A 140,805-nucleotide genomic window follows, 5' to 3' on the forward strand; every position below is an offset into this window, starting at 1 on the left:
TGCAGAGTGCACTTCAACATGTAAGAACTTACGTACGGATATTGTAGTTAAAAGTCGCTGACTGCAAATTTTTCTCTAGAGATCAAATGCACAAAGGTTTCGGTAGATGAAGACATCCTTGAACTCACCTGGTTTTTGTCCGATGTGGAGACAGATGATGGGGGTCAAAAGGGTTTAAAAGGTGAGATAAAATAAAAGTAAAGAAAGACAAACCAACCTTCTCCAGGCTGGACAGCGTAGCGCCTGGACCCAACTACTACCACCCCTCTGCTGGCTAGTTAATGATCAACTCGGTGCCTGCTGCCGCCACGCAATGTAAAAAACATCCTACAGTCTGACAGACAAGCTGCTTTTCAAACTGTAGGATGTTTCTCTGCACAAGCTGCCAGACTGAAAACACTGCTGGGAAGTTATTTAGCTTCAATGAACAGGAAGTAATACTACGATGCTGTACTTTCTCTTAATGTTAACTTTATAGTCCAAAATACTTTCTGCATGAAGTGAGTCCCCTTCACCAACACAGGTTTTACTTTAGTCACAGCTCACACAGAACAACAGTTATGGTAAAAAGCATGATATCATTTAACACTGACAGCGTACACATGGTGTAAATAAGTCATGAAGCCTCTGGGTAAATGTTTACTTTATTATTACATTTGTTTTTTTTACTTTACAAGGAGAGACTTTTTTTTAGCAACAGTGCAAGAAGCTTTGTTAAATATTCTAAAATGACAAATAAAGTAACTCTGAATCTACAGAGCACATTACAAATAATAAAACTTTCTTTCAATAACAGGTTAAACCTTCAAACTCCACCAATCATTTGGCCCCTGGAAGCATCTTCTGGAAAATTAAACAATCACGCCGTCTGGCACAAAAACACCAAAGAGCTGGGAAAACGCGTCATAAAGAGCTGGAACAGCAGCTTACTGCCGTTTGATTTCGGAGCCAAAAAATCGAGTATAACTTGTAGGTGCAGGCTGGTATTTTATAATCATTAAGTGCAGTTTGAAAATGATTGTGTGCTGAGAAAATGTGTAGAACCATAAACAAAGAAGCCTCTTTCTGCACAAGTCAGCACAGGTTAGGTTACTAAAACAGCTAAGCTCAAATAAGTGTAACGAAGCTGTGCCCAGTTAGACTTCAAGGGAAAATGATAAAAGCTTAATTAATTTAATACCAACGTTGGGCTGCAGTGAACAAAGCAAATAAACATCAATTAAACTTCACAATGAAAGCTAAGTTAAACATAGCTGCACAGCTGGTAATCAAAGCTGGAGCCACCACGTTTCCCTGGACTGAAACACAGTTTCTTGTGCAATGATCCTCCACGTTGGAGCCTTCGTGTTGCGTGCACATACGTTCAGCAGAGAGTGGGCGAGTGTTTGTCTTGTTCTGACCGCCGGGTTCCAGCCTGACGCCCCCACAGAGCAGCTCAGAAACAAACACCGTCCTCCCTCCGCCTACAACCACTTTCACCCTCGAGTTTCAGCACAGCTTCCATTATAAGTAAATGCACAGCCTAATTCAAGAGTCGCTCCTGTTACTGTTCAAATGATGACAGCAACATTTGAGATTTTAGCAGTTTAGCGCACGTTTAGCTGCGTGGCTTTCCTTTTTGGTTTTGCTGACTGTGCACGTGCCCTCTAGACCCTGTCTGTTGGTGTAGATAGAGCAGTTCACCGAGGCTACGATCAAACATACAGGCGTGTGTTTAAATGAAGGTTTCAGCTTTAGTTTGGGGAATTATCTCCACATGACGATGCAAAAGCCAAACCCAAGTGCTGTGAAGAGAATGTCGGTGCAACGGGTGGAGATGTGACCCTAACCACACAGACGAAGGACTCACCTTCAAGATTCAAAGTGTTTATTGTCATGCAGAAGAAATTTTCTCTGTGCAATGAAATTCCTCCATTTGCTGTCCAAACACAAATGTCAAATTAGGTAAAGTTTTAAAAGAATGCGATAAATAAGATAAAAATAAGGATAGAAAAATAATGGAGATAAATAAATAAGTACAAAATATAAGTAAGTGAAGACGTGTGTATGCAGATGTCAATGTAGATGGATGTACAAAGGAGCTTAATGTGCAAAAAAACATGTGCAAAGTGTCCTGATGTGCAAAATTGCATTTGAGGTAGTTTCGCTGTTCAAGAGTCTGATGGCAGTGAGGAAGAAGGAGTTGTTGAGTCGAGATGTTCTAGATTTCACACTTCATCACTTTCACCTTCGCCCCGAGGACAGAAGAACAGTCCGTGTTGGGGGTGTGTGGGGTCTGCGATGATAGATGCTCTGCAGAGAGGGCAGCAGAGTCCTGGTGATCTTCTCTGCAGTTGTTATCACTCTCTGCTGGCGTTTGCGGTCCGTAGCAGTAGTGCTGCTCTGCTAGACGCTGCTGAGGATCTTGGCAGACAAACCAAATTTCCTCGGCCTCCTCAGGAAATAAAGCCGCTCCTGGGCCTTCTTGACCAGCTGTGTGGTGTTCGGTGTCCACGTGAGGTCCTCTGAGATGAGCTGCTCACTCTTTCCACTTCACGCTCCCGGATAAACAGCGGCTGGTGAGGCCTCCTCTTCTTCCTCATGTCCACTTTCATCTCCTTTGTCTTATCAGTGTTGAGGGTGAGGTTGTTGTCCTCACACCATGACACCAGACCGGCCGCCTCTCTCCTATAAGCCGCCTCGTATGATGTTCTCTTTGTTGGAGGCGACACAGTCGTGGGTGTACAGGGTGTAGAGGGTGGGACTGAGGACGCAACCCTGTGGAACGCCAGTGTTTGTAATAATGCTGGCTGAAGTCCTGTTGCCGATCCTGATGGACGGTGGCCTGCCAGTCAAAGAGTCCTGTAGCCGGTCACATAGGGTGGGGTGCAGGCCGAGTTTTGCCAGCTTGTGGATGAGTTTGTGTGGGATGAGAGTATTGAAGGCGGAGCTGTAATCAACCAATAGTACCCTGATGTAGGAGTCATTGTTTCTAGGTTGGAGAGTGAGCAGTAAAGGGCAGCAGCGATGGCGTCTGACGTGGACCTGTTGGGCCGTAGGCATGCTGCAGGGGATCCAGAGTGTCTGGGATGTTGCTCTGGATGTAGGCCAGCGCCATTCTCTCAAAACACTTTGCAATAATTGGAGTGAGTGCAACTGGTCTGTAGTCGTTTAGGCAGGTAGCTGGGCTTTTCTTGGGGTGAGGGATCATAGTTGTGGTTTTGAAGCATGTGGGAACGATGCTCTGGCTGCAGGAAAGGTTGAAGATGGAGGTGAGAACATCAGCCAGCTCGTTGCACATGCTTTAAGGGCCTGTCCAGGGATGTTGTCTGGTCTGCCTTGCGGGGGGTGATCTTCCTCAGGATTTTGTGTACTTGGTCTATTGAGACCGCTGGCCGGGGAGAGGGTTGGGTGATCTGCATTCTCCTTCTGCATCTAAAAAGTTTCACCTCTTTGGCCAAAACACTGAGAAAAAGCAGCATTTTACAAAATGCCCACATATGTGTGGACAAGACCTGGGAATTATTATATTATTGGTTTAAAGTGATTCAGTAATATTTAAGGCTTATTACTGACTCATTCACGGGGGTGGGCGTGGAAAGGATTTTGGCCCGAGTCGCCATTTTCGGGGGTCTAAACAAAGCGCAAGCGAAAAAGGAGCGAAGGCACACACAACAGCCATGGTTCGTTCTTGCTGTGTGGTCGGCTGCAATGTTTGATCGCACGACCGGCAAGAGAATAAGCTTGAAAAGGGTTTGTCTTTTCATTCTTTCCTCACCTGGAAGCGACATGAGCAGCTCGTGTATCGATGTTACCAAACGAAGGCGTCCAGCCTGGATAGCAGCTGTGAGGCGAGCTCCAGTTCTCTTCCATCTCCAAATATCTGTTGGTGCTCCAGACATTTTCATTCTGGTAAGTTCTAAATATGTTCATATCACTCTTTATAGCCTATTAGTTTTATTTTTGATGCGCTCTGAGCAAATTAGAACAAACATCCTACTGAATGATTTTGCAGAACTACCTTCTATTTATAGAGTTGCTAATTATTTGCCATTATTGCAGCAAACCAGCCGATGAAATGGATGAAACATCGTGACTGGGTTCCAGCGCTACACAAGGGACCTGCTTCAAACAGACCACCATGCCAATCAGATTACTTCTTCCATGTGAGGGTGAAGAGGTGACCCTCCTGGATAAGATGGTGAAGGTTTGCTGCGTTTGGCGAACAGTGTGATAATAAAACCAGGGAAAATGAAACCTGCTCCTGTTAAATATTCTTTAGTCTTTTGCTGTATAAATTGCTGTATTTTTTCAAAAGACACAGTAAATAAAGTAATGTTAGTAGTGGGTGATGTCATGTAAACACTGTCGTGATTTTGTGTGAACATTTTGTCATTTGTAAACTATAAATGACATCATCATTGTAACTGATGTGATGTTCTATAAAGTGGTTTTAATTTTAAAAAAAGAGGCAAAAATTAGTTTGTTTCTTTATTCAACTTTTGAACAGTGGTACTCAGTCCGTACATATTCAGTAAATGCAAATTATTTACACGGCAGTGCACTACAGGCATAAATCTAGACCCCTAGATAAAACATGATGGCATTATAGCAGTGACGACTCCTCCACAGTAGCAGGTGGGAGGTTTCTGTTTTGAGGACGGCTCCTTTTACCTGTCACTACAGATGGTCTGTGAATGTTTTGAATAAGAGCCTTTTTTGGGCAGCTGAAGAGGAGAAGTCTATCTTATGGCCAACCTCTGGCTGTATCTTGGTCATATTACCCAGAAAAACCCAGTATGCAGGTTCATCTGTAACAGTCCTTGTGCCACGGATCAACACTGTTGCTTCTACATTAAACAGAAGAGCAGTGACGTGGGTCCAGGTCTCCGCGACTCCGGCCATACAGCTGCAGCGGGCGGCTTCAACCTTCCCTGTGATGCTCACAGTGACCCATGGCTGCAATGCTGGTTCATTCAGTCTTTGAGAGTGCAGCACCTGAAACACACTCAGACAAAGTTCATTTAAAGACAAGAACTATGAGCCAAGGCCGACGTAAATGTGTTTTATCTACTTTATCATAAATGTAACAAAGTGTTTAGAAAGTTAGCACATACATGTCATTTTTCATTTCTTTATGTGTCCATCTATAGAACGCTGCAGGTTATAGTGTAAACCTGCCTGTTCTCTGTCAAAAACCTGCCTGCAGAAAATGAATCTAAAGGATGTAATGCAAGGATGTCATCACTGTAGAGATGGAGAAAGCATAAAGTGACAATTATGAATCACTTAATATGATAAGGAGATTCTGCAGGTCATTGATCAATATATAAAATTAAAATAAAATGTATTTTTAGTGACACAGAATACAAACATGGAAGCAAGATATATAATTAGGATTATTTATAATAAACATGAATAAATGATTGCAATTTCTTTAACCGTAGAGAATAACTAAATCCTTCAGGACACTGAACTCACTGTGTTATACACCTAACAGCCTCCACATGTTCTCACTGTAATTTCCCCTCATGAATGAATTTATGCTGCAGTAATCTGAATGTTTGCAGGGAAATCAAACGCATTTCACACGCAGTACTCGAGCTGACTTACCTTTGTTTGAATGACGACTTGTACGCGCTGACAAGGTACGAGAATATGTCAGGCTACGGTCTTCAGGGTTTCTACTCCACGGCCGTGTTTCATACGGGTCCACATTTCCAATGCACGCTATTTTCTGCAAGTACCGCCGCGTCGCCTCTGAATGAAATCGGTCTCTATACAGTTCATTCTCTTTTGAGCTGCTTTTAAGCATCTTGTAGTCGTCGTTCCAACACAGTGTGTTTGTTTTGATTCGTAGACCCCGAAAATGGCGCCGCACTCCCACAATGCATTGCGGCGTGATGTCAACTCCAAAGCCTTATAGTGTCACATCTGTCAAGTCCCCCTCGCCCTTTGTGTGTTTTGGTGATGTCTTTGTCTCCCATCATCTCCTTAACTATCCCACTTACGTTTGTGTCTCTGCTTCCTGTTTTATTTTGACAGCCTCGTGTTCCGTGGTCATTGTGTTTAGTTTTGCTTCCCATGAGGCGTCATGTTCATGTGTGTCAACGGTGTACCCCGTGTGCGTCCACTTCCCTTTGTGTTCTGCTGTCATTCATTCTCGGTCAGGTCGTTTGTTATGTTCCTGCCATGTTTCCAGGATTTCACACTTTCAGATATTCAGATATTTTTTGTCAGGTTTCCATGTTTAGGGTTTTTTCATGTTTCTAATTTCCCAGTTTAGGTTTTGTCCACTTTTGTTTTGACTTGGCCTTTTTCTTTTTGTACTGCTTAATCAGCCATAATAAACGGCTCGTTAGAAGTTTCATTTTCACGTGTCTGTGTTTGGGTCCTGCTTCCGTTGATTGTGACAACCAGATGAAATTCAGGGAACTACTGTCTTTCACATTCCATCACTAACCACGGTCACACGTCCAGAATCCTTTTAAAACTAACTGTGATTGGTTCTCGGTCTACCCATCTATTGCAGTACTCTTTCTGGCATCGTTGTATTGTACTCATATTGTATAAAGCATTTCGTTTTATTCTATTCTATTGTGTACAATATCTTATGGATATATTATTCCAGTGTTTTTTTTCTTCTTCTAATTTTTCTGTGCAACTTTGCACTGTCCACTGCTGTAACAAACCAAATTTCCCACGCGTGGGACTAATAAAGGTTATCTTATCTTATCACACTGAATCTTCATCATCTTCATTGGAAAATAATGAACAATGTTTTGAATATAGAACCAATAAAATGACTGATCTTCATAGAGTTAAACCCAGATCCCCCCTCCCTACCCCCACATCCTCTAAACCACTTCACTGAGATCTCAGTGGAAACACTAAAACACAGTCTAACAGTCTAATCTCTGTTAAAGAAGCCCTCTCTGGAGGGTTCATTTCCACGCAGCCATTTTTATTCCAAATGTTAGAGAAGACTGGGGTCAGCGGTCATAATTCCTACTATGAATACTCTCCTTCTTTTCTTGCGTAACACTTGCAGCGGTTTTCTGTCCAGTCATCGGGGCATATGAAACTTTCTCTTTCACTCTCAGCCACAGTAACAGCACATGGGTTTGGCTTGGGTCTCCCCCACAGTTCCCAAACTCACGGTCACACCACCACATCATGTTAGGACCATTGCCACAAACGATTTTTTTACTTTATGAGTATATGAGCGTAGATTATGACGTGTTAAATGCAACCATTAGTGTTGTGGATGTAAACAAGGTCCACAGAGACCTACAGAGGAAAATTGCAATGAATTTTCAGCTCAATCAGCTGTTGTAATCAAACGTTGTATTTGATGTCATTCATTGTTCAAGTTGTTCTTTTCTTATAGCTGCATCATGGTAACATTTGTAACCTGGGTTACCCATTTTTCCTCATCTCTTCTATCTGTGAGCGCGTATAACGATGTCACATGTTTGAGGGCAGGACTAGAAGCAGACTCTCATACTGAGACACTATAAACAGAAAGCAGTCAGACATGCAACACAATTACAAACAAGCCGCTTACAGAGGGACAAACATGGACAGCACATATGCTCTGCTAGGTAAGTACATGGAAACTAATAGAGCTCACTACACGTCTGTTTTTAGGACTTATGTTCTCTTCTCTATTTCTTTGGTTGTTTTGTTTTTGTTGTTTTTATGTTTTTATTATTATTTGTAGAGTCTGATCTAACATATTCAGTCAGTAATTGTTTTGGGGGTTTTTTTTATGGTTTTTTTTTTAAATAGAGATTGAAAATATGACGTCATTCAGGGGTAAAACCGCAAAGGATTCTGGGAACTCGTGGCGAGAGGTACTAGCGCACGCAGGCTTTCAATTGAAATCAGTCACACAGCGATAAAAAGAAACACAAAATGGCAAGAAGCTGTTGTATTATTAACTGCAATAGCCGGTCACATGACAGCCACAGGAAGACATACTTTTCTTTCTTATTCTCATTTAAAATGTCGAGCTTTTAATAAATAATTATCCGAATCTGACACCCAAAGTTTTAATTTGATGTAAAATGAATAGAAGTCAATTACTGTATATAGTGACTATTAAGTCTAATATATATACCCTAGTAAGCTATAGTACTTTTTCCTTTGGGAAGGTACCATCTGTGCAGTCTGCAATTTTGTTGAAGAAAGATGTTGAATCTATTTAATATTTCTTGAAAAATAATTGATTTCTGTGCATTTTTTTTCACACTGCATCAAATTAAGGTTGATTACGGCGATTAAGCATCATGAGGTGGAGGGTGAGGGGTGGTTCCCTATTTTTTATTTATTTATTTTTGTTGCTGCTGGGAGTTGGAACCCTATTAGTTAGGTTGCTTAATATTTACGCTAAGTACTCTTTAAAATACCAGAATAGGGAGGATGGTGCAGGTTTAAGTTTATTAGATTGATCAGTGTTGCTGAACTATGAAATATTTTTTTTTGCATACAGGTATAACAGAATAGTTTTAGTGTAGTTGTTGTTTTAAACTTGAGTATGAACTTATACAAAATGCAAAATGCAATGCGCGAAAGTCACGTGGTCTGTCAATCTCTATTAGTGTGTGCTGAAATATGGGATTGCTGAATCTTTTCATATTGTAAATATCCAGTTATTAAACATTTTAACACGATAATGTTAATGTTGTAAAAACAGGTTGATTTTAGATGGATTGGTCCACACGTAAAACAGACCCTCTGCTTCCTGTAAATTCTATGTAACTTCTGTTTTAAAAGTTCGTATTAATATAACGTTCTTGCAGTTCTTTCTTGCAAAATTCATCACAATTGCAAGGTTTTGCTTCTCCTTCATCCATCTCAGCAGCCTGGTACTGTCTGTTACTACTGTTTAGGCTCCAGATAACTAAAGCATACTTTTTAGAGCTGATGTTTTTAAAAAAAAAAAACATTTCCTTCCAAAGGAAAATGGAACGAAAATGTCAGATGTACACATCTGATCAACATTAACATCAGCGTCATGTTTTTAACATTGTTTGGCAGATGATGAAGAAGAGGAAGAACCCAAGTTCCGGATAGTCCTCGTTGGGAAAACTGGAGTTGGGAAGAGCGCAACAGGAAACACCATCTTAGGAACAAGAACTTTTATATCCACAACATCTCCTTCCACAGTAACGTTAGAGTGCCGAAAGGAAACGGGAGAATTTGGTGGTCACGCGCTGGCTGTCATTGATACTCCGGGTCTGTTCGACACCAGCAAAACTGAAAAGGAGGTGAAAAGAGAGATCGCTAGATCAATCTCATTTGTTGCTCCTGGTCCTCATGTGTTCCTGGTTGTGCTACAGGCTGGCAGATTCACAAAAGAAGAACAAGAAACAGTGAAAATCCTTCAGAAGGTGTTTGGAGAAACAGCAGCACAGTACACTATGGCCTTGTTCACACATGGAGACAACCTGGAGGCCGACGACATGAACATAGAAACATTTATCCATAAAAGTAAAGCTCTCAATGACTTCCTCGATCAGTGTCAGAGAAGATATCATGTTTTTAACAACAGAAAGAAAGATCCCACTCAGGTCAGAGAGCTGTTGGAGAAGATCAACACAATGGTTCAGAGAAACGGAGGAAGCTGCTACACCAATGAAAAATTCCTGGAGGCAGAGAAAGCCATAAAAGAGGAGATGGGCCGACTTCTGAGGGAAAATCCAGGCATGACATCCCAGGAAGCACGGAGACTGGCAGAGAAAGACAACTGGTTCATCCAGGCCGTTGTGGCTGCTGCTGGAGCAATTCCTGGTATTGGTCTGGGAGCTGGTGTTGGACTTGCTGTTGAAGTTGCTATTGGAGCAGGTGTTGGAGCTGTAGGAGGCCCAATTGGAGCTGCAGTGGGAGCTGTAGCTGGAGCTACAGTTGTGGCCGTGAAAAGCGGTGCATGTCCTATACAGTGAAATTCATTTAGCTGTGACTCATTAAAGTCAGCTTAGCATGAAGATCAACAGTGAGGTTATTATCATATCGTGTGTTTTTACTGAATCACGTTTACTCAGATGTTTGTTTATCATGAATGTTGATGAAGTGATTATTGAGATGTTCCTGAACTCTTCAATCGAAAATAATCAGAAGGTCAGATTATTGCTGTATATGCATGAATCAAACACATTAATAATGAAAGCTGAGGAGTGGTATCCCTATTCAAATAATAACGCTACGGGTAAACGTTTAAGCTTTCAGATTATTAAAAACTCTGTTTTAGGTCAGTTTTCAATCAGAAGTAGGAGCACCGAATTATTCTTTTCATATAAAATAAAAACTGTGCCTCCACAAAATGTTTCAAAAGACTAAAGAAAAAATTGGTTTAACTGTTGTTTTGTTGGTAATTTTCGCTTTGTGTTGCTGTTGTATCCTTTTATTTTTTTTCACTTATTAGAAAATGTACTGTATTTATTCATGAGTCAACACTGTGTGCATGATAATAATTGTAATCACATTTTCCCATGTACAACTTGTACAACTTTAAATGTAAAATCAAAGGAAACTGATCAAATGTAGGAAATTGGATTCAAATACATTGCATCGTACTTTGCTTCATGGTTTCCTCTGATTTTTTCCATTTTCTTTCATGTTACAGTTTAATATAGTATATATGTATATCATCCAGAGTTTGTTATATCATATTCTACCCATTAATCTTCTCCTGATTATCAGGGGCTGAGCAGCATCTTAGGTGAATAAACTCACATCTTCCTCTCCTCAGTCACCTCCTTCAGCCCATGTGGGGAGGCACCTAGGTGTTCCCATGCCAGTCGAGACATATAATCTCCCCAGCATGTCCTTGGTCTGCCCCGGGACTTCCTGTTGGTAGAACATTCACAGAATGCCTCATCCAGCCACCATCTGAGTAAGAGGCCTGAACCACCTCACCCGGCTCCTTTCGATATGGAGTTGCACTTCCACTCTGAGTTTCTCCTAAATGATTACACTCTTTGCCATATTTCTAAGTGTCAGCAACTCCCATGCACCCTTTGGAGGAAGTGTGCAGTCTCTCTCTTAACCACAGACCAATCCATCGGTTAATCTTCCACTCCCCCATGAACAGACTTGGAGGTGCTGATTCCCATTCCTGGTGGTTTAGACTCACCTGTGAACCAGTCCATTGTATGCTGAAGGCCACTACCTGATGAAGCCAACAGAACCACAACAGCAAAACACAATTCAATTATAGCGCCAAATCACAACATCAGTCACCTCAAGCTTCTTTATATTACACGGTATACCCCTACAACAATAGAGAGAAAACCCTGTGTGAGCTAGCACCCGGCAACAGTGGGAAGGAAAAACCTTTTAACAGGAAGAAACCTCCAGCAGAACCAGGCTCAGGGATGGCCAGCAATCTCCACGATCAGTCTGTGGTGAGGGGAGGAAGACGGGACAAAAGACACTGAGAGCCAGAGATGAAAAATAAGTAATGATTAAATGCAGAGTGATGGAGCAATGAAAGTGTATGCTATGGCTTCTGATGATGCTGCCTAAGGGAAGCATGTACACTGAACAAAAATATAAACGCAACACTTTTGTTTTTGCTCCCATTCCCCATGGGATGGACGTAGAGACCTAAAATTCATTCCAGATACACAATATAACCATCCCTCCCAAACAGTGGTCACAAATCAGTCCAAATGTGTGGTAGTGGGCACATCTGCTATATTGAGATAATCCATCCCACCTCACAGGTGTGCCACATCAGGATGCTGATCTGACATCATGAGTAGTGCACAGGTGTACCTCAGACTGCCCACAACAAAAGGCCACCCTGGAATGTGCAGTTTTGTCTCACAGCAAAATGCCACAGATGCCACAAGCAATGAGGGAGCGTGCAATTGGCATGCTGACAGCAGGAATGTCAACCAGATCTGTCGCCCGTGCATTGAATGTTCTGAAACGCCGTCTCCACAGGCGTTTCAGAGAATATGGCAGCACATCCAACCGGCCTCACAACCGCAGACCTTGTGTAACCACACCAGCCCAGGACCTCCACATCCAGCAGGTTCACCTCCAAGATCGTCTGAGACCAGCCACCCAGACAGCTGCTGGAACAATTGGTTTGCACAACCAAACAATTTCTGCACAAACTGTCAGAAACCGTCTCAGGGACGCTCAACTGCATGCCCGTCGTCCTCATCGGGGTCTTGACCTGACTCCAGCTCGTCGCCGTAACAGACTTGTGTGGGCAAATGCTCACATTCGATGGCGTCTGGCACGTTGGAGAGGTGTGCGCTTCACGGATGAATCGTGGTTCACATTGTTCAGGGCAGATGGCAGCTGAGAATGTCCCAGTTCTTGCATGGCCAGCATACTCACCGGACATGTCACCCATTGAGCATGTTCGGGATGTGCTTGACCGGCGTATACGACAGCGTGTACCAGTTCCCACGAATATCCAACAACCTCGCACAGCCATTGAAGTGGAGTGGACCAACATTCCACAGGCCACAATTGACAGACTCCATGCGACGATGTGTTGCACTGCATGAGGCAAATGGTGGTCACACCAGATACTGACCGGTTCTGGGTCCCCAGACCCCCAATAGCGCAAAAAACTGCACATTCCAGGGTGGCCTTTTGCTGTGGGCAGTCTGAGGTACACCTGTGCACTACTCATGATGTCAGATCAGCATCCTGATGTGGCACACCTGTGAGGTGGGATGGATTATCTCAATATAGCAGATGTGCCCACTACCACACATTTGGACTGATTTGTGACCACTGTTTGGGAGGGATGGTTATATTGTGTATCTGGAATGAATTTTAGGTCTCTACGTCCATCCCATGGGGAATGGGAGCAGTAACAAAGGTGTTGCGTTTATATTTTTGTTGAGTGTATAATGTACACAGAATTGGTCCTAGCACTGAACCCTGTGGAACTCCAGAACCTTAGTGTTTAAAGAGGACTCTCCATTTATGTGAACAAAGTCTATTAGATTGATATGATACAAACCACTGCAGTGCTGCACTGAGGTCTAGCAGAACAAGCACGGACATGAGTCCGCTGTCAGAGGCCATAAGAAGATCTCAACATACCCTTCGTAAATACTAATATATAGAGACCCCTACCAGCAATCATTCATTTATTTATTTCTGTGGCTTTTTGTTGTTGACATGCTGTGTAGGTGTGCACTTGACCAGCTGATATCAACATAACGGGGAACCTTTGACTATTGTTCACCTGTAGTTTGAATCATAAGAAGTGTCCCCGTACAGAGATGTGCTTCTGATTTTGTAATGCAGCTCTGCTTGTGTTGAGTGATGTAAACAACCAATCGATCTGCACTCTTCAAACGTCAAAATTGTTTTTATGACACAGCAGTGGTGGGTGTTCCCACCTCCTGCTCTTTGTCACTTAATGCAATCTTTCCGTTTTTGTGTTTTTTGGGTCCATCTTCGCAGTAGCGATTGACCGTAAAATTAAGCTACCGGAAACGTCCAACTCTACATCAGGTCTTAATACAGGAGGTCAGCATTTTCTCGTGCACAGGGTCTATAGCTTCTGTGATGACAAGTAGAAGCTGGTGTAGACGTTGGTGAACCCCAGGAAATAATCCACAACAAGTCGAATCATTTATGTGAAAACACTTATCATGTCCCTTTTTATTTTTTGGTTTCTTATGTTGCTCAAAACTGGAAATTTTTCAGAATGATGCAACACCACATGAATGTCACTCTTCATCACACTTTTCAGGTCAGCCTTCAGCTGCTATCATGACCCCTGGGTGCGAAGCACTAAATGATGCAAGACCTGTATTTCCCCAGGAAAGACAAACACGAGGGCTGGTTTCTGTGTGCAACTCTAAGGAAGCGATCCTTCCTCTGTCATTTCCTATATCTGTGTGCAGAGCAGCTACCTAAATCCTGCTCTCACAGAAGTCGATCATGTTGTTAATCTTATTACATCCTCAGTGCGTGTGACGTAGGGTGCTGTGGCTTCTCTGAAAAAGAAAGCAATCAGTCAGCGAGGTTAGACTCTTTCCTATAAAGTATCTAAATGTGAATCTAAGTATGACATTTTATCACCTTCTTTTCATCATTTTTGGCATTAATTTGACAAAATGTTCAGTTCAGCAGGCTTCAGTTTACAGTAGGTGCCCCACACCATGTGAGTCAAACACACTAAAACACACGTGGTGTTAGTATTGTAGTTAATATTCAGTATTTTCACTAGACATACCCGTGCTCACCTCAACGCCCAGCTCTGGGGTTGGACTCTGTTCTAGTCTGGAGTTGGTGAAAGGCAGTGAGCAGGGTATGCTGCAGGTTTCACTGAGGGATGAGAAGGTTGCTTACAGTTTGGTCAGTGAGTGGGGCAGTGGAGCTGCTTCATCTGGTGACTGTGTTGTTCTTCTGGGAGATTTCTACGCTCACATTGGCAAAGAGACCTGGAGGGGTGTGTTTGGGAGGAGGTTTTCTGTAAAAGCGCGCCACTTTGGGTGTGTATACGTTCCAAGACAAGTTAACTTCTGAAAAAATTTATAATTTCGTGTTGTTTTTTCACAGTATTCACAGCGTGTGAAGGCTATGAGGCTGATAAAGTGTGGATGCACTGTGTCACTCCTAATCAGCACACTCCTCAGGGACAGCAACACTTATAGGGCTTTGGAGCGTGATGTCACAGGGGTGGGCGTGGAAAGGATTTTGGCCTGATGCGCCATTTCCGGGTCCAAACAAAGCGCAAGCGACAAAGGAGCGAAAGCACACACAACAGCCGTGGTTCGTACTTGCTGTGTGGTCGGCTGCAATGTTCGATCGCACAACTGGCACAGGAATACGCTTAAAAAGGGTTTGTGTTTTTATTCTTTGCCAATCTGGAAGCACCATGAGGCAGCTCATATGGCGGCGTTACAAAAAGAAGGCGTCCAGCCTGGATAGCAGCCGTGAGACGAGCTGATATCCAGTTCACTTAACTTACCGGACATTTTCATTCCAGTAAGTTCTACATACTGTATGTGTTCATATCACTCTTTATAGCTTAATAATATTATCGTTGGTGGTTTCGGAGGTCATAGAAATTGCGAACCAACATCGAATGGAGTGACTTTGCAGACATGCGTGTTATGTAACGATTCGCTAATTCTTTCGCACAACTGTAGGGAAGCCTGCCTATGAAATGGATGTAATATGTTGCCCGATTATCAATGTGGGAGTTTGCATCAACTTTACAATTATGGACACATAATATGACAACGAGATTTTAGCAGTTCATTGATTAATGTATAACATCAACTGTGGTGGGGGGTGAACCATAGCTATTACACTCGATGCGCTCCAGCTGACTTACCCTGGTTTGAATGATGACGTACTCACAGTTTGGCGGCTTGAAAATAGCCAAATCTGCACCCAGCCGTTAGTAAATTGGATGTGAGCCTCCAGCGACTTGTAATTACGAAACTGGTTCGCAGTGTAAGCGCGTACTCCACAAACAAGATATGTGAAGGTAGGACAGTGGCGGTAAGTGGTCGGGGTCTTTACTCCACGGCCGTATTTCATACGGGTCCACATTTGCGATGCACTCTATTTTTTTCAAGTAGGGGAGACCGGGGATAGTTGTAACATTTTTGACATTTCTGTCTGTAAATTGGAGCTCTTTTAAGGTAGTGGATTCAAAATGTAATGCAAAGTATTTACATGTCTCGGCTATTAAATAGTGCAGCTATTTTCTCTGCAGCACAATTACCCATTGCATGGTATGGCCTCAAACACAAAGAGTAACACAAATGTAACACAATGAAATAAGGGTACTAACAAAACATTAACATGTAATCTTTGTTTATTCAACACATGAATGCACTTAGAGCCATTTATGTAGCTCTGTGTGTGTGTGTGTGTGTGTGTGTGTGTGTGTGTGTGTGTGTGTGTGTGTGTGTGTGTGTGTGTGTGTGTGTGTGTGTGTGTGTGTGTGTGACAGAATACAGAAATCTAACTTTTGAACATATTCCAACCCCCCAAAAAAGACAAATTATGGAATTTTCTGCAACTGAATATTTCCTTAATTTTGGTTGGTCTTCCTTGAGTTTGGCCTCATTGGCTCAGTGGGCATTATAACCTACAACTCTTGCACCAATTTTGAACATAACAATGAAGCTGAAAAAATTTAGTTGTTCACCAGCATCGCAATTCCATTACTTTTTATCATGGCTTACCTTGGTGTGGTTTGCAAAGTGCTTCAGAAAGATGAGGAAATCTGTTTCTTGCACCCATCCTGATTTATTTCCACTACCAGTACTTCCTACTGGTCCATCTCTGACACAGTGGTCTGCATAATGTATGTGTGGGAACACAAACAGTGGAGGAATTGTGTTGCCAATGGCATTAACCACATATACAAAGGTGACCAGTGAACCTCTCTCTGCTGATGTCGTTGCCCCAACTTGTTTAATATAAGTTAAAGTAATAGTGTGGTAAGTTGCAACATCTGCATTATTGTTACCAGACTGTTGCTGTTACAACTGACCCAGACTCCTATAGCCATGAACTAGCTAACATTACAGCCAACGGCTAAAACATTAGCACTAAAGACCTACACAGAATATATCCCCATAGACATACAAATAACATAATTTAAGTTTGATGAGTTTAACTGCAAAGCAGATAATGCTATTACAAATTGAAATAAAGTAGAAAAACTTACTTTTTTTCGTGTTAAATTGTCTGTGTTTGACAAAATGTGCTGATTTTTCACATGTGATAGCAGAACTGAGTTGGGCATGCACAGGATGAGTCACATAATTTGAAACTTAGCTCTGATTGGAGAAATTGGAAGTGTTACAACTGACCCACGTTACAACTATCCCCGGTCTCCCCTACCGCCGCTTCGCCTCTGGACGCAGTCGGTCTCTATATCATCTGTTTTCTTTTGAGCTGCTTTTAACCGTGTTTCTTGTCGTCGTCGTTCCAACACAGTGTGTTTGTTTTGATTTGTGGCGCCGCGCTCCCACTATACATTGCGGCGTGACGTCAACTCCAAAGCCCTATAAGGTGTTGAGACCCCACAAGCAGCTGCTAGAACAAAGTCACTTCCCAAACAGAAGCAGAAAAAGCCATCATCCACCCTACACACCACCCATATCCTGGGGACACGACACCTGCGTGTATGGACCTCTGAAGAGTCGCAGCGTGATCTCAACTACCTACAACACTCACTGCCATCACACAAACACTGTGAAGCACAGCAGACCGTGACTAAGTGTGACACCAATGAATAACAATAAATAATATTATTAGCTTCAAAGGTTTTATCTGCTGAATATGATACGACAAAATTACATTCACACTCAATCAAGAAATACTACAGATGAGTTGGCAGTGAACAGTTTTAATTCAGTGTTTTAGTTGGAATAAAGGCGAGAAAAAATGAATGCAACAAACTTAAAATGAACCAGTGTGAACTCACATCAGTTTGGCACAACAATCCACATTTACTATGAAACATAAACTGAGTAAAATTTAATGTCTCAAAATATAAAGTTTTCTTTTTTTCTAATTAAATTCCAAAGCAGTCATCAAAGCCTCATACTGCATATTTTATGTGGGTCCATATGTAAAGGTCCACTTTCATGATTGTTCTGAGTTACAGCAGTTTTTCACATACTGCAGTTCGGTACATGAACACTGAATTTCATGTTCAGGAACATGAACCAGTGGATGAAATTCATTTCATGCTGCTATGAGTCTGTGTTGCTATTTAATATCTCAAACTATAAACCAGCACACTCGTCAAACAGACTCTCCAGATTAAAATAAATGATCAGAGCTGTGGACAGACGATCTCAGGCTTATGTTGTTCGCCAGCCGGCACTGGTTTACTTTTTTAAACTCTTTCTTTGGACAGGTGATTTTGGCCTTCAAGAGTTTGCCAAGTGAGACACCAGATATCTGCTCTGTGACTTTAATAACTGAAAACAGATAAATGTTGAAAAGCTGAAGGAGGCTTGGTGCAGTTCAACCTGTGTCCACTGAGCGGCAGCAGAGGACCAACTGCAGACCGTAAAAGCGACAGAAGCCAAACATTTTATCCAGCTGTCATTTTTCCAAACACACTACGAACTGATTTGAATCGACGTGCATCTGTAACATGCCTGTGACCTTTCTCTCCAAATAAACTAAAACTTGTATTTCTCAATTTAATTCTGGCAAAAAGAGTAAAGTCTAAAAAAAAGGATAAAATAACATTAAAAGGTGATGGAATATTATTAAAACATTTAGTTAACGACAGTAGCAAAACAGTGCAGGTGTGCAGCACAGCACACAGATTGTCTGAACATATGCACTATATACGTGCATGTTGCACTGTGGTGTTGGAGCTGCTCTATGCTACAGTTAGTTTAGCTTTAGATTCTAGCTGTTAATGAAATGGGACCAAACGGAGCAGCAAACTGAGATGAAACATTTATCTCCATAAAACAAACAGTCCAAAGACCACTGGATGACATCACTGTGGTTTCATCCTGTCACGGTTCTGGGTCGGTTCGACCCGGCATTTTGAGTTTATTATGTTTTCGTTTATCTCTTGAATGATCGTCGTGTTACCTTTGTGATTTGTTGGTTACTATTTAAGTTCCATGTTTCTGTTCACTCGTGGTTAAGGATTTGTGTCATGTTTTGTGTGAGTTTAGTTCTGCGTCCTCGTGTAGTGATCGCTTGTTTCCTGTTTTATTGTGAAGGTCTGTCTCATGTGAGTGTTCAGTTTTACCTCTCGTCTCGTTGATTATTCCCAGCTGTGTTATTCCCCTGTGTTTCTCTGCGTGTATTTTAGTCGTGTCCTCTGTCATTGTAGTTGCTGGTCTGTCTGTGTATCTGCCATGTTTCATCCGTGTGGTCCCTGCCGGCATCATCATGTACCATTGTCTTCCTTCCTTTATGTTCAGGTTCAGGTTCGTGCTCAGTAGTTTAGTTCTCCGTTTGTCTCTCTTTATTTTCGTGTTCAATAAATCACCTTCACGGCTGCCTGCGTTTGGATCCTCCTTTTCCTTTTCCACACGGCTCTTCTCAATCGCCGTGACACATCCATCTTTTACATACTAAACAAATGAATGTGTGCTGGATTTAAAGTAAGAAATGCACAGAATGAGAAAACCCAAGCAAAGCATACAGAGCCTGTATCTACTGACCCTGCGGCGTTTAACCCCCTTGCGGTCACAAGTGTTGTTCGTCTTTTATAGTTTAGTTCAACCCTTTTATCAGTAACAGATTGGGGTTTTTTATTCAGCTGACTTCATTATGTTGGTACCAGTGTCTTGTATTTTAATCCACGTATGTGCCAGAACCCGATTTTTCTACTTGTGACTAACTTGTTTATCCAGACTGTTTAAAAGGTGTTTCCATGTCTACTGACATGGCCTTAACTGCTGATTATTAGGTCAGGGTTAGAGAATATTTATTTGTGTAATGCAGCGTTGCCCCAATTACAAAGACAGATGGCCTTTGTCTGACTCAGCTGGTCTCACTGAGTCTAAAACACAGCAGGAGGACGACAGAACAAATAATCAGAGTTGGAGAGAGGGGAGCAAAAGCTGGAGTGAAGAGGAAGAACAAGGAAGGTAATTTTAGGGCAGGAATTACAAAAGAAGAAGAAATGTTTGAGAGAAAAACTCAGTTGTACATAATGATGTTAATTTTTAGTTTCACTCATTTGTACTGCAAATATTTTAATAACCAAAAGGCCTCTGTTGGCCAAGAACAAAAAAGTTCTGGTTGATTGAAAATGTGAGAGAAAATGACTCTTTGTAAACACTTTGTCTGCACTTTTGGTCTCAGTCACTAGTTTAAAGTCTTATTGAGTACAGCAATGATCACTTTGTAAGTTATGGTCTGATTGGAGTCAAAAAGGCTGCCAACTGTCCAATGACCATGCAGCGTCCTTCAGTTTCATCTGTGCTTGTGGCGTCTGATTTCAAGCATGGTGACAGGAATAAAGGGGGGGTCATGATTTTAGAAACACTGTTTAATTGGAGCATAATATCAAGCTGGGATATTGATCTGGTCAATGTGTGTGTGTGTGTGTGTGGGGGGGGGGGGGGGGGGGGCTAGTTTCAATTCTCCAGGATGGCACATGAATACGTGCCATTGCCTGAAGGTTTGCTGTGTCTCCCAACAGTCTGAGGAGCATGGAGGAGATTCCAGCTGGCAGGCGGTTACCCTACGAGAGCTGGACAGAGCCATAGAAGGCCTTAACCCATCAGTGGGTCTGGTATATACTCTGTACAGGATGAGCATGCCCAGAGCTATAAAAGGAGCTCCAGCAGGCTGCTGGTGTGAATGTCTCTGACCAAACAGATAACTTCATGAGGGTGGCCTGAGGGTCCAATGTGCTCTTATGGCCCCTGTGCTCCTTTTTTGGCACTGTGGAGTCCGAATGGCATTTTGCCATAGAATACCAGAATTGGTGCCCTGTTCTTTTCATAGTGACAGCAGGTTCACCCTGAGCACATTCAGAGAAGCCACGCCTGTAACATCCTTCAGTGTGATCAGCTTGGTGCTGGTCAGTGATGGTCTGGGGAGGCATATCCATGTTGGGAGACACAGACATCCTCAGGCAACAACATCCTGAATGGCATTAGGTATCAGGGATGAAATCCTTGGACTCACTGTAAGACCCTGCGCTGATGGTTCCTGGTTTCCTCCTGGTGCATGAGAACGTCCGGCCTCATGTGACGAGAGTATGCAGGCAGTTCCTGGAGGATGAAGGAATTAATACCACTGACTTTCCCCTGCACTCGCCAGACCTTAATCCAGTCGAACACCTCTGGGACTTTTTAGTTCATCTGTCCAGGAGGTCAACGATGAGCTCTCCCTAAACATCCCTTGTCTCATTAGAAGCATGCCCCAACATTGTCAGGCATGCAAACAAACTGGTACTTTTTGGAGTTGCTTCAATGAAATTTCAGCAAAACGAACTAACCTGCCGTTGATTTTTCGGGTGTCTTTGAATTCAGCCCTCTTGATCATTTTATTTTCCATCAAACGATGTGACGCCCTTTAGTGCCGAACACGTTGCCCAGTCCATTTCAGTAGAGAGATCCTGCCTGATTTTTCTCCCATTGAGATTTTTTGAGCAGTGTATATTTGCTTGGACTACACCCTACTGTCTATTGGGGGCTCAGTGCCATTTCTCTCAATGCCATTGGATGGGAGCATCAATAGGGCCGGAGTTTGACTGTAAGTACAATTTTAATGTCCTTGTGACATAATCAACAGTCAACGGGACAGAAAGCGTACACTACAGACAGGCAGAGCTAAACATAAAAAGCAACATCCAATGGTGGTTAGAAAGTAGTCCAAAGTCCAACAAGCAGATGTAAGAACATCAAGTCTGGGACAAAGGCTATGTAAGCACACAGGATGTCTGTAGTTTCTCACTCCTCCAGGTCATGGTAGTCTCAAGAGCTTGAACAAAGAAAGCAGACGGACGTCTTTAAGTTTGTGGAGATGTTTCATCTTTAGCCTAAGATGCTTCTTTGGTTCTAAAAAAAGAAAAGGTGGAGAGTCAACTTCTTTGTTTGTGTGTCTCTTGTCTTTGGATCTAGACATTTAAGGGTTCTTTCGTGGTTTGTCTGTGTTTATGTCTCAGTCTGATGTCTTTCCCCCTTAAATCTAATCCTTTTTTCTCATTTAAATCGAATTGGTTATGAAACATTAATGGATTAAAAAAAATTGATCCTGGACAGTAGGCTACTTTACTTTAACTATATTTTTATTCTTCAACATGTCCTTTGTTTCATTTAAACATTTTAAAAATGTTGAACTTTTATCCAGCTCCGCTTTTCATGTGATCCATCCGAGTGCTGGCACAGTGAGGATGAAGAAGTGCTCGGATGTGTTGACCCCGAGCAGCAAGATAACAGGTGAGACTGACGCAAACGGATCTGATTTCCACTTCAGTGTTTGTTCTGCTGAGAGTTTAGATAAAGTGTGTGTGTGTGTGTGTGTGTGTGTGTGTGTGTGTGTGTGTGTGTGTGTGTGTGTGTGTGTGTGTGTGTGTGTGTGTGTGTGTGCTGTAACACACATAAAGTTAATATTTAGTGTTGTGAAATGCATCACAAATGTGCCGGAGACAGAGTGAGAGAGAAACCCGGGAGCAGCCTGCGAGCAGGACGCAGCTGCGAGGCACCGATTCAGCTTCATTCAGCACTGACTTTTTGTTTTCATCTTCATCTTCATCACCACCATCAGCCATGTCAGTTCTTCCTCTGCGGGTGAAAATGCTGCGACAGGTCTGGAGGCTGAAGGGCGTCGTGATTCTCGTCTGCAGCCCGTTCCTCCTGCTGCCGCTCGCCGTCAGCACCACGGTGAGACGCTTCACTGACCAGTTTAACCCACCAGTTTACTGAGAGGTGACCAGTTCACTGAGCACTTTAACTAGTTTTCATGAACAATGACTGGTTAAAGTTACCAGTGAACCAATGTACAGGACAAACTCATTTTAACCTGTTAACTGACAAGTAACCAGTTATACTTCCAACTTTACTGAGTACTAGCTGTCCTGAATAACCATCTCACAGAGAAGTGCTCGGGTTAGTACTAACTGGTGTAAATAACCAGTTTATGGCACAACAAAGAGTCAGTTTGGCAATGCAGCCTAAAAGTCCCAAACAGATCACCTCCAACCTACCAGTGTAACATAAGTGATCTAAATATCAAATTTGAAGAACGATGATTAAAATAATTTAATTACAAAATTATTATTTTCTGTTTTTTTATTAAACTGAACACTAACCAGCTCTCCTCCATTCTTGCTACTGCTGTAGCTTCTGCCGACTTTGCTATTTGTGAACTAGTGCAGCATAGTTACAGGTTTAATGAGCACTTATTGGTCTAAATATTACCAAGAACAAACTTTCAACCAATCAGCACTCATCTAAGTAATCTGTTTAAATAATCAGTTTTCTGAAACAGTGACCAGTTCAAGTTATTGATTTACACTCCAGAGAACAAACCTGTTTAATGAAGCTGTTAATGAGAACCTGCCAGTTTAAACTGAGCAGCAACCAGTTTAAATAGCCAGTTTTCTGAGAAATTACCAACTCCAGTTAAGAGTTTACTGAGCAGTTTATTAACTAGTACATCCTAAAAGTTTCAGAGCGTGTTTGAGCAACCAGTTTAGTCTAAAGAGATCAAGTTTCCCGAACAATGACCAGTGAAAGTCACCAGTTTATCAGGACAGAGACGAAACTGGTTACATTCACCTGGTTTTGATCACTAACACATCAATAAGTGCTGTTTACAAGCGTTTGAGCACTAACCAGTATGAATGGCCAGTTTACTGAGACTGTAATGCAGCAGTGAACCAGCCTAACTGATGTCATACCCGTGTGTGTTTAAAATGACCAGTTTTCTGTATGATTAGTTAAAGTTAGCAGTTTAGTGAACACGTGAATAAATACCAACATAAACTCAGAGTGTGAAAGAACCTCTACGATCGGACAATCAGCCTTGTGTCGCTGTTTCATCATCGTTTTCTACTTTATTTTGATCTCAGTTTTACACAAGCATAGGTGTCAAACTCTGGCCCGCGGGCCAAATGTGGCCCGCAGCCTAATTACATTTGGCCCTCGAAGCCACACCAAATTACTATCAGAGCTGGCCTACTGCTATACAGCTAATATATATATTGTTTAGTATTAAGCTTTGCTTGTTCCATATTCAGTTTTCCAGCAAAACGTGTCCATAAGAAAAGATTCATTCTTATATCAGGAGGAAGATTTTGTTTTTCAGTAAATATTAGCGTTAGCCCGCGACTTTGTTCCAGTTGTGAATTTTGGCCCACTGTGTATTTGAGTTTGACAGCCCTGCACTAAAGAGTTTTTTACTCTTTACTGGGTTTGATTTAGAAACCAAGGTCAAAATGAAGACACGGGAGGTAGCTAATATTTTGCTCTCCTCAGGTGTATTAGTTAACCTTAGTTAGTTAACCTTTGAACCTTTGTTCTGATTTGCGCTCAGCGTGAGCTGAAAAACAACAAACAGCAGATTTTCTGGAAACGCTGAAGTTTTGTAAAAGTGTTCACAGCAGAGGCGTTCCTAATAATCTGCTCTCAGATAAGAGATCATGAAAGTTTGGAATAACTGCAGCTGTGTGTGTAATAGAAACAGTGTCTTTGTTTTCCTGTCACTGGCCGTTGTGAGCTCGATGCTTCGGTGATGAATAACCTGAGCGCTGCGCTGATGTGCAGCCGCTGCGTGTTTGCACAGCAGCTTCTTTCACAGTTTCTTGTCACTGATTGACAAACAGACTGCAGACGGTCTGAAAGGTCACGGAGACGCTCTCTGAAAACACAGAGTGCATTTCTACAAACCTGAGAAGACTTTGGGGGGTTTATTTAAACTCATTTGAAAATGATTTCACACTGTCGTGTATTTCACACTCCAAACATCTCGTCCACTTTGCAGTTTTTAGGCGTTTTCGTGGATTCCTGGTAGTTTTTCGCAGCAGCTCTTCGTCACTCACACAGCAGTCAGTCCGGCCTTTGCACAGGGCAGCTGGACTGTTGGCAGGTCGAAGGCTGCTTGGTGCCCGATGTGATCAGGACTGATGCAATCAGATTATTAGAGATTAGGCCAACCAACAGCAGGGGAGCTGAGGGAGGTGAGAATAGAGCCGACGAGTTGAATCTGTTTTTCAATAGATTCGACACCACAGTGTCTGCTCCCACCCCCACAACCTCACCTGCAGTCAGCCTGGAATCCAGAGCCACACCACTGTGCCAGCCTCTCTCTTCACATGTTGCCTCCTGTGAGATTCCTGACACCCCTCCCCCACCCATCACCTTCACTCAATACCAGGTTGAGATGCAAATGAGGAGACTTCACTCAGGCAAGTCTGCTGGACCAGACGGAGTGAGTCCCCTTGTCCTCAAGACCTGTGCCCCCCAGCTGTGTGGAGTCTTTCATAAACTGTTTATGCTGAGTCTGAGTCTGCAGAGGGTCCCGGTGATGTGGAAGACATCATGCCTCGTCCCTGTACCAAAGACGCCACGTCCCAGTGGCCCCCAGGATTACAGGCCCGTGGCACTGACCTCCCACATCATGAAGACCCTGGAAAGGCTCATCCTGGACCAGCTGCGACCCATAGTAAGACCACATCTGGATCCCCTTCAGTTCGCTTATCAGCCTCGTCTCGGAACAGAGGACGCCATCATCTACCTGCTCAATCGGGTCTACACCCATCTGGACCAGCCAGCGAGCACTGTGAGGGTCATGTTTTTTGACTTTTCCAGTGCTTTCAACACCATCAGGCCGACCCTCCTGGGTGATAAGTTAGCAGCGATGCAGGTGGATGCTTCTCTGGTGTCCTGGATTGTTGATTACCTGACAGGAAGACCACAATATGTACGTCTCCCACAGTGTGTGTCTGACAAGGTGATTAGCAACACAGGGGCACCACAGGGGACTGTCCTCTCCCCCTTCCTCTTCACCCTCTACACCACAGACTTCAGCCACTGCACAGAGACCTCCATCTTCAGAAGTTTTCTGATGACTCTGCGGTGGTTGGATGCATCAGCAGGGATGATGAGACAGAGTACCGGGCTGTGGTCGACTCCTTTGTCACGTGGTGTGAGCAGAATCATCTGCAGCTCAACGTGGCAAAGACCAAGGAACTGATCGTGGACTTCAGGAAGACCAGGAAACACTTGACCCCTGTTTCAATCCAGGGGGTCAGTGTGGACATTGTGGAGGACTATAAATACCTTGGAGTACACATTGACAATAAACTGGACTGGGCTAAAAACACCACAGCACTTTACAGGAAGGGCCAGAGTCGTCTCTATTTTTTGAGGCGACTGAGGTCCTTCAACATCTGCCAGAAAATGCTGAGGATTTTCTATGAGTCTGTGGTGGCCAGTGCGATCCTCTATGCTGTTGCATGCTGGGGGAGCAGGCTGAGGGTCGCAGATGCCAACAGACTTAATAAACTGATCCGTAAGGCCAGCAATGTTGTGGGGATGGAGCTGGACTCCCTCAAGGTGGTGTCGGAGAGGCGGATGCTGTCCAAGATAAAGACAATGTTGGATAACACCTCCCACCCACTCCATGACACGCTGGTCAGTCACAGGAGCACGTTCAGTGAGAGACTGAGATTACCCATGATGCACCACTGAACAACACAGGAAATCTTTCCTGCCTGTGCAACTCATCCACTTAACACACTGTATACTGCAACAGCTACACGTTTCTTTTCCAGCTATTTATTTATGAGTGACTTATGTATGTATGTGTATATATATGTATATATTGTACTATTCTTAGTTAGCGTATTGTCTGTCTTGTCTTAATGTTGGTTTAAAATGGAGCACTGTAACAAAAAATAATTTCCCCCAGGGATCAATAAAGTATTCTGATTCTGATGATTCTGATTATAAAATCCCTCTAAAGATTGAATTAAATTGTATTTATATACTGCTAATGTACAACAATGATGTCACCAAACATGATATTATCAGATAAAGAAATATAAAGAAATTACAATATCTGAGAGACATCCTCTATCAGCAGTACGTGGCAAAGGTGAGGAAGAAGAATCCAGTTTTGACAGGAAGAGACGTCCAGCAGAGCCAAGGGGCAGGAGGGGCGGCCGTCTGCAGCTGGAAAGGAGAGAAAAGAGGAGAAAGGCTCAATGCATCATGGGAAGTTCCCAAACAGCTAATAACTGCCAGAGGTTTCTTCCTGTTAAAAGGGAGTTTTTCCTTCCCACTGTTGCCAAAGTGCTTGCTCACAGGGGGTCATATGATTGTTGGGCTGCACCTCCTCAGCACGCCAAAGATCCGGGTCACACGGCACCAAGTTGTTAAAATCTCCCAATTCTTTTAATCTTTGGACTGAAGGAAGGACAATACTCGGTGTATAAATGCTCAATCAACAATTCTTTATTTCCATACAATTCAACAATCAGAGCATTACAGCGTCCGGATGGGAGAGATGCCTGCAGAGGGTCAACAGCATGTCTCAAAATGGTAGCAACTTTCACAGACTTTTATAGCTAGTCACAGCCCCCCTCTTTGTCATAAAAGCTGCATCTTCACATGTTTTTCTAATTCTTAGCGAGCCTGGCTCCTGACCTTGCCTCCCTGTCTTTCTGTGTGAAGTAGGAAGGGGGGTAAAGAATGTGGTTTTATCTCTTCTCCCCAGACACCAAGTCCCCTGCTTACAACCTTCTTCATATGATTCAGCAGTAAAACATTTAAAGAAAACAGTGTAAGACATTCACAGCCGATCAAGGATACAGAGTAATGCACACTTTATCTAATGAACTACAAAATGATTATGTTTCTTTTATTCAAGAGTATAATAAAGACTAAACTACATACATAGCACACCATCAGAACTAAAGGATAATATATGGCCTACAGCTGTTAACCTAATTTACTACATTGACTACTGGTCATAAAATGGCATATGTTTAACTACTAGTCTCAACACTCTGTATCTATGAAGCGCCTTGAGGCGACTTATGTTGTGATTTGGCGCTATATAAATAAAATTGAATTGAATTGAACAGAATAAATAACGAAGTCACCTGATCATAGGACTAAAACCTTTATGAAAGTTTGGAGGGTGAATGAATGAATCAGTCCTCTGAAATACAACATCTGGATGTAAAGAAATAACATCTGGTGTGGGATGTAAAGCTGCTATTGGGGAAACAAACACAACGAGTTAATGAAAACACAACGAAGGAAATCCTTAACCAGTGACAGCAGGGTCCACGTCTGAGACTTTAGTCACGTTTCCCAGACTTGCTCACAGTGTTATTGCAGGTTTCATTGTCTTTCACTTTGTTTGGACTCAGTGGGTCCTGTCAGCAGACTCCCAGCAGCCTCTGGGGCTCTGCTCATAGAAAGAAATACAATCTTTCCCCTCATCGTCATGCACTCTTCCCCCGTCTCCTCAGAATTACAAGTTTCCACCAGCTCGATGTATGGAGGTGGGTACAGTACTAGTAAATCCTGACACGTGTTGGGTTCAGCACCTTAAGCCCTCTGAGTCCTGATCAACACATCTCCTCTTCTACAACAACAACTTCAACGTGTTTTTACAGTTTTGGGTATCGACAGGCTGGAAAGTGAAAAGAGCGTCACGGTTTAAACCTGACAGCTTAGAGGTGTGTGATCCTGCTCCAAGCCTCAGTTAGACAGAGTTTGGTTAGATTAATAGACTCGAATAGAATAGAATAGAATAGAATAGAATAGAATAGAATAGAATAGCCCTTTATTGTCATTGCCCATGTAACACAGTTGTGGGTGCTCCACACCAACTGTGCCAGATTAAACAATAAATAGTAAAACAGCAAGAATAAATAAAAAAACTGAGAAATACATACAAATATATTTAATATTTAAATGTCATTCAGACACAAAAGCAAGAAGAGAGCCGAAACATTTCTATTTGATAATTAAGCCTTTGATTCATCTGCTGACTCTGTGCAGCAGTGTCAGAAACGACTACAGCAAAACCATAGATACTAATTTCCTGTGCGTTTGTTCCAAAAACAAGCAGAGGCTAGAAGTGAGGTCATGTCACAGCACACACTCTATTTTCCAAAATATTTCAGTGTAAAAAAAATAAAAAATTACTGTATTACAAACCATTCCTACCATTTTGTGGCTAAATGGACCTCAGTAAAGAATAGTAAGGTGCTCTGAGAGGTCCCGTGGGGTAGAAGAGCACGTTTACCTTTTAAGTCTGTGTGTTGGAGAGCCAGCCATCCACCCAGACCTCCTCCCTTGGGGGAGGGGGGTGTAAAGTAAGCTTACATAAATATCATCCTTGCTGAGCTCAACATGTGCAGTGAAACTGGACTGGATGTTTTCTGTTGGCAGCAAAGTGCTGGATGAATTTTCTTTTGTCACAACGAAAGACTCAAAAAATGCGAGTAACATTTTACTAATACACAGAGAAGAAAGCTAATTGCAAAAACGTGGTCTGAGCGCTAGCACGCTACTGCGTAACACGTTACACCTGTGAGATCAGTCACGGTTACACGTGTCCGTTTGAAGCATCTGTCTGAAAGTTTTGTCTGTTTGTTTGTTTGTTTGTTTGTTTGTTTGTTTGTTTAACCATCATTTATTCTGCAGAAGCTTAATAACAGCCACTGGAGCATTAGCGCCCTCTGCTGTATTATACGAACACTACGTTAGTGCATTGAAACACCCATTTGTTCACATCTTGTGGATGTTGTGTTAAAGCTGCAGGTTTCAGGTTACATTTTGACCTGGACGTGTTTTCTGATGTGTGCATAGGAGGCAGCCTGTGCTTATGTCATAGCCCTCATGGCGGTATATTGGTGCACGGAGGTGTTGCCGCTGGCGGTGACAGCGCTGCTGCCAACCATCCTGTTCCCCGTCCTGGGCATCATGGAGTCCAAAGAAGTAAGACCGTGCACATACACATCGTATACTACATCTGGTACTACAACTTTACATGTACATTTATACAAATAATGATACCGAATTATCAAACTGATTTTTTTTTGTCCTGCTGCATGCTAACTTTGTATTTCCATTATTTTGTCTCCTCCTTGTTTTTGTCCAGGTGTGTATGCAGTACCTGAAGGACACCAACATGCTGTTTGTCGGGGGCCTGATGGTCGCCGTAGCCGTCGAGCACTGGAACCTCCACAAACGCATCGCGCTCCGGGTGCTGCTGATAGTTGGAGTCCGACCTGCCCTGTGAGTCAGCTGAACCTAATCTGTCCCCACAGGGCTGCAGTGGAAGCCGATCACTTCCCCTGTTTCTCAGGCTTAATCCAATCCCTTCCCCTCACAGGTTGATGCTGGGGTTCATGGGAGTGACGGCCTTCCTGTCCATGTGGATCAGCAACACGGCAACCACCGCCATGATGGTTCCCATCGTCCAGGCCGTCCTGGATCAGCTCCACAGTAACGTAGACCCTGAGCATTCGGCCAAGAGTAAGAACAGGAGTGAGGCACTACCTCAGGAGCATCAGGAGAAAACCATCAGCATCCTTCAAGCTGTTAACCCAAACATGATGGAGATAGGTACGATGTAGGCTTCTGGCATATAGCTACTTTCTAACCACATGGAAGCGATGCCAGAAAAAGCATTCCTCTAAGGTACTGATAAAGTACTAAACGTACTGCATTACAAAGACAGTGGAGCACCTGTCAGGTTGGTCTATCACAGACTACATGCTAGCAGTTTTGTGAGACAGGTTTTAAAGTGGCCTTATTCTGCCTTTCCTTATTTTCTCTCATTTAACAGAACATTGAGGTAGTACAGGTGCTGCCCCTCAGCAGGCTTCCAAAAAGTGAGCTGTTAGAGAGGGTGGCCTTCAAGAGACGCTTATTTCAGACTTACCATAAATTGAGGGGGTGCATGAGTGGTCAGAATAATAACTGTGAATCACGAGGAAACTCTGGTCAAGACCCTGAATACACAGTACAGAATAGGTCCTCGTTCAGGGAAACAGTCAGGCTGAGTCTGATAAAGTTTGCTTGAATGAAAGCATTAAAGAAAGGAAAGAGGAAGAAAAGTCACTTTGGTATTGATGTGAAAACCCTAAACATGTCGTCACTAACACTGCATGAGACAGCTCAAATATTCCTCTGTAGTCTGACCCCGAGGTATTAACTTATAGGTTTGTTTTCAGGTCTGAATCTATCAACCCAAACTCAAGGCAACTCAGAGAAAACCAGAGACCTACAAGACAACATGTTGCCTGAGCATAAAGTGGTGTCACTGGGTCAGATGGATACAAAGGAGATTGTCAAACCAGCACCACAAGACAAACCTCCATCAGACAGCAGCAGCAGTCCCGGTAAGTCCACAGAGGCAAGGAAACCTGACATCTATGGGAAACAGACAGATGAGCAGATACAGAAATCACCTTGAAGAAAAAGCTGTAATCAAACGTTTTTGTTTCTGAGTTAAGTGAGTCACAACCTTTGGACCAACTGTCCAAATGGCTGAAGTAGCCTGAGGGAGGAATGCTTGTTCTGTCACTGTTAAAGAAAAGAAGGTCATCGAAGGAATCATAGGGCCTCTCAATATTTGCAACTTCAGAATGTTCCAAACAAAATGCTAAAGTTGTGCCGCTGTACAAAACCGGGGATAGACGCCACTTCACAAATTACAGGCCTGTTTCTTTACTACCACAATTCTCCAAAATCCTAGAAAACCTGTTTAATAAACGATTAGACAAATTCTTAGATAAATATAAATTACTCTCTGACAATCAATATGGATTCAGATCAAAAAGATCAACATCTCTGGCATTAATTGAATCAATTGATGAGATTACGAAGTGCTATAGATCAGAAACAGTATGCAGCTGGAGTATCTGTGGATCTCAAGAAAGCATTCGACACAATCAATCATCACATATTAATTAATAAACTGGAACGGTATGGGATCAGGGGGGTTGTACTGCACTGGTGAAAAATTATTTATGTAACAGGAAACTATTTGTGAAGCTGGGTGTCCATTCCTCATCATGCTTGTGGTGTTCCACAAGGCTCTGTACTGGGTCCAAAGTTATTTATTATTTATATAAATGATATTTGTAAGGCATCTGATATATTAAAATTAGTATTATTTGCAGACAACACAAATATTTTCTGTTCTGGGGGGAAAATAAGGAGCTGCTGGATACAATTACTTCAGAAATGTGCAAAACTGAAAAATGGTTTAACAGGAACAAACTATCGCTAAATCCATCCATCCATCCATCCATCCATCCATCCATCCATCCATTCGCTACCTCTTATCCTTTTCAGGGTCGCGGGGGGTGCTGGAGCCAATCCCAGCTGTCTCGCTAAATCTAAGTAAAACTAAAATAATCTTATTTGGGAATTCCCTTAGAAAGGCACAAGTGCAGATTCATATAGATCAGGGGTCCCCAATCCCAGTCCATGAGGGCCGGTGTCCCTGTAGGTTTTAGATCTCACCCTGGGTCAACACACCTGAATCACATGATTAGTTCATTACCAGGCCTCTGGAGAACTTCAAGACATGTTTAGAAGGTAATTTATCCATTTAAATCAGCTGTGATGGATCAAGGACACATCTAAAACCTGCAGGGACACCGGCCCTCGTGGACTGGGATTGGGGACCCCTGATATAGATGGTGTGGAACTGAAAGAGTTCTTGAACATAAGTTTCTTGGTGTGATTATAGATGATAAATTAAACTGGAAGTCTCATATAAATCATATACATAACAAAATTTCAAGAAGTGTCTCAATCTTGAGTAAAGTAAAACACATTCTGGACCACAAATCACTCCACATTCTCTATTGTTCCCTGATTGCACCGTATTTGAATTACTGTGCAGAGGTTTGGGGCAATACTTACAAATGTTCGCTATCATCAATCTTTATATTACAAAAAAGGGCCATAAGGATAATCCATAAAACTGGTTACAGAGATCATACAAATCCACTATTCTTAAACTCAAAAAATTCTAAAATTCACAGATCTGGTTCATTTTCTCACTGCACACATTATATATAAAGCAATAAATAACCTGCTTCCTGACAATATTCTAAAAATGTTTTCTAGAAGGGAACGGGGACACAATTTGAGGGGGGAATTAAATTGAAAACATCCTCGTATCCGTACAACATTAAAAAGTTTCTGCATCTCTGTGTGTGGAGTGAAGCTGTGGAACAGACTAAGTAAAGATATGAAGCAAAGTCCGAGCATGGCGCAGTTTAAACAGCGGTTTAAGGATGTTGGTTTTTACAGCGTACAGGGAGGAGGTGGAGATCTGAGCGGCTGTTCTTGTCCAATACTTTCATGTATCATATCTGTAGGTTGTGTATCCTTTGAGGTGTTACTGGGGTTATTGAAAATGTGTATATAAATGTGTATGTATATATGTATATATGTATGGGATTATATGAGCTTATGCTTCTTCCTGCTCCTTTTTGAACATGAAAGTTATTTGTAGTTGTGGTTGCTCGTTTTCCTTTTGTTTTGCTTTGTTTCTATGTTGTTGTACTTTTTCAACATGTTCACAATAAAGATTTAATCAATCTATCTAAATGAGTCCAAATCAGAAATAAAGAGTCAAACATAACGTGGAGAATACATTCAGATAAATGTGAGTGTTCGCTCAGTAGCTGTTGTGGGTAATAGGTTCATTGGTTAACACTGTTAACTGTTTTCAGCGGTCGTGACCGTGGAGAGCAACTTCTGTCAGATGGAGCTGGAGGAGCTGAGTGACGTGGAGGAGGAGACGAGGAGGATGAGTAAAGGCCTCCTACTGTCGGTCTGCTACGCCGCCAGCATCGGAGGCATCGCTACCCTGACAGGAACCGGGCCAAACCTGGTCCTCATCGGACAGATGAACCAGTACGAACTCACAGCAACGGCACCCACATCATGTGACCACGTGTCCTGTGAGGCCTGACTCTCAACTTCCTGTTTCTTCCTCGCAGGCTCTTCCCTCAGAACGGTGACGTGATCAACTTTGCCTCCTGGTTTGCCTTTGCTTTCCCCACCATGGTGCTAACGCTGACCCTGGCCTGGTTCTGGCTGCAGTTCCTCTACGTGGGCTGCAAGTAAGTCATTCACCAAAACACAACCCCAACATTACTGTGACATCTCCCACAACTCCCACAGCTCCCACAACTCAACTTTACAGTTACAAACATGATTGGGTTTTTTTGCTTTTGTGCACCACAGCCTGAGGAAGACGTGGGGTTGCGGTGCGGTCAAGTCGCAGAAGGAGCGGGCAGCATACCAGGTCATCAGGGACGAGCATTCCCGTCTGGGACCCATGAGCTACGGAGAGTTCAGCGTTCTGGCACTTTTCATCCTCATGGTGGCGCTGTGGTTCACACGAGACCCGCGCTTCATGGACGGCTGGGCGACGCACATGTTCAACTCCAAAGCTGAGTGAGTACCAGCGAAACCTTCATGAGTGCTCGCTGCTGAAGCTGTTTTAGTGTTTTGGGCGGTTCAGAGAGCGGCGCAGACCAAACCCAAATCAGTCACGTCCTCGTGCGTGGCTCCGCCCAGATCTCCACCGCCATCTCAGCCTTTTAATAAAGCAGACTAACTGAGACTCTGAGGGCCCAGCCTCCTCGGCCAACGAGCTGTGACCGGCAGGTCACTGACACCTGCTCATCCAGTGTTACCCGCTCGGCCGGGTCGGCGAGCTCTCGACTTTAACAGCGCTCAGGGTCGGAGGGTCTGCTGCAAGCTTTCTACCAGTGTTACTTTAGCAGCAGGAAGCTGTAACCAGGCGACGAACATCACCCAACAGAATAACATCTGAGTTTCACACAGGAGCCGCTCTATTGGTCAGATAGTGTCATTAAAAAAAGACCAGATTACTTCCTTTTTAAATTACGTCCTGTTTTATTTCCAAGGTGTGTTTTTTTTAAAATGCACTTTTCTTGTTCTGGTTCATGTTTTTAGATGAATCTGCCTCTCCACGTTATCGTAACAACTTTCTAAGCTTGTAGTTTATTCATTTGTTTATTGTGTTAAATGAAAATATAAGAATTTGGATTTAAGTCTCATTTTCAAACTGAAAGTAGATCTTTTGTGAAGCACTGGAATGATCCTTTAAAGGGGTGTTTTGAGTTTTTTTGAGCAGAAACTCTGAGGTCCAACTTTCACGTGTTCGTCTCTGTTCCTGCAGTAATGTGAGATGGAAAGAAAGGGCCTGCCTCGGGGCAAACTCCCAGAATAAACAGGACTCAGAGGCGAGGAACAAACACTGGACGTGTCCTGGGTACAAATGCTGGACTTTAGTGTCACAGCTGCAGCTTTGACCCGTGTTACACAAATGCAGGAGGCATGAACTGAGCTCACCTCCACACCGCACATCGGGCCTAGTTAGTCTGATTTTTCTTTCAATTAAATGTTATTATCTCAGCTTTTATTATTCAACCCTTTCAGCAGCATTTGCATGATTAGTTTTTGTGAATTAAATTTTAGTGTATCAGCTGGTGATACTGGACTCACTGGTTTCCAAATTAGGTTAACCATGTATTTAATCCATTAGATTATATTAATAGTTAGAAGCTTTTCCGTGTAGTCAGTTCTTTGCCTGCAGCTGCGACTCTCTGACGCCTGCACAGTGTTCGTGTTGTTGCACTTTGCAGAGTTTCTGCGTTTGAGAAAACGTCCAGAACAAAATCACAGAAACAAGCAGCAGCCTGAGGGTTGTCACGTTTATTTGCTTCGCTTCTGCAGTATCAGAAATCATATATGTCTGACTGTATGTGAGTATAGCACAAGCTCATAAATAAGGAAGCAGAGTCTGTCTGTCTGACTCATACAGGAAGATTTTTAATCTGTAAATGTATGTTTTGTAACTCTGAGACGTTAAAGTTGACTTTAAACCCCGACCAGCACCACCACAGCTAAACACACATGCGTATTTAACCATGTGGGAAATTGGCAACACATGACATGACTTTCCTGTTCATTCATAAACTCCCGGTGGGGTCACATGACCAGCGAGAGTAGCGCAGACGTCACGCATCGACCTGTTTGTTTCTGTCGGGTTGTTGTTAAGGCCGAGACGGGAAATAAAAAAATCCTCAGTTTCTGAGAAAAATGTGAGATTTAACACGTAAACAGAAACATTTAGAATATTCAAAAACATCAATAATCAGTTTAACTGAGAAATACAACAGCTTTGGGGGGTTTTTCTTGTCACTGAATTCACAGTTTAGTCCCATCAGAGCGTTTTTCTCTTTGGAGCATGAATGTGGAGACAAAGTCTTGAAGAAGCTTCCAGAAACCGTGAGCTCGTGTTCAGAGCTTTCATCATAAAACACGTTAAAATGAAGAAACAGCTGGATGGCAGATGTTTGCCCTCTGTGGACTGAAGCTTTAGGGTTTTGTTGGAAAGCTTTTTCAGACTTTTTCCGATTTTTCTCCGAGCGGTCGCAGTTCTGGATGTTACTGAGCATCAGTTTGCAGGTTGCTGATGAAGCGAAGGAGCATTAGCCTTCAACTTTTCAGCAAAGATGAAAAATATCAATATGCTCCCAAAGAAACCTGCGAGTCAGCAGGTCTGTGTCCACCGATGAAGGCTGCAGGAAAAGCTCATAATTATTTTTATTATTGTCATTATTTCTTAGACATGAGGACTTTTTAACTCCCTCTTCCGTCTTAAGTGAAAGCCCTTCAGCTGTCATTGACTCTGTTCACCTCCCGTCTAATATCGACCGCTGAGTTCGTGAGAAGGAGTTTCACCACAGCCGGAGGTTTGGTATTTGCACACACTCAGTGACCATGCAACCACTGGGTTTATGTTTCTACATCCACCTCCTGTGAGCTTTGTACTTTTTGACCTTTTAGGGGTTTCAGTTATTTGAAATACTGATTTGGAGACAGGAAGCAGGCCGTGCCCTGTGCCTGGTAACATCTGTGTGGAAGCAGTCAGCTGCAGGCAGACTCTGAGATCTGAATGTCTTGTTTTCACTGAAGGAAAATTCCTTTGTTGCTGCACAGTCATTGATGACGTAGTTCACTGTAGATATTTATTATAGTTATAGTTACTGAAAATAGTTGCTGCTCATGTTATTGTCAGGCTGTGACATCAGCTGAGGGCGACTGCACGTCGACTGTAAACCTGTGTAATCAGGAAACATTTCAAAATCCTCTGTTTGCACAAACCAAAGGTCCAAGGTAACCAAAACTAGACCCCTCCCCCTTCAACACCAGGTCAGGTGATTTGGCTCCTGTGTCTGACCCAGACCTGAGTTCAAAGTATTGGTTATTGTTTATAAGTCATTAAATGACCTGGACCCTGAACACACAGCTGGGATGTTTCATGAATACAACCCTGGGATCAGGCATTCACCTGCTATGCTGTCACATCTTCTCCTCGGCAGATTTTAAACAGAAGCTGAACAGTGTTCCTCTTTCAAAGCCCCGTGACTGACTGTAGTGTTTAGAAGGTGCTAGAACCTGTTGCTTCAGTCGCAGGAAGCAGCAGGAGGCTCCGAGTTTTGTTATTCCTGTTACAGAGAATCTTATTTGCACTTTGACCGTGACATCGCGTAATGAGTCAGTGAATAAGCATAACCATTTTGCAAAAGCTACCATGGTGATCTTGCCAGATTACAGCACAGCCATTAGAGTCCCAGATGTTCGACTCAACATAACTCTTTAAGGCTTTAATCTTCCCGAACCACCTGTGGTCTTTGGAAGTGACAGTATCTAGTTTGTTGTTTGATGCTGAGTGGATGAAAGTAGATCCTGCATTGAGCTCTCTCTCTGTGTCTGCAGGTTCGTCACAGATGCAACCGTTGCCTTGTTTGTTGCTGTTTTGTTGTTTGTTCTTCCCTCCGAGCCGCCGCGATACCTCTGCTTCTGGAGGCGCTCCGACACAGGTACCACAAACACACAACATGTGGATGGGACACAAAGGCAATTTATGTTCGTGATTTAAATTGTTCGTTTGATCCAATTAGAGTCTCAGGTCTCTCGAGGCCCCGCCCCTTCTCTGCTCACCTGGCAGGTGACTCAGAAGAAGATGCCCTGGAATATTGTCCTGCTGCTGGGAGGCGGCTTTGCTTTGGCCAAAGGCAGTGAGGTAAAACCTTTGAAGAGTAAACAAGGACCAATAAGACAAATCGCTCCACCAAGTGCACCACAAGGCTTTTTTACTACATCAGCCTTGATTTATAGTTGCTGACACTTCAAAGACATTTACAGATTCCGGCCTTCTGTTACATTCTTTTATGCAGCCTTAGTTTGTATATTTTTAGAAGGAATAAACTAAAAGTACATTTTGAATAGCCAAGAGAACAACACAACTAAGACTTTGTGAGTAAATGAAAATGACGCTTCTGCTCTGTATGGGCACAGTGCAGATGGTTTGATGAGATTAAGTAAATCTTATATATATTTTGGAAAAGTGAAGACACCAGATGGAGTTTTCATTCAAAGTAAAGACCACAGAGAAACCTTTGCTTTCAGACTCAGACTGAAGTCCGGCTTTTTCTTGTTGGTTTTTCAGGAGTCGGGTTTGTCGCGTTGGCTCGGTGATCAGATGACGCCGCTCCACTCAATCCCTCCATGGGCCATCGCCATCATCCTCTGCCTGCTCGTTGCCACCTTCACTGAATGTGCAAGCAACGTTGCAACAGCAACTCTCTTCCTGCCCATCCTGGCTTCCATGGTACCAAAAACACAGCCAGCACAGACTATATTTGTTATTTGCAGATGTTCCTACAGATGTTTCATATCATAAGGTGACAGAGAACAGAAGGAGCTTCACCCTTGAACCACTGACAGACTTTTATTATGATACATCTAAACAGGAAGTGTTGAAATGTAACAGGAAAAAAGCCATTGAAGCCAGCTTATGGGTAAAGTTGATGACTCTGTTGTTTTCCCAACCCAGTCCCAGTCCATCAGCTTGAACCCTCTGTACGTGATGATCCCCTGCACCCTCAGCGCCTCCTTCGCCTTCATGCTGCCAGTGGCCACTCCACCCAATGCCATTGTGTTTTCCTCCGGTTTCCTCAAAGTGTCCGACATGGTGAGTTCTTCATTTCTTCCAGTTGGAAAGAAATAATCATTCTGATTCATTATGTCATCATAGCCCCCCCCCCCCCCCACTGTGCCCCCTACAGGCAAAAACAGGGGTGGTGATGAATATCATCGGCATCGGCTGCATTAGTCTGGCCATCAACAGCTGGGGTCGGGTCATGTTTTCTCTGGACACTTTCCCCTCGTGGGCCAACGTCACTGCACCCGTATAGGAGCAACATCCTCCCACATCTTTATTTATGCACATAAAGACCTTTTCAGATTTGATCTTTCAGCTCCAGCATCTGGCATTTCCCAGCCAGGAGTTTGTTTTTTATATTCGTGTTACACCCACAAGAAACATCATCTCGATTTTGTTGTTTGTGTCATTGTGCGTGTACACGTTCTAGTAAACTGTCTACAAAGTAGTAATAATGGCAATTAATGGACTTCCACACACAAGCAATGTAGTCGACGTTACCTTTGGTGGATTGAAAAACTAGATCTACCTTTATATGTTTGTACAGATGATGTAAGAGAAATACACACAAACTGAGGTCACAGTATTCGTTCTTAGTGTCTTTAAAGCAATCTTAGGGCCAGACAACAGTGACAATAAGTCCCCAAGTTTTAAATAGATTCTCAAAATGTTTTCTGAGCTGGACTGTGGACTCTAACTACAAACATTCACATTCCTGTTGACCCTTTAATTTAAAAAAAGAACTCTTCAGTGATAATAATAATAATAATGGATTGCATTTATATAGCGCTTTTCGAGAACCTCAAAGCGCTTTACAATTCCACTATTCATTCACTCTCACATTCACACACTGGTGGAGGCAGCTACAGTTGTAGCCACAGCTGCCCTGGGCAGACTTACAGAAGCGAGGCTGCCATATCGCGCCATCTGGCCAACACCAGTAGGCAAGTAGGGTAAAGTGTCTTGCCCAAGGACACAACGACCCGGACAGAGAGCCCAGGGATCGAACCGGCGACCTTCCGGTTACAGATGCGATTCCCAACCCCCTGACCCACGGTCGCCCTAGCCACGATCTGTCAGTGCGCCCCAGGGCGGCTGTGGCTACAATGTAGCTGCCATCACCAGTGTGTGAATGTGTGTGACTGGGTGGATGACTGGATGTGTAAAGCGCTTTGGGGGCCTTGGGGACTAGTAAAGTGCTATACAAATACAGGCCATTTTTACCATTTTACCATATTGATGAAAATTTAACAGCTGAAAGAAACCTGAATTTCAACAAACAAAAATCACCGGCTTTTAATTTGAAACATCTGCAGAAAGCTGACTGTCAGTGGTGTAATATTATTTTGTTTAAAGGCAGTGAAACAGAAGAAGCTGTGAAGAATGAGAGGATGAAAGCACAGTGTGAGGAATGCGAGGAAACCACGGAAACATGGAAGAAGTTTAACAGAGGGTGAAAACAGGATGATTATAAAACACTTAGTGTTGTCTGTAAGAACCATGTCATTTAAAATTGTTCTTTTTGTTTGAAGTCCTGATATTTATTTGCTCATCATAAATGTGTGAAACTGCTTGTTAGCAGGCGTGCCACCGGGCTCTGTTCCAGGTCTGCAGTTTATGTTAATGAGACTGATTCTTCTGCAGATGATGCTGTATTAAAACTTTCTTCCAGATTGCTGGTCTTTTATTTTCTTTGTGATTATTTCACTGTTGGAGGACTGACTCTAGCACAGCTGCAGCAGAACTGTACTGACTGGGAAAATTCCCAGTGAAGAAACTATTTTCCCTGTGAACTGGAATTATTTGAGCATAATTACTAAATATGTTTCGCATTTTTAAGGTTCATATTTAAACATAATAACACCATTTTTATGCGAGCTGATGAGTGTTCTGTACATACATGACGTTTCAGAGTTTTGTACCATCTTGTTGACAGTTTTATTTCATATTAATAAAAATTGATCTTTAAATGCAGCTTTTGTAAATTCTGCTGTTTTTTTTTTTAAACAAAAATCTTCCAAAATGAACTAAAGTTAGAACAGAAACAAACAGAAGCTTGGACTTGATGTCCAAAACGTCTGTTTTATATTGAAGTGATATCAGCTGAAGTTTAACTGATGCCAGTGTAGCTGTTGCTGTTCTGAGAGTCTATGGTGCATGTGGTGTGATATGCCCATGTAGAAAGGACGGCACTGCAACGCTGGACTTGCCCTTACTCTGGGCTCCCTCTTTATTCTGGCAACTGGTACAAAGAAAACAGCACACAGTCTTCATTAACAATCTGCAAAGCAACTGCAACATTCAGTTCTGTTAAAAAGAATTAGAACAATCACAATCTCATAGAGAAGCATTAGAGCTGAGTGCAAGTCAAAAAGCACCCGACTAGCTAACGAGTATTAGCTTAGCATGCTAACTAAAAATGCTACTCGTGAATAAAGTTACTACCCATGCATCAAAATGCCTGTAACTTTCGGGATACATGCTAGTACTGCTTACAATCAAAATACATGTTGACAATTACCACTATGAGGGTGTTTTCATTAATACAATTACAAAATTGACAACAGTATCGCTCACTAGCACCTACCACCAGCTTGGGAGTTTTTTTCCTTTGCTGAGGCATGCGCTGTGCAGCAATTTGGAACCTTAACAGTTGCAGTTGCTGTGTTTGTCCACCAGGTGGCTCCAACTATTCACAAAGCACATCAATTTTGAGGAAATTCATTAAGCTATTTTCTAACTCTGTTACACCAGGCTGTATGGAGGACCACAAGAGCCACGCGCATCGAAATAAAAAGTTCTGTGCTTAATTAATGAATTGTAGAATAAAATCTGTATTTGTAAATTCATTTTTGAATTCCAATTTAATAAACTGCATTTCAACTCCAGAGAATACCACCTGGTTCAACAATCTTTTCATCTGATAATTGGGAAAACCGTTTTCTTCTGAGAGATGCTGCTAGAGCTGAAATTGAGCCCAAAGAAACAACAAAGTTCAGTTCCTCTGGATTTTCCATGGAAAATTGTTTTTTCACTCATCCAGGTGACTTCTCCGGTGTCAGTGATGAGTGATGAATGTATCTCTTCACCAGTGTTGGGAAGGTTACTTTTTCCATTACAGATTACAGATTACATGCCCCAAAATGTATTCTGTAACGTATTCTGTTACGTTACTCAATGACAGTAACGTATTCTGAATACTTTGGATTACTTAATATATTATCATGCTTTTTACAACTACGTGAATGTACTATTGCTGTGTGATTTATTACTATTACTGAAGGTCCGCGACTCTGAACTGTAGTAAAGGGACCTCTGACTAATACGGCGGGGTCCCTGTCGGCTCGTAGCCGAAAAATAGCTTTACTTTGTTGTGTGGGTCAACTTTTCTTGCGAGAGACAGAGAGAGGCGTTGAAAGGCTGCTCCAACAGAACTTGTTGTTTTCGGAGGAAAACACGAACACGGTGTACAGTCGAGTCTTAATAGCTTACTTACAACTGGGCTCGTCAGGCTCTCTTCTTGGCTGCAGTGGTTATTATTATATTTACATGCTTCCAGCTCCCGTTTTTCCTCGATGTCAACTCGTACCTTTCCACTCCCCCTTTTCTCCCTCCTCGCGCTCACAGACCCATAACGTGTATGGCAGTCCATTCTCCCTGCAGCACGGACTACACTGCCCATGATGCTACATTCTTTAGAGCTATGCTTGTAGCATTCTGCCTGTTAGCTTAGCACAACAACAACAACGAAAAGGCCTCTCTCACCCAGGAAACACACAGTCGCAGAGAGAGAGAGAGAGCGTCGCCCTGTAACCATGGCAACCGTAACCCTGCCGCCTGGAACAACAGAACGTAGCTGTCAAACAAAACCCAAACAGTCCTGACCCGCGACAATATGAAACAGGAAAGTACCGCAGTGTAATCCATTTATTTCAACAAAGTAACTGTATTCTGAATACCACCTTTTTAAACGGTAACTGTAACGGAATACAGTTACTCATATTTTGTATTTTAAATACGTAACGGCGGTACATGTATTCCGTTACTCCCCAACACTGCTCCCACTGGAAACCATTGTGTCCAGTTAAAGTCAATCGACTTTTGTAAAGGAGAGTTGTTAGATGCTGTGCTCATGAGGACAATGGTTTTTAACTTGCAGCACAACACAAAGCTGCCGTACTGGATCAACGATCAAAACACTTAATTGAGCAGAATTAGGTCAAAATGTAATATCCTCATATGATGACACATCACACATGACCAGCATTGTTCTAAGAATGCAAACTTTCTTATTGGACGTTTCCACAGCTGCCAGAAAGGGACAGATTTCTGGCTGCTCTTAACGAGTGCTCATTGCTCTCGTTTTCTTTGGAATTCCTGCACAGAGGATGTAACACCCATGATAAGCACTGAGGTGCGTCCTTGTCAGCAATCAGCCATCCTCAGCTTCCAGGTTAGGAAAAGTGGAACCAGAAGATATTCAAATGCATCTCTCCACAGCTGCCGATGAATTCTACAAAAAACAAAGTTTGTTAAAAACATTTGCAGGTGAATCACCACTGATTTATCACTGACATCCATTTACTCAAAGATTACTGACAAGTGGACAACTAGAATATATAGTTTATAATTTCAACAATGTACTGTAAAAAATGGAACTTTATATGACAAACGTGGTGCTTGTGGAATTTTTAACAAGGACCCTACAAAACTTTACAGTACTCATGCTGCCAAACTTCTGACAGCTAGGTGTGCAGTTCCTGCTTTAAATGCATTCACTGTTAAGATTAAGGAATCTAAGTGATAAGAGGCCAGAAGTGTTTGAACTCGCTTATGAACCTAAATCACTGAGGCCGTCTCTCCTGCATGAAGTCCAGGTGCTGGTTTTCCAGTGTGTGCGTCTGATGCCCCAAAGCTGCCTCAGAGCTGTAACACCATCAATGGCTGCAGTATGGAACAGATGTGGGTGTGTCCTCATCTCCCAGAGTCCAAACCGTCATCAAACAGCCCTACAGACACAAAAACTGTCCCTGTGTGTTGGCCCTGCGACAGACTGGCGACCTGTCCAGGGTGTACCCCGCCTCTCGCCCTATGACAGCTGGGATAGGCTCCAGCGCCCCCCGCGACCCTGAAAAGGAGAAGCGGAAGCGAATGGATGGATGGATTAATTAAATATGTCAATAATTATTAAATGTGCCAATAATTATTGAATTAAATGAGTTGTAAATATTTATTTAATTAATTATTGCCACATTTAATTAATTATTTAATGGTGTATTTATTAATTCATTATGTCAGTCCTGGCGTTCCATATCTGTGGGAGTCTGAAGGCGCTTATCTTTTGTCTGCTGTTGCCTCCCTCTTGAGGCCAAACAACGAACAGCAGGCAGCGTAAAGCGACGTGGATGTCGCGAAGGCGGAAGTTTAACGTTTTACGTTTTAGTCTGCACACGTTTGATGGCGGCGATTAAACCCGAAAAGGGCAAAACCCGGCTTTCTGTTCTTATTTGTGCTTCTTAAGTTTTTATACAGTTTATCTGACATTTAAGTCCTTCATCTACATACTGCTGCCTTCAGGCTGTAGCCATGGAAACAGGTTTGTAGCAGATTGTTTGGTCAATGCTAATCTGCTAGGCTAATATTTCCTGTAAGACAAAACGCCATAAATAAATCCGTAAGTTTTACTTTGTTGGCTTTAAAAGCGTGTCTGTGAGCAGCTGATGGTATTTACATGTGCTCCGTCTTGTTTTTCTACTTTGACTACGAAGCATTCCGCAAACAGACAAAGCGGCGTTAAATTGAATGGAGTCTGGCGGCGCTGGGATTACGAGTTTTATTTAAGGGAGTTAAAGGGAGTAAAGGTTCTGGTTGTTTTTAAATGTAATTGAATGTGTTGTTAAAGACGTTGGTACACTCATGATTAGCTTTAAGTCAGGCTGCAGAGTGTCGGCCTTTTCTGTCCTGATCACAACGTCCCAAGAAATTATTCCGATTGACAACAAACCTGATTTATCAGCTAACGTAAGTGTGTTTGAAGATGACCTGGCATGGACGCTGAAGACTGTACTCCGAGACTCGCTCTTTAATTCGGCTCTCAATAATTCATCCTTATATTAAATTTAATTTCCGAGCTGCCTGTTTAAAGTTTGCAGGTTGAATTAAAACAATGTGCCTCTAAATTGCTTTTTTTCTAATGGAGTCTGGTATAGAAACATGCGTTCTCGTGGGTGTGTTACGTTGGCGTGTGTGTAGTGTGGATTGAATCCTTCGAGATATTATTGAGGTTTAGATTTAATGTAATTAAATAATAGAAGTTAAAAGCATGTGCTCCTGATGATCTCAGGATAATCTGTGCTGTGGGTTTGAATGTCGTGTTGCTGATTAACTCGTGTGCTTCCCGGTGCAGACGAGCAGGCCAGGAACCGTTTCCAGTTGGAGCTCGAGTTCGTCCAGTGTTTGGCGAATCCCAACTACCTGAACTGTGAGTGACTCTGTGATCAGAAACTCGCAGCTTCACATTTGCCAGAGTTTAACGTAGGTTTTGTGTGTTTGTTTCCAGTTCTGGCTCAGAGAGGCATCCTGAGGGACAGATCCTTCATCAACTACCTGAAGTACCTGCTGTACTGGAAGGAGCCTGAGTATGCCAAGTTCCTCAAGTACGGCGACGTGTTTGATCCTCAGTTTAGATGATTTTCTCTTTGAGGATAAAGTTGTGATGTTTGTAAACCCTTCTGTCAGCTGACCTCTGCTCTGTGACTCCGCCCCCTGCAGGTACCCCCACTGCCTGCACATGCTGGAGCTGCTGCAGTACGAGCACTTCAGGAAGGAGCTGGTGAACGCTCAGTGCGCCAAGTTCATCGACGAGCAGCAGCTGCTGCACTGGCAGCACTACTCACGAAAACGCATGCGGCTGCAGCAGGCGCTCGCTGAGCAAACGCAGGCGCAGCCACAGACGGCCCCGCCGCACGGCAATGCTGCCGCAAAATGACGACGGAGTTGGAGTGCTGCTGGGATACCGAGGTTATTTCTCCATTCACGTGAACATTAAAGACCGTGGGGGAGGAACTGAGGTGGGAGCTGATCAGCTGATGGGAAGCATCAAGCTTTCAAGCTAAAATTTCTCCTGGATTTATGGATGTAACTATTTCCTGGAACTTGTCAGTCCTATGGTCTCAGCAGGAACAGACTGAAAACAAAAAGGCAGCAGAGGTTTTCATTTAAAGTCCTGCTGCTCAGCTGCAGAGTGAGCTCCTGCCTGATGGGGGCGTGCTTTTATCTGCAGCGATCACCTGAGTGTGACTGAAGTGTTCCGGGAGAGGGGAGTGGCTCGGCCTGTTTTCATCCTTTGTTCTAATAAAATGTTTGAAATGTGAAGAGTTTGTTTCTGTTTGCGTGTTGATTAAACCAATAAAGTTATGCAGGCTTTCTTTGAGTTAGTCTGCTCAATAACAACAATGACCTACCTCCTTTTCCTAACCACTTTTCCTTGACCTGAAATATCCTGACGTGAGGGAAAGAGGAGGTGCTCTGATGCAGGTCACATGAACAAGATCTCACTTCATCACAAAGTTTCCCTCCATCGTCACTTCTACAGCAGAGCATTAAACAGTGATTCAGTGAGGGTAAATGGTAAATGGCCTGTATTTATATATAGCACTTTACTCGTCCCTAAGGACCCCAAAGCGCTTTACATATCCAGTCATCCACCCATTCACACACTGGTGATGGCAGCTACATTGTAGCCACAGCCACCCTGGGGCGCACTGACAGAGGCGAGGCTGCCGGACACTGGCGCCACCGGGCCCTCTGACCGCCACCAGGGTGGCTCATGATGTGCATTTAAAGAGGAAACTCAATATTTCTTTTCTATTTTTAGATCCCGTTAGATTTAGATCCCGAAAACAGATCCGGTGGAAAAGAGCAGAGCAACAAGACAAAGCATCCCTGGCTGCAGAGCCTTGAGCACAAACACAGACAGAGAGCCCTCCTGGACCCTCTGTTTATTGACTGAGGGTGCGTTGTTACCTGCTGCTCTCACCTGTAAGAGTGTAAGCGCGTGTTTATGACAGGACATCTAAAGCAGCGGGAACCAAAACGGATGAAGGACCGAGGACTGAACGTGCAGTGAGGAGTGCAAACACCATTCTCAGAGGTCAGCTGGCTGATACAGCTAACAAACATTTTATTATAAAATTAACTTCAAAAGAAACCCGGACATGTAGTTTAAGTCATTTTTGTTAAATACTGACACGACAAGCAGCCGTAATAGGATGGTTAATACACTAAAACCTAAACTATCATCGAACTATTTTTTCAAAATAATAAAGTCCGTTTATCTAAAAACAGGAAGCGTTGATCGGAGGACTGTTCAGCTAAAATAAATACACAAATAGTTCGATAGATAAATAAAATAATACCAGCAATAAAATGTAACAGAGGAAACAAAATCATAATAATACATCTGAGTAAAGTAAATCCACTCAGGAAACTAAATGAAGCTAAAATGTATTGAAAATAGAATAAAATAAAATATTATTTTTGCCGTTTTCTGGCGCTAAACGTCCTTATCTGCTTTTATTGTGAAGGACTCCGGAAGTTTTTTGATTACGTTAGCGGAAGACACGGGACCGTTTTCTCCGTAACACCAGGGCCGTTGTGCGGTAACCGAGCGGTGTTGAGACGTGAGTCGTGCCTCGGTACCTGGATGGACGCCCAGCGGTTCAGTTAGCTAACGTTTAAGCGATGTTTTCGCTGATTTCCGCGGACACCGGGACGGGAAACGGTTGAGCGGGACGACGGTAACTCCTTGTTTCTTCATCATCACTGATTAATCGGGGTGTTTTGTTTAAAAGTGCCGACTTTAATGTAGCAACGGAGCGATCTGCACTGACAGGTAGACTTAAAAAGTTTGTGGCCGCCTGGTGTGGGCATGCGCAGTTTGCAATATGGGGTTGAATAAACGTGATTTATGAAACTGTGGCTGAGTTAGCTTGTTAGCATTCTGATAAGGGAGTTGTTCATATTTGCTCATCTGTGAAGTGTGGAGGAGCGGAGCTAATGGCTCGGACTGTAAAGTGGCAGCCTGCAGGTCCAAGTCCAGGCTGGGTTAAACTGTAAATTAGAGTCACAGCGTCACCTGTGACCTTTAGACTCACATACCTTTTATTCTTTGACTCTAACAGGGTTCAAAATAATCAGAGCTTCAGTTCCGCTAGTTTCAACTCCTGCCTCTTTATGCCAGTTTTCTTCTGATTGGCTGCCCCTCATAAACAGAACATTTAATCAGCAGGTGGGCGGGGCTTCTTCTGGAGCGCAAAGCCAAAACCAGCAAAATGATCATTTTGATGCTCGGAAATATTTCACATTAATCAGTTATCACCTAGTTATCCGTCTGTGTGCTGTGTTTGATGTGAGCACGTAGCACTGGAACATAGATTTACAACAGGAAATGAGGTGGAGCAGATCAGCACGTACTGTATTCATACAGCATGCACACTCATTATTAGCTGTTTACTCACTGTGATAACCAGACCTCATCTCGAGCGTTTGTGTCTCCGTGCTCAGTTCAGGTGGAGTCACCAGCACAGACCTGATGTTGCAGCGGGTGGCGGTGGTCGGTGCCGGAGCAGCCGGACTCTGCGCGGCCAGGCACATCCTGTCCCGTTCAGGCCGCTTCGCTCCTCCGGTGGTGTTCGAGCTCTCTGAAAACGTAGGCGGCACCTGGTGTTACGACGAACGTGTTGGAAAGCTTGATAACGGGCTGCCGGTGCACAGCAGCATGTACAGAGACCTCAGGTAGGCTCACCTGTCTGCACACCATCGATGGGCTCGCTGCGAGGGCCGGCTCCACGTTTCACTAGAGCAGCTTTGCATAATTTATGTTGTAAAGTCATCCTTAACGCTTCAGTCCTGACTCGACTAAAGCCTAAAGTCACAGTTGTTTCTGGTCCTTTCCTGTGGGCTCGTTCTCTCTGCAGTCTCCTACATTGACATGAACATGAGAGAAAGGCTGAGCTGCAGTGAAGTTTCCTTTCTGTGCTCGCAGTTAATGTTTTCTGATATTCCGACAGGACCAACCTGCCGAAGGAGGTGATGATGTTCCCGGACTTCCCCTTTGAACCCCAGCTTAGCAGCTTCCTGCCCCATCAGGAGGTCCAGAGGTACCTGGAGAGGTACTGCCAGAGCCACAGCATCCGGCCTCACATCCGGGTGAGTCGCCCGGGATTCTTCTGAGTCAGATTTAAGCTGCTGGCTCTCATAACACAGTCTGTGATGTCATGTAGTGAAGGGTGCAGGTGGCTGCTTTGTGATACGTGTAGACTTTACGATTCAGTTAAAATCTTTATCGATGGCAGCATTTTGTATTTAATGCCCTTCGAGTGCAGAAAGGAAAATTTCGACTCAGTAATGTTTTATTCCTTTCTTTGTTTTATTGTAGAGTCTTTACAATATAAAGCGCCTGGAGGCAGCTGTTGTTTTAAATAACATTGATTGGATTGAAAATTGAAAAATGTCTGCATCTGTAAAAAGTAAGAGTGTGGAGTTTGTGGGAAAGACCACAGCCGTGACCATGGAGATGTTAACTCCGAGCCACAGTCTGAAGCGAGGCTCCAACCAGCTCGACTGCTTCTTGTATTTAACCAAGAGAGTAAAATCTGGTTCAACAGAGACCTGATCAGGATCACAGACGCACTCTGCAGTAGAAGATCTGAGGTTTCAAGTTTCCCAGCTGGATAAAAGCAGCTTTCGTTCGTTTGAACTTTCTGTTTTAACTCCTGGTACCAGAAACACGAGCGACAATCCTAACAGCTGTTCATAGGCAATAAAGATAATCAAGGCGATTACCCAGCATGCTTTGTACATGAAAATGTACCAGCGGTGTTGCTTCCTCAGGCTTAATGAAAGCTGTTCATAAAGCCTGGTGTGACACACCGAACTCAAACTCAAAACAAAGTTTTCATTTCCTTTTTCTTTATTCATCATCTCATTTATCTTCCCTCTGCAGGCACACGCTGTATTAAATAAACCATAAAACCCAAATAAAGATCCAGCAGTTACACAAACACTACGTCACAGCACTAAACACAAAGTCCATCCATCCAATAGTAGTCCTGACCTGGTTAATGTTACGTGGCTGGTTATTTTTCAGAATCCCTGAAAGAAACAAGTGTGATTGTGGTTTGTTGTCCTGAGTTTTTTTAGTTCTGGTTTATGAAGCCGTGACAGTGATCTGATTGGCTGTAACAGGGTGTTAAACATAAGGAAACATCGCTGCATCCAGGAACAGCCTGATGCTTCGTCACTGATGGAGTTTCTAATATGACTAAACTGCTCTCTAGTATAAAGCCAACACCTGAGTACCTGCCACCGGTGTGGACCCCAGGATCATCAGAGACTTGGAGACGATTTCAGCTCCGTCAATAAAAATCTGCTCGCCTTGAATTTTCTAAGAGATCTGATTTGTCTCAAATATGATACAATACAAAAGTAAACCTCCCGCGGCGCCACTTTCCTCACTGTGACTCTTTTTGTCAGTTCAACACTGTCGTGGAAAGCGTGAAGCCCGTCAATGTGACGACAGAGGGCGAGGTGGAGGAGAGGACGGCGTGGGAAGTGACATCATCTGATTCTTCAGGTCATCAGAAAACTGAGATGTTTGACTCTGTCTTCGTCTGCTCGGGGTGAGATCACACACTGCGTTCTAATGACCAGCAGGGGGCGATGGCAAATAAAAGTAATAGTGCAGAAACATATGAATCTGGTTCTGTGACCAACACTTCGCCCATGAGTTGATGGTCTCAGACGTAGTTTAAAGTTTCATTAAATCAAAGGTTAAACTACAGCATCTCATTGGCTAATGAGCCGTAACACCTGGTCAGCGTGTGGCTGCGATTCAACATATTTGCATTCACTAATTATTCCAGAGTGCAACTTTAATACGATGTCTTTTTTTAAAAGTCTTTAAATGTTGACATTTACAAATAAAAGTGTGAATCTTGTGAAGTCTAAGATTTTGTGTTTTGGAGAAAGAAAAAGATTTTATCCAAAAGCAGAAAGTTACAAAGTGTGTATTAAAGCTCTTAATTTGAAGGTGAGCATTTTATTTTGAAATGACTCTGTAGGCTTTACTTCAGAATAAAAGCCTCTGCCCCCTGCTGCCACTTGAGGGTGCCAAAGCTCTGAGTTCACCTGCTTCAGCGGCTCTTATTATTTTGACTCTTATTCTCGTCTGTTTTAAAGGCACTACTCAGACCCTCACATCCCACTCATACCAGGCATCGAGAACTTTAAAGGTAAAACAAACATTTATGCCTTCATAACAAAAACAAAGCTTTTACAACATGCAAGTATTTTAATGAAAAGTTCCTGATATGATAGAAATTAGTTTTTCTGAGGAGATTGAATGAATGCAGTGAACTGCTGATGACTTCATCAGGTTTATTCTTGTGTTTAAGCCTCAGTAACATCTGTAAACACTCAGTCGTGATTAGCATTAATCTGTGTCAGTTTAGTAAATCGAGGTTCGCTGGTGCTAGATTGGATCAGCGGAAGGACTGCGCTCAGAGCTCAGTCCTCTCCTTTCTGTCTGCTGCACACTGAAGGTGTGGACAGTTTTGCGAGTTCACAGCAGATCGTGACACTTCAAACTGAGCCGCATCGGTGTGAGCTTCAGGAATGTTCGTGCGGCTGGTTAGACACACCAGCATTGTTCTCATTTTGTGCTGAATCCCCACAAAGCGTACCTCCGGGTGTGTTCAGACACCTCCGGGAAACCTTCGTGTTTCAGTCAGTTGGTAAAATCAGAGGTTTCAGAGGCTTCTGGACACCAAAGAAGTTTGAATGAAAGTTCAACAGGCAGCTCAGCCAAGTCAGTCAGAGAGACTTTATTTATCTCCAAGGGGCAATTAAGATAGACACCCTGCCGACCGTATATACAATGCACAAACATCACATTGAGGAGACCGGTCAGGCTAGGTAGCTCTGGCCGGTCGACCCCACGAGCAGCCACCCGCACCGAAACCATGGAAAATGCACAACATGAGGAAAGACGAGGAGAAGAAAAGAACTCCTCCCAGACTGAGCTCCAACAGGGAGATCAGTTTGAGAACAGAAAAATACACCTCAACACACGAATCAGCACATCTCACAACATAAAGACATAAGCTTCGAAGGCGTTTGGAGGGGGTGGAGGTGAGTGTAGGTCTGCATCAGTGTACATGCGTGCGTGTTCCGTGTTCAGCGGAGAGAAAGTGTCCCTTCACCCGGTTATGCAAAAGTCAGCAATCTTCGGTCGGCGCCGGTGACCTTGAATGAGGAGTCACAGCAGCTGTTTTGTTATCTAACGGAGAGTTGTGTTATTCCCGTCAGCTTTTGCCTTGAGCATCCAGCTGGCGCCAGGGGGGCCGCATCAGATGAAGATGGTAGTTGTTGTGGTTAGTGCGAACAAACTGCCTCCAGTTTTACAGCTGGTCTAACGTCCATCACTGGTCACCAGGTCTCTTAATTCTCGTTGTTCTTCTCCATACTGCGTTCAATAAACACAGTCTTGAGTATTCACAGCCCTGCCCATCGTCTATCATGTCGGCCAGCCTTGTGGGACAACTTTTACCCCGCCTACTCTGGAACAGCTGTCACCGCTGCACAGAGCATCCCTCCCAGTGATCCATTCTAGAACCAGTGTGCCTCTCTGTGTGCAGGGAAAGTGCTCCACAGTCACTCGTATCGATTCGCGGAGCCGTTTGCGGGTCAGTCGGTGGTCGTTCTGGGAGCCAAAGCATCAGGTCTGGATATTTCCCTCGAGTTGGCCAATGTGGGTGCCCAGGTAACAACTAACATCTGCATGCAGATGTATTATTTTTATTATTATTATCTTTATTTCTTGCATATTTTAGTTGACCTACCAGAATGCCTGACGAGCTGGGCACCAGTGGGTTCCTCCTCTGATGGGAGGAAGGTGCCAGGTGATAGACAGAGGGTGCATGTTCCTACATTTGTATTAACTGTTTGACAAAGCCACAGGAAGCCTCTGGTTAGAGAGCAGGAGGAAGAGGAGCGAGAGCAAAGACGTATAATTGTGTCTTTAAAGAAGTTAACAGCAGGTTACGCTGCATAACTGCAGCCTGGGACGAGCAGCGAGTGCAGAAAGCGTGTGACGGAGCTTTAGACTCACGGCGTGTTTTTCTTTCTTCATCTCACAGGTGACTCTGAGTCACCGCCGCCCTCGGATCACCTTCCCTCTGCCTGATGGGATTCAACAGTCCAGCTCAGTAGAGGCCGTCGAGGACGACGGCAGAATTCGCTTCCAGGTGACTGACCTCAACTGTATTAATCCTCCACTGCAGGAAGTCCACCTGAGACAGTGGCTTGTGAAAGTATTCGGCCCTCCAGCTCAGTCAGATTAGATGGACAGTGTTTGTGAACAGCAGTTTTCAGATCTTGCCACAGATTCTGGATTGGATTTAGATCTGGACTTTGACTGGGCCGTTCTAACACATGGATATGTTTTGTTTTAAACCGTCCCATTGTTGCCCTGGCTTTATGTTTAGGGTCGTTGTCCTGCTGGAAGCTGAACCTCCGCCCCAGTCTCAAGTCTTTTCTTCCAAGACTGTCCTGTATTTGGCTCCATCCATCTTCCCATCAACTCTGACCAGCTTCCCTGTCCCTGCTGAAGAGAAGCCCCCCCAGAGCATGATGCTGCCACCACCATATCTGACAGTGGGGATGGTGTGTTCAGAGTGATGTGCAGTGTTAGTTTTCCACACATAGTGTTTGCATTTTGGTCTCATCTGACCAGAGCAGCTTCTTCCACATGTTTGCTGTGTCCCCCACATGGCTTGTGGCAAACTGCAAACAGGACTTCTTATGGTTTTCTGTTAACAATGGCTTTCTTCTTGCCGCTCTTCCATAAAGGCCAACTTTGTGCAGTGCACGACTAATAGTTGTCCTGTGGACAGATTCCCCCACCTGAGCTGTAGATCTCTGCAGCTCGTCCAGAGTCACCATGGGCCTCTTGGCTGCATTTCTGATCAGCTCTCCTTGTTCGGCCTGTGAGTTTAGGTGGACGGCCTTGTCTTGGTAGCTTTACAGTTGTGCCATACTCCTTCCCTTTCTGAATGATCGCTTGAACAGTGCTCCGTGGGATGTTCAAGGCTTGGGAAATCTTTTTGTAGCCTCAGCCTGCTTTAAATTTCTCAGTAACTTTATCCCTGACCTGTCTGCTGTGTTCTTTGGACTTCATGGTGTTGTTGCTCTCCATATTCTCTCAGACAACCTCTGAGGCCGTCACAGAGCAGCTGTATTTGTACTGACGTTAGATTACACACAGGTGCTCTCTATTTAGTCATTAGCACTCATCAGGCAACGTCTATGTGCAACTGACTGCACTCAGACCAAAGGGGCTGAATAATTACGCACACCCCACTTTGCAGTTATTTATTTGTAAAAGATGTTTGAATCATGTATGATTTTGGTTCCACTTCTCACGTGTGCACCGCTTTGTGTTGGTCTTTCACCTGGAAGTCCAATAACATTGATTCATGTTTGTGGCTGTAATGTGACAAAATGTGGGAAAGTTCAAGGGGGCCGAATACTTTTGCAAGCCACTGCATATAATAAAGTTCAAGCAGACGCCTCCTGTGATTGGTTGGTTGTATTTGACACTGTGATGGGTTCCAGGACGGCTCGGTGACGGAGGCGGATGTCCTGATGTTCTGCACCGGGTATAACTTCAGGTTTCCGTTCTTGGACGCAGCCCAGCTGGGTGTGGACATCCAGGACCAGATGATGTCACCTCTGTACCGCTTTCTGGTGCCACCCGCCTTCCCCTCGCTCTTTTTCATCGGCATCTGCAAGATCATCTGCCCCTTCCCCAACTTCAACTGCCAGGTGAGCGGCAGTGTACCGTCATACCCACTGTTCTCCACTGCAGCAGTCCCAGTGTCGACTTTCTAAGAAGCAGAGCGGACTTACTCTGGTTTGAATGCCGTTTGTTAGGTAGCTTCGGTTGTTAGGTTCGTTTGTCTTCTATCGCTGCAGGTCCAGTTCGCCCTGGCCGTGTTGGAGGGCTCGGTCACGTTACCCTCTCGAGTTCAGATGGAGGATGAGGTCCGGCGGGAGCTGCAGGAGAAGCTGGAGCGGGGAGTCCAGCATCGCCACCTGCTGATCTTGGACCAGGATCAGTGGGAGTACTGCAACACACTGGCTCGCACCGCTGGCTTCCCACTGCTGCCTATGGTCATACGCAGCCTGTATGAGGAGGTGTGGCGGCAGCGACAGATTCACCCCAAAAACTACCGGAAGCTCAATTACAGGCTGATCAGCGACTTGGAGTGGGAGCTGATCAATTAATCGGTGAAGGGCAGGTGTGCAAAGGAAGCTGAGTCTCTAGCGCCGCATCAGGCTGTACCTGAGAGGCCTGCTCCCTCTGCCCCTCTTCAAATTTACTACACTTGCTTAGATTGAGGACTTCCACCCTCATCCGTAATTATACTTTAATAAACTGATTAGCCAATGAAAACCTTTTATATTTAAACTCCCGCTGCAGCTAATAAAGGCTAATAAGTCATCAAACCAAAATACATCGACACTTCACTTAAAAGCAGCATCATTGAACAAGCAAAGTTTATAGGATGCACAAATCTCGGATGAGCCCCCAATTTAGCTCAGAACACAAAGAGTGGTCTCAAGAACCACCTTACAAATATTCCAATGCTTCAACTTTTGTGCTTACTGTGTGATAAATGTTCTCGCCTGCTAAAGCCGCTGTTGAAAACACACCTCAGAATTTTATTGGTCTAAAAGTCCAAAGTATTTAATACATATTGATTTGTGAAGGCTGCTTTTACTCCCTGTGAGTCCGTGATGTAAACTGGTGTGACTCCAGAGCTGTCACTAATATATGTGACTGGAGTTTATAACAATGGCACTTTGCTTTTAGTTTTAATTACTATTATAAAGGACAGTTAGTGCTCACAGTTGTCCTGTGAAGAAACAGACACAGGAAGGGCGGTGCTGATTATTTGCAGGTTATAGAGACCTCCAGCACTGATGCTGCTACAGAGATGAGACTGTGAGTCTGTGCAACGAGGTGTTGGCAGGTTTTAGATGACACAAATAGAAGCAAATCTGTGACACCGACAGGCAGAAAGCGAAGCACTGCAGTAGGTTTTACCTCACAGTCTGAAGGTGTGATTAGAGCGCAGAGCGCGGCAGGATCGCAGGCCCCGTTTCCTCTCAGGAGTCGATTCAGCTCATTTTAAATGAGCCAATCAAGCTGATTCTCAGGCCTTCAGAAATCATCTCACAGCATGAATCTAAATGTGTTTGCCCACAGCTGGCAGCAGGCAGAGTGAGCTCTACACAGTGACATTATCACTAACTGCACTTTATATGCTGAGATTTGGACGGTCACTGTGTTTTTAATGGGCTGATCCCTGCAGCGATATCCTATGATTCAGGGCTGACGGGAACTCTCAAAGTGTAATCAGATTACTGTGAAATCATGGTTCCAGCTCCACAGAGGACCAAGCTTTGTAGATTTAATCACCTTCTAGTGCCACCCTCTGCTGTGATTAGCAGAGCTGCCTCTAATAAACATTGTACACTCAAATCTACCTCAATCGTTACAATAAACGTTCATTATTTCAAGGACAAAGACTCGCTGTGGATGAGTCAGAGATTAATAAGCACTAATTATTAAATGCAGAGAGGTGTATAAACACATAGTGAGTGAAGAAGAAACACCCAGTGCATCATGGGAATCCCCGGCAGCCTACGTCTATTGCAGCATAACTAAGGGAGGATTCAGGGTCACCTGGTCCAGCCCTAACTATATGCTTTAGCAAAAAGGAAAGTTTGAAGCCTAATCTTGAAAGTAGAGATAGTGTCTGTCTCCTGAATCCAAACTGGAAGCTGGTTCCACAGAAGAGGGGCCTGAAAACTGAAGGCTCCGCCTCCCATTCTACTTTTAAATACTCTAGGAACAACAAGTAGGCCTGCAGAGCGAGAGCGAAGTGCTCTAATAGGGTGATATGGTACTACAAGGTCATTAAGATAAGATGGGGCCTGGACAATCACAGAGATTAGTCCGCTGTCAGAGGCCATAAGAGGATCAGTTATAATCGTCACTGTTTCTGTTCTGTGATAAGCTTTAAGTTTTTCTTTGGTAATTTAGTTCAATGAGTTCCTTAATTTTCTGATTTTTTGTTGAAGATCTTGGGTGTAGTGAGAGAAGTTATGGAGGCACCACCCTCCTAATAAAATACCTTAATGTTGCATCAGCTCTTGTTTTTAGAGGGAAACTCACTATTTGTCGTCCATCTCGTCATTTTACTTGTTTGTTTTGGTTATTTTTAGTTTAGTAAGTAATAAAAGTGTTCACTGTGTAAAGCTTAGTTTATCTTGGTGGGAGTGAGATCCGTGTTTGTTTTGTGTTAGCTCACCACACATGCTGTAGTCGTGTTGCAGTTTTGTTTCCTTTCTAATCTTAAGGTTTCTTTCTGTCGTGTTTATACAGCACGGCTCCTGTAAATAAACTTAATGAGTCCACACAGACTGTTTTTTGTGTCTCCAGAATAACTGTCTGCAGTTGGTGTAATATTAATTCTGTCCACTACACAGATATGCTCTAAGTGCAACTCAGGAATGCTTGTCTGCCAGCATGTGTCGGAAAAAGAATCTAATTGTTAGCTCTGAGAAAGCCTGGACAATAAGATGTCATTTCTGGTAAAGACGGCTCACTGTATTAGTCAAAAATACACGTGTGTGTGTGTGTGTGTGTGTGTGTGTGTGTGTGTGTGTGTGTGTGTGTGTGTGTGTGTGTGTGTGTGTGTATTGGAAAACACTAAACATGGCAGCATAGGAACAAACTCTAAGTCCATGGAGGCTGGGGTCTGCCACACCAGACAAGACCCCAGCTGCAGGCTGCACATAACAGCAAGATGCCTGCAGACAGGGCATACATGGAACGCCATAGCCAAGTGGCCGATCATAGTGTACAGGAACATCTGTGCCGAATATAACCTGGAAGTCCCGAGGTCAAAATGGGACACGCCCCCTATGGTGGTGGAGAATGACCGAGCTAAGATCCTGTGGGACTTCCAGATACAGACGGACAAACTGGTGGTGGCTAACCAACCGGACAGAGTGGTGGTAGACAAACAGAAGAAGACGGCCGTAGTGATCGATGTAGTGACCCTGAATGACAGCAATATCAGGAAGAAGAAACACGAGAATCTTGAGAATGGTGGTCCCAGTGGTAATCGGAGCACTAGGAGGGTGACTCCAGCAGATCCCGGGAACAACATCGGAGATCTCTGTCCAGAAGAGCGCAGTCCTGGGAACAGCTAAGATACTGCAGGACGCTCAAGCTCCCAGGCCTCTGGAGAACTTAAAGACATGTTGAGGAGGTAATTTAGCCATTTAGATCAGCTGTGTTGGATCAAGGACACATCTGAACCCTGCAGGACACCGGCCCTCGAGGCCTGGAGTTCGACACCTGTGTGGTGTTAGTTTCTCATGCATGCACCTTAGAAGTAGGTGAAGTTGTGCCAAAGATTTCTGGTGCTATTTAATCTGTGTACAAAAAATAACGTCAGATGTGAGTTTTTTCCACTTTCTTCTGATTTTGGTGATGTGAAGATGTATTTGCAGCACGTTTGGAACATGAGTGAAAGATGAACACAGAGAGGGAAACCGCTGCCTCTGATTTAACCTTTGTTTCTCTGATGATAGTTTGAGGTTAACATTTGTTTAACAGTGAAAACACAATTGCTTGATTATGTCTGGGATGTTTTGGAGACGTGTTCCTGTGCAGTGACACCACTCAGCCACCAGTTTAGTATCCTGTCAGCTTCAGCTGGACTTTGTATGAAAGTTTCACCCAGAATCTAAAACTGTGTAATAAATAACAGTGATGACATGAAGGCTGCTTAGTATTAGTTATTGTATGATGTCAGCAGAAGCCCGGCTGATTTGTCTCTGAAAAAGCTGATTAAACATTTCTGAGCAAAGACAGATCCACAAACAAGGCCGCACAGAGAGCTGAGTTCAACAACCCACTTTAATCCAGACAAAGTCCCACAAACACATCAAAGAAATGAGGTGTGATATCACAGAGTGACCCAGGCTGGACAACAACATGACAGGAAGCTGCAGCGCGTGCCTCTGAAGGAGATCCATCCAAACAGCCGGGCCGGCACGGCTGCAGTCAGCAGGTGCAAAAGTCGCAGCATAAAATCATAATGGTCACTTTAAAATGTTAATAACTCAGTGCTGAAAACACAGTGTGTTTCTAAACTGACTAAAACGGACACAGCAGTTTCTACTGATTGGTCAGGACTCCGTGTCCTTGTGATCTGTATGCTTATTGTTTAAAATTCAACATATTTCACAGATATTTAACATGCAGCTTTAATCAAATTTGGCCTTCACTGGATTCATGTACAAATATTTTTCTTCTCTGCCTTTTTTCTGAGAGATTAAAGTACATAAAAAAGGATTCATATGTATTTTCAACATTGCAAACCCATCCATCTGTTTTTTTCTACTTATCCAAAGCAGCGCCGCTGTGGTCACAACCCTATCCCAGCTGTCAAAGGTGACATGCACCTGGGCAGGTGTAGCACAATGAGACAGCCAGGCATACATGTGTTTGGACTGTCGAAGGAAGGCGGAAGGAGAAAGGCGCGAGCCGCCCTCCCTTCAAGCTTTGACGATACAGCTGTGAATTGTTGAAATTCTTGATTTATTCGTTAAAAGCAAAAAATTGTCCCTCCCTCCTGTGTGAAGTGAAATGTTTCTGCTTTGTGAAAGCCACTACAGGGCTCGAGAGCGGCTGCCTGCGAGTCAAAGAAATAAATACAATAAATAAAAACAGATTAATGCAGGTAGCTAATCATTTCAGAATCATCCATACTGAGAGTATCAACGGGCAAATCAACATGGAAAAGCTCCTCTTAATGCACTTAAGGTAAATAGCCTACTATTTTAAAGAAAGGACCTCAACAATCAGATCATCCCATATAAGCACCACTTGGCAACAGTGGGGAGGAACCAAGCTCACTTTGCTGCTGGTCATGAAATCATCAGGAGCTCAAATCACTAAATTAAGAATAAATATATCAGAGTTTCTGTTGTTGGGACTTAACAATTTGACAGCTTTGTTTACAATTCAGTTACAGAATATTTGAAATAGACACCATCTCCTCCATCAGTTTGTCACTGTTTTCATTTTTACAAACAATTCCAGTGTTCAGACTGACTGGTAACAACGTCTGGCCAGGTATCGCTGCAGTTTTTTCGTATGCTTTAACAAGTTGGAAATGCTTCTTCTTAAGAAATTACCGATGCCATGTGTGGTGCATTGAGGAGTCTGTAGACATCCTCAAATCAAAAACAGCAATCCCACATGGCCTGTAACCCACTGAGGATCTATGGCATCCTAGAAGATAACTCTGGAGGACTTGGACTCGTTCTCTATGTGCACCTCCCTTTCAACCCTCTCGGCCACCTCGTGATCGTCTTCTCCCACTCCATCTCTTTTGAGGATCTTCAGCGGCCACCAGAGGGAGCCGTTCCGGCGGTCTCGATGGATGGTGCGTTCGGCTGGCCAGCAGCTGGGGCCACCTTTATCGCCCGTGAGGAAGTAGAGCAGAGCATTGAGCCATGCGTTGCAGGAGGCCAAAGGTCTGGTGACCTTGTAGCAGATGGAGACGGTCTTCATGGCATTGCAGCCGCCAAGCTGTCCCCGCCGCAGGAGCAGGAAGAGCGTGCGAGTCACATGGAAGGGTAGGAAGCAGAGTGCAAACAGCAGTGTGATAGTGACAATGGTTTTAATGGATTTCCGCCGCCGGCGGATGTAGTGTGAGTACTGTGAGCCAGAAATAGAGACGGAGGTTCTCTCGCGCCCTCGAACTCCTTCCACAGACCCGTCACCCACTGGTCCATCCTCGCCACCCTCTATTGAACTGGGAGGAGAGCGCAGGGTCTGAAATATTGTCCGGACCACGTGGGAGTAGCACCAGGCAATGATGACAAAGGGCACAAAGAAACCTAGAAGGTGGAGAACAATGCCATATGGGACGTAGTCTGCAAACTCCTTATCTATGGCATCATCCCAGCAGTTTATGTACTCCTCGCCGACCTGGTCTCCAGTTCTGTTCCCATAATCGCTCCCTTCTCCAGGCTCAACAGCCTCACCAGCTCTGCGCCTAACGTATCCGGTCTGGGCGAACCTGAAGATGGGGCAGGTGAGAATGAAGACCACCACCCAAACTAATGCGCAGATCCCCTTCACCACCCGCTTACTTTCCAGTGTGATGGTCCTCATTGGATGACAGATCCCCAGATACCTGTGGAGAGACGACTAGTGGTCAGTTCAGTCCATCAGTTTAACCTCTGCTTATTCAGCATTTACACTGAGGTTCATGTAAACTGTTTTCAGCCATCAAACAGAAATAACAGAAAACTCAGAAAGTCAAAAATCCATAGAAGAGTTGATCTGAAAGGAAACAGCTTCTCATCTCAGTTCAGCACCTGATTACTAACGTATAAGCCAACCTTTCACATAAATAGTATTTTTATGCAAATCTGACTGCAACATATCAGGTGATCCCGCTAACAAACTAACAGATAAACCACACCTACCTTAGAGGTAGTGAGCTAATGGAGCAAATGAGAACTAGCCTTTATTTAGTATGGACTGATGACAACGATGTCAGGTTCAGATTATCAGGGGTCGAATTATCAGCTGAAGCTTACCCATTCAAACCTACTGAACAATTATGTGGCTCTTTAACAGAATGGCTTTTGGTTAGGTCGGCAGTTTATTTTGATCACAAGCTTTGAGGTCAAACCCATCAGCTCACCTGTTGCAAACATCTGATCAACTTCCGATGGGCTCAAAGATCAGAAGAATCTGATAGCTTGCTAATTTCCTGTTAGCCAGTCAAAGTTCAAATAGCAAAGATGAGAAATCCATCAAAAATTAACATTACCAGGAAATAATATGAGCAGTAATTATTTGTTTGTAGTGTCGGTGAAAGTGTGCTTCTGGTTATGAGCTGGAAACAAAGGGGGAGGAGCTGGATATCTGAGTTACTAAACCAGTCTCATAATAACAACGATTACAAAACAATTTGATAAACAACAAAAAGCAGCAAGATGCCATCAAGCCGACTTTAACTTGAGCTTTAATGGCACCAACTGAAAATCTGCCACAACCAACTCTTGGTAAACTCTGAGAGTTGGTCGTGACAGGAAACTTAAATTAAACTCACAAAGTCTTACATTAAATCCAAATATTCACAAAACCTTCATTTTTTTGTATTTATTGTGCAGATTTTCTGGTATTTTGGTTAAAGTTTAGACAACATTTATGCGGAAGATAAACTTTTACATTTTCATTTTGCTGCACTGTTTCTAGGCTGTCCTACCTGTGCACAGAGATGCAGGTAAGGAAGAAGATGGAGCAGTAGAGATTGAAGTAGAACAGGAAGCGTACGAGGCGGCACATGAAGTCCCCAAACACCCAGCAGTCCCTCAGCACATAGCTTGCCACCAGGAAGGGCAGAGACAGGCCGTACATCAGGTCAGTGGTGGCCAAGTTCACCATATAGATCAGGGAAGTGTTCCAACGACGTCCATGATGGCAGCAGGAGCGCAGGAGCACCACTGAGTTGAGGGTAAGGCTGAAAAGGAAGGTCAGCGAGTAGCAGACGGGTAGGAAGACATATTTGTAGGATTCATCGATACTGCATGAAGGCAGAGGGAGTGTCGAGGTGTGCGAGGTGCCTGACGTGTTGAGATGGTTGCTCGCCACAACTGCCGCCAGCAAGCTGATGTCTGGGGTGATGCTTGAGGTTTGACTCAACCCCATGATGAACCGCTGAGGCTATTTGTGGCAGAAGAGGATTAGTTCAGGCTTGTCTGGCATCATCTCAGCTCCTTCCTCTTCAGGTGCTATCTATCTAGCCATCTATCCATCCTCGGTCTCGGCTCAATGTTGACTGATCCATGTCTCTGTGACAAGAGAGGGAAAGAGAGCAAAGAAAACACAGCCTTATTGCCTCATTATTCTCGGGAAAGGTTGTTCAGAATGTACCACCAACGTTATGCTGATGAAGACTCTGTCTCGCTCAATTAGCCCCTCAATCATTAATGAAACTTTCCAGACCGTTCGTACAGCAGGCTGGTGGTCTGTTCTATGTTGGGGTCAGGTTTTTTTAAAGCCCGTGTCACAATAACTGAAGAAGTGCGGGTCAAGACGCCCCGTGCACAGCTGCTCAAATGGCTGAGTCATGTATATGTATGATTAAAGTCAGTATACAGTAGGGTAGAAACTCCGCTGTGAGCTCTACTTTGAATTTATATACTGCACATTATAGTGGCTTCGTGTAAAAACACAAAGTCTCTGAGAGGAAACAGCTGAAGCACAGGGTGTTATTTTTAGAGTATATTCCATGTTTATTAGTTGAGCTATTAATGGTTCCACGTGCAGATTGTTCTCTAACCTCTGAACAGCGATCAGAGTGTCAGTGCACATCTTAGGGTCAAGTTTGTGTTTCGGAATTTTTAACTGTTTAAAATGATCAAATATAAATCTTATAAAAGAAGAAGTGTGAGGTCAAAATAGAAGTGACTTGATTACAAGCTAACATATGAAGATGTTTAGTGTGTTGCACCAGCACAAACGTGGTTTTGCTGAGATTGACAATATTCTGTGTTAGAGGTGGGAACTCTGGGATTTTTGCAACTGACTCTGTTAGATATGGATTTCTGGGACTTCCTTTGTCAAGATCAAAACTATAGAGAGAAGAATACTTCAATCAAGCACACAGTTGGATTTACTAACTTTCACAACACCTGTTTTATTGCTATTTGCAGGGATATTCAATGCCGGAAAAAAGCTTGATGTGATGGCAGTTATTGCTGTGTGGAGGCATTGCAGAGATTAAAGACTGCCTTTGTTTCCATTTGCCTGGTCTCAAATATGGCCTGGTCTCGATGTGACTGACGAGAAGAGTTCAGAGTATGTGTCTTTCTGGGCACGCCCTTTAGCCGGTTCAGCAGGATTCCCATCTTTGGAGTAATTGACAGAACACATGTATTTTTAATTGTCCCATGTGAAACTGAGTGTGGGTTGTGTAATAAGAAGCACACACACTCAGTTTATGTGCAAATAGTCTCCAAATCCGTAAACATTATGTACATTATTACAACACTGTAGCAAAGCATCCAGGGTCTGTTCACAAAGTCTTCATTTTCCAGAATAACAAACATTTTAAAAACCTGCAGGTTAGAAAGTACGGAGATGGTTGGCCTTCAGGTGAGTCCACAGTATTTCACGTGTGGCTTGTTGAGCCACCGATTTTTGCTAAACCAGATGCTGCATGTTAGATTTGTGTTCTCATAAGTAAATATATTAATTTATCTTATTTTGTAAAAGACGTTTTCTGATTGTCATCTTATTTTGGAAATGATTTTATTTTGGTGATTATAGGTGACTTCACTTCCTGTTCCTGATGTTTTGAAGCGCGAACTGCAAAAATGAATGTATGTTTTTTCCCTCCGGTGTTGCTGTCAATAAAGAAAAAGGGAAAAGTAAGCAACAAACCAAGTGTGCGCATTATTGAGAGAACATGGCCGAAGAAGAAGAAAACTCTTCGAGCTCAACACTCTGTAACAGGTAACTCCTGTTACCTGTTCAGATCTGAACCAATGAGTGTTGACTGTTTTGGTACTTCACCCACAGGACCTACAACCGTCTCCTCTGCTGACACCTTGTTGTACACAGTTTTTGGTCTTGTGAGTCGCCTCAATCATTCCACCTTTCTTAACGTCTTCAGTGGAGCTGCACTGCATTCACCCTTTCTAAAAAAGAATAGCTCTCTGACAGCCAGACTGAACGCTCAGATTTTCATTAAACATGTTGTTTCGGTCAACTAGGACCTCCAGTTCAGGTGCAGAAAGTTTTTCTTTTCGCTGCTTCTCCTTATTTTCATTATTGTGGTCAACATGAGAGCGTCTGTGACCTTTACTTATGTACTTTTCTGATTCCTTTTAACAAACCAAATCATGCAGGTTTTGGCAGATTGGGCATGTCATGCTGAAAACAACTTTAACTGTGTTTAGAAAAAGCAACTTTTGTAAATCATCTGTAAAACCAAGTGCTCCTATTTTTGCCTCACTTAGTAAATCTGGCCCTTTATTCCAAACAGGACCTATCAGATGGGTTATCATGAAATTTAAAAGAGCATTCATGATCCCCAGAAAATAAATGATTTTGGTGATCAGTCTGCTTTTAAAAATTAGTCTGAGTGTATAATGCAAATATTTTTACTGTATTGATCTGATATTTATTTTGCTACACCAGCTGACATAATTATAAGGAGAAGGAGAAGCAAATGAGTCCACTGTACACCACTCTGATGAATTCATGGTCTCAGTTACCTTTAGATCTTTACCATTGTCCCATTAGAGTCACAGAAGCCAGGGCAAGTTTTGGGCTGGGCTACCTTGAAGTTATTGCTGCATGAAGTTCTACTCTCATCCTTTAATTATGGATCATCCACAGAGGAAGTGATTTGATTTGCTGATGGGTGGTTACACTATCACGCTGGGCATTCATAGGACATGCTCTGGTTGCCTAGGTAACCATCTAATGTTTGTATTACTCTGACTTATGCGACTTGTGCGAAATCTCTGTGGGCAAGGGCAACTCAAGGGCATAATCTTAGGTTTGGTGGCCACAGTAGGGCAAACAGCTGTTCGTCTGTAGTAAGTGTGGGCTGTCAGTCTGCTGTTTACCTCACCTCTCAGTATATGGCCAAATCTAATTACCCTGGAAGAGGCTGTAAAAGTTGTGAAAGCAGCCTGATAAGAGCCGTAAAGACAGTAAAGCTCCCTTCTGTACAATGACAATAATACCAAGGTGAATTGTAGAGAACATCCTTAACTTTTTTTTATCAGTGTGCTGCTGTTAGCCTCCATTAGCTGCTGTTAGCCTCTGTTAGCTGCTGTTAGCCTCTGTTAGATTCCACTGACCTTTGTTAGCTGCTAAACACTGGCAGTGTTTAGCCACATATTTTAAAGCATGAACGGATAGAACAGCAATCTCCATGTTGGCTACTTTTTCAGAATACACAATTACACACTAATCTATGCATTCATATGCTGCATGCACAATCTATGCATGCAGCCAGGACTGCTGAGCAGCTAGAAACCTCCATCAAACCAGAACAGGACAGCGTTCCTCTGTGAGCCCAGCAGCTGCTGTTAGCTCTCAAACGTTTACAGACTGATGCACAGTGGAAACACGAGTCTGTTCCAACTTTTTACAGATGTGTTGCTGCCATTACATCTTTCATGAAACAGTCTCAGTTTAAACTTTTTATGTTTTCTTTGTTCTGTTGTGAGTAAAATATGGGTTTACCAGCTTTGCAAATCATTGCATTTGTTTGTTATTTACACAACGTTTGTTGGGGTTATATTGTTTTTTTTATTCTTCTTTATAATTAAAAGAAGGAAATGTAAGTTGCTTTATAATTTATCACTCTCATTATGATCAGTTATAGCAATCATTCATTACTAAGTGAGCAAACACACCATCTCATCTGGAGGCAAGCAGAGGATTAAATCCAGTCTGTATGTTTGTGGACTCACCTGTGATGGTATTAACTGACAGAAGCTGACAGCAGCTGTCAGCTGGTGCCTGATTTCCATGAAGACATTCCTGGTCCACAGAAATTTAAGGGTGCGTTTGAAAGATTTGAAGCGAGTCTGGCCTGAAATTGATTCTGTTTCTAGTACTTCATCTTCCGAGCATCAGTGGATCAGAGCCTGTCGTCCTTTGAGCTTCCACCTCCGGCTTTTCTTGGTAGACTTGTGGTTAAGAAGTTTCTGTTTCGGGCCCAAAGGGTCTCTCTGGGTCTCTCTCCTGACCTTCAGCTTCTCTGTAAATAATTGATCAGCGTTCATTCAGCCACAGCTGCAGGAATGAAACCCAATACAGGGACTGCAGCGGGCGAGGAGGAAGAGGAGGAGGAGGTGCTCACAGCGCCAATGATTTTACACGAGCAGCCGAGGTTTGAATAATTCAGAGTAGACATAAAATATTTTAATGTCTCAAGTTTAAATGTTGATGCCACCCAATATTTGTTGAATTTATTAGGATGTTTTAATGTCTTTACTTTTTATTGCTGATTGAATGAAGTATTTGGATGCTGGATATACAAATTAGCTCGACGCCAACTCTCCTGTAATTGTGATGAACTGTCCTCCACACGACCCGAGATAAAATCAGTCACACATTTCAACTAATGAGCTCCTCGTCTTCTACAAGCAGCCAGAAAGTCAAAGGTTTATGTTCATAAATCCTCAGAGTCTACACGTTCAAAGGAATTAAAAATAATTTGATCAGAGTGGACTTTAAAAAGCTTCTCGTGTGGAAACAGGATCACTCACCTTCTCATCCGGAGGAGATCCTGAAGCTTTCAGCTCCTCGCTCTGCCTCCAGTTATCTGAGGCTTTAATTAGAGAGAAAAATGAATGGATCAGCCCCTCCTCCTCCAACCCGTCCGCTCTCTTCTCTCCATCATCACCACCATCAGCTCTGATTCATACAGTAAATACTAAATAAACAGAGAGCTGAGGGGCAGACCAAACACTATCAGCTGTGTTGAGTGTGATCAAACACGGCAGCGGGATCAGTGTTCAAACAGCCGCGGTCTCCTCATTCTTGTCACATCCCCTCCTCCTGTTAAACACGGCCAAAGTTTCTAACACCGAGCTCAGTGTATGACAGTTTATCTCAGTTTTTTCTTCTCCCAGATCTCTGTGATGTCATAGTAAGGAAATACTTCTAATATAGTCATCTCAGACTGAAGAAGTGTGGGCTGGAGCTCGAAACAGCAGCTCCACATCAAACAACCGATGCACTGATCCAGGATCTGACAATACAAGCTGTCTGCTCCCATAACCACCAAGTCTTTGATTCATTTTTTGGGAAGAAGTGGAGCCAGGATTATTATGACCTGCAAATCCCAGAACAAAAATAATAATCATAATAATGATTTTTCTGATTATTTTTTTTACATTACCTGATCCAACCTAACTATAAACTCTATGAATAATAGAAGTGATAAGAACCAAGATGTTTAGGGCTGCATACAATAGCCTGAAGATAAAACACCTAATTTATCCTGCAGGTGTTTATGTGTCTAAAACAGGGGTGGAACTCCAGGATGTGTCCTTGATCCATCGCAGCCGATTTCAATGGCTGGTAATGAACTAATCATGTGATTCAGGTGTGTTGAGCCAGGGTGAGATCTAAAACCTGCAGGACACCGGCCCTCGAGGCCTGGAGGTCCCCACTCCTGCTCGAAGGCATTAAAATTAATAAAAGAAGTGATTTTTGTGTCTTTGCAGATAAACCTGGGTATCATCTGCATAGAAATGCACATATATGAAGAACTACAGCAAAGCACAGTAATATGACATCATTAAGTTTTGCTTTTAAAAATATATTTCAGAATTAATGTTTACATATACAAATATATTTGTAGTTAATTTTATTTACATTTTAAAATACTTCTCCAAATATTCTTAAAGTCACGGTGAAATGATTAACAGCCTTGTATCAGTGTCATAACCTTCCACAACCTCAAAACAGCACATTTCAGTGTGACTTTATATACTTTAAAGCACATTTCTCATTACAGTACATCGCTTTCAATGTAAATAACATTCAGCTTCTTATCACAGGCACGAGAGCACAATGCTAAATATCCTCGACTACTGTTTCAATGACTACTGTGCTCATGAAAACAGATTCAGGGAGTTATTTAAAGCACATGATGGATGAGATGCAAAACATTTAGTTTTAAGAAGAAAATGAAAGTAAGGCAGCAATCATGGCACATAGTTGGTTATATTCAGTGGATTCTTCCCTTACATTTAAAGTAAACAACGATAGCGCGATCACAGACGGTACCTGAAGAGTTTAGCATCAGTTAAAGAGGAATTTCACCACTGTGACAGAAACGCAACTTTGTTAGTCTGAAGTTGTTTCAGTTATTTATTTTCTGCTTTAATGTGATGATGACATCAAGTTTGGGTGAAATTCCCCTTTAATTAAAAAACAAAACAAAAACTAAGTATAATGTCCAATAATCAAGATATCATGTAAGCTCTTTAATTCCACGTGCTTATATCTGTGTGCTGTTCCCTTTTTATAGTAACAGGTAAAAGTGGTTCAGTAAGTAACACAATAAAACTTAAATAAGATAAGTTAGATCCCTTTTGTTGATTATGTCTAATTAGTCTCGCCGCAACTCAGAGAACACAGCGAAAATATGTGAAAATGGGATTTTTTTAGATGAAATTTGATCACCAAACTCCCAAATCTGAACGTAATGTTAGGAGTCAGAAAGTTGACCAATTTGACTTCGATGAGGATGTTTGAACCGATGAGTCACTGAGCTTTCAGCACGGTGTAAAGTAACACCGTTTTACCAAAATGCATCTTCTAAATGAACTGAGTAACATTCGTTGTCTAAGGTCCAAAGTTGGACAGGTCTAGAGACCGGTTGGCAACCACCTACCAACCACCAGGTGCTACAGAAAAATGTGTTTTAACCAACTGTGAGGTTGCTGGAGGTTGGTAGATGAGCTCAGAGGAAGACACCGACAAGCCTCTTTGTGGTTGGTTTGGCAGGCTGTCGCTCCCAGCTGTGATGTGACTTCTCTTCCTGTAAACACTCGACCAACAAGCCGAGTGGTAAAGCAAACAGGAAAGTGCAACACAAACCTGAAACCTCCACAGTAAAAGTTGCACCTTTTGAAATGTGTTGTTTTCAGTAGTAAGGTACAACTTTTACTTTGAAGGACTTTCCTGTTTGCCTTTCCCGACCGCTTGGCTCAGTGTGAATGTTTGCAGACATGTTGTCTTCAACACAAACGTGGCAACCAAATCAATCACAGGGAGGTTTTTGGGTGCAGCGCTCCCTTTGCAACCCATTTTCACCCAGTGATAACCAGCAACCAATCACCACTTGGTGGGAATATACATGTACTGATAGCAACCGCAGGTTTCCAGGGGGTCGCTCACCACAAACGTTTGACTCGTGGGTTTATCAAAGTCATTGTTTTTGGTCTGCTGACCATGATTATGTCTCCCAAATTTCATCCTGTAGCTTTAAGACCTGTGTCTCAAGGCAAAAACACGGTTACAGGCTGTTTGACGAAGACAATGGATCCTCTGAGGAACATAAAGTCTCCACAAAAATCCTCTTGTAGGACAGAGTGAGGATAATAACACCGTGCTACCACGGTGGCTTAAAATGAGCATTTAGAGGAGCACAGGTATCAAAAAAGATTTGAAAAGCTCCAGCTTTCTCCAAACGTCACAGCAAAATATACTAACCTTTCCCAAAATGTCAGTTTCATTTTCAGAGGCCGAGCCTGTAAATCTGTGGTGCAGATGAAGACCCCTGTCATGCAGTTTTGGAGCAGAACGATTTAGTGATCCTGGAAACATGCTGAGAAAATGCTGCATGAACATGTCACCTGCTGAAAAACATGAAGAAGATTATCTGAGGTTTCCGTACAAGGGACTTAATAGATGACCAATCAGAAGAGAGTGTGCTTATAGAGAGGCGGGCCTTAAAGGAACATGAGCTCCAAGGATTGTTTGAGGCTGAGGATGAACTCGGGGCATCACATACGGAGCTGCTGTGAGATGAACGAGCTGCTCTAACAACAGAAACATAACAAGCCCGATTGTCAGGAGTCAGAACAACGACCGAGACTTCGGTTTAAACTGTCACAAGCCAGCAGCTGATTGGCCGTCCCGATGAATGAATCTGACTTCACCAAAAAACCCTCCAACATCTGAGCTCTGTTATGAACGTTATTCCTTTCTGTGAATACCGACGTGAGTCCTCCAGGATCATGTCATCGTCGTTTCTCTGGATGGTGCTGATTGGTCAGTTTAGATGAACCGGCAGGTTGTCGCTGACGCAGTAAACAGCTGAGGGGCTGACACGCCCGAGCAGTCAGCCTGGTCCCAGAGAGGCTGAAAGAAGGAGCACTGGGCAGAGACTGTGCGAGGTGTCCGCCGTGCCGTTCTGGCGTTAGGTCAGGTCCTGGACGTCCAGCAGCATGGCGTCCTGCTTCGTCCTCAGCTGGTCTCGTACCAGGAGGTGGGCCACCAGCTCGGAGCTCAGAGCTGGAAAACAAGCAAAGCAGAGTGTGGGCTAACACGAGGCGTTTGTCCCCAGAACAAAGTGGAACAAATTTCTGAGCCCGGTAGAGTCAGATAGAGGCCACAACAAGGTGAGGCTGAGAGATCAATCAGGTCTGATTATTAAAACCAGACAACTGTGATCAAACGCTCCCCTTTTCACAGAACAGCTCTGATATTTGTGTCATAAATGAAACGCACCTGTTTCCTTCACTGCAGCACAAAACAGCCTTCAGTCTACAGGCTCTACAGGAAGTAAAGTCTCATGGCTGTGGAAAGATTACTGACAGCTGCGATTAGCTTCACATCTTTTCTATTCAAAGTTTTAAAGTCTTCACGACAGAGTAAAAGATTCACTATGAGGCTAATGAGGAATGTCATTACTTAGAAAACCAGCCTGGCTTTTCCTGCAAATGGTAAATGGCCTGTATTTGTAAAGCGCTTTACTAGTCCCTAAGGACCCCAAAGCGCTTTTAAACTACATCCAGTCATCCACCCATTCACACACTGGTGATGGCAGCTACATTGTAGCCACAGCCACCCTGGGGCGCACTGACAAATATATAATTAACACAAATATATAAATTTGTTTCTTTATTTTCAAGAACAAATCTGTTGGACGTAAACCTAACAGAGACAAAGTTGTGAAATAAAGATTGACTCTAAATGAAACCCAGATGTGAGGCTGTGAGCAGCACCGTTGTGTTTCCGTTAAAGCTCTGCGTACCGTGAACGTCTCGTTCCAGCGACGCCCTCAAGCTGCCGAGCTGCTGCAGCGAGCGTTCCTGCAGCTCCCAGCGCTCCAGATGTTTCCGCTGGGCCACGCAGCTGCTGCCAGCCAGCCGCTGCAGCAAACACACACACACACACACAGATGAGCTTCAGGTCATCGATCTGCTGGTCGGGCTCGGGCTCGGACTCACCTCCTCCTTCTGTTCGGCCAGCAACTTGTCTCTCAACGTCCTCAGAGCCGTGGCCACTTCCTGTTTCAACCCAGCGGCATGGCAACCATTGTGCCCTGTTCCCTTTGTGACCTGACAGGGTCAGAGGTCAGAGGTCAGACTGTGGATAGCACCTGTTTGTGACTGTGTTTTAACCTGAGCATTAGGAAGTGGTGAGGTAAAGGCGAGCCTGGGTTCAGAAAAACAGCAACAAGACTCGCTGGAGAAACGCTGCCCCCTGCTGGTGACAGCTGCCGTTACGTTCTGCAGCAGATAATCACAAAAAGTAGCTTTAATAACAGTTAGAGTTACACTCCTTGTGCAGCGATGTGTTCAGACAGTGACGAGTGAGAACACGAGTTAGTGCCTGATAATGACTCAGAGACAAAGGAAAGGATTCCCACATGGAGCCCAGAGAACTAATCGTTTAACCCTCAGTGACTTCCAATCAGTGTTTCAGCTTCTTTTTAAAATTTGATCTCTCTGTACAATGGACTCCGAAAACTCTAAGGGTTGACCCCATTTTTCCGCGTGATCGAGCTGTTCTTTATTTTTATTGTTGCCTGGTGATGAACTGATGTTCTCCTGCTCTGGCTGGACTCTCCTGCAGATCTCTGGCAGTAACACTGGCTCGGCTGCTGCTCTCAAATGTTTAGCAGTGTCTAAATATCCTTTGAGAAAAGCTGTGTCCACACCCAGCTTTGCTGCCACTCTGCTAGAGGTTCACAGATCCCAAAAGCTTAAAATGTTCAGTGATTACAAACAGCAACACTGGAAGGTTTCACGAACAGACAAACTCTCCTTTCACTACATGAAACTTCTGAAGCTTAGATTCTGAATCAGTTTGTTGCATTTGCAGTAAAATCTGTCCCTGATCTGTGTCCTGAAACTTGCTGCAGCAAGCAGAGCAGGAAGCACCTTTTTATTGGCCCCCTCCTCCTCCTCTTCACTGTCGCTGTTGTTGATGAAGCACAGCTGCAGGTTTCTGTGGTTGTGAAATCTGTAAACAAATAAAATGCTTTATTTTCTTCACAAATGAGAGGGGAAGAAACGGTCATCAGCTAGCTGCAACTCATGGCCGAATCCACAGACGGTAACGGCACGGCCACGCTCGAATAAAAACAGGACGGCAACCTCCCCGTGACTACGGAAACTCAGTGGTTGCCAGGTGACCAAACTTATAACTTCAGACTGCCAACATGTTGCAGTCAGTCTGTAACAACTGTTATTACAGCACAGCACCACTAGGGGGTGTCATTCTACTATCGTGGTAGGAAGAGAGACCCCCAGAGTGAGTACAGCCCGTAGCCATTACAGTCGAGCTGGCTACTAACTTCTCACCTCTTTGTGAGGAAGACCATATCCCTGCAACGGGCTGACGCCAGCATCTGCCTCACCACAATCATTTATGCGACGCCACACGTTACCGGACGGTAACTTTAGCTGGAATTTACCGTGATTTGAAAACGTTCTGCTGAGTCATCGGATTATCAGAGTTTGGAAGAATTATCCGACCGTATGCATCGATTTGATGCTGGAAACAAAAACATCGCTCATTTCTTGCAAAGATGATGAAAATGCATCTGGAGGCTTCACGGTGGGACCTCGCTAACCAGCAAGTGTTGCTTCCTCCATCCTGCATGATGGAGCACCGGTGTAGGAGCAAGCTGGCCTGCGAGGTCACCGTCATCACTGGGCAACACTTTGACAGATTCAAACCAACAAACACGAACTCAACAAAAAACAGAGATTATCCACGACGCTTCATTACCGTGACGTAACAACTGCCACTCGACACCTCCTGAAGTCTTCCTCCTCCTCTTCCCCCCAGACGTTGCTCCACACTCCATCTGGATTTCCCTCCGTCCTCAGCCCCGCCCCTCTCTGCAGGAAGACAACATAACCTGAGGATAATTCTCCACCGATCACCTGACGACTAACCATCAACATCCAGGACTGAAAAATGAAGCATCAAAAGTTGCAGTTCCCCCGATGACCACTAGATGCTCTAAAGGTGCATCCAGGACTTGGACCGGAAGGTTTAGTCTTATTGGTTGCTGTGTTTGGTTGCCTTAGTTTCAGTATTTTGGTTTAGTTACAGAAGTTGACATTTAGTTGCAGGCATTGCTGGCTTTGCACTGGTTTTGTTGGTTCAGTTGCACAAAAACTTAGTGTAGCACTGTTGCTCTAGTTGCAGCAGTTGGTTTAGTTGCTGAAGCTGAGACTATTTTGTGTTGCTGGTTGCAGGGGTTGGTTTATTAGAAGACGTTGCTGTGTTTAACTGCAGGTGTGAAATAATGTTAAATTGTTATGAAACTACAAATATGGTTCCTACTGGCTTTAAAAACCAACCATGAACTAACGTTGGCCTTTCAAAACTTAGTGAGTGACGCCACAGTGGTCACATCCATCTTTTATATACAGTTTATGTTGACAACAAACCACTCAGACTGGTTTCAGATTTTTCTGTGCAGCAAAGCAAGGGTGAAAGAAAAAAGTACTCCAGCAGCAGCAGATTCTCACCAATCACAGGAAATGTAGTAAAAACTAAAGTGTGATGGGTATTAGCCCAAAAAGCAGCACAGATAAGAGGCTGTCGCCCAGAGCAAACAGGAAACTGATGTTGGGAAGTTCTGAGTGATCGTCGTGTCACCAGAGAACGTATAAACATGCAGCTGTGACACCAGGTCGTTGAACCACCTCCTCCTCCTTGTTTTAGCTCGGTGTGGATTACGGCAGCGGCTCTTCAGACACAACAAACACGATCTCATCCTGTTCAGGATCGAATTAAAAAACAGGGGAAACGGCAAAGACTATCAGGAACAAGCTCCTCAGAGACCTGAAGTAAAGAGGAGAGGGGGGGGGGGCAAACCATGCTGGACACTACATTTCCCACAATGCAACTGAACAGCAGCAAACTAAAAATTTGAAGTGAAGCTTCTCTTTCAACCGGCAATGTTTACAGATGGGCAGTTTCCTGCGCTCAGCTCTGCTGGTTTAATTCTGCTCGTATTCCTGCAGATTCTGCTCTCAGGCTCTAACGCTTAGTTCCAGGTTACAGCCTGAAACTATGGAAACCACAGCTGGCTACGGATTGTGTGTGCTGCCCAACCTGTTGCCCAGTGGCTGCTGAAGGTGGCTGGCTGCTGCTAGGTGGTCGCTAAGAAGGCGATGCACCAAAAACCGCCTTGTTTTTGCTTGTTTTTGTTTTTACTTTAAAATTCGAACTAACTGCTGGAATCTCTCGTGGACATTAGATGAACTGCAGGTTTTGGTGCTTGATTTTTCCTTCTTTGTCCAGCGAAGTGCATCATGGGAAATGTAGTCTTTCCCACTGACTGAGAAACAGAGCCTCAAACTCTGAACATTATCTATAGCTGACCTTTGACCTTTCCCTCCGCTCCTGCTCCTGTTTCTCCAGCTCAGCTATCCGCTGGCTCAGTTCCTCCCAGTGCATGATGGGAAGGTCCTGGTCCAGAGAAGATGCCTCCATGGGGTGATCCTGATGAAGCTCCTTCTCCTCCCCCTCCTCTTCCTCCTCCTTCTCCTCAGACGCCTCTTTCTCTCCCTCCATCCTCCTTGAATGAACCAAAGCAAGATCAACAAAAAGTAAACAATAACATGTGTAAACACAGAAAGCAACAAACAGCGTTGTTTTCATTTAAAAACTCTGAAGACCAAGGTGGAAACTCAAACCTACAGAATGTCTGAGACGATTTATCCACAACACTCATTAACATGTTGCAGTTTTTTCTACTCCTGGATCTGTAAGAAGTCACACAGAGAAATACCTTATATGGTTATCTCAGGCAGCAAAGCCCCACCCATTTGCATTCTGTTTATGAGTGGCAGCCAATAATATGGAAGTGGCTTAAAGAGGGAGGGGCTAAAATGCTGTGCCACCGGTGCATATTTTTGTATCTATTTGATATTAAGCAAATATTGGGCCAGTATTGCCGATACCAATACTAATAATGTGGCAACCTCTCAGTGTGTCATAACATATTTGATAATTCTGGACATATTTTAATGATCACTAAATCACAGCGAATTTAACTTTCCACAACAAAAGTAGTAGTTTTGAAACTGGGATTTTTTAGAGCTGGAATTTGAATGGTCCTGTCAGTGAAGCCCTTTGGCTCAGCTTCTGCTGTTTAAAGGTTTCACAGGCTGTTAATACAATATACAGTCAAAACACAAAGATATTTATCGATACAGTATTAACATCAATGCTATTCTGTACGTTTGATGAACTGAAGGTCCAGTTTAAGATAAAGAGGGCTTATTTTGAACTTTAACTCATGTTAAGCTACTGTAGAAACCCAGGATAAACATCTGGAGCTGGGACTGAGCAGTGGTGTGAGCTAAAGTTATTAATATCATTAATAACCCAGCAATAATCATGTAAAGCTGCACACATGCCAAATACAATCAATAGAGATCAATAATTAAGGAATAGTTTCAACAATCTGGTAACGTTTAAATATGTTTACGGAAGATTTATTGGTTGTAAATGATCTGCCGATGTGGTTGCGGATAGAGGTGAATGATCAGAGTTGTGACTGCTGCTCTCTGAGCCCTCCCGGCGGCTGTGGCTCCGCAGTGTCCCGCTGCTGTCGCGCTGCTCTGGCCGCATGTTGTTTAGGAGCAGCGGGGACACCCCACCTACCAGTCACATCCAGGCGGCTCCGGTTCTCCCCGGCATGTCGCCGTCCGTGTGCGGCCCCCCGGGTGCTCCGTGTGCGCCTCCCGCGAAGCTTCACAGTTTTTTCGGGAACCTCGAGTAAAGCAGCTCAAAGTTTCCTGAAACTATTTTAACTCCGTCTGAGGAAGGAGCACCTCCTCCACCTCCCCTTCCGCTCTCCCAGATTTAACCTCTCGTCTGATCGTTAAAGTGACCGACGGCACGAGCGCTAACGGTAACGGGACGGTACTTGGAGTACTCCGGTGTGCGGGTGCGTGCGTGGGGACTGTTAGGTGCAGTCAGGAGCGCGGTGTGGTTGCTTTAGTTGCAGGAGTTGCCCCATCTTGTTGCTGCTGCGATTAGCTTGGCTGCAGAAGTTGCTGTGTTTAATTGTACACTGTTGTGTCAATGGTTGCCTTGTGTGCTTAAGGTTGCAGCTACTGTTACTATGGCTACTTAGTTGCACCAATTACATAAGCTTGTTTTGCTTTAGTTGCTTTTATTTTTGGAATATTTGCCATCTTAGTTGCAAATTGTACTAGTTGGTGGTGTTGCTGTGAGTTGCATATGCAGGCATTCTCACTGTGGTTGCTGAGGCTGGTTACAGGTGTTGCTGTAGTCGTGTATGTTGTGCTTAGATATTTGGTTTTGGGGCAGAAGTTGCTGCATGCAGAGGTTGGCCAACTGAGGATGTTGCCGTGGTTGCCTCGATGTGAACCTGAAGGTTTGGGATGTTGAAATGATCTTTGTTGCTGGATGTGGATCAGAGTTGAACGGAGATTCGCTGAAACACACTCTGGGTGCTTTTCAGTAAAATATTGGAATCTTTTAATAACTTCATGTCTGTGTTGGACTCGGTCCAGGTGCGACTCTGGTCCAGGTTCAGGTCCAGCTGATTCTCTCCTCGTGGGAAACATCTGCACAGCGGCAGTGAAGGGGTTACGGTTGCCGGTGTCCAGTTTCACCATATTTTGGAGATGACGACTCAGCGCAGATGAAGAATTCACAACAACAGAGGAAACACCACAACATTCCTGCCATCGAAGCTCCGTCCTGACGCTCCGTGTTACTGAGCTCAGTCATGAGAACTTCCTGTCTGAGCTGATGAGCATTTAAACATAAAATACTAAACACTCAGTTTTTATGACTTTAACTGAGTTTAACTGTTTGAAGACGCCACCCTGGATGTATGACTGCTTCCTGAAAGTTTAGAGACCAGATTACAGATGGTATAAAATGAATAAATGAATGTCCCTCATTTCTTTTCCATCCATCTGTTAAAGTAAACTCAGGAAAAACAGAACTAATGATAATTAATAAAAAGACAAACGTGCTTTGTTTAAACAGTTACACCATTTTTTAAATTCATTTTTAATTTTTTTAAGAAACAAATTTTTAAATTTATTAAGCAAATAAACGTAGCTTACTTTAGCTTCACATTCAAAGTGTGGTTGTCTGGCTGCACCACGGCAGACAAAAAGGCACTTCAGAGGGTCATTAACATCAATCATTGGACATCCTGAAGGACCTGTGCAGCTGTCTCAGTGTACTCAGAGACCAGGTTACATCAAAAAACTCTATTTTCTGCGGTATTCGCTTGATTGTTACACCCCAGTCTACCGTCGTGTTTTTTTTCATTGACCACTGACAAAAAAGCCTCATTTCTGCTGTTCAATAACAAAGAAATGTAAACTTTTACAAATGATTGCTTAGCTGTGTCTCTAATCAAACCTCTGTAACTTTGCTCTGCTTCATCTTCAGCAGCATCAGGTAATGTTCAGATGTTGATTCATGGTTTTCTTCTGTTTTTCATCTTTCTGTGTTACCTCAGTTACTTTGACACAAAGACATCTGCTGTGATGCTCACTCCTCCGAAGTCTCACAAGTGCCAGCTTTGTGTTTATACATGGATATAAAAATATAGACTGTACGGATAAATGACCAGAATTATAATATTTCTCACTGAATCTGAATTGAATCAGTTATAGAAATCGATACCCAGCCCTAGCAATAGCCCTAATCAGTGCTAACAGCTGGCATGACTGCCTCCCTGGACTTTTGGGGGGCAATAATGTGCAACAAACATCCATTCTAGAATTTATTATGTCATACTTTTTTGCACTTTTATCCACTTTAAATTTTACTGCGTTGTGTTTATTTCTGGCGTGGGACAATTTTCCAATGTCATTGTACTATTGTACTAAATATGACTGAAACGACAATAAAGAGTTATCTTAAAATTGTTTTATTTTAAAATCAGAACCAGACAGTAAAGGAAAACTAAATCACTGATCAAAACCAATACCAATGCTTCATTTTACCACTATAAAATTTAAAGTCATCACTGTTAACATTACAGTCATAAATCTTTTAAGAGATAATTTCACACAGAACTCAACTTCAATTTCAACACCCAGTGTGACAAACACTGATATAAACTACAGCTACATGCTATGATGTCACGCGTTGTTCTGTAGATTAGAATAATTAAAAATGATAATAATGATAAATCGGTGTGAGCTGGATTAACCATTGGACAATAAGAAAATGACCAATTCTTCACTAAATTAAAGGCATTTAGATTTTTTAGTGTATTAAATATCGGTGGATCTTATGTTAAAGTGTGGAAACGCTTGTCATGTATGATAATCTCTGAGTTTTGGAGGAAGAAACAGGACAGAACTTTTTATGTATTTGCATGGCAGGCTGCAGTTCCCCCTGTGGCCGGCCGGCGGCGCTGTTTCCACAGTTGGCGAACTGCCTGTATTTGGTTGAAGGACTATGTTGTAAAAATCTTTCAAACTGTTAATTTTCGGAGTTTTCGCGACTCCTCCGCAGGAGTGCTCGGTGGGTTCGGGGCCGGCGTGACCGCCTCTTCCCGGGGACAGGCGGACCGTCCCGCCTAGGACAGTGTGGCGCGGGTGCTTAGCGGTTTTCTGATCTCTGGAGGTTTTTGCTGTTAGCTCCGCAGCTAATCCTAAAAGTCGCATCAGCTGTGCGGATTAAAAGTTTCCCCACAAAGCCGGGCCCAGGAGGAGGCTCTGCTGGGCACATTTAGGGAACTTCATCGCGGCTGTTTCTGCGTATTTTTCGCGGTTTTACGCAGTCGTAAAAAATAACGTTAGCGGCGCAGCAAGTGAAGCCAGCTGTGGGTCATAAATGTCGCCGTGGCCCGCAGTCACACGCGGATAATAAGGTTTTCGTAAGGAGATGCGGTAAAGAGAGGCGAGCTTCGCTGTTCAGCCCGCTGACTCGGCGGCTCTGGGTTTGCTGCTAGCGAGGCCTGCGGGTCGGGCTTCCACCGGGCTCGAGTAGAGCCCGTAGCCGCCGTCAAGCGGTTGAAGGCCGGCAGACGGCGCAGTCGGGCCTGTGGACCAAAGTATGGAACGGATGGAAGTGGACCAGTGCGCAGGCGCAGGAGGCGGGGCACTTCGCAGGTCGAACAGCGCCCCCATGATCACGAGTGTCAGGTTAGTGGTTCTACACCACACGTTGAACTCCGTCCAAAAGAACTTAAATTTTAATGTATTGATCACAGAAAGCTCGAAGGTATTATTTTAATAGATAAAGTAAGTCATCTTAATACAACAGTCCTGGTCTTTTATTCGGCTTAATGCCAGGTGTGATGTAATAAAATTAAATGTTTATTTTACTTGTGCTTATTTTCACTTAGATAATAATAGAACTATACAGAAAGATTGTAAACATGGCCAACTTATTACTGTTTTTATGTTTGTTAATCTCCTGCTGTGAATACTAATGTCTTAGCTTGAAAGTAGCAGCCACTATAGTCCATATAATAATTAGTTTAAACTACAGTTTATTTACACATGAAATAATTTGCAAATCTAAAAAATGTAAATATGAGAAATTAAAAAATTCTGTGGCTACTTGGATAAAAATAAAAAACACTCCTGGCATCCTTTTTGATTTTTGTACTTTGAAAATCATTAAACAGATTTTAAAAATGACACGTACCATGAGGGCAGCAAGAATCAGTTTGAACCCTGAACATACGAGAACAAAATTTTAACATAATTGTTCATAATTGTTTAAGATACTGATGCCAATAAATAGTTATTTATATATTTAAATATCCAAACCTCGGCTCTGTGAAAATTACACGAGAGGTTATTGATTATCTTATTTATCACGTTATTGCTCTCTCTCAGTGACGGGATGACGGTCTTCAGTCCCGTGTCCTCGGCTCGGTACAGACGCAGCAGCATCTCCATCAACCCCAGCTGTCCCTCGCAGGTCAGTAGTGCTGCAAAAACTTTATTTACCGAAAAATGTTCATAAGCAGTGAGATAACACAGTGTTTAAGCACACCTGATCTGAAGCGTCAGGTGTTTCCTTTGAGCTGTAGAGGTCGACCGAAACTTAAACCAGAAGAGACAGAGAGCTGCACAGGAACCAGATGTGACAGCTGCACCAGCTTTGAGAAAAACCCTCTGATCTGGATATTAAAGTTTTTATCGAGGGCTGAAACTGGAAGGTCTCATCAACCAATCACAGCTCCCCTAACTGCACCCCATGCCGATGTTTATGACTGCTCGTACGCTTGCAGAAGGAAACAAGGAGCCAACTGCACTCATGTTTTACTGTTCAACATACTTTTAACTCAAAATGTTCAAGTACTGAGGAGAAATTATAAGATAAGCACCACATTTGACCTTTTAATCTGCCGTTGAAACACAGAGCAGAGCTAGTCTCTAATCTGACGATCATCATAGACGCTGGGCCAAACACCACGTTCTCCTCCGACTTCTCTGTAACTTTGTTTTTGTACTTTTGTCTTCACCACAAAGATCAGCAGCAAATATCCAGTCAGGACTTCCTGCTTGGATCCTTGAAGAACTCAGCAGGACTACAAACAGTGATAAAAGTCAGACTAAACTGTGATGAGCACTTTGACTGCATCTGTTCTGAAGTTAAAGGATAAACTGTGGAGATCACTCAGAGTTGGAAAAAATCTCGAGACAGTTTTCAGATCTAATAATAAAACGTTTATTCATGTTGCACCTTTTTAACTTAAGTTCAGACAGCAGGGCCAGAAATACACCAGGATGTAACATAGAATAAAAAGGGTCAGACAATCGATTACAAAACGATCAGTGATGATAGAATCAAATCAAATGACCTTCTCTCTCGACTCAGCCTGATGGAAAAGCACAGTTCCAGCCTTCAAACAAAGATGGCAGCACAGCTTACAAACTCACAGCTCGTGACCTCTGACCTGCACAGTCTGAAGCTTGTCCTTTAAATGATGCTCTCTTCATTTCAGCTTCACGTAAACCTTTCAGTCCACTTTTTATCCGTTTTAGCCTCTTTGAGCTCCTGTTTTACACATTTTTCCTCTTTCAGCTCGTCCCTCTGTCTCCTTTCTCTCTGACCGGATACAGACTCGACCACAAGAGGCAGGTGAGGACAGACTTCCTGCTCTGCTTCCCGCCAGCACGCCACTTTCTTTCTCTTTTTGCTCAGCATCGTCTACAACATGTTTAAGCTATTTTTAAATCAAAGAGCAGTGCTTCAGTGTCTGTGTTTGCTTCACCTCAGGAGGAGAACACGGAGATGACGCTCAGAGGGACTCTGCAGAGACTCGGGTAATCCAGAAACTCTACTTCTATCTTTGAGGTTTAAACAAGCAGTCGGTAACCCTCTGTCTCTCTTCCAGTCCTTCCAGTCTGGTCCCAGTTCCTCCAGGCAGCCAGTGGCACAACCACACATCAGTGGTGAGCTTCTCCACTTCAGCTTTCATGCTGCCTCACTCTTATTTTGATGGTTTACAACTGCACTTCCTGTCAGGATGCTTTATTCTTTTCTAACCTGCTGAGCCTCATGGGTATTGTAGTTTTTAGACCAATAAGAAAGAGCTTTAGTTTCGAATGTAGTTTGAATCTCCTGACTTGGAGCCCTGAAACTAAACCCGATCAAACAGTGAATGAAGTTCATTTAAACTGGAGCTTTTTTTTCTTCAGTGGTTTCCGTCACACGACAGCGGCGTCACGCCCAACTCGTCCCCGAGTCCTACCAGGAGGTTCAGGTTTGTCTAACGCCTAAGCCTGATTTATTGTGTAGTCATTGCGCCACTGTGCTGACGAATGTGTCGATTGCCCCGCAGACCTGCGGTCAGCACCACGGTGAGGTGGCCGGCGTTGACTCCGCTGAAGAGGAAAGGTAACCAACATTTTACTGTGGATCATTCTTATTCTGCAGTCTTGAAACAAAAGTGTGTAAATCTGTGAAAACTCATCCCTCAGGGGGGGTGGAGTCAGATGGACCCCCAAAGAAGCTCTTTGTTGCTGGGGTGACAGACCCCACCCACCACAGCAGCTACACAGTTAGGTGAGGATGACCTGAGAGATGCATTGTGTTCAAAACCTAAAACGTGAAACCTGATCTTCCTCCTCTCTTCTCAGCGTCTCACAGTCAGCGGCAGACTCTCCTCCTGTGGGAGGGTCCATTCCTCAGTCCCACCCCCTGTCTCTCTCGCCCCCACCCGCCTTCACTCCCTTCACCTCCCACCAGCACCCTGGACACTAAAGACCAGCTCACCTCCCGACCCGTCACAGTGGGCACAGACCGCCCGTCAGCAGCTGGAGGAACTTCAACCTTCATCACATCGTAGATCTGTTCCAGTCATCCACCAGTGTCCCTGTAAGCCCCGCCTCTGTAGATTTCCAGCTGTCCCCATTGGCTGATTGAAGATTCATCTCCACAATCATGTCACTTTGTGGCTCCACCCCACTGCCATCAAACAGTGCCGAGAGGACTCGACATCAGTGTCATCGTGACATCATGAAGTAAACTCGGGAAACTTTGTAGGACTGAAGACACGCTGGTTGTGTAATCGGGTTGAACAAGCGCAGCTTGGAGTGAAGGGGTTTGTGGGTAATCCTTACGTGAACATGGAGCAGAAATTAGGACTGAAGAAGAAAAAGGAAAAGCCAGAGGATGTCCCATTCTTTTGCTTCCTTTCTTTAAAAACGCGTTGAAGACGGATCTCGGCTCGTGGAAGGATGAAACCTGGAGGCTCCTGTCCAAACGGACCAATCAGCTGATGCTGTTCATGTTCAACTTCCTGTTTCTCTGTAGTTTATTATTGAGATAGTTCAAATGAGGTCCTGAGTTGTATTCAGGACTTAAACGCAGACCGCTGTCCGGACGGTCTTCGGAGGCACTTCAGGAACATTTGATTTCCTCTTCAATCGACGGGATCGGAATCAAACTTGGAAACTTCAGCACAACTTTTGTTTCCTGAAGTTGCTTTTGTAAAATCTCAGAAATCTTTCTGTAAGGAAGACATAGAAATGATGAGGTTTATTTAGAGGAATTCATGAGTGTTCATGATCATCTGGACTCACAGCCCTTCATCGAATCAAGGATCATTCCCGATCCCAAAACCACATGAAGGTGGGCTGAAGCTCTGCCTCTGAACAACACTTCAGCCTTCGAAGGCTTTTTGTGTTTTAATGAAAACTTCCAGTTATGGGTGAGACTGGATCCTTCTGGTTTTGTCAGATCTCAGTTGGAGGCCGTTTTTAAGCCGGTCTCCAGTAAGAGGAAAGAGGTGGTTTCTTGTTAATAGTGTATCTATATGTGAATACTTTGAGCAGCTGGTGTGCGCTGACCTTCCTTCGGCCTGCAGAAAGAAGCCGTGCTCTTCCTCCTCTGATATACATTTATGATTGAACTCGTTCAACCCACTAAATGTCTGTGAAGGTTCTCAGTCATCCAGGTCATCGTAGTCAAAGGAGCTTGCAAAGAAAAGCATCTGGACTTCTTTAAGTTGCTTTTAAAGCAACTTAAAGAAGTCCAGACGCTTTTCTTTGCAAGCTCCTTTGACTCAACCCACTAAAGTTAGTTTGCTTGAGTCTGCTCTGATTTATCAGCCACACCTGACCTACAGAGAGTTTAGAGTGTTGAGTGCTTCCTGAGGCCGTTTGACGGGGGAAGCTAGACTGTGCAGGTACAGGCCCCCATAAAGAGAGGGGCCGGTCAGTTCTTCAGCGTTAGCAGCATTTAGTTACATGAAAGCTCACTGACACCAAAGCAACAGTTACCAACATCAGTTGACTTGATGTGGTTTTGGATGTATGTGCCGTGTGGTGTTACCGTGAAGTATTATCCATGTGGTGCATGGTTCAAAGTTCACGCCGCATGTCAGTGAGCAGGTTTGTGCTGTAAGAATATTACAGCAATAAATAAAGGTGATATGGTATTCCTGCTGGAAGCACCAGTTCACCGGTCTGGATATAATGATGTTCCTGTGATGATGTGAGCACAAATCTGAGGTCAGAGGTCGGAGGCGATGCTTTATGTGGACGAGCTGCAGTTCTGCTTCCAGCGTTTGCACAGTGCTGTACAGTTTCCTACGATCACTCATCGTGCCTGAACATGTCTTCATTTGGGAGGAGCAGCGGTCGGGTCAAAGGTCAGGCCTGAGGTTCAGTGAGACATGTTTGTAAATAGTCTCTATAAGCTCTTTGATGAAGTGTCTTTATTCCCAGTTAAAGAGAAAGACCCGCTGAGCGTTGGTCGCCATCGGCGACGCAGACACAAAAGCTTTGTAGTTTTTTTTAGAGGCAGATTATATTTTGCCGTCACCACTTTGCACAGTTTGACCATTTTATCGTCCTTTCATTCAGAGACTGATGACATAACCTCGTGGAAGGATGCTGTCCAGTTCTGCTGCTTTTTCTGTTCTTGCTTTATTGTCACGACTCTGAGTCTGTCCTGTTCCAGACGCTCTCACATGGCGGCTCGGGGTTCGTGAGCAGGCCCACACCAAAGTCTTCACCTGCTAAAATGTCTAAAACAGGGGTGGGCACCTCCAGGCCTCGAGGGCCCCTGTCCCTGCAGGTTTTAGATGTGTCCTTGAAGCAGCACAGCTGATTTAAATGACTAAATTAGCTCCTGCAGTTCTCCAGAGGCCTGGTAACGAACTGATCATGTGATTCAGGTGTGAGATCTGAAACCTGCAGGACACCGGCCCTCGGGGCCTGAAGGTGCCCACCCCTGGTCTAAAAGGAAAAAATAAACTATTATTTAACTTTTTAAAAAAGCAAAACGTGTCAAAAAAGATGTAAATCAGACATTTACTGATTCTTCTGCTGCGTTTTTCATGCAGTTTGTCTGAATCAGGATTCATTTCCAGTTTGAAGCGTCTGAAGCAGGACAGACTTTCCTCAGAGGTCACGACACGCTGCCAAATTCTAGTCGCTGTTCAGACAGACCGTAGCTTTAAGACAACTTCCTGTGTGTGTGTGTGTGTGTGTGTGTGTGTGTGTGTGTGTGTGTGTGTGTGTGTGTGTGTGTGTGTGTGAGATAAACTTTGCACAAGCGCCATCCCATGCTGTCAGTAGCTCTGGTGAGAGGTGGTGTTATGTAGCGGGACAGAAATGTGACGGACTCTGGTTTAAACGTCTTTGGTGTTTCGTTGTCGAGACTCTCGTCCTGCAGGTGTCTGAAGTCCAATATCATGTTTTTATTTTTATATGTGATGCACGTGTCCCGTGTGATTGGAGGTTTTCGTGTTGGACATGAAGCTGTTATCCGTTACATCCTGACACGGACAGATTTTTATGCAGAGGCGAGGATGTGAGCGCTGTTCTCAGAGGTATTTGCTGAAAGTTTTTCAGTATTGAAGGAGTATTTCACTCTGGCAGAGCGCCGAGAGTCAAACGTCAGAAATGACCCTGGGGGGGCCCTGTAGTTCCCCCGCCTCCATCACACTGTAGAGCTTCAGTTTGACAGCAGCTCAGGCTTCACCTTCATCTGAGTCTCCATCAGTGGATGGAGTCCTCTGAGTTCCAGCAAACAAAACATCCTGTGTGGGAAATAATGTTTTGGCTCAGCCTGACACCACAGCGCCACCTTCAGGGCCCACACAAACTACGCCTTACCTACTGGGTTTTCAGACTGCAGAGGCGTCGCCTGTGATCATGTGACCAAGACTTCCCTGTCAGTCACATGGTAACAGCTGGCTGATACCTGTGTTTCAGTAAACAGGCTCCGCCTCCATGAACATCGAGAGCGACCTTCAGCTGGTTTCATAGTTTTTACTCACGCTCATCAGCAACATTAAATATTTAACTTTGTAATGAAGAAAAAAGCCTGTTTTTATTTTTCTGAAATTATGAAAGTCGGCGAAGGACCAGAGTGAGATACGACTTTAACAAAAGGGCTGCTAAGAGTTTTATTGTTGAGGACAAAGGGAACTAAAAGCACATCAGTCACACGTTCACGTGTAAATACTTGGACTTGTCTACGTGGATGAGACGATGTATTTTTATGCAACTGAAACATTAAAGTCTATATTCAAGTGTTCATTCCCTCGAGACGTTCTCACGGCTGTACGAGAAAAAGAACGACTTTAGTGGAAACTGTTCATGTACACACTATAAATATATATAAATATTATATTGTATATGAAAAATACCAATAAAAGAACGTCTGTACCTTCACATCGGCGAGTTTGTTCTCGTCATTGTTACGAGACTCTGGTGTCAACGTGGCAGCGTCACAGAGGGACGATCGCTCAGAGAACCTCTGCTCTGCTCGAGCGACGCACAAAATGAAGCTTTAAAAACAGATTTACTCATTTTATCAGCTTCGATTTCTTCCAGCTTCGACACACTTTAGTAAATATCAGGCGTCTGAAAATCAAGTTATAAACGTTTAAACTTCAGCCTGTCCCAAACCGTCCTCATCAGGTTACGAAACAAACTCGTATCCTCAGATTTGTGTCTGTTGTCCAAAGTTTGCCTCAAAGCAAAGGAAGAAAAACACGTCAAACAGTTGTGAGTCAAGTTTATTCAACATAATTCAAACTGCTTTTACATCAGACCCTCAGCGATGAGGTCACAAAGCTCGCTGCGGATACCGTCGTGGTTGCCATCCACTACCCTAAGGCGACTGAAGGAGACTTCCTGTCACCTGACCCCATGTGCCGAGTCATTTCAAGCCCCTCTGAGCCTTGAAGCTCCACCCACACCACCTCATCAAAAAGCCAGCTGACAGCCGCTCTCCTCTGAACAGGAAGTTGTAAATGCGCGATGATGTCAGCACGATGAGCAGAGCTCAGCAGGACGCCAGCTCAGAGCAAACCGAAGCTTCAGAGCGGTGGTCGCCTTTGTGGGGGGGTCAGAGTCGACCCTCTCAGTGCTTCACACTGAAACGAGCCAATCATGAAAAAAAATCACGGCCGCCTTTTTGGTCGGCTTGTTGTCGTAGTGATGATGCTGGTCAGCACTCATAATGCTGGTGTGGGAGGGGCCACGCACTGTGTAGGGGCGTTCACACATCCAGGAGAGCGCTGAACCTCCTACCATCAAATCATGTTTACTCTGAAGGTGGAGGTTGGCCGCTGGCACCACGTCCTGCAGATTCAGGTGGGCGGTGCAGGTCAAAGTCAGGGGTGGGGTCAAATTTGGAGGCTCAGAGGTCAGAGGTGAATCTGCACATGAGTATCTGCAGGCAAACGTCTTCACGATAACGACGCTCACAAACTGACCTGAAACTAAAACTGACTGAAAATAAAAAAAATATCTGCGTCACTACAACAGAAGAAAAGTCCGACTCGAGCTTCATCAGGAAAAAAATAAAATAAAAGTGAGAAAGTGAGGCGGCTCTGGAGAGGTCAGAGGTCAGCGGGACAGGAGGGGGAGGTCACTGGAGTTCATGATGAGGCTGGAGTCCAGGTTGAGGCTCTCTGAGGAGAGAAGAGGAGTTTATGGACAAACTGACGTGAGTCTGCAGGAGCTCCACCCCTTCACACCCGCGCCACACTGACCTTGATCAAAGTTCAGCTTCTTATTGGACGAGCCATCTCCGAGGCCTTCGATGTCCACCAGGTCACTGTTGACGTCCGAGTCGTTCAGAGCGCTGAGCGTCACGTCTGCAGGCAGAAGGACAGCTCGGATTAACAGAGAGAACCTCGGAGCGTCTGAGGCCTCGGGGGTTAAAGGTCAGCACACAGTGGCAGGAAGTCCAGAGGTGCACGGTTCTTTATCTGCTCCTGGGCCTCAGCTCAACCTGTCTAAAACCAGCTGCTTTAGCTCCTCCCCCTCTTTCTAACCATCATCGTCCCCTCTCTGTGACATCACACAGATCAAAGAAAAACGCAGCGGATCTCACCTGCTGTCTTTTGCTTCTTGATGGGCGGGGCCAGGGAGGGGCTGCTCTGCATTCCAGTGGAAGCCACGACTTGCGAGGTCGGCACGGAGATGATGGCGGACGCGGCGGGCGCCGGGGTGGGTGTCATGGCGACTGGAGTTTTCTTGACGCTCTTCTTGGGAGACTCGGAGGAAATGGGCACCCGGCTGTCCTCATACAGCTTCCTCTTCACCGTGCTCTTTATCTGAGCTCTGCAGAGGAAGAGGAGCGGCCGTCAGCCAATCAAAGTTCATTCTGCCTTTTACATCCTTAAAGGAAATGCTTGAAATTTTTTAACATAAAATATTCAACAGTGAAGCCTTTAAACGCGTCACATGAGCATTTATTGGCGTATCTATGAGTTTTGCGTCTGCAGTCCTACAACAACAACCCGACACCAAAGAGTCTCACTCGTGTTTCCTACATTCATGTCCTCCGTCCATTTAACACAAACAGCAAACATGAAGTGACCTCCATGCGTTAGCGGAGCCCTCCTTTACTTTTGATTCCCTTCGTGTTGTCACGTTTCCTCCGGCGACCTCGTCTGATTCTCGTTTCCTGTTTTTGTTGAACGATTCTAAAACTAAACGTCTTCATTAATAAAAGGCAAACTGCTCCTTTAACACTCACACTGTGCGCTCTTTGATCACCGTGCTGATGTTGTTGAGGTCGTCTCCAAACCGACGCACAGCCAGTCGCAGCATCTCGATCTCTGTCTCCGTCCACTTGGCCCTGAGGACACAAACACGGCATCAGTTCACAGAAAAACTCAAACATGTCGACAAACCGCTCACGTCCAAACACGTGAAACCACGCTGCTCGTTTCCAGCTGTGTTTTATCCCCCCTGCATGTGTGTGAGGCTCACATTCAGTTTATAGTTTACAGTTAGCTGTAGTGTTTGGTCACAACCAACTGACACTATGTCAGTAATGCAGCCACTTCCTCTGTGTGTGTCTGTCTCACCCTGCAGGGCTGGAGTCGGACACTGGGTGGAGCTGCATGGTCAGCTCTCCCAGCTTGGTGAAAGCTGCGCCAGCTGCTGAGAAGATCTCGCCCACCTGCAGGAAACACAGCCATCAATGCTCCGATTTACACGGTGACCGTAGACATGATCTACGCTGCACACCACCTTTAACTGCACACTCAGGTGCTACACCACCAGCTGTGTTTCCCTCACTGTAAACATGGAGACCTATCACAACCTGGATCAGGTGTGCACCACATACATATACACTCATTCACTGCATTTCTAAACAATCTGAGGAAAAAGTGAAGCACAAAGCAGATTTACTCTGAGCTGAAACAGTGAGCTGATTTATCAGGACTCTCTCTGCAGTACAGTCAGTGCGATGTGTGGCTGCATCTGAAAGCTGTTTCTGGTTCATCATTTGTCTCTGATAAGAACAACACAGCGTCACTTTTAACACATCTTGCTGTCATGGTGAGGCGATAGTACCGCACTGCTTCTAATCAACTGGATTTCTGCGCAAAAATAAAAAAAAAGCTCTGAGTGTTCAGTATGTGCCGAATTTGCCTCTACTTTTTATAATTTAGGGGTGAAAAGATATTAAAGTATATTTCATGACGCTCTTCTTCATGATGCAGCAACTGAATTAAATTGAGTTATGTGTGCAGCTACATGACCGGTTCTCTACAAGTTGGCTGTTAAGCTCAATTTTTGCACTTACGTAAAAGAAAAAAAAACATAAGCAGGTGAAAGCTTACCTTAGCAGAGGCTGACGTCATTTCTGAGCCTCAGGTGAAAAAAAATATTATTTTGAAACAAACGGTAGCTAGCTGTTAGCTACAATTAGCTCCTATGATCTTAGCTAGCTGACTTCCGTTAGCGGGATTCCCAAGATTTAAGATCCTAAACTCGCGAAGCTGTGCGGGACTCGCGTCCGATGAGAAGTTGCGATTTAATTTGGTCATTTATGAATTACATATTCAGAAAGAAAAATTATAAATATCACAACAAAGACAAACGGGAAACAGAGAATGATGCGCGACTTTGCAACTTAAACGCCATTGGCCAATTTGACAGGAAAAGGCGGAGTGTATGGGCACAGGATATTTCATTGGTCGCTGGCCTGCGGCTTACGAACAGTAGCGACATTCGCCGAATAAAGCCGAGCGGTGAGATCAGCTGACCGAGAGGCTTCGTTCTTCGATGGGTCCTCTTTCAGTTTAGAGTATAATAATAGTAATAATAATAATAATCTTTTGATCGATCAAAGGGACGCGGACATGCCGTCGCTGCTGTTCTGCGGGCCGAAGATGGCCGCGTGCGGGATCGTGATCAGCATCTGGGGCGTCATCATGCTGGTAAGATCACGAAGGGACCGACTATTTCCTGGAAGGCTAAGGAACTACCAGTGGGGACTCTGTATTTGGATTAAATATAATGTTATTATGAGCAATTTCTTGCTGCTAATTTTATTCGAAGTTGGTAAAACTCTCAACGCATTTCAACGCTGACTGGCTAATCACTGAATTCCAGTACTTCTCGGGTACATAGACGGAGCCCACGTAGGCCGATCTGAATGTAGTTCTGCTGGTTTCACCCTCCTTGACCTCCTAAGACCCGAACTCTTCCATGGCATGGATTTTTAATTTCTCTTTGAAATTTGGGCTAATTGGGACCTGATGAATGTAAAAACAAAGAATCACGAGATTTGTTTATTTTTTTACCTGAATTTTGTTTCTAAGAAAAATGAGAGCCACATATGAGGATATTCGTTTAAAATTTTGATAAAACAGTAGCACCATAATGTCCTCGTAAGTGGATATCCTCCCAGCCCATTGTTCCTTCAGTGGGCTGGTTTCAGTCATTATGCAAATGTCCTGTTTGTAAGAGTAATGTTTATAACTTTCCTGGATGACTGAGATGCATCAACACATTTTGCGACTCATTTTATTTCTGTCTGATAAGAAAACTATTCAATCAGATATTTCATTCACCACAAATAACTACAGTTACACTTCCAAGCATTTTTAAGCACCACATCTGAAATTCAACCACTTTTCAAACCTTGAAAAGACAATATTAAAATTCAAGCATTTACAAGGATTTCAAGCACCTGTACGAACCCTGTTTAAAGGTTCTGAGGTCTCAGGTCTGTCAGTTAAAATATTTAGCAGATCACTTCCTGCTTTTCTTATCAGAATAAATCCTCGGTTGAAGCAGTGAACAGAAAACATTTAAACTCAGTGACGAGGTTCGATTCGTAGCTGTGGCCCTGACGGATCCCCGAGCCTCATGTTGACCCCGTGTCTTGCTCTCTTGCAGGCGATGTTGGGAATCTTCTTCAGTGCCAAGTCAGCCGTGCTGATCGAAGACGTCCCGTTCACCGAGGATGACATCCATAACGAGTGAGTTGGGGGTTAAAAGCTGCTCGGTCGGTTCGACCCGAGCTTGAGACGCTGCGACGCGTCATAGATGCGACGGCAAATCAGAGGAAGCAGGGTCAGTCTGACCGATGACAAACAGCAGATAAACTCTTCTTCTCCTTCTTTTTTTCCTGCAGTAAAAGTCCCCCTCAGAACATCTACAGTCTCTACAACCAGGTCGGCATCAACTGCTTCATCGCCGCTGCCGTCTACGTGGTGGTGGGCGCCATCTCGCTCTGCCAGGTCCGACTCAACAAGCGGCAGGAGTACATGGTGACATAAAGACCTGCGGCGATGGCCTGACCTTTGACCTCGAGCACCTGGTTCCTGTCCATAAAGTTTATTTATATCTCAACGCTGGAAAATCTGATTGGCTAAGATTAAAAAGGGGGCGGGGTCAGGTATCACCTGGATTATTTATTTTGTATTTACGTGTTTGTTGTTGTTGTTGTTGTTGTTGTTGTTGGGTGAATTGTTGTTTCATTCCTTTCCGTTGGACATGAAAGTGACCAAAAGTGTGAAACACTCACGTCTGCTCGCCACATTAATCACATTAACAAGGAAACGGGGGGGCGGAGCCCCGAGGATGCCTCCACCATCAGCTGAGGCGGTTTTATCGTGTCACAAGAACAAAGACGAAGGCGTCGCTCGGGCGTCCTCTGCTCGAACAGATCGGAGGACATGAGGCGGTGCTGTGTCTCTGATGTGGGTCTGTGTTTGCTGGAACATCGTTTGCAATAAAGTGTGTGAGTGGAAAACTACAGGGAGTCGTCTTCATTTCAGTTACTGTGGAAAAATGTTCCTCATGGATTTAAATGGGGTTCGTTTTGTTTGGTTTGGTTTTAATTATGAAAGTAAAATTTTTAAGAAACCTCTTCTGTGTTGATCTTTAGTTTAAATTATATATTTTTTACTGGAGTATTTTCAGAATTTGCTTCAGAACAATCTTTAGTTGCCATTAGTTCACATTTTTTGATGCTAAGATGGAGACTTGATGTTTTAGAAGATACCTTAGTGTTAATAGCGATAGGAATTTAAGCTTTCCTTTAAAAATAAAATGGTGTCACCTGTCCAGTGTGTTGAAACGAAATTGTGCACAACTAAAAACCAATATGGGGGAAAAGGATGTCATCAATGAATTCCTCTACAAATATTAAACCTGGGTTTTAAATACCCACCAAATCCAAGTTGGGTTAGTGAGTGTGGAATATAAAGTTGTGCTACAATATATCTACTGTTACTCTGTAAACATCTGAAACTAAAATAAGTCTGTTCTTCAAAAACGTCAGGGTAAACCAAAATGAGCCTTGTGAGGTTTTTTTTTTTAATAAAACCTGAATGTGAGTCATCAATATTCCAAAGTCCAAAATTGAATTTCATCTTTTTACTAAAGTGAATGCTGGAGTTTTATAACAGCTAGTTTCCAGTATTAGAGAAGTTAGACGGTGAGTTCGGGCTGTGGAGAAGTGCAGTATCCACACTGTCCATATAAACATGTAATAGAAAGGCAGCTGCTTTACTTTGGGTGTATTCCTACACTGAATAATCTAAGCAGTAGTGATGTGTGGATCGATACTGAAATATCGATTCCTCCGATACCAATCATTCATGTTCTAGAATTGATTCTCATATTAAAATATCGATAATTTAGTAATGTAGGGTAAATTTGTAGTTTATCATTAACAGGAACACAGTGGAAAGAAACTATATCATTTGGATTGTCTACATTGGAAGGAACTACTTCCTCTTCTGCCTTTAATAGTCATGTGCGAAATACAGCTGTATGAATGTGTTGCAGCCCCTTGTCGTGCGCACTCACAACAATGGCTGGGTGTAAATGGAGTAATGTGCGGACGTATTTTACCTCCACAAACAGCCAAGATGCGGTTTGTGATACATGTGGCAAGAAACTGAGGTGTTCTGGCAACACCATTTACCTCGTCAAACACCTCAGAGTAAATCATATCACAGAATATGATGAGCGTATGTTGAGGCGAACTGAAGACGAGGAGAGGGACAGGTGCTGCTGGGGCGAGACAGACGTCTCTCGAGGAGTCCTTTAGTGCTGCAGGCAGGCAACATGCTCAAATGGCACACAACTTCAGTTTTCTGTATGATAATTCTGCATTATTAAGTGATAAGAACAAGTAATCTGAAGTCCTGTAATTATTATGAATCTATAATTTGAGATACAATAAAAGATACAGTTAAAAAAAAGTTTTTGCACAGAGTATCGGATCAGTATCGCCGATACCACCCTGAATTTTACTTGGTATCGGATCGGATGGCAAATCAGTGGTATCGCACATCACTGCTAAGCAGAGCTCTGGTAATAATACTACAATTATTATTATTATTGCTAAGTTTTTTAAAAAGGCAGGCACGCGGACGTTGACTCCGCCCCGGTGCGAAAATACCGCCAAACTCAAATGTACGGAGACCAGGAAGTAGTGACAGCAACAGGAAACAGGCTGTGGACGAAAACAAAGAAAGGTGAGCCTTCTTTCACTACTTTCTGATTGTTTTACTGCTGGAGAATGAACGAGACGACGCTATGTTAGTGCTCGCTTTCGCGAAAGTCTCTTTTTCTACAGTCGTTGCTTTTTACCCGCTAAATCACCGTGTTACCCTGAACACGTCGCGTCGGGAGCAGGTCGGAGTGTCCGTGTCTGTTTTCACGGACTCTGACGGCGACGCGATCGCGAAAACAGCAAACAAGTAACACCACGCCGTTGTTGTTCACAGGACAGCAAGAGTAAACGATCGGGAGACCCTTGTCGTCGTTATCGTTCCACTCGCACGGTTTATTTCACCGAATTCAGCGTTTTTGCTCCACAACTAAAGCGAGCAGTTTGCTCTGTGCACCAACATGGAGTCGAGTCAACCAGCGCCACCTCTGGCCAAGTGCCACAGCCTACAGCCAGATCAACTGGTGACACACATCTGCAGCACGTTTGAATTCGTGTCATGCACATTTGTACCTTTCAATTGTGTCTGTTTGTGCGTCATGCAAATAAACCTTTGAAATGATATCATGTATTTATTATCAGCCTACATTTGTACAAAATGCCAAATGACATACACATAAGAATCACCATCCTGATATCAATACTTTTGCCCATAAGAAAAATGTCGTGAACAAATATATGACACACCAATATTTCACCAGTGTTGTAACTCACATGTCGCCAGCATAGTCTGCCTGTGTCCCCCCTCTGCAAACGCACATTTCAGAGTTGGATGTGATATACAGTCTGCATAAGTGTGGTCAATCCCATAACGATCCGTAAGGGGATGGCAGCTACGCTGAATGTACAGCAGTCACACAGTGATCAGCAATAAACAGTCCCCAAAACTTGCATATAATCCCCAATGTGGAGCCCATCTACTGACTACCACATAGCAGCTGGACCAGTCCCCAATGCAGGTCAGTCCACTGCTGCCACCTGTGGCCAAGTACCATAGCCTACCACTAGATTAACTTGTGACACACATCTGCACCTGCTGCTATGATCACATTGAGTAAAGGCTGAGTGGCTGCACTCACACGTGGTGCATCTAAATCTACCCACAAATATGTTGAAACATGCAATGCCAGCAATGTGGATTGTCAACACTACAAACAATCAGTAAGCAAAGACAACAGGGATCATTTGTTTCTGTTTATTTAGCACCCACAACATTTGTAGTCGCCTTCTGCACAGGGGAAGTCCACACACACCGTGTGGTACCACTTTCCACAGAAGGTGCAATCTGCAAGATTGAATGAGATTGTCAGGGTCATTGTCTGACTGTTTATCACTAATCACTGTGTAACTGCTGTACATTCACAGTAACTGCCATCTCCTTATAAATGTTTATTAGATTGACCACACTTATGCAGACTGTATATCACAACCAACTCTAACATGTTTGTTTGCAGAGGGCAGACACAGACAGACTACGCTAACGACATGTGATGTTACAACACTGGTGAAATATTAGTGTGTTCACGACATTTTTCGTATGGGCAAAAGTATTGATATCAGGATGGTGATTCTTATGTGTATGTCATTTGGCATTTTGTACAAATGTAGGCTGATAATAAATACATGATATCATTTCAAAGGTTTATTTGCATGACGCACAAACAGACACAATTGAAAGGTACAAATGTGCATGACACGAATTCAAACGTGCTGCAGATGTGTGTCACCAGTTGATCTGGCTGTAGGCTGTGGCACTTGGCCAGAGGTGGCGCTGGTTGACTCGACTCCATGTTGGTGCACAGAGCAAACTGCTCGCTTTAGTTGTGGAGCAAAAACGCTGAATTCGGTGAAATAAACCGTGCGAGTGGAACGATAACGACGACAAGGGTCTCCCGATCGTTTACTCTTGCTGTCCTGTGAACAACAACGGCGTGGTGTTACTTGTTTGCTGTTTTCGCGATCGCGTCGCGCATGAGGATATCACCAGGTAAACTCGCCACATTTTTAAACATTTTGTTGTTCAACAGCATCAAGACTGACGGAGTGTGTTTGAGACAACCTCACAAGTGTCACAGATGACACATTTGGCGTTTTTTTGCTGGTTTGTCGGTAGGAGCTCCTGAAACGCAAGACTGACACACATCTGTTCGACCAACGCCAGTTGATCTAAACGCCAGTTGATCTGGAACAACGGCATGCTTTCCGTGTAGACTCTCTGTAGGCGAACACGTTTTATGTGTTTGTGTGTTAATGCTGTTACTGGAACACAGAGAAAACATGTTCAACAAAACTTACTTCATTTGATCTGCGATAGAAACCAGAGGCGGAGCCAGACATTTGAAACACCCGGGGCTTAGCCCTAAAGGGTGGTATGCATGTGGGATTTTTTTTTTTTTTTGGGGGGGGGGGGGGGTTAGAAATGACTGAAAGATTAATTGGCTCTGTTTTGAGTTTTGTTCAAAAAAGAATGACTTCATAGAGGGAAAAATATATATCACATGTGCAGGACACCTTAAACTAGTTTTTAATTAAGCAGCGAGGCAGAACAAAGTCGGGCCTGTATCAAGACACGAGGACTAAACCCCGATTCAACCAGACCCAGAACTGATCCAGAATTAAAACAGGACTACAATAGTTCAAAATCAGGACTACTGAGGACTTAACCAAGACAGAACCAGAATCAGAACTAGATGATAGCAGCACTAAAAATCATCATAGACCTGCACTACACTTGTTTTTTAATAATACCAAAGTACAATATTTAGATTGAGAAAAGTTTATATAATTATTTAGCCTTGTTGTGCAAACAAGCTGCATAACTTAATAAATATAGAATTTGAAAAATAACAAACCTAAAAAGAAACACGAGGTACGAGATACATGAGGACCTGTGATACGCTGATACTTTTGGCAAACAACCATGTGACTAACAGGTGTGTCTCACCTGCTCTTGTTCCCTCTTTGTGCTGACAATCATCAAATCTACAGTTGAAACCAGATATTTACTCTTCAGATAAAAACACTTTTTTAATTGTAACATCAAATCAGACTAAATGTTTATTTTTTAGATAAATATAAAAACATATTTGTTAACTTTAAGAGTAAAGAGAGAAACTATCTGTATTTCTTAATTGTAAATGGCACCAAATTGTATTCAAACTGAGCCACACTTATGGAGCTCCACAGTTCTGTTCCTGCTGTTTTGGTTGACATCTCTTGATGTTCCCATGTCACAGAAACAGCCTCTGTGTTTTGGGGGTGTCTTATATGCATCCACAGCTGTGCCACCAGTTTACTCACATGGACTCTACGAACCAATCAGAAGCTTCTTCAGCTCAGAATGGAATCGTCTGCAGTTTCTTATTAATTAACAAACTTAGTGTACATGTACTCCTACATTTGATCAAAGTGATTAAAATAGAAGCTCTGTCTCTCTTTATTCTGACATTTTACTCATTCAAAAGATGTTTCAATATTTATCTAAAACAAAAGTTTACTCTAAATTGATGTTGTGCAGTAAAAATGTTTTATGTTTTCTCCCTAAAGTGTAAATATCTGGTTACAAATGTGAATATCCTGCTGTGTACTGAAATCCCTCTTGTTTTGCATAGAAATATACTGAACAACATACAAAGCATAATATATAAAATAACATTTACCTGAGTTTTTTCTTTGAAAGAAGCCTCTAATGTCCATTCTTATATTTCAGTACATAACTGAAACCGATTTAGTCGGGGAGGGTAAGAACTGAGAATATGAAATAAACACACGTAAGCTAAGACTCTCTATAGAAACAGCTGTTGTTGTTGTTCGGCTTTTCATTTCGCCATTTGTTGATTCACTTGAAGAGCGAGTAACGTAATATTGGTCAAGTGATCAGTTTGATATCAATCTTTCGTGATTCACCGTCATATTTACATTATTTGTACGGTACAAATGATTTGCTTTGGTACCTGGTAGAGCTGCACGATTAATCGTTAGAAAATCGCGATCTCATTTCCAAATGACAACGATTTAAAAAAAAAAAAAAAAAAAGACGACGACGATTGTACCGCATTTTGGTCCGGGACGTAATCTGCATGAAAACAAGCGCTCACTCTTCCTGCTCAACAAATGACAAGGGCGGAGCCTTATACCATGTGATACAGAAGCTGTGCAGTGTGATGCTAAAATTAGCAGGAAAAAACAACGGAGAGCACGTCAGGGATGAGGAGAAAGTGACAGGAGAAAATCCGTCCCGGTCAACCACCCAAACATCAATAACGGGAACCTTACACAGCGCTTCCCTATACACGTCGAACTCCCGCAGGCACAAAGAAATTACGGAGGCTATCACTTATCACCTGACCACAGATATGGCTCCCATCAACACTGTGCAAAACGAGGGATTTAGGAAAACGATCAACACCCTAGACAAACGCTGCACAGTGCCGTCCCGCAACTATTTTTCTATCGTTGCACTACCTGCTCTGTACACGCAGCGTCGAGCAACGGTGGAGACGGAATTTCAAGCAGTACAACATTTGGCAACAACAAAACGTGAGACATTTGTTGTTTTTATGTTTATGTATTGTTTTTATGTTCAGTCTCAACTGTTACGAAGTTGATGTGCAGTTAATAAGTGCAATAAATATTTATACTGGAAAAGAAAATGGTGAGAGAATCGTGATCTCAATTCTAAGCCAAAAAATCGTGATTCTCATTTTATGCAAAATCGTGCAGCCCTAAGTACCTGGTCAAACTTAAGCTCTCCTCTGTCTGCCTGGCTCCGTTTCTCCAACAGCGCACTCACAGGCAGCAGCTGCCCCGCCCCCTCGCTCAGTCGCTTAGTGTCTGAGTTCGGATCATACCAATATCAGGGGGGATTCACGCACAGTCGTAAATTCCCACAGTGTTCACTGTGTGCTTCGAATATTGCTTGCACTTTTTGTTTTATACAGTTGTCAGCCAGGCATCTAACTATGAAAAAATTACACTCCAAAAGACCCCGGGCTTCTGACAAAACAATCCGGGCTTAAGCCCAGTAAGCCACCCCCATGCTCTGCCCCTGCCGGGCAGTATGAAAGCAGCAGTGAGGGTTTTTTACGTGGTTAAAATGTTTAAAACATGTTCCGCGCCATCTTCGGTCAGCGAAGCGTGACGTCATCAGGTCGGCTGGTTGTTGCTAACAGACTTAGTTTTAGTTTTCTTTGTTTTATTTGTCATATGCAAGTTAGCACACGGTCAACATTGCAATAACGTGTTTGATGAGCAGGAGACAGTTACTCAGCAGTATAGCACCGTAATTAACAGTATTAACAGAGTAAATCTATATAAATACACACATGTATAAATAAATGTATCTTGAAGTGGCAGGAGTGAGCAGCACTACATCCTGAGCAGTGCAAGATTTTAGAGTGGCAGACTTAGAATAATAGATTACTTTATGTTAGCTAAATAGTGACAGAATCGATAACTGAGAGGAAAACAAGGACACCAGAACTAAAACTATCAGTTTAAGTCAGTCCTTCTCAAATAGTGTGACCCCTGGGAACAGGCTTTTTTTCCTGTTCTAGAATAAAGTGTAATTGCACATAGAGTACAGTAGGTGGCAGGGTTTGGGTTTTTTTGCACCGGGCATGCACACAGACAGAGCAGGAGATCTGAAGTGCAGTAAACAAACCCTCAAGAAAAATATTTAATAGTGATGAAAAGGCGGAGAGATACGCAGATAATGAAACGAAAGTCTCCCGAAGGCTAAGACGAGGACATATGATGAAGCGTATGTAGCGCTTGTACAAAAGTACAAAGTTGCAAAAGCGAGTGAGAGTTAAAGAATTTGAAGAAAAGCTTTGTGGAGCAGTACAGACTGATGTTCATCTTTAACAGGGCTGTCAAACAAAAGAACTGCTGTATAATGTCCTCCGCTATCTCAGTTTAATTGGTCACATGACTGCATCACATGACTAAAATGTGTCATCGTTTTCACAAAGTCTCCGGTTTCGCTGTCCACACTGCAACGCAAAAGCACCGTTTTCAAATGTGTGCGTTTTTGAGAGCGTTTTCAAAACACGGCGTTTTCCTTGAGCGAAAACGCCGTCTCAGTGTGGACGGGAGGCCAAAACGGAGAGAAAATATGCGTTTTCTAAAGAAAACTTATTATTGTGGACGTAGCCTGAGTTTAAGACTGTTGGCAGTGCGCAGCACGAAGCCAAATAAATTAACTTTACTTGAGTAGTTAATGCTGCTGATCGATTTAAATGAGCTCATAAAAGCATCTTTACTTTTCGTTTTAAAATGTTCGTGTAGATTAAGTTGCAGCTCAGATGCTTCATGTTGTTCAAGTTCAGTTCAGGAATCTAGATTACTTTGAGTAGGGATAGTGTGTCTTGAAATCATTGTAATCTCTTCCACTTTGTGTAACTCACCAGATTCAAATTAGAAAATTTCCAAGTTGATGACAAATTTATTTTAATTTGTAGCATTGTTCCTAAACTTGTTACGGTGCTTGACCGGCAGAAACGGCAGATTCATTGTCTGTTTCACATCGACTTCATCATGCTTTTTTTTTTTCCAGAGTTTTTGAGGTACCATAGTACACATGATATATACATACAACATGTATCCACACTACACAGAGTGGAATAAGAAGCATCCAAAATATAGACTACAAAGGCTCTGTGCTAGTCTATATGTTTTTACAAGGTTTTAGAGGCTTTAATATGCTACATACAACAGTATTAGTATGTTTTGCTTATTATTTTCTCTGTGCCTCAGATGTCATCAATTTCAGAGTCAGAGTGGAAAAAGGCACTGACCTTCATCATTGAGGATTTGGATAAGTCACAGCTCAAAAAGATGCTGGGATTTCTGGATATCCCCAAACAGAAGAAGACTATCAAGTGCAGAGAAACCATTCCTCAGACAATCATCGAGTGGTACGGAGTGGACACGTCTATCCAGATAATCGATGAAGCAATGCTCTGGATACCAAGGAAGGATGAAGCAGTCCAGGGCCAGCTGCGCCCCTTTGTTGAAAAACTGAAGAACAAAGAAAACGAGGGGGGAAAAGGTGAGTTCACTCATTGATATTTCTTTTTTCTTTTTGGTCAGGTGTCTACAGGTTTTCCAAAGAATCTCATGTGTAATAGAATAAATCATGTTTAAATATATTCAAATTTGAATCTAACGTTTTATTATAATTGTCTTTATTACTTTGTCCTACCAAACTATTCATTGTAAAGCAGCAATTGAACAAATTCCAAATTAGCAGGAGTGGATCGAGCATTTGTGGAAGTTTTTTGTGTTATTCTGGTCAAAAGTAGTAAAGCATAGTACAAAAAGCAATTGGAGTTAAAAAGAAATCGTGGATCATTACATGGAGAAACCTTTGGAATGCAAGCATGCTGATCCACACAGGTGTGCACACAGGTGTTCACAGACGCGGACTACAGCTTTCTTGGCTGCTGCCTCAAAGCACATTGTGCGCTGTCTATCTTGCGTGCTGCACAACATCGTTTATTATTTAGTATCTACTGATATCTACTGCTAGCTAGTTTATTGTGATGGTGCCGTTTTTATTATGTTGCTCTTTGTTGTTTGCTTTCTCTTCTGTTTTTTTTCTCCATACAGGTGACCCAGGTGTTTTGTTTGTTTTTCTTTCTTCCCCCCTTCTCACCGTCTCTTCTCCCCTTTGGTTTTCTTTCTCTCCCTCTCTTTCTTTCATTCTTTCCCACAGTCATGTCTGTCCCGTTTGTAGCAACTGAAAATAAAATAAATTCATAATTATAATAAAGGTCAATCAAATGGACCAATATGGCAAGGCCATGATGATCCACTTGGTAAAATAAATCCGCTTGGCATCTTTCTTGGCCTTAAGACAACAATTCTGATGCTAAAGATCCAAACGGGACACAAAAAAGAAAGAAATTGTGGAATCAATTCATAGAATAAAATCTATTCTAAACTTCTGACTCATCAGAGTAGCCGCCTTTGGCAGATATAACAGCTGAACACAGCCGTGGCTTCTTTCTACAATAGAAATCAAATCTTCTCCCATATCTGTTACAGAAGTTCATAAATGTGCGACACTTGTAGGTTGTGTTGTTTTCACTCTCCTGTCTAGTTCATCCCAAACCGCACAGTGGCAAAAGCAGAAATTTTTTTTTTTTTTAATATTTATATGTATGTATAAAAAAATTCCCTCTCGCCCCTGCGGGCGGTTTATCCTTCAAGCTCGGGTCCTCTACCAGAGGCCTGGGAGCTTGAGGGTCCTGCAGTATCTTAGCTGTTCCCAGGACTGCGCTCTTCTGGACAGAGATGTCCGATGTTATTCCCGGGATCTGCTGGAGTCATGTCACTCTCACTCAGACTCTGGGACCACAGTGTTGTTCCTGTGCAGCAGTTTTCCTTGTTGCTGGCTTTCAAAAATGACAGTTTTGATTTTCAAATGACTCATCAACCAGACCAGCCAATCAGTGGCTTGCAATCTGTTGACATCACATTTTCCAGATGGCCTTGGATTGTTTAGAAACCGCGGTGGAGTTGGTACTAAAAGGTACCTGGTACCATAACCTGCAAAATGGAAAACTTAGCGTGCCGAGCCGAGCCAAGTAGGTACTAGTGGAAAAAGGCTGTGAGTGAAGGTGCCTATCAGAGTGTGAACGTTACCATGAAATCTGATCGGGGCTGAAACTGATTCTGTTTTCTAAGGAGCTGTTTTGTTGTAGTCGTGAAGAGAGAGACCACATCAGAGGACACGGTGGTTTCATCTGGGTCCAGTGCAAGTTTGTGGATCTCACTGGTGAAATCATTGGAGGTTTTGATGTGATGGGATGTGTTCTCACAAATGGAAGTAAAGTGATGATAAGGTGCTGGGAAACTTTGTAGGTGACAGAGTTTATACTGTTAACAGTGGGTCTGAGTGGGACCGCTTCTTTGTGGATCTTTGGAAGTCCATATATACGGGGTGTAACCTCTCTCCTTGTAGTTGCTGAAGGCAGATTATGACTCGTTGGTAAGATATTCTTACCAAAGTGCTTAAATTATGTATTATTTATAAAGCTGCTGCAGATGCAGAGTTACATGTGAACAGACTGAACAGTAATCACTGCTAGTGTTTTTACGTTTGCTCTGTGTAGGTATGAAAGAAACCAACTTTATGTTGACTGACTCTTCAGTGAAAACCTGACACACACATGCTCTCACAAGTTGGATTCATTTCTGTTTCAGGAAACAAGAGGAAACGCAGTGAAACTGAATCGGAGTCAGCAGAGAAAACGGCTGAAGCTGGTAGGCAAACACACCCTGAAACTGTGGCAGAGCCACTGAGCTGTGGCCACAATCATGAGAATAAATATTTTATTTGATGTAAGTCTGATGTTGAGCTGTGTGTGTTCAGGCTTTAAGAAGAACAACATTGTGAGTGATTCAAGTTCAGATGAAGAGCGAGAGGCTGAAACTGGTAAGTGCTGGAGGAAACAGTGCTGCTGGATTTTAGTGCTGCTTTCCATCTCAAGAGCTAACTATCCAACACACAGTGATGTCATTTGTTTAAAATGCTCAGTATCAATTTTTTAGATCCATTTCAATTCAGTTTATTTATACAGCACCAAATCACAATGAGTTGTATCAAAGGACTTTATATTGTAGTGTAAAGGCCCTACAATAATACAGAGAAAACCCCAACAATTACATGAAACTCTATGAGCAAGTGGTTGGCAATAGTGGGAAGGAGGGCATCTGCTGAGACCAGTTTGGCTGAGGGGGGAGATTGAGAAACAACACGCTGTGCATGAGGCCAGAGATGAATAAAAACTAATAGTTAAATGCAGAGAGGTCTATTGACACATAGTGAGTGAAGGAAAAACTCAATGCATCATGGGAATCCCCGGCAGCCTGCATCTATTGCAGCATAACTAAGGGAGGATTCAGGGTCACCTGGTCCAGCCCTAACTATATGCTTTAGCAAAAAGGAAAGTTTGAAGCCTAATCTTGAAAGTAGAGATAGTGTCTGTCTCCTGGTTCCACAGAAGAGGGGCCTGAAAACTGAAGGCTCTGCCTCCCATTCTACTTTTACTGGTACAGGAACTGGTACAAACAGGCTGCAGCCTGACTGTTACCTGTTAAAGTTCGGCTCTGGCTGCTGGACTGGAGTCTGCATACGCTCACCTTTGACGTGACTCTGGGTGTTTGACTAGCTTAGCATTAGCATGCTGTCTGTGCTTGTAAAGAGCTGGCGTTCTGTTAGCAGCATCACGCAGCTGTTTCTGTCCTGGATGCATTTTACACTTTACCTTTGTGCTTTTGTCATTTTACTTTGTTTTACAGATGGACTGAAGAGCCCTCAGCCTGACAAGGTAGAAGTTGTGATTTTTTTCAAAGTTAATGTAATACTGCATGTCACGTTACACCAAGTTTTACATAATTTTATTAACTTGTGGACATTTATGCTTTCTGTATGATAGAAGTAATTACACCAAAGAGATCAGCTCTGTGGGCTGGTAGGGATTTGATTCCCACATAACTGTTTGCACATTTCTGAAAACAGTTTCTTGAACATTTACAATATTCAGTCTATGAGTGACTTACTGTTTAACTCTTTCTTTTCAGGAGATAAAAAGCCCTTCATGGGTGAGTGAATTTTTGAGTTTTCATTGGATGATCACAGCATCTGACTTGTTTTGTGATGTAAGTTTTGACTGCGAGCTGACTCTCCATCTGCCTGCAGAGGAAATCCATCCATGATGTAAAGATCAGCGGTGACCTTGGAAACAAAGTCATAGCTGGCAAAGTTGTGGCGAAATCTGGTCTGCGTACATACGAAACCAAAAAAAAGGAGAAGAAGTTTTTCTTTTACCTGGGAGTGGCTGATGAAACAGGCAGCATTAAAGTGATGGTGTATGGAAGAGAGCTCTATCAGCGTTTCCAGGAGAAGAGCTGCTACCTGTTCAGAGAGATCATCATGGACGAAAATGTCATGAAAGTGACCAAAAAGAGCGGCATATCAAAGACACCAGCTATTGATGTTCCTGAGAACCTGGAGATGGAAGCTCAGATGTTCGTTTATTCCCAGACTCCAGTTTGCTCCATCAGACAGGCCATCGGATCAGCGGAGAAGACATCAGTGAGTGTTGAAGGAACAGTAAGAAAGGTAAGTGTGACCTGAATCTGCTGCAGTGAAGCTGTGAGGGCGCTCGTCATGTTTAGCTTAGTGTCCTGCTGAAGGCTGTGAAACTCTGATGACATCAACCTTTAAACTAACCTTTAATAGTCTTTGAGTGAAATGGACGGAGGTAGGACTGGGTGATATGACCCAAAATTCATATCTCGATATTCTTTAGCTGGATGGCGATATACGATATATCTCGATCTTCTTTTTTTTAAAGCCATAAAATAAGAACAAACAGAGAGTTTAGTCACAGCGGTGTCCCAGATGTCACACAGGCACTTTTATTAACATACAGCGCAGATGTACATGAAAAATTACTCAAAAATAAATTATGAGCATTTATTAAATAATAATGCTCCATAAATAAAACAATGTTGTTTTTGTGCATAACAAAGAGCTCCCAACTGTGCAGTCAAATTGTAAACTAACAGACGCTGAGCATAATAACAAAGGTTTCACAGCTGCTCTGTTCCCAACTTCTACTGCGTGACTGACAGCCTGGAGTTTGAAATCCTCTTTTATAACGTAACATAGACAATATCAATATAAACGATATTGTCACATCTTATATCTCATAGAAAAATATATCGATATTTTTTAAAAACTCTATATCGCCCAGGCCTAGATGGAGGTTCTTGTTATTACATGAGTCAAACTCTGGCGCCGAGCAATGAAGCCATCACAGTGGCAACAGCTAAAGTTCCTCTAACAGCAGCTTGAGGCTGAATTTGTGATTCCAAACTTCACAGCAGAAATAAACATGCACAGGAGAGTTGTTGGTCTCTGAGTTGTTGTCGTGTTGTTGGTTTGTTCAGATCGGCTCCGTTGAAACAGTCAAACTGAAGAACAAACGAAGAAAGAAAGACAAGCGAGAGTTCCAACTTGAGGACAGCACAGGCTCCATCTGGATCACTTTGTGGGGCGAAGACATCAAACAGCTCAGAGGAAAATCACCTGGAGACTCTGTCAGGGTGGTCAATGTAAAGACGAATCACTACAATGATTCAGTATCGCTGAACTCAACAGATTTCACCAGAATTTTTAAGGTAATTTCTGATTCTGGCTTCAGTTTGAAATGTGTTTTATATTTGGTATTGATTCAAAGCAGAGACTGTCAGCTTTGACCTCCTACTGGAACATTTCCTCACTGTTGTTGAGTCTCTGCTCTCTAGTTAATCCAGCCGTACCTGTTCTAAGTGCCCCCACCAGGTGGTTCACTGTGAGGGTCTCCCTGTGGTCCGACAGACTCATCTCCACCATCTTGGACTCCAGCTGGTGACATCAGTCTTTGCTCTGCTCTGTGAGCTGGAGGGTGACTCCAGAACATGTTCATGTGCTGTTACCTGAGCAGAACCAGGACTGTCTGCTGCAGGACAAGATGGTGGATTTGGAGTTCTTCTGCAGGATGAGACTCACTATGAAATCATCATTGCTCACTTTTTTAAATAAACAGTTCTTCAGTTTTATTGGTTCAACATGATCTCCTGATCTCTACGGTCAATCTGGTGTTTTGCAGGTTCAAAGTGCCACAGTCGAGAACGTCACAATCGAGATCATTGGGATCAAAGACACCAAGAAGACTGAAACAGAGGTGGATGCACAGATCGGCAGCGGAGAGGTGCAGTCCTTTGTGGCGACTTCATCCCTGCTGGCAAAAGCGTTTGGTGTCAGACTGGAGGGCGACTTTGAGGAAAGACTGCTGGAGAAAATGCCGTTCTCAGCAGATGTAGAAATAAAGGGAAACAAGATCATGAAGATTGAACAAGCGAACAAGGAGAAGTAAAGATGAGTTCCAGTGTTCAGGCTGCAGCTGCAGAGTCTGAACTGGATTCATGACATTTGAGTAGATTTTGAGTTTCAATAAAAAATGTAAATCTCTCTTGAATCAGTTTTATATTCCAAATCATGAAATGTGTGCTGTTTCTTTCTTCTTTCCTAACTGGTTATTCTGATTTTTCTTGTCCTCTTTTTTCCTGTGTGTAAGAACTGTACGTTTATATTCATGTTGTCAGTGCTGTAATGCAGTAGATTCTCATAATTAATCATAACTAATGGCTCTGATGTTGAGGATGATGGAATGTTTATGTTGGAATAAAAAAGGCTCTGATTTAACTGTTTGTTCTGTAAATCTGTTTACAAAATCCTCCTGTGTCTGATTTCCTGTCACAGGAAAAGCAACAGTCAGCAGTAAAGTGACACAGATCCTCGTGCAGACAGAAAGCAGGGCGAGCACTCGTGGGGCTCAGAGGCAGTGAGCTCAGCTCTGTTGTGCGACTCTTTCCCAGCTCTCTGCTTCCATGGAGTCTCCTCATGGTGCCGGCCCACCGTGGATTTTCCACCATGAAATATCATTACCATCCTTTATCTCAGTCTTGCTGTGTGTTAAGCTTCCTCCTTTAGTTGTTTTGAGATTAGTCAGGAAGCAAACACTAAAAAAGACAATATTCAAAATACAAAGATGCAGTTATAACGTAAACTGGGACAAACAGTAAAGGAGCAAAACTAGAGGAGAGTGAAGCCGTCAAAGAAATATTCAACCTACAGGGTGGGCCACTTATATGGATACACTGTAATAACATGGGAATGGTTGGTGATGTTAAAGTCCTGTTTGTGGCACATTAGTATATGTGAGGGGCAAACTCCTCAAGATGGGTGGTGACCATGGTGGCCATTTAGAAGTCGGCCATCTTGGATACAACTTTTGTTTTTTTCAATAGGAAGAGGGTCATGTGACACATCACACTTATTGGTAATGTCACAAGAAAAACAATGGTGTGCTTGGTTTCAACGTAACTTTATTGATTGATCAATATTGTCTGTATGGACAGCAATTTCCCCCCCAAAAAGTGCACATGTAAAACTGCGGTGTTAAGCGATGCGGTTGAAAAATTTGGGTGCGCCGAAGAAAAAAAAGTTAGGCGCACCAGTGCAACCGTGGCAAAAAGTTAGTCTAGAGCTTTGTCCTAGAACTCTGTTGCATAATCCTGTCCGCGCCATTCAAGTTCATGTGTCCTGTGTTCACGGTCTGCCGTGTTAACCATAGTTTTCCGTGTTTGTAAACAGTGTTGCCTCATTGTTGTAGATAATTCCCTCACTCACTCCCCTGTAAATAACCAAATCTGTCAGCAGGACAAAACTACAGCAGAAAACAAGTAAAAGTGAGTATTCTGTGAATACTTTATCATCGTTGTACAGCTGGAAAATTCATCTAGTTCAAAGAATTCTTCTTTTGCTCCTTTTTTTAAAAAAAAGTGTAGCTCAGTGTGGTGCGAACAGAGAACTTGAACTGAGATTTAAAATCTGAAAGTCAGTGAGGTAATGGATTACTCACCAAAGAGGGATAATGCAGTCCACAAACACCTGCAGCCCAGCATGGACAGACCAAAATACAGAGAAGATGAGGCCAACAAAGGTAGATAACAGAAAATATAATGTGCAATATTTATATGCATTACAATTAGAATCTATACATTCATTTCTAAATTGCAGAAGTTGGATATGGAAGAAGTGGCTCTTTATGGATCAGAGTGTTGGGTGCCCATCGCAAGGCACGAAGAGGCCCTCCACACAATGGAAATGCAGATGCTACGATGGTGCCTGGGCCTAAGACGATGTGACCACGTCATGAACGTCGACATCCGAAAGCAGCTAGGCATCACGGGGAAGATGCAAGGAGCGTGACTGCGATGGTATGGGCACGTGGTCAGAAGTGACGAGAACTCGATGGCAAGAACAGCGCTGCAACTCAGGCTCCAAGGCTGGCGACCAAGAGGCAGACCAAAAAGGCGATGGATGGACCAAATCAAAGACGACGTAAGGAAGATTGGCGCCAACCTGAACAACGCCCTTAAATGGAGGCGGCTTTGCAGAAAAGCGGACCCCACAGTGCAGGAATAACGCTAGGAGGAAGAAGGAAATTTTAAGGTTTGATGAGCACAAACAATTTTATTCTAAAATGATTTAAGAAAAAATGTAAGACAATGGTTTGAAAATAATTTAAACACTAAATTTAAATAAAAAAAAAAAAGACCCACAGGGGAAAATTGTAAAGAAATTTAAGATCAACATTTACACAAGGCGTGGGGGGCGGAGCCATTAGTGCACATAGCAGAGGTAACGAGGACATCTGTGAAGGCCCCACAGGTCCATCCAGACGACGTCTGCATCACAGCAGCAGCACGCTCTATAGGAAAAGAGACATGAAAACATCTGGAGCAACTACGAGCCTCCAACAAGCAGGAGAGGGGAACACTTGACTGTTCCCAGGACTGCGCTCTCTTCTGGACAGAGATCTCCGATGTTGTTCCCGGGATCTGCTGGAGCCACTCGCCTAGCTTGGGAGTCACCGCACCTAGTGCTCCGATTACCACGGGGACCACCGTTACCTTCACCCTCCACATCCTCTCGAGCTCTTCTCTGAGCCCTTGGTATTTCTCCAGCTTCTCGTGTTCCTTCTTCCTGATATTGCTGTCATTCGGAACCGCTACATCGATCACTACGGCCGTCTTCTTCTGTTTGTCTACCACCACTATGTCCGGTTGGTTAGCCACCACCATTTTGTCCGTCTGTATCTGGAAGTCCCACAGGATCTTAGCTCGGTCATTCTCCACCACCCTTGGGGGCATCTCCCATTTTGACCTCGGGACTTCCAGGTTGTACTCAGCACAGATGTTCCTGTACACTATGCCGGCCACTTGGTTATGGCGTTCCATGTATGCCTTGCCTGCTAGCATCTTGCACCCTGCTGTTATGTGCTGGATTGTCTCTGGGGCATCTTTACACAGCCTGCACCTGGGGTCTTGCCTGGTGTGATAGACCCCAGCCTCTATGGATCTTGTGCTCAGAGCTTGTTCTTGTGCTGCCATGATTAGTGCCTCTGTGCTGTCTTTCAGTCCAGCTTTGTCCAGCCACTGGTAGGATTTCTGGATATCAGCCACCTCCTCTATCTGCCGGTGGTACATACCGTGCAGGGGCCTGTCCTTCCATGATGGTTCCTCGTCTCCCTCCTCTTTCTTGGGTTTCTGCTGCCTGAGGTATTCACTGAGCACTCGGTCAGTTGGGGCCATCTTCCCAATGTATTCTTGGATGTTCCTTGTCTCATCCTGGACTGTGGTGCTGACACTCACCAGTCCCCGGCCCCCTTCCTTCCGCTTAGCGTACAGCCTCAGGGTGCTGGACTTGGGGTGAAACCCTCCATGCATGGTCAGGAGCTTTCTTGTCTTTATGTCAGTGGCTTCTATCTCCTCCTTTGGCCAGCCTATTACCCCAGCAGGGTACCTGATCACGGGCAGGGCGTACGTGTTGATGGCCCGGATCTTGTTCTTACCGTTCAGCTGACTCCTCAGGACTTGCCTGACCCTCTGCAGGTACTTGGTGGTTGCAGCCTTTCTAGCGGCCTCTTCATGGTTCCCATTTGCCTGCGGGATCCCCAAGTACTTGTAACTGTCCTCTATGTCTGCAATGTTGCCTTCTGGTAGTTCAATCCCCTCAGTTCTGACTACCTTCCCTCTCTTTGTTACCATCCGACTACACTTCTCCAGTCCGAACGACATTCCAATGTCATTGCTGTATAGCCTGGTAGTGTGGATCAGTGAATCGATGTCTCGTTCACTCTTGGCATACAGCTTGATGTCATCCATGTACAGGAGGTTTTTTTTTTTGTGTGTGTGTGTGTGAGATATACATATATATATATATATGTATATATATATATATATATGTATATATATATATATATATATATATATATATACACAAATATACAAAAACAATGGAAAGTGAAGTGTCTGCTCTATAGAGCATGTAAATGTCATATTTGAATAAAAGTGATATATCAGTAAAGCACGGACCAACAGACATATCTATATCTACATTCATGAACTGCAGCCAAACACGATTGATTATTGAACATGTGACACTGAGCTGCTGCCTGTCTACATCAGTGTTAATGCATTGAGACCTATTTATTATTTAACTAGAACAAGTTCTCGATAAATGGAATAACTTACTCCCTGCACTAATAATAAGCTGTAATAAAATGTCCATACTCCATAAAACATGTAAACTGTGATGATTAATAAAATGAGAACAAATGAAATGAGCAGTGAGGAGGTAACTATGGAAACTCGTCCACTCGTGTTTCGTCTTTTACAGATGAACCAACCAAACCTGACAAGGTAGCAGTTATGAAACATACTTGTTTGGTCATATAACTTATATCATTTTATTTCTTCGTGGACAGTCATACTGTCTGTGTGACAAACATGGATGTTATTCCCTCATAGCTCTTTGTGCATTTATGAAAACAGATGTGGAAACGACACATCTGTAATATTCAGTTTATGAGTACATGCGTGAAAATGTACTAATAAAATCTTTCCTCATGTAAAAGTCAAATTTTTCCAATATTAGTAACTGAGCATTTATCAACTATTTATTTTTTCTTTGTTTTTTAAAAAGGAGATAAAAAGCCCTTCATGGGTGAGTGAATTTTTGAGTTTTCATTGGATGATCACAGCATCTGACTTGTTTTGTGATGTAAGTTTTGACTGCGAGCTGACTCTCCATCTGCCTGCAGAGGAAATCCATCCATGATGTAAAGACCAGCGGTGACCTTGGAAACAAAGTCATAGCTGGCAAAGTTCTGGCGAAATCTGGTCTGCGTACATATGAAACCAAAAAGAGGGAGAAGTTGTTTTTGTTTTACCTGGGAGTGGCTGATGAAACAGGCAGCATTAAAGTGGTGGTGTATGGAAGAGAGCGCTATCAGCGTTTCCAGGAGAAGAGCTGCTACCTGTTCAGAGAGATCATCATGGACGAAAATGTCATGAAAGTGACCAAAAAGAGCATCATATCAAAGACAGCAGCTATTGATGTTCCTGAGAATGTGGAGATGGAAGCTCAGAGGTTCGTTTATTCCCAGACTCAAGTTTGCTCCATCGGACAGGCCATCGGATCAGCGGAGAAGACATCAGTGAGTGTAGAAGGAACAGTAAGAGAGGTAAGTGTGACCTGAATATGCTGAAGTACAGTCTCTAAATCAAAATCAAAATATGATGACATTAACCTTTAAATTACTTTAAAACTATTTGAATTGACTAAAGAGCAGCATGATCAGATCCATAGGATCTTATCTATTTACGTATATCTGCTGAGCTTGAACTACTGTGGGTCCATGAAACATAACTGATGTTACCAATAGTCTCAAATCAGTTGTCACGCTGTATGAAAACTACTCCATTCACATCCCATGTTTTGTTTTTTGAAAGTAATAAGACTGTTCTACTGCAACAGTCAGATGGGCTGTAACAGTGATTGTGATGAACTGCCTGCCAGATAAACCCAGATATTTTTCTGCTAATCACAGTTTGTTTATAAAAGACAGAATGTTCGATCGTAAGGGTATTCATACGGCACTGGGACACGCTAGGCTGCATGTTGACGACTGATTTTGTAACCATATCATCAGATCTGTGGCTGCATGTCTTAGACACTGAGGTAAAGAGGGGAGCTTACCACCTGGCAGTAAGATGGATCAGGTGATCAATGAGGATGCTGGAAAAGTCTGGTGCATGATTACACTCATAATTGTCTGAGGAGTCGATGGAGCGTGATGCCTACAATATCTGATAATTCTGCTAGTCTAAAGTTTAACTTTGTCTTCATATCAGATGCTTTCACACAGTTCAACAAATGCTCGTGTGGTCTAGTTTTCAGATAGATGATATTTCTTTCAGAAGAGAGAAGGTTTGATACATCTTCTATTTACTGGGAATTTGTTAGCATCCATTCAGCTATAGGCATAAGACTGACAGCTTTTGTGATAGTTTGGACTGATATGTTTTTCTATTTTGTTCACAAGTAGTCATGAATAGGATGGATCACACTGATGTTTTTTTGCTCCTCACAAGAAATGAATCCGTTTCTCCCTTCACAAATTGTTACCCATTGATCGTGTAGACCACGTAGTAACAAGTAATTGCTGTTTCTTTTCTTTAGATTGGATCAGTTGGAGAAATCAAACTGAAGCTCAAACACAGAAAGAAGAAAATTCAAGCAAGAGTTTGAACTTGTAGACTGCACAGGTGCCATCAGGATCATCCAGCTCAGTGGAATATCACATGGAGACTTTTTCAAGATGGTCAACGCAAAGACCAGTCGCAACTATGGTACAATCAGTGTTGGGAAGGTTACTTTTAAAATGTATTCCATTACAGAATACAGAATACATGCCCCAAAATGTATTCTGTAACGTATTCCGTTACGTTACTCAATGACAGCCACGTATTCTGAATACTTTGGATTACTTAATATATTATCATGCTTTTTACAACAACGTGAATGTACTATTGCTGTGTGATTTATTACTATTACTGAAGGTCCATGACTCCGAACTGTAGTAAAGCTCTGGCTAATACGTTGGTTCCGTGTCGGCTCGTAGCTGAAAAATAGCTTTACTTTGTTGTGTGGGTCAACTTTTCTTGCGAGAGACAGAGAGAGGCGTTGAAAGGCTGCTCCAACGGAACTTATTGTTTCGGAGGAAAACAGGAACACGGTGTACAGTCGAGTCTTAACAGCTTACTTACAACTGGGCTCGTCAGGCTCTCTTCTTGGCTGCAGTGGTTATTATTATATTTACATGCTTCCAGCTCCCGTTTCTGCTCGATGTCAACTCGTACCTTTCCACTCCCCTTTTTCTCCCTCCTCTTGCTCACAGACACATAACGTGTATGGCAGTCCATTCTCCCTGCAGCACGGACTACACTGCCCATGATGCTACATTCTTTAGAGCTATGCTTGTAGCATTCTGCCTGTTAGCTTAGCACAACAACAACAATAAAAAGGCCTCTCTCACCCAGGAAACACACAGAGAGAGAGCGTCACCCTGTAACCATGGTAACCGTAACGCTGCCACCTGGAACAACAGAACGTAGCTGTCAAACAAAACCCAAACAGTCCTGACCCGCGACAAAATGAAACAGGAAAGTACCGCAGTGTAATCCATTTATTTCAACAAAGTAACTGTATTCTGAATACCACCTTTTTAAACGGTAACTGTAACGGAATACAGTTACTCATATTTTGTATTTTAAATACGTAACGGCGGTACATGTATTCCGTTACTCCCCAACACTGGTTACAATATGACTGCACTCAAGTAACTATTTCTACTACAGTTTATGACTATTTGTTATTTTCAATAACCTTTATTTTTATAGAGCATTTTTCTTTCTACTATAACTAAAAAAAGAAAAATGGTAAATGGCCTGTATTTGTATAGCGCTTTACTTAGTCTCTATGGACCCCAAAGCGGTTCACACTACATTCACACACTGGTGATGGCAGCTACATTGTAGCCACAGCCACCCTGGGGCGCACTGACAGAGGCGAGGCTGCCGGACACTGGCGCCACCGGGCCCTCTGACCACCACCAGTAGGCAACGGGTGAAGTGTCTTGCCCAAGGACACAACGACCGAGACTGTCGGAGCCAGGGCTAAAACCAGCAACCTTCCGATTACAAGGCGAACTTCTTGAGCCACGATTGCCCCGTGGCGATGATAAAATCAGAGCTCTGCAGACCTCTCAGGAGAAGATGAGGAAGCTCTACGGCGGCCCTCTGAAAGCTGGCGATGCCTCCAAAGAAGCCTTCTACCAAATCCTCAAGAAACATGAGAAGATGCTCATTGACGACCTCAGCTGAAACAGTACAAAGTAAAGCCAGGGTCTCCTTTATGATCACAGAGTAACTGAGCTGATGTTTGTTAACTTACAGGTCTATCAAACCCGTGGCTGTCAGACTGCATCAACACTGCACCTGTCTTCACACAGGGTGCAGCCAACATCAGAGCACCACACAGAAGGGCCCGCTAACTGAGGAACTGCGGAGTGCTTCGGAGGCATCTACCATCAGCGACCCCCACTCCCAGATCTCACCCACAGTGGAAACGTGTCAGGTGCTGCAAGAGGAAGCAGAAGAGGGGTAAGCGCGGAGGCATCAGGCAGGATCAGGCAGGCTAGCGGCTGAATTTGTTTTTACATTTTTGAACCTTCTACAGAGGCACCATTCAGAGAATCCTCACCAGCTGCATCACTGTGTGGTCTGGCTCCTGCACTGGGTCCTGCCAGAAAAAGTTATTGAGTATTGAGAGCAGCAGAGAGGATCGTGGGTACTTCTCCTCCCTCCCTTCAGAACATCTACAGCACCCGCCTCATCTCTCTGCATTACAGGTGACTCCACTCATCCGTCCAACAGCTTCTTCAGTTTGCTGCCATCAGGAAGGAGACTGAAGAGCCTCGGGGCCGCAGACGGAGAGACAGCTTCATCCATCAGTCAGGATGCTGAATTCACTCCCTGCTCTCGCACACACCGACTCCAGACCTGCATCCACCTCTGAACCCCCCAAACATACAAACTCTGAACTTCAACCATCGCCCTTTCACTGACTGCCCCACCTCCACATGCACATGAACTCTTGCCCACAAACACTGTTGGACTCTGCTGTTTATGTAAGATTGTATTGTAATGTGTTGAACATAAGACTTTAATTTTATTTTCATCTTTAAGTTGTTCATTGTACACTGAGTGCTGTGGGAGCATTGCAACTTCAAATTCCTGTCTATGACTGTACAGATGGTCTTTGACAATAAAGCTGACTTTGAACTGTGTATTCATCCTGTAGTTAATAAGTGTGTGTAAGTAGTGTGATGTAATTCTTATCTCCCAGTGTCCACCTCACCTTACAGTATGAAGCACCTGGAGACACCTGTTGTTGTGATTTGGAGTTGTATAAATAAAGTTGAACCAAATCCTCACATGTGTAAACTGTAATCACTCTGCTTTAGCTCTGCTTACTTATGTGTGTTACTTCAACAGAAGACAGGAAGTGTGCTGTACAGTTGGAGGGCAGCTGTGGACCAAACCATTATTTATGAGGGTGGGGGTGAATGAGAGCTGTGATTTTGAAACTGCCTGTTAGGAGGATAAAGATTTAACTCTGAACAGTCAGTGCTAAAAATCTGTGTGTGTGTGTGTGTGTGTGTGTGTGCGTGTTATTATCAGTGTGTATGTGGCAAGCAAACGAGAAAAAGATCATTTAAGTTGGTATGTTCCACCTGCACACTGAGGTCACACACACCCTGAATAGTGAAATATGACACTGAGCAGCTTTCCCGCCTTCCTCAAACTACTGGCTGCTTTGAAACTCATAAAGAAACTAAGCTGTGGCTGAAACCAGCAGAAGTGAGTATTATTTAAATGCTTTTCCCTGAAAGTTGTTAGAAAATGAATGTATTAAAGTTAAGAAAAAACAAAGAAATGTGAGAGCAGATCATCGCCTGTTATGGTTTCTGTTTCCTGTTAGTGCGTGTCATTGGCACAGCAGGACTCTGGAGATTTAAACAGGTTTTGCAGCAGCTCTGTCAGTGGTGGTTGCACAAAAATAAATGTAAAATATACACCAAATGTATACTCACTGGCCACTTTATTAGGTATAACTGGCTAGTACTGGGTTGAACATCCATTTGCCTTGAGACTACTTTGTAGTAAGAGACTTCAGACATTTACAGCTCGTACTTTACTGCTTCAGGTTCATAAAAAATATCTGATGGTATAAAAAAACAGTTAAGAGATTTCAAAATTACGCAGATTACATTTAAACTAAAAAAAACTGTCCAGGATGTTTTCCAGCTGAGATCAACCATTTCTACTTTACGAGGAATATTCCTTTTTCAAAAAACTAAGATAAGTACTAATTATAAAAAACCCCACTTCTTCTGTTGGAGTACATTTATAGACTAACAGCAGTGATGATGTAAAGTTATGCAGCACTTTTGTTACGTTTAAATATTTGTTTAGAAAACGTTAATTAACATGTAACTATATAGACATTTGTATTATGACATAACAAAACTTCATAATGTGAAATATAGTTGTTTTGCTGTACTCACACAAAAATCAAATAGATTAAACAAATTAATAAAATTTAATTTCTCTTTAAAAAGGAAGAGGACGCAGCTACACAGCCAGAGTGGTTTAATCTTTAACAGTGTATAGTTATTGTTATTTTTACTTTATTTTTTTTCTTTATTATGCTTTTAACATTGAATGTGAAAATATCCAGTAATCACAGCTGTCAGATAAATGCAGTAAAGTAAAAAGGACCATTTCTATCTGTGGCTATCCATAAATCAAAGAAGAAATGGATCAGATGTCACGGGAGGACGATTCACTCCAGGATGAGCTGCTCTCCAAACAGAAGAAGGGTGAGTTCATGTTCAATGATCATATCTTATATAATAGGAGGTTTTCCCAGGTATTTTTCCTGTTTATTTATTTTGGGATAAAAGACTCTGTACTACTTTAAAATGAGTTGAGTTGTAGCTTCAAGAATATTATATATATATATATATCGGTGTTATTGTCTCAATATTTTAGTAAGCCAAAGTCTTTTATTCCAAAATAAATCAAACAGAATCCAGTGATTTGGAAACCATTTAAACAGGGTAATATTTTTCAGTACTACGGAAGCAGCTTTTCACTTGTTGAGATAAACAATCTGATCAAAATCCTATCCTGTCTCTAAACAGAGCGAGTCTTTGAGTGTGAAGGGTTTCCACTCTGTGCAAAGACTGCAGGGGCAAATAGTTCAGCAAGTTAAGAACATAATATCTCAACTTTGATGTTTAATGTTTCATTGCACTCTGAAATAAAAGCATAGTACAAATAAGCAATTGGAGTGAAAAATGAAATCATGAAATCAATTTATAGACCAAAATGTATTCTAAACTTTTGACTCCTCAAAGTAGCCACTTTTGGCAGATATAACAGCTGAACACGTGACATTTTTTTCTACAATAGAAATCAAATATTCTCCCATATCTGTTGCAGAAGTTCCCATAAATGTGGACCTTTTAGGTTGTTTTGCTTTCACTCTTCTGTCCAGTTCATCCCAGACCAGCTCGATGGAGTTTAAGTCTGGAGGCTGTGCTGGACACTCCGTGTTTTCAAGCTCATCATCTTGTTCTTTGTTCCTGAGGTGGTTCTGGCACAGTTTGGATTCATGCTTTCGGTCATTATCTTGTTGTAGGCTGTAGGATGAACCCCTGACCAACTAGGTCCATACCAGAAGGTACTGCATGGTGCTGCAGAATGCTGTGGTAGCTGTTTTAGTTTAGAGTGCCTCTCACTCTGTACAAGTCACCGACCCTGGATCCAGCAAACAGCCCTAGACCATCCCACTTCCTCCTCCATGTTTGACTGTTGATGCCACACACTGTGGAACCATCCTTTCACCTACTCAATGCCGTACAAAGATCCTGCGTGATGAACCAAAGATTTCAAATTTTGATTCATCAGTCCATGATACCTTCTTCCAGTCTTCAGTAGTCCAGTATTGTTGTTTCTAACACCTCGCTTTTGATGTGAGGTGTCATAAAGAAATCTCGGCATATTTTTCCAGTCAAATTCTCTCCATTGGCTAGAGCAAGTGGAAGTTTTGTTGTAACAGGCAGGTCAAACACCAATCATCCACTGATTATTCAATCTACAAATCTGATTCCCATTTTCTGATAGCTTCTTAGATGCCCCAGTAACCATTTCTATTAAGTTACTGCCCTCTTGAGAGAGATCGTTTGTGATCTCAGTGGTCATCCTGCTCAAACTCCTCTTTTAGCTTCTCAAAGGACTATATATATATATATATATATATATATATATAGAGAGAGAGAGAGAGAGAGAGAGACAGACAGACAGACAGACACTGATATACTGAGGATGAAACATTTTGAAAGCAACAGCGTTTGTCCTTCGACACATTTACACCTCAAAATCACCTCAGTCAGTCTGACTGGGTCTGACTAATATCACAGGTCCATTTATAAACTGACTGATCTGTTTCTCCATATTTTTATCTTCAGAGTCTGTCTCCTCAAGTTCAAGGAAAAGGAAGGTGGACAAGGTAAGGCGACATAATGAGAACAACCTGACAAAGTATTTACTTCATATCATAGTTTACATCCATCAGTGTCAGAATTAAATTAATTAAGCTTAATCAAACCAACAGTTTATTAAGATGTTATTTAACACAGGTTCTTTGTACCACATGGCTCCTGCAGTACATCAAAATAATCCTGTGTTTAATTACAGTGTAAATGATCTTCTGTTCTCATTTTGTGCTTCTGGTTTCCTCAGACTGAATCAGCTGGATCAGTGATGCCCAAAAAGAAGAAGACAGAGAACAAAGTTTCATCGCTGAAATCAACTCGAGCCACCAAAACTACCAAGGTAGCTGCGATTTCCAGACTGTAGGCTTTAAAGTTCCTTTATTAATCAACTGTTATTCAAATACTTAGTAGAATATAAGGGAACAGATGGATGAAGTGAGAAAACTAATTAAATAACAAGTGAACAGATCAATACATTCAGCCAGTACAATAAGCAAACTAATAAACCAAGGGGACCACTTAATGAACCATCGGATGAATAAAAATAAATAAATCTCTGGTAGTTCACATCCATCACTGGGAGGATAAACTGATGAAGCTGAATAACTTTAAACACATTGTAAATGATCTTCTGTGTTACTGTTCTGGTTTGCTCAGGCTGCTTTATCAGAGAAGCCCAAAAAGAAGGAGAACAAACAGAAAGCTAAGAAAAAAGGTGAGTTCACACTGAAGTGTTATTTATGTCATGTTGCGACTTCTTCAGATAATCTGTGAGCTTGAAGTGTGAAGAGAAGCTTTTGGGGTCAAAGGTGATAATAAAAAGATATTTTCCAGTTTAATGTGCAGTATTAGGTCAAACTTATACCACTGTGGTCAGAAATCTTTCTCCACTCTTAATGGGCAAGAACATTCTGGCTCCCGTGTTATGATTTCTCAAAGGGTTTTTTCTGATTTGCAGTACAGGCCTCTGTCTGTAGCATGTGAGTCAGAATACTGTAGCTCCTGTGAAAAATAGTCTCAGATCAGAACGACTTGACTCCCTGCTATAATTCTCAAACATGCATCTTAAAGCAAATAACTCGTAAGCTGGAGAAGAAATGATATGTCACTAATTTAGATGACCTCTAATTTCCTGCTTTTTAATTCAGATAAAACTGAGGTTATTGTACTCGGCCCTAAAAAGCTTAGAAATATGGTATCTAACCAGATTCTTACTCTGGATGGCATTACCTTGGCCTCCAGTAACGCTGAGTAAAATGAGTTTCTGTTTCTTCCTTTTTAGGAAGTAGCTTGTAGAAGGTAACACTGTGAAAACTCACTGACTCATGTTTGTTTGTTTGTTTGTTTCTGGTTTTACAGATGAGCTGAGGATGAGGTAGCAGTTATGAAATCCTTTTTTTAACATTAAGTAATAATGCACATTGCATTAGACAAAGTCTTACATAGTTTTATTTCTTTGTGGACATTAATGCTGTCTGTCTAATAATAATAATAATAATAATATATCACTTGTAATGGTCAATGCTTTTCTGAAAGACTTGGTATTACCACCTGTTTATTTTCCTCACCTTCATATGTGAGTGAATTTGAAGATATGATTTGTATTTATATGTATGTCTCTGCATGTTGTTGTTTTTTTTTGTTCTCTTTATTTGTGTCCACAGGAAATTCATCCATGATGTAAAGACCAGCGGTGACCTTGGAAACAAAGTCATAGCTGGCAAAGTTCTGGCGAAATCTGGTCTGCGTACATATGAAACCAAAAAAAAGGAGAAGAAGTTTTTCTTTTACCTGGGAGTGGCTACTGAAACAGGCAGCATTAAAGTGATGGTGTATGGAAGAGAGCGCTATCAGCGTTTCCAGGAGAAGAGCTGCTACCTGTTCAGAAATGTCATCATGGACAAAAATGTCATGAAAGTGACCAAAAAGAGCGTCATATCAAAGACAGCAGCTATTGATGTTCCTGAGAACCTGGAGATGGAAGCTCAGATGTTCGTTTATTCCCAGACTCAAGTTTGCTCCATCGAACAGGCCATCGGATCAGCGGAGAAGACATCAGTGAGTGTTAAAGGAAAAGTAAGAAAGGTAAGTGTGACCTGAATCTGCTGCAGTGAAGCTGTGAGGGCGCTCGTCATGTTTAACTTAGTGTCCTGCTGAAGGCTGTGCTGTGAAAAAAATTACTTTAACTGTCCCACAAAGATTTTTCTGTGTTAAATATTAAATATATTACAAACAGATATATTTGCTCAGTTTAACCTTTACAGACTATTTTGTATGTTCACAGTGGTCCAGGTCAGTTTTGACTCAGTGTTCATAGCAAATTTGAAGCTTCAGATCTATTTAGAATACAGAATAGTGCATCTGATAGATGATGAATCTTCAATTAATGTTTAAGAGAACATCTTTTAGGTTTTATAGGACACACTGGTCAGATTATCTCAGTGTTCCAGTATCACCCCTGAAGGAGTTGGAGATGATGGCTGAGGGAGTGGGAGGTCTGCACATATCTGCTTAGACTGCTGGCTCGGTGACTCTGGCGCCGAGCAATGAAGCCATCACAGTGGCAACAGCTAAAGTTCCTCTAACAGCAGCTTGAGGCTGAATTTGTGATTCCAAACTTCACAGCAGAAATAAACATGCACAGGAGAGTTGTTGGTCTCTGAGTTGTTGTCATGTTGTGTTGTTGGTTTGTTCAGATTGACACACTGAAGAAAAAACAGGGATCAGCCAACAGGAAAGAGTTCCAACTTGAGGACAGCACAGGCTCCATCTGGATCACTTTGTGGGGCGAAGACATCAAACAGCTCAGAGGAAAATCACCTGGAGACTCTGTCAGGGTGGTCAATGTAGAGACGAATCACTACAATGATGTATCGCTGAACTCAACAGATTTCACCAGAATTTCAAAGGTAATTTGAAATGTGTTTTATATTTGGTATTGATTCAAAGCAGAGACTGTCAGCTTTGACCTCCTACTGGAACATTTCCTCACTGTTGTTGAGTCTCTGCTCTCTAGTTAATCCAGCCGTACCTGTTCTAAGTGTCCCCACCAGGTGGTTCACTGTGAGGGTCTCCCTGTGGTCCGACAGACTCATCTCCACCATATTGGACTTAATCTGTTATTAGACTCAATTGGCTTCTCTCAAAATGTAAAAGAACCCATCCACCACTTTAATCACACTCTAGATCTTGTTTTAACATATGGCATCGAACCTGAACATTTAACAGTGTTTCCTGAAAACCCTCTCCTGTCTGATCATTTCCTGATAACATTTACATTTACAATAATTGATTACACAGCAGAGGAGAGTAGACTTTATCACAGTAGATGTCTTTCTGAAAGCGCTGTAACTAAGTTTAAGAATATAATCCACCCACTGTTATCATCTTCAATGCCCTGTACCAACACAGAGCAGAGCAGCTATCTGAACGCTACCCCAACAGAGGTCGATTATCTTGTTAATAATTTCACCTCCTCACTACGTACGACTCTGGATACTGTAGCTCCTTGAAAACTAAGGTCTCTAATCAGAAGTACCTGACTCCGTGGTATAATTCTCAAACACGTAGCCTAAAGCAGATGACTCGTAATCTGGAGAGGAAATGGCGTGTCACAAATTTAGAGGATCATCATTTAGCCTGGAGAAATAGTTTGCTGCTTTATAAGACTGATTGAAGAAAATAAGAACAACCCCAGGTTTCTCTTCAGCACTGTAGCCAGGCTGACAAACAGTCAGAGCTCTGTTGAGCCAACCATCCCTTTAACGTTAACTAGTAATGACTTCATGAACTTCTTCACTAATAACATTTTTATCATTAGAGAAAAAATTACCAATAATCATCCCACAGATGTAATATTATCTACAGCTACTCTTAGTACCATTGATGTTAAGTTAGAATAGAATAGAAAAGAATAGAATAGAATAGCCCTTTACTGTCATTGTACATGTACAACAAAACTGTGAGTACTCCACACCAATTGTGCTGGAACAAAATATAAATAGTTTACAGCAGGAATAAACAGCAAACAGTAGAAATATATACAAAAATAACAGAAAGGCATAGATTACTTCAACATTATGCACTCCACACTGTATATAAATGCCACTTGTTTTGCACATATTCAACTCTGTATATTTTATATATTTTATTTATTATTTTTTTACTATTTAATTTGTAAAAATGTGTATACACACACACACACAGGAAAATATTTAGTATACACATCCAGAAATGCATACACTATTATATATTGTACATATATTTATTAGTTTCAGGTTGGCCATTCTTGTATTTTGCTCGTTTGTGTTGTTGTGTTTGCACATCTCTGTTGCTTGTGGGGCTCGCACACAAGAATTTCACTCGCATGTGCTGTGCCAGTGTGCCTGCACATGTGATGTGACAATAATAGTGATTTGATTTGATACAGAAGTGTTTGGAAGCACTGCAAAGAAAAGACTTGAATAAAGTCTATCTGTGACTGTCTTGACTGATGAGGGTTGCTCAGACCAAGGTTCAGATTGGTGAGGTAAGTGGGCAGAGGTGGAGTTTGGAGGGGAAGAAACTGTTTTTGAGTCTGGAGGTTTCGTACCTGATTGACCTGAGGCACGAACCAGAAGGCAGCGGGTCAAACAAGTGGTGGGCAGGATGTGAGGGGTCACCTGTGATGGCCCTGGTTTTCCTGAGACAGGAGGATCTGGCAATGGTCTCCAGCGGTCCCAGAGGGCAGCTAGTGATGTTTTGGGCTGTTCTAATGACCCTATGTGCAGCCTTCCTGTTCTCAGTTGTGGCCCCTGAGTACAAAAACCGGACAGGAGGAGAGCACGCTCTCCACTGAGGAGGGGAGAAGGTCAGCAGCAGCTCCTGGTCCAGGTTCTTCTTCCTCAGGACACGGAGGAGGTGCAGCCGCTGCTGGGTCTTCTTTACCAGGGCGATGGTGGTGTGGGTCCAGGTTAGGTTGGTGGAGGTGGAGACAGATTCCACCTATTCTCCATTTATAATGAGAGGGGAGTGGACCTGTCTGTGCCTCCTGAAGTTCATTATGAGATGTTCAGCTTCAGGTTATTTTCTGAGCATCAGGCGGACAAGTTCTCTACCTCCACCCTTTACGCTGTCTCTTCTCCATCAGAGATGAGCCCACCCACTTGCAAATTTGATGAGTTTCAGTCAAGTTTCAGAGCTCATCACAGCACAGAAACAGCTTTAGAAAAAAAACAACTTCATGTATAAAATAAAAAATCCACCCTGTGGTTTGTGATAACATTCTCAGATAAACTGACATCTCCTGGTTTGGCAGGAGATGAGTGACCATCACCGTACAGACAGAAAAACTCTATGGCGTGCTGACAATATCTAATTACCGGCATCACTTCCTGTGTATCCCTCATTATTAACAAATTAAGTTATGATGAATTTCAGAAATCATCCTGTGAAAATATTCTCATTTGTGACTATTCTTATTCAGGTATGAAAAATGTCTCGAAGGATACCGTATCTATGATAATTTTGAATTTGTCCTGTACTGCCTTGCTGTGTGTCACTGATACACTTCATGAAACAGTAACCTTTTTCTACAAACATACTAGCAGAAACAATCTTGACATGATATTAGGAGTGCTTCTTCTTGAATTATAAATTAAAAAAAACTGTATATTGGAGCAATCAGTTCCACAATGCAACCATCTGCTGTGTATCTTCCTCTAGTTCCCAAACCCTTGCTGTTCCCATCTATGGATGTAGCATTTATGTGTCTTATCTTTCTGTCCAGGAGAGGGTGGTCTCCAAACAGAAGAACAAACAGGAAAGTAAGAAAAAGGGTGAGTTTACATCAAGGTATTTTTTTTATGTTCGGCTTGTACAGATGGTCGGTGAGCTCTGAATGTGAAGCTTGTGGTCAATGAAAATTATCATAGAAAAAAAGAGTTTTTTTCCACGTGTGTTCTGTTTATCTATGTACTCTGGCCAAAATACCCAGACAGTAATACCAATACATATAACATTATTGGAGCTACTTTTACAAAGTGGCAACTGAACTATTTCAAAGTAGTACAGAGTCTGTTATTAAATAAATCAAACAATTTCTATGTTCTTAAGTTGATGAACAATTTGCCCCTGCAGTCTTTCCACAGAGTGGAAAAGACTGGATTTTAGTCCCTAAAATATGGGTACAGTCTCATATTATTTATTTATTTATATAGCACTTTTAATTACAACGGAGGTGTTGACCAAAGTGCCGTACAAACATACAAATTACACAATAAAATAACACATAATAAAATAGCAATATAAATTAACACCAATGCCAAATAGCTAATAACAAATAAATAAGTAAATAACGCTCATGCAGTATTAAAAGCCAGTGAGTAGAAATGTGTTTAAAGACAGGATTCAAATAGGTTAAGGGTAGGAGCCTGTCTAATGTGGAGAGGCAAATCATTCCACAATTTGGGCGCCACGACTGCAAATGCACGATTACCTCTAAGAACCAGCCTCGACCTTGGTGTGGCCAAGAGCAAAAGATCACCCGATCTAAGAGCTAGGGGGCAGGCTGCAGTAGGTCTGACAGATACCCTGGGGCCTGTCCATTCAGTGCTTTATAAATCACCAATAAGATTTTATAATTGATTCTAAATCGTACAGGGAGCCAGTGAAGAGAGGCAAGCACCAGGGAGATATGTTCATTTCTCTTCGTTCGTGTCAAAAGATGAGCAGCGGCATTTTGAACCAGCTGGAGCCTTGCAAGACAAGTCTGACTAATGCCGACATATAAAGAATTATAATAGTCCATTATAATTGGGATAGGATGGAAGCATGAATTGCCCGTTCTAGGTTTTTAAAAGACAAAAAAGATCTCACCTTGGATAAAAGCCTCAGTTTAAAGAAAGACCGCTGTACAACTAAACTAATCTGTTTCTCAAAGGTGAACTTATTGTCAAATATAACCCTCAAATTTTTAGCATGCAATTTGATAAAAGGTTCTAAACTGTGCAAATTAAAATGTGAGGTTCTAGAATTGCAACTTGGTCCAAAAACAATCACTTCGGTTTTATTTTTGTTGAAATTGAGGAAATTAGAGGCCATCCAGGCCTTGACTTTGCCGACACACTGAAATAAAGGTTCTAGTGAGGCAGAACTGTTTCTCTTCAGCTGAAGAAAGATCTGTGTCGTCAGTATATGAGTGAAAACTAGTATTATATTTCCTGAAAATGAGACCCAGAGGCAACATATAGATAGAGAGTAGAATTGGCCCCAGTACAGCACTCTGGGGAACACCACAGGTAAAGAGGGCTGTGGAAGAGATAAAATCTCCAATCTTCACTGAGAAAGTCCTGTCAGAGAGGTATGACCTGAACCACTCTAATAGAGTGCCTTTGATGCCGGCAGTGCTCCAACTGTGAGATCAAGATGCTGTGGTCAACAGAATCAAATGCAGCGGTCAAATCCAAACGCAAAAGCACAGCTGAGTCGCCTGAGTCAGTGGCTAGTAAAAACCTTGTTAAACCTCGTTAAAAACCTTTAAAACCAGACTGAAACCTCTCAGGAACATTGTGACCATGTAGAAAAGATTGCAACTGAACAAATACAATCTTTTCTAAAACTTTTGACAGAAAGGGAAGCTGTGAAATAGGCCGGAAGTTTGCGAGAAAAGAGGAATCGAGATTAGGTTTTTTACGCACTGGCTGCACAACAGCATGTTTAAAACAGGCTGGCACAACACCTGATTTAAGACTGCTATTAAAAATTGCTAAAATGTCAGAACTGACAGCCTTAAAAATCCTTTTTTAAGAAATGTGTTGGAACAGCATCATTTGGACAGCATGATGTCTTTATGCCATTACAAAGTTCTTCCACCTGATCAAAACACACAGGCTCAAACTGATCAAAAACAGCAGAGCAGGTGAATTTTGCAAAAACGTCATGTGAAGGCAGGGCGGTCATAAATCGAAGAGGTTTTATCTTATTGAGCTATTCTCAATAATATTGGCAAAAACTTTGATTTTTCTGCTTTTACAATGTCCTGGTATCTATACAGGCTGTCTCTCAGCATCAGGAAGGACACCTACAACCCATCTTTTTTCCACTTACATTCAGCCTTCCTGTACTCTCGTCTGGCTGAATGAGTGGCCTCATTTATCCATGGGTCTGATTGTATTTTCAAGCTAAAAGTTTTAAACGGGGTAATCTCACCTTGGAGAGTCCTAAAAAAAGTACCCCTTATGAAGACCTAGGGACATAAATCGACCACGCCATAAAAAGTGCTATTAAAAGATTATACATCAATATTTTTCCACTTTAAATTAGCCAATATTGTAGACCTACTTCTCCTTGAAATATACATATGAAGTTTTAATTATATTTTCGTTGTTTTAACCCTTTAAATCCCAGTTGTAGTACATGAGCGCCCCGTTTTTAGCCCCAAAAAACAAAAAACTAAATATTTAGAAATAAAAACATTTGAAGTAATATTCGTTTGTCATTATAATTAGGCCTTTAGATGGACTAAAGATCAGCACCAAAATTAATTTCGATCAACTTACAATTTTCTTTTCCGGAGCCGGAAATGTTCTCCAGGCGGCCAATGCTCCTTCTCTAGGCCGACAGAGGTGCCTCTTCCCGGCTAACTCGCGACGATTCACCCGGGCATGTTTCGTCGGACGCCTTTCACCAGCACACACGTTCGATACCACGTGACAACAAATACGTCATTTCCGGTTGAGTCAAAAAAAATTTGCACCCTCTCAACAACCTGGGGACAGAAAATGGTCCCGCCCGATCAGCGGGCGAAGCCGCTGCTGCAAGCCGGGAATGAGTCTTCTTTTCCCGCAGGTCTGTTAGGGCGGCTCGCTGATTTCGAGCAAGCGTCAAATGTGAAGCAAGGGAGCCACCTGGTGGCCAAATAAAAAAATTACAACTCTAAGGCCTTGAGTCCAGAATGAAAACGAAACTTAAGCCATCACCCAGATGCTAACGGTATAATCCTGCAGTGAAAAACAGCGTTTATAATGGGTTTTAATGAGGCGATTTATGGCTCTAGCGCGTCATGTGGATGGCGGTTTGTAGCTTAGCCACTTTAAGCTAATCTAATAAACTCAGACTGCAATTCGAAAGAAAAAAAAAAGGGTTGGAAGGTTTGACTATATTCTATTCACCACAGTGAAAATGGCCTAATATTAAAAAACGCTGTGGATGAAAAATGGCTGTGGTACCATCAGAGGGTGGTGTCGGAGGCTCAGAGGCTGAAGTAGGAGCCTGACCTATCGGCCGTAAGTTTTGAGGATTTACTCCACTCAAGCGAAGATAGAAGGGGCGCAGGCGCGAGGTTGTTGTGATGATCCCAACAACGGGTGTCAGGTAGGTGTAAGTCATGTCCAGAGAGGGCCAGTAGTTGACGCCGTTGAATCCAGTCGCAGTAGTGTGGGATAATTTTCCAATACATGCGAGGGTGGTCTTCACTCTCACCAATAAGCCACTGTGTTTCCCACGACATCTGCGACACCCTCTCAGCTGGGGTAACACCGAAGCATAGCAGAGACAAGCTGAAAGTGGAACTCTTGGCAAGAACGGTGGGGAGAAGGTTCCCTGATATCCAGGATTACAATTAAAAGTTTTAAAATAAGAAGATCTTATCGCCAGAAGCGTTAGGCGATCATATGCACGCAGAGAGTTAACATTTTTTAAGTCAGATAAAATAAATAACACAAATACAAGCAAAGTCAGACGGCAAGCCGTACACACTGGCGCCATCTTGAATCCAATGAGGGTAACTCGCGCCATCATTGACCTCAATATGTTTCTATTTATAATAGTATTCTGGTGAACACCAGTAGAAAAGGCATCTCTGCGGCGGTACCTGATAATACTCTCTGAAACTCTCGGAAGACCCAGTCCTTCTCTCCCCTTCTCTAGCTGGAGAGTTTTCAATTTTACACTCAGTTTTGACCCCTTCCAAATAAATCTACTCACTTGTTTGTTCCATTTGGAAAATTGGGCATCCAGGATATGGACTGGTAGTCCATATCCCAAGGGATAAATTCAACAATCTGGGTAATATGTTCATTTATATAACTTCTGGTCTCATATAATGTGTTTTGTTCTCTTGTTAGATAGACTGACGCATATTTTTTAATTTTCTGAATCCCATTTAAGTTTGTATTTTTATCTGATATTTAATTTATATCCAGATTTTCCTCCAAACTCTTCAAAGATGTATTATCTGAGTTTTGGAGGTATTACGTGTATTTTAGACCTCATTCCTACAAGACTGCTCAAAGAAGTCCTACTACTTTGAGCAGTCTTGTCTACTTCTACTTTGTCTACTTCTATCTTAAACTTAAATATGATCAACCTATCTCTAATAATCAGCTATGTACCACAGGCCTTCAAGCTGGCTGTAGTTAAACCTTTACTTAAAAAGCCATCTCTAGACCCAGCAGTCTTAGCTAATTATAGGCCAATCTCCAACCTTCCTTTCATTTCAAAAAGTTTCATACCAAAATCATCTGCAGAGGTTTCAGTCAGGTTTCAGAGCTCAGCACAGCACAGAAACAGCTTTAGTGAAGGTTACAAATGATCGTCTTATGGCCTCTGACAGTGGACTCATCTCTGTGCTTGTCCTGCTAGACCTCAGTGCACAATCAATTAAGGCGATATGGCCTATAATGTGCGGTAACAATAGATATCGCGATATATTCTTTTCTTCTTTATACCGTATTTTCCGCACTATAACGTGCACTTAAAATCCTTTAAATTTCTAAAAGATTGACAGTGCACCTTATGTATGAATTCTGGTTGTGCTTACTGACCTTGAACTGATTTTATGTGGTACACTGCACTCAAAAATCTGTCAAAAATGTTTTAGTATGACTTTGGTAAGCTACAAAGCCGCACTGCTTGATGGATTGTCGGAGCATTACGGCTACGATACTCAGGAGCCTCGCGGAGGAATCTGGGTCCAAAACTCTGTCTTCTTCAGGTCCCAAAGTCAAACGAACACTGCGGCATCACTGAGAGCTAAAAACTGTCTAAATTATTTCATCTTTTAAAAAATGATCAGCGTTGCTGCTTTACCAGGTGTAACAATTAAGTTTAACGTCCAGGCATCCATAAAAACAGAATTTATTAAATTTTCAGAGTTGGAAGTTCACAGGAAGTTAGCTCGCTAGTTTCCACCTAAGCATGATATAGCATGTTCTGACTGAGAAATTCAAACGTACAGCTCTGCTATCACTTCCAACATGAATGAAGACAGGAAACTAAACAGCAGTGACGTTTGTAGGGTTACTGAAGTTGGGCTAGCTGGTATATAATGATGTGCTACATGATCACTAGCAACACAGCTATGTTGGCATAACATAAACAGTGAAGCTGAAGGATGAACGCTAACTTTTTTTCGATTGATAAAAGTAAATGTGAGGGTTCCTGATTGACAAATGCAATCGCATGGCAGGATGCTGTAAACGGACCAAACTTAAGTCAGGAGAACAACTGAGATAATCCATCAACAGTGTGAGGTTAGTTGCATGGGAATAGAGCAGCTGTGAGAGAATTCAACATTATTGAATCAATAATATGGAAGTGGAGGAACAGGTGCAGCTTGATGACACCACCAACATGTGCTATCGCAGTACAGTCAAAATCTGTACCATTGGCTAAATTCGTATTGTTTCTACTGTATACCGTTTATACCCCCCACCCCTACATTCGATACTGTCAGCCATAATATCCTATTAGAGCAATTAGAGCACGCTGTAGGTATTACAGGTACTGCGCTGCAGTGGTTTGTATCATATCTATCTAACAGACTCCAATTTCACTCATTGTGAGTGGGTGTTAAGGCGTCTGGGAAGGGATCTCAGAACTGGATTATAGATGGCAGACAGTTGGTGTCGTAAACCCCGCCTCTGTTCAAAGATGGTCGCTCACACTGGACATAGATGGCTTGTTTCACTCCTCTTTCAAACCATCTGTCCTCTCTGTTTAAAATGTGAACATTGGCATCCTTGAAAGAGTGACCTTTGACCTTTAGATGCAGATGGACCGCTGAGTCTTGTCCCATGGAGGTGGCTCTTCTGAGTTGTGCCATGCGCTTGTGAAGTGGCTGTTTGGTCTCTCCGATGTAGAGGTCTGAGCATTCCTCGCTGCACTGTACAGCATACACCACATTGTTGTGAACCAGTTTCTGTCTGAGCGTGTTGCTGGGTCTGAAATGCACCGGGATGTCATGCTTGGAGAAAACTCTCCTGAGTTTCTCTGATACACCAGCTACATAGGGGATGACAATGTTGTTGTGTTTGTCTTTCCTATCCTCCCTAGTTGGTGTCTGATTTTTTTTCTGTGCATCTTTGCTGACTTGATGAAAGCCCAACTGGGATAACCACATGTTTTAAGAGTTTCCTTTCGTGTGTGTGTTCCTTTTTTTCCCCTTCAGGCTTAGAGGGAACATGTTCTGCCCGGTGGTGTAGGGTCCTGATTACTCCAAGTTTGTGTTCCAGAGGGTGATGGGAGTCAAAGAGGAGGCACTGATCTTCGTGTGTGGGCTTCCTGTAAAGTTCAATGTTGAGGTTTCCATTCCCTTCAATGCGCACGGTATAGTCCAGGAATGGCAACAGTTATTCTTTGTGTCTTCCCTGGTGAACTTGATGTTTTTATCCACAGCATTAATGTGAGCAGTGAAGTGATCCACTTCTTGGGTTTTGATTTTGACCTAAATGTCGTCCACATGTCTGTACCAGTGATACCAGTACCAATGGCAAAATTGAGTCCTTTCAGTGAGATTCCAGCCTGAAAAGTTCTTCACCCATTTTTCCTGACTGTCCTCGGGTGTGTGTTCTTCTCTGTGTTGTGTAGATTCTGACTCAGAATTGAAGGTTTTTGAAAGCAAAGTGTGGAATTTTCTGCATCATCTTTCTTTTCCTTTAGAGTGTTGGGCCCACTGAGCCTTGCTCACAAACTTGTGAACCTCTTCTAAATTAGGGGAGGGTAGAAATGTTTTCAGTCCCTGCAGAGTCTGGCTAATCTTGTCCCGGAGGGCATCTATAGTGAAATGGACCTTATCCTTTCACTTAGAAGTTGATTTTGTGCTCTCTGTAGAATCAACTGTGCTCCACTGTGTCCCCTAACCCTGTATCCAAGGCGCAAACTCTTGGGAACAAGCCGGCTTTTTCTGCATCTTAGTTTGAAACAGAGATGGTTTCTATAATCTGCTAGTTTCCTTGATTTCTTTTCATACTCCCGCACCAGTTGAAGACCGAAAGTGTCACGGGTTTCTCTGAGGATCCACTCGCAGGACTCCGGAGTGTGTTGTAACAGAGACAGTTTATTCACAAAATCTTCACCAAGTGTATTTACAGTCAGTGCGAGGACAGTGCTATATACAAGATGTGCGAGGACGGGTTCCAGGGCTCCAGGGAAAACAAGGGAATCACACACACGCTCACGCCAACCTCTCTCCGTAGTGACCAGCCACCTCTTACACGCTCCACACGGGGAAACACGGGGACGGGTCCGGGGAATCTAGAACAGAGAGACAACGGTTACTTTCTGAGGCGGAAGTGTGGGAAACTAGGGCTCGACGTGTACTGACAGGAGTCTTCACAACAATCCAGCGTTGAACAGCTGATCTCCTCCTTCTGATATACCAGCTGGTCTGATGAGGCCCAGGTGTGCATGATCCGGGAGGGCGTGGGCCGCCATGAGTTCCGCCCCGGCAAAACAGGGGAGGGGGAGAGAGATTGCTGATCAGTGCCTTGCCGTGACAGAAAGCCTCCTTTTCAATCTTTTCCCCCCCCCCCCCGCCTGTTCCGTTTGGTTCTTTTGCCATCCAAATTATCGTCTAAAAGCCAAGAAAGATGCTTGCCCGACCTTGCCGTATTGGTCCATTTGATTGACCTTTGTTTTTTATTGTTTACTTTATTTTATTTTCACTTGCTACACACGGGACAGACTTGACTGGGGGAAAGAAAAGGGAGAAAGAAAGCGAGGTAGGGAAAGAAAAACAGTGGGGAAGAGGAACGGAGATAAAGGGTAAATAACAAAAACAAACAAAACAAACAGACAAAAAATACATATGTCAATCTCCTGGGTCACCTTTTGCGATGATCTATGTGAATATAACAGTAAATACTAAATGTTAAACATTATTGTGCAGCACATAAGATCAACAGAACACAGTGTGCTTTGAGGTAGGAGCCAAAAAGGGTGTAGTTTGTGTGTGTGATCACCCGTGTGTACACCTGTGAGCATGGACGCGCTTGTTTTTAAAAGGTTCCTTCATGTAATAATCTGCTAGAGGGTGTGGGGGGGCCACAGCCCCATCCTCCAGGGCATGAAGCAGGTATGGAGGAGATCCAGGCTCCAGACATCCAGAGGCCCCCAGAACACAAGAGACCAAGGAAGACCAACAGAGGGGCAGCCGCGCCACTGTCCCGGAAAGAGCTGAGGAGAGTCCCAGATGAGGGGTCACTCAGCAGCCGCGGAGCAGAAGCCAGGGGGAGTTGCAGTGACGCGCCCGTGAGCTCCGCCGGCAGCCAGCTGCGCCTGAGTGACCGAGCCCCAGGCCGAGAGGCCGGGGGCACCGCACCTCCGAAGTGGCCCGAGCGAGCCCCAGGCTCCAGGCCCCGATAAGCAGCCACCACGAGTGAGCCGGCGTGTACCTGGACGCCCATCCCCAGACACCAAGAACCATTAATGCACCGATGTCTGAGGGTGTCTCCCACTGGCAGGGGGCGTGGTGGGGGGAGATAGGCCTCCAAACCTTGGAGGGCCCGAGATGTCCCCAGAGAGGTGGCGTCTGATACCCAACCTGACATATAGACACAAACATCCATTCCCACCCTCATGCTCTCATATGCACTTACTCAACACTCACCCAACGTGGAGACAGACATAAAGAGACGCTGGACACACGATCACACTCCCCAAGCGTACCCTTGCCCCTGGAGGGGGAAACTGCACCCAGACCCAGGTAGTGTTACCCTCTTCCCTGGAGTGGAGAGAAGCAGACCGCCAACAGGCAGTAGAGAACGGGGGTGTGTGAAGACTTTAAACCTCCCTCCGCCCGCTCATAGTAGTGTTGATGCATGTGTGTTCTAAGGTGCATTTAAAACCCAGGAGGGCATGGAGCTACCTCCTTTTCAACCTGAGCGTATCTCTGTTCTGTTGCAGTGAGGAAGCGTGACGCATAGGCAACAGGTCTCCACTCCTCGTCCCATCTTTGAAGCACCACACCCCCCAAGCAATATGATGAGACAGCAAGTCTCTTAGAGGTTTGTCTCTCTCTGCAAGCAGTGGGATTAATTTTCCAAGCTGGTTAACCCTTCCCAGAAAGCTCCTTAACTCACTCACGCTTTGTGGCCCCTTCATCTCACAGCTTGGGTCAGGGTTGATGCTGCTGGCTGACAGAACATGCCCTAAAAATGTCACCCGCTGTTTCATGTTGTGACACTTGTCAATGTTCAGGGTGATGCCAGCTTTTTGGATCCTGCCCAGCACAGTGTAGGCAAGAGTCATGCTCCTCCTGCGTTCTGCCCCAGACCATCACATTGTCCATGTGGCAAACCACCCCTTCCACACCATCTGTGACCTCTGTGACCATCCTGTTCTGGAAATGCTCTGGTGCTGAAGTGACCCGAAGGGCAGCCTCTTGAAGTAATAATGCGTGATGAAAGTGATGTATTTGGCTGAAATTTCCATCTGAGGTATTTGGCAGAACCCCATGTTAGCGTCCAGCTTGTTGAATATGCTGGCTCCAGCCAATCTGCCTAATGCTTATTTACTTCTTTGGACACACAGACTCATTACGGTGTGTAAGGTGTTGAGGATTCAGTTTCACCCCGGTTCTTTTTATTCCTCGAGCATCCAGAGATGGCACCGGACTCAGTAGTCATTTTCACAAAATCTTCATTCATCTTTAAGCATGCACTTCTAGAAGGGAAGAGGAGGCCGGTGTCCCTCTACAAAAATCTTCACTCCTTTGTTGGTTACAGTCAGCTTTATAGAAGTGACCCCATCATAAAACCCCCTACGGTGTGCTGCAAACTCTGTCTGTGTCTATGTGAGTGCTCGTGAGTGAGTGTGCGTGTGGATGTGTGTGCGTGACAGTTAAAACACTGTGGGTGTAGATGACTCCCTAGAGGTCATAAAACTCCCCCCACAGTTACAAATGTTAACACCCTCACCTTAAAACATCCTCTGGGGAATTTCCGCTCAATGGGGGAGAAGCCCTCTAAAATCTACTGCTAAATTCACAACACAATGAGGCCTTTATTACTCTACAAACAGTGTCTCTACAATAATTCTACATTCTATGATAACACATTTCTAAACTCTAAAATAAGCTAAACATTCCTACAAAGGTCAAGACATATGCACACGGCTTCTGTCTCTTTGGTACCACCATGCCTGAGCACCAATCCATACAGGCCAGCTCCTCCTTAACCTTATCGATCAGAGGTAACGGGATCCTCTGTGGTGTCTTTAAGGAAAAAGGTTGAGCTCCATGCTTCAGTTTAATGCCGTATGGCTGACATACTTCTCCGAGACCACTGTATAGCTTTGGGTAGCACGTTTTGAGTTTCTCTATAGTTATGCTCTCCAGACAAGCTCCAGCTTGCTAATGGCAGGTATCCCCCCAGCGTTGCAGTGTGCAGGTGTCTGATGACGAAGACATCTTCTAATGTTTCTTTGTCTCCCTTCCTCAGTGCAAGCTCACTGACACCAACGACATCCAACAGACTCCACCTGGGACCCAGCAAAGCCTTTGTTGGTTTGTGGAGACTGGGGGGATGTGTCACGGTTCTGGGTCAGTTTCGACCCAGTATTTTGAGTTTTGATTGATTAGTTTATTTTTGAATGTTTGTTGTGTTTTTGGGCTCTATGAGTATTATTATTAGAATTCTCTGTTTCTGTTTATTCATGTTTAAGGATTTGTTCTCGGTTGAATCTCACTTTTAGTTCAGGTTCCATGTGTCATTCTGTCTGTCTCAGTGTCAGGTCTGCGTCTTGGTGTGGTGTTCTCATCTCCTGTTTTATTGTGAAGGTCTGCGTCTCATGTGAGTGTGTTCAGTTTTACCTTCGTCTCGTCTTGTTGATTATTCCCAGCTGTGTCCACCACCTGTGTGTAATTCCCCTGTGTTTCTGTGTGTATTTAAGTCGTGTCCTCTGTCATTGTAGTTGCTGGTCCGTCTGTGTTTCCACCCTGCTTCATCTGTGTGTTTCCCTGCAGTCAACCATCATCTGTTTCCGCCCGCTCTCATTCATGTCCAGGTTCGTGTTCTGTAGTTAGTTTGTTCCCAGTTTAGTTTAGTCATTGCTCCGTTCGCCGTTTGTCCATTTCCTTTTTGTGTTTAATAAACCACCCTCACACCTGTACAAGTGCCTGCGTTTGGATGCTCCTTTATTTTCCACACGGCTCATCTCACTCGCCGTGACAGAATGGTTGTCCCTGTAGAGTTCCTTAAACACTTTAAAGGGTAGGACTGTCACATGTATCAATTTTAAATGACCCATTCTTGTTATTTATGCTTAAGTCGAGACTCCACGGTTCACCTTCACACTGTAAAATTATGATATTATTTTATGCCATGTTATACCCCTAATTAAAGATTGTGAATTATGTAGTTTTAGTTTGCATTATTCTCCTGAATTAGAAGAAGCTGATAACTATTGCATTAGTTAAACTGATTTGCATTACATTAAATTGCTGACTTGTTGTGAATGAATGATATTGTTTTATGATGCATTATACTGCTGAGTTATAAGAAATACTGTTCGCAGAAGGTTATTGTCTAATTTGTCTGAGTAGAAGAGAACAGAGTGTACTGGAGTTTTCTGCCCCATTTCAGCAGTACATGACTGGTGACTGTTCTGTCCTGAGCTTTTGTTTTTACAGCACCCGCTTGATCACACCAACAGTTTCTCGCCACCGAAGAGGGGTACTTGCAAAAAATAAAGAACGGGGAGGAATATCATCAAAACTGGAAAAAGGTAATCCCCAAAGGGGGTGATAACGCCATAACTTTCACTTATGGTCGAATTCTAAAAATTTGACCCTCGAAAAATTCTTAAAACATTTAGACACAAAGTGGAGATTTAGATAAATATAATGTCGTAAACCACATAAGCATGAAGTATTTGATTCAATAAGATGGTGAAAAAACAAGCAGCAAAAGGTTGATCATGTTAATGGTGTTTATTCAAGGGTGCAGAGGAGATTATTATTATTAAAGACAACAAATGAAATAACGAAAAGTAGAAGTGGAAAGAATTTGCGTTAACGGTAATAAAATCAAAACAAAAAGGAATACTAACTAAAACTGTACTGAATGTTCACAAAACTAACTGAAATTAACTAGATTTATAGCAAAATGTTTTTGGTTGCATTGATGTGTGCGTGCCCTGCTATAGTGAAATTAAGGTAGTACGTTAGTCGAGTCGTCTGTGTTGCTGCTCCGTTCACGCGCAGAATCAGGTCAGGAAAAGTCGGGAGACAGCGCCAGAATAGAATTGAGGATGATTTTAATATGACTGTTTTGTAGACATAACAAGAGTCTTGTAGTGGAGAGGGACGTAATGTCCTCCTGAGACCCAGAGAATAAGAAAAAACAGGGAGAAAATATTTTCGTTTTTTCTTTTTTTTCTTTTTTTTTTTTTTTAAATGAATCAAGTGTTATTAAAATAACAATCTCATAAGATGAAGATCAGGGACCAACCCAGAAGTCACTGACACTTCACTAGCTGTAAACTATTGGTTTAGGAATAAGTGATGGCACTGAACTGTCTATTTCACAAAAGTCAATTTATTTAGGATATCTGAGTAAGTACTGATTTTATTTGGAGACACAAAGGAACATTTGGCACTTCCCTCATCTCACATCTGTTTCATTGTTGTACCCAATCATTCTACAACTGAAATGCCTTGGACTGCTAACCATTTCAGGCAAGTGGAGTGAACCATATTTTGCTAGACTCTCATCAGATTGGGGCTTCCCTTTATTGATCTTTGGAGAGAAGTCTTCATTACTGGTATTATTCAGGTCTTGTTCACATGTTTGTCCCAGGTTTCTCAGCCAAGAGGAGCTTAAACTCCAGATACTGTGAGTTCCTTTCACACATTGAGATCACTGATAACTTTCAGCAACGACGTGATCTCGTAGAAACAATTAGGTGTTATGGATTCAACTATAATTGCGACACTTATTTTTTTTTTTACTTTACTGGAAAAGATTTCTGCATTTTACCCATATTTTATTTTTAACTCAAAATCAAAATTCCAGATTCTACTACATGTTGGTTTTGCACCAGATAGGACGACAGATTTCAGGTGGCCCTGTGTCTTTCTCTATTACATCTGCCACTGCATCTCGATAATCTTCTCTGTGGCTTTTAGTGGGTCCTGACCCTCTCATATTTTGAAAAATCTATGTTTGAATCTTCCTTAATAATTGTGTTAAGAATTCTCTCCGCCTTTGTCAAAAGTTGGGTATTAGGAAAAAGTGAAATAAATATAAATATAAAGTCCCAATGTGTAGAGCACACATTAATAAATTAGTCATGTTCCCTGTGAAAGTAAATGAGCCTAATTCTTAAAGACCCCTGAAATTATTTACTAGATGTTTATTTTTTGAATAAAATAAGAATCTGAGTTTAACAAAACATTTTAATTGTAAATATCAAGCTTACCTTTCTCTCTTCCATAAAATGTGCTTGTGGGCACGCCAGCCATTTTGAAAAGGTGGGAAAAACAATTGGCAAGGCCACACCCCCACACATGTGACATAATTTTAAAGGTACTGTTGTCCTCTCTAAGAAACATCAGGACTTAGAGGAGTGGCAAGTAGAGTATGAGAGCTACAAGCAAAAAACTAAATGTGTACTACAGTGCGCAAAAATGAATTACTGGGTCATCAGGGGGTCTTGAGGGACATTTATAAAACAAAAAATCCCACAAACCTTAAAAGTGCACTTGAAAAGCTCACACAAGAAGGTTAACCTAGCTTACCTAGAAGACCTCATCAGGGGGAGCACGCTCCCCCTCGTTGAAGAGCTCACCCACTTAACTCGCATTCCAAGAAAACAGCTAACCCCAGATAAGGCAGCGTGATGTATCCCGAGATAACAGGACTGGGACATCTAAATAAAGGTGTGAAACAATCGCCTTCAAAAGGTTATCAATTAACTTTAACCAAAATTAGGACCACTCGGTGCGGCAAGAGTTAATAGTTATTAGTCTCAACACCCAAGGATAATCAGAAGAGCATGACTGATATGATGCAACTGAGATTTTGTTACACTTAACTTTTGTAAAACACAAATAGAACTAAATTGAAACTAAGGATTTTCAGAAAATAAAAACTACACTAAACTAGCAAAGAATTGGTAAAAACTAATTACAACTGGCAAAAAAAAAAAAATTGAAAATCTGGAGTCGAAACTAAATAAAAGATAAAACCTAATGAAAATGGCGAAACGTTTAAAACCCTGGTGCAGAGATTGGCAAATCTGACCAGGAACGTTATAAAATGGATTGTCAGAACAGTCAGCGTTAAAGCCACTTTTGACAGTCCATACTAGGATGGCATTGGACATCTTGCGGGTGGAAAGGGGGTTGGTGTGACCAAGGTGTGGTTTGGCTTGTCGTATGTATATTTGAGATCATATGGCTCTGGATGGACCAGTTACCAGGGCATGGAAGGAGGACAGACTCATTAAAGGAGGAGAAGGCATTTCCTGGGATTGGAGATCCTCTGGGTGAGTGGTTGATTAAAAGCATGCATAAAATAGAAGTTATCTGTTGTTATTGATTGGTAATAGATTGATAATTGGCCTCATTTACAGCTGTATTGACTTGTTGTGGACGTAGTCGACTTCAGGTTTAAGCACTCTAATTAACAGGTTGAAAATAGTGACATTAAAGGAAGAGTATGCAGCGCCACCCTGTCAGACGCCAGTGATGGTGGAGCTCACTGATGAATCAGGTGAGCTGGATTCATGGCTGATTTGAAACTAAGATCCCCCTGCTGTGGTCAGTAAGGGGAGAACAGGGGGAAATAAAATCAAGAATTAAAGAGGCATTTATAAACATTTAGGTGTCAAGTGAAACGGGACAAAAGGGGGTGTTATACTGTTATTTTAATGTCAGCATTATTATTGTATGAGAATCATGCAACAAGCATTGCATCGATGATCATTTATTGAAGCTTTTGACCTTATACTAACATCTGTGTTCCTGTGATTGTTATAACCTCTGATGAATCTTCTATTTACAGGTGTTAGGATAATGATATAATTTTTCATTGCAGGTGTAACCATGATCATTTTTATACATATTGCAACTTGTTGCTCATTGTAGAGTTGTGCTCAAGTTAA

The 140,805-nt window shown here is 43.0% G+C and overlaps 11 protein-coding genes across 21 annotated transcripts in view; 7 read left to right on the top strand and 4 right to left on the bottom strand.

Annotated features, from left to right (window-relative positions):
* The window catches only part of serpinf2a (serpin peptidase inhibitor, clade F (alpha-2 antiplasmin, pigment epithelium derived factor), member 2a), a 16,895-nt gene extending 16,607 nt beyond the window's left edge, over positions 1-288 (bottom strand). The window contains exon 1 of one of the 2 annotated variants that reach the window (XM_026181278.1): positions 129-288. The gene's annotated coding sequence lies outside the window, so the exon portion shown is untranslated. The remainder of the gene's footprint in view (positions 1-128) is intronic. The other variant, XM_026181279.1, reaches the window with a different exon arrangement.
* A 7,227-nt stretch (positions 289-7,515) lies between these two features.
* LOC113030133 (GTPase IMAP family member 4-like) lies at positions 7,516-10,518 on the top strand. The gene is made up of 2 exons (XM_026181297.1): positions 7,516-7,583; positions 9,022-10,518. The coding sequence occupies exons 1-2, from the start codon at positions 7,517-7,519 to the stop codon at positions 9,924-9,926; spliced, it is 972 nt and encodes a 323-aa protein (XP_026037082.1). The 5' UTR covers position 7,516; the 3' UTR covers positions 9,927-10,518.
* Positions 10,519-22,060: 11,542 nt separating this feature from the next.
* On the top strand, positions 22,061-39,237 carry LOC113030499 (solute carrier family 13 member 5-like). The gene is made up of 13 exons (XM_026182005.1): positions 22,061-22,313; positions 29,262-29,390; positions 29,554-29,690; positions 29,788-30,020; positions 30,632-30,799; positions 33,152-33,335; positions 33,422-33,544; positions 33,669-33,881; positions 37,239-37,342; positions 37,424-37,545; positions 37,972-38,133; positions 38,359-38,496; positions 38,591-39,237. Exons 1-13 carry the CDS (start codon positions 22,068-22,070, stop codon positions 38,717-38,719), a joined length of 2,088 nt encoding a protein of 695 aa, XP_026037790.1. The 5' UTR covers positions 22,061-22,067; the 3' UTR covers positions 38,720-39,237.
* Positions 39,238-43,814: 4,577 nt separating this feature from the next.
* med31 (mediator complex subunit 31) lies at positions 43,815-45,893 on the top strand. Its single transcript, XM_026181970.1, has 4 exons — positions 43,815-44,062; positions 44,873-44,947; positions 45,026-45,122; positions 45,238-45,893. Exons 1-4 carry the CDS (start codon positions 44,053-44,055, stop codon positions 45,452-45,454), a joined length of 399 nt encoding a protein of 132 aa, XP_026037755.1. The 5' UTR covers positions 43,815-44,052; the 3' UTR covers positions 45,455-45,893.
* A 479-nt stretch (positions 45,894-46,372) lies between these two features.
* On the top strand, positions 46,373-54,982 carry LOC113030867 (flavin-containing monooxygenase FMO GS-OX4). 4 transcript variants are annotated; one of them, XM_026182623.1, is made up of 9 exons: positions 46,373-46,618; positions 48,031-48,261; positions 48,537-48,675; positions 50,002-50,147; positions 50,707-50,759; positions 52,164-52,288; positions 52,665-52,772; positions 54,142-54,351; positions 54,502-54,982. In XM_026182623.1, exons 2-9 carry the CDS (start codon positions 48,059-48,061, stop codon positions 54,811-54,813), a joined length of 1,296 nt encoding a protein of 431 aa, XP_026038408.1. In that variant the 5' UTR covers positions 46,373-46,618; positions 48,031-48,058; the 3' UTR covers positions 54,814-54,982. The 4 variants fall into 4 exon arrangements, with proteins under 4 accessions (XP_026038408.1, XP_026038406.1, XP_026038410.1 ...); XM_026182621.1 differs by lacking the exon at positions 46,373-46,618 and adding an exon at positions 47,080-47,264; XM_026182625.1 differs by lacking the exon at positions 46,373-46,618 and adding an exon at positions 47,080-47,264 and having other exon boundaries at positions 52,164-52,276.
* A 3,525-nt stretch (positions 54,983-58,507) lies between these two features.
* LOC113030640 (P2Y purinoceptor 3) lies at positions 58,508-69,940 on the bottom strand. 4 transcript variants are annotated; one of them, XM_026182263.1, is made up of 5 exons: positions 69,887-69,940; positions 66,928-66,989; positions 66,127-66,416; positions 61,899-62,484; positions 58,508-60,815 (listed from the first exon to the last, which is right to left on the bottom strand). In XM_026182263.1, exons 4-5 carry the CDS (start codon positions 62,339-62,341, stop codon positions 59,906-59,908), a joined length of 1,353 nt encoding a protein of 450 aa, XP_026038048.1. In that variant the 5' UTR covers positions 62,342-62,484; positions 66,127-66,416; positions 66,928-66,989; positions 69,887-69,940; the 3' UTR covers positions 58,508-59,905. The 4 variants fall into 4 exon arrangements, with proteins under 4 accessions (XP_026038048.1, XP_026038049.1, XP_026038051.1 ...); XM_026182264.1 differs by lacking the exon at positions 69,887-69,940 and adding an exon at positions 67,563-67,685; XM_026182266.1 differs by lacking the exon at positions 66,127-66,416.
* Positions 69,941-70,582: 642 nt separating this feature from the next.
* LOC113030642 (schwannomin-interacting protein 1) lies at positions 70,583-77,985 on the bottom strand. The gene is made up of 7 exons (XM_026182268.1): positions 75,347-77,985; positions 75,029-75,224; positions 73,418-73,530; positions 72,565-72,646; positions 71,629-71,739; positions 71,433-71,550; positions 70,583-70,690 (listed from the first exon to the last, which is right to left on the bottom strand). Exons 2-7 carry the CDS (start codon positions 75,218-75,220, stop codon positions 70,596-70,598), a joined length of 711 nt encoding a protein of 236 aa, XP_026038053.1. The 5' UTR covers positions 75,221-75,224; positions 75,347-77,985; the 3' UTR covers positions 70,583-70,595.
* Positions 77,986-78,250: 265 nt separating this feature from the next.
* LOC113031083 (protein FAM122A) lies at positions 78,251-84,092 on the top strand. Its single transcript, XM_026182966.1, has 9 exons — positions 78,251-79,800; positions 80,503-80,587; positions 81,698-81,754; positions 81,893-81,939; positions 82,011-82,068; positions 82,315-82,379; positions 82,458-82,513; positions 82,597-82,681; positions 82,756-84,092. The coding sequence occupies exons 1-9, from the start codon at positions 79,712-79,714 to the stop codon at positions 82,877-82,879; spliced, it is 666 nt and encodes a 221-aa protein (XP_026038751.1). The 5' UTR covers positions 78,251-79,711; the 3' UTR covers positions 82,880-84,092.
* Positions 84,093-87,131: 3,039 nt separating this feature from the next.
* Positions 87,132-90,517, bottom strand: bacc1 (BPTF associated chromatin complex component 1). The gene is made up of 6 exons (XM_026182477.1): positions 90,219-90,517; positions 89,457-89,551; positions 89,123-89,224; positions 88,475-88,704; positions 88,131-88,235; positions 87,132-88,049 (listed from the first exon to the last, which is right to left on the bottom strand). The coding sequence occupies exons 1-6, from the start codon at positions 90,237-90,239 to the stop codon at positions 87,985-87,987; spliced, it is 618 nt and encodes a 205-aa protein (XP_026038262.1). The 5' UTR covers positions 90,240-90,517; the 3' UTR covers positions 87,132-87,984.
* A 92-nt stretch (positions 90,518-90,609) lies between these two features.
* On the top strand, positions 90,610-92,644 carry rnasekb (ribonuclease, RNase K b). The gene is made up of 3 exons (XM_026182478.1): positions 90,610-90,818; positions 91,783-91,865; positions 92,021-92,644. The coding sequence occupies exons 1-3, from the start codon at positions 90,741-90,743 to the stop codon at positions 92,163-92,165; spliced, it is 306 nt and encodes a 101-aa protein (XP_026038263.1). The 5' UTR covers positions 90,610-90,740; the 3' UTR covers positions 92,166-92,644.
* A 1,533-nt stretch (positions 92,645-94,177) lies between these two features.
* Positions 94,178-140,805, top strand: part of LOC113030320 (uncharacterized) — a 63,090-nt gene continuing 16,462 nt past the window's right edge. The window contains exons 1-10 of one of the 4 annotated variants that reach the window (XM_026181669.1): positions 94,178-94,376; positions 101,108-101,402; positions 103,562-103,621; positions 103,731-103,793; positions 104,660-104,688; positions 104,942-104,962; positions 105,060-105,482; positions 106,316-106,387; positions 122,196-122,351; positions 125,210-125,258. In XM_026181669.1, the coding sequence (XP_026037454.1) occupies positions 101,108-101,402; positions 103,562-103,621; positions 103,731-103,793; positions 104,660-104,688; positions 104,942-104,962; positions 105,060-105,482; positions 106,316-106,387; positions 122,196-122,351; positions 125,210-125,258 (1,168 nt within the window). In that variant the 5' untranslated portion in view covers positions 94,178-94,376. Of the gene's footprint in view, positions 94,377-101,107; positions 101,403-103,561; positions 103,622-103,730; positions 103,794-104,659; positions 104,689-104,941; positions 104,963-105,059; positions 105,483-106,315; positions 106,547-107,016; positions 107,613-122,195; positions 122,352-125,209; positions 125,259-140,805 lie in introns of those variants that run through there. The other 3 variants (XM_026181668.1, XM_026181670.1, XM_026181671.1) reach the window with 3 other exon arrangements.

This window comes from Astatotilapia calliptera, chromosome 10 (assembly GCF_900246225.1).
Source record: "Astatotilapia calliptera chromosome 10, fAstCal1.2, whole genome shotgun sequence".
NCBI lineage: Eukaryota > Metazoa > Chordata > Actinopteri > Cichliformes > Cichlidae > Astatotilapia > Astatotilapia calliptera.

Bases quoted from the DNA above. Each gene is read 5' to 3' on its own strand.
- rnasekb (XM_026182478.1), top strand. From the start codon at position 90,741: ATGCCGTCGCTGCTGTTCTGCGGGCCGAAGATGGCCGCGTGCGGGATC. The intron at 90,819-91,782 runs GTAAGATCACGA...GCTCTCTTGCAG, and splicing joins TCTGGGGCGTCATCATGCTG to GCGATGTTGGGAATCTTCTT. The intron at 91,866-92,020 runs GTGAGTTGGGGG...TTTTTCCTGCAG, and splicing joins GAGGATGACATCCATAACGA to TAAAAGTCCCCCTCAGAACA.
- LOC113030640 (XM_026182266.1), bottom strand. From the start codon at position 62,341: ATGGGGTTGAGTCAAACCTCAAGCATCACCCCAGACATCAGCTTGCTG. The intron at 60,816-61,898 runs GTAGGACAGCCT...GTCTCTCCACAG, and splicing joins ACCTGCATCTCTGTGCACAG to GTATCTGGGGATCTGTCATC.
- LOC113030642 (XM_026182268.1), bottom strand. From the start codon at position 75,220: ATGGAGGGAGAGAAAGAGGCGTCTGAGGAGAAGGAGGAGGAAGAGGAG. The intron at 73,531-75,028 runs GTCAGCTATAGA...GTCTTCCTGCAG, and splicing joins AGCGGAGGGAAAGGTCAAAG to AGAGGGGCGGGGCTGAGGAC. The intron at 70,691-71,432 runs GTACGCAGAGCT...CTTGTTTTCCAG, and splicing joins GCTGGAACGAGACGTTCACG to CTCTGAGCTCCGAGCTGGTG.
- LOC113030499 (XM_026182005.1), top strand. From the start codon at position 22,068: ATGTGCCGGAGACAGAGTGAGAGAGAAACCCGGGAGCAGCCTGCGAGC. The intron at 22,314-29,261 runs GTGAGACGCTTC...ATGTGTGCATAG, and splicing joins CGCTCGCCGTCAGCACCACG to GAGGCAGCCTGTGCTTATGT. The intron at 33,545-33,668 runs GTAAGTCATTCA...TGTGCACCACAG, and splicing joins TTCCTCTACGTGGGCTGCAA to CCTGAGGAAGACGTGGGGTT.
- LOC113031083 (XM_026182966.1), top strand. From the start codon at position 79,712: ATGGAACGGATGGAAGTGGACCAGTGCGCAGGCGCAGGAGGCGGGGCA. The intron at 82,514-82,596 runs GTAACCAACATT...CTCATCCCTCAG, and splicing joins GACTCCGCTGAAGAGGAAAG to GGGGGGTGGAGTCAGATGGA. The intron at 82,682-82,755 runs GTGAGGATGACC...CTCTCTTCTCAG, and splicing joins CACAGCAGCTACACAGTTAG to CGTCTCACAGTCAGCGGCAG.
- bacc1 (XM_026182477.1), bottom strand. From the start codon at position 90,239: ATGACGTCAGCCTCTGCTAAG. The intron at 88,705-89,122 runs GTGAGTGTTAAA...CTTCCTCTGCAG, and splicing joins GTGATCAAAGAGCGCACAGT to AGCTCAGATAAAGAGCACGG. The intron at 88,050-88,130 runs GTCAGTGTGGCG...TTCTCTCCTCAG, and splicing joins GAAGCTGAACTTTGATCAAG to AGAGCCTCAACCTGGACTCC.
- med31 (XM_026181970.1), top strand. The intron at 44,948-45,025 runs GTGAGTGACTCT...GTTTGTTTCCAG, and splicing joins GAATCCCAACTACCTGAACT to TTCTGGCTCAGAGAGGCATC. The intron at 45,123-45,237 runs GTACGGCGACGT...CGCCCCCTGCAG, and splicing joins GAGTATGCCAAGTTCCTCAA to GTACCCCCACTGCCTGCACA.
- LOC113030133 (XM_026181297.1), top strand. From the start codon at position 7,517: ATGCAACACAATTACAAACAAGCCGCTTACAGAGGGACAAACATGGAC. The intron at 7,584-9,021 runs GTAAGTACATGG...ATTGTTTGGCAG, and splicing joins CAGCACATATGCTCTGCTAG to ATGATGAAGAAGAGGAAGAA.
- LOC113030867 (XM_026182623.1), top strand. From the start codon at position 48,059: ATGTTGCAGCGGGTGGCGGTGGTCGGTGCCGGAGCAGCCGGACTCTGC. The intron at 52,289-52,664 runs GTAACAACTAAC...TTCATCTCACAG, and splicing joins TGGCCAATGTGGGTGCCCAG to GTGACTCTGAGTCACCGCCG. The intron at 52,773-54,141 runs GTGACTGACCTC...GATGGGTTCCAG, and splicing joins ACGGCAGAATTCGCTTCCAG to GACGGCTCGGTGACGGAGGC.